The sequence below is a fragment of the Dendropsophus ebraccatus genome, chromosome 1, assembly GCF_027789765.1.
Source record: "Dendropsophus ebraccatus isolate aDenEbr1 chromosome 1, aDenEbr1.pat, whole genome shotgun sequence".
Taxonomy (NCBI): Eukaryota; Metazoa; Chordata; class Amphibia; order Anura; family Hylidae; genus Dendropsophus; species Dendropsophus ebraccatus.
In genome coordinates, this window is record NC_091454.1 from 58,654,068 (window position 1) to 58,767,548 (window position 113,481).

A 113,481-nucleotide genomic window follows, 5' to 3' on the forward strand; every position below is an offset into this window, starting at 1 on the left:
AAAAGACAACCTGGACCGCAGAGAACAAGTGGTTACAGGGATCCTAGCCAAATACCTAAGTGAAGCTCAGCTGGAGGACTACAAACATTTTGTACGGCTGAAGACCTCATTCTTGATTGAGCAAAAAGACCTGGATGAGAAGATTAAATTTCACGAGGAACAGTTGGAAAGTCTTCAGAACAGCATTCCCCCTTAATTAGCCCGCGGAAGCCAAAGCCACATTCTTGCTGGCATTCCATGTCATGACGGCAGAGTCCTTTGGGCTTTGAGATATTAAAGTATATTTGTGTTGATTAAGCTGCTACTAAGACATAACAGAATTAATTCTCATAACCCTGTCTGTAGGAGGGACTTGCTGAAAGCGTTTATTCTGTCAGTGTTAATCAGGCAAGAGAATGAAGACCTTGGAACGGTTGACAGAGAAGGTTGAAATTTGCATTAATACAACTGTGTGCCTTTTTGCATAAGTTATCAATGTTTTGTCTTTTCCCATGTTGTTATAACTATTAGTGTCCATGTTATGTGGTTTCTTGATTGACTCAGTCATTTCAATAAAATATATATATTCCTGAATGGATCGTCCTGGTTAACGTTTGTGGGGCCAGATCAAGATGCTTAAATTGAGTCTGTCAGTTTACAATGAGTAAAGAAGGCCATAAACCTTCAATAACTGACGGACAAACAATTATTTGATTTTTTTTATTCTGAATAACATGAAGAACAGATGAAACAAACAATGAGTAACAGCTCATTTTCATAGTCATATTCTAAGTTACTGTAGAGTATAGCAATCAGCATGCAGTGTATAATGTATAGTAAGTGCATAAACACAGCAGCAGTTTTAGATACAGGATGGAACTGCAGATCCCCATAATGCAGGAGCACAGTACAACAGGCTAGAATAGAGAAGCAGGGCCACTGTCAGAGGTCTGTGTGGTCACATGACAGCAATGGGGAAAGGGTGTGTGTTCAGCATGGACCAATCAGGAAGTGAGAATCACAGAGCTGTGCAGGAGGACAGTGACATAAACTTCTGTATTATAGCAGTGTAAATGGCTGAGTGCGAGTGCAGGCACATTATAGCAGTGGGTATAGCTGTGTGTAAGTGCAGGCACATTATAGTAGGAATGGAAAGGATGGGAGCATGAGGGAATGAGCAGGACATGTGTGGGCACATAAATGCACTCTCTGTCCGGGGAGAGAGCGGTTACAGCTATGAAGAGATTACCTCCACAGTCGTGTCCCCTGATGCAAGCCCCAGCCTGAAGTGCATCTGCTATGAGGTGAGGGAGACTTTCTGGGTCAGAGTACAGTGCTGTAGACCCCGCTGTTCAGACCCCGCTGTCCCAACTCCCCGTTTTACCCAGTACAGGGAGCTCTTAAACCAAAGCAATGCTCTCAGTCCAAGTTACAATTTTGAAAAACCGTAAGCTCTTCCTGCAAAACGCTCTTAATCCAAGTTACTCTTAAACCAAGGTACCGCTGTGTATGTGTGTTTGTATATAAATATATATATATATATATATATAAAATATATTACAATTACATCAGACAGAAGAGGGGTTACTTTCACAAGGGAGAATGGGTTTAGGGTTCTGAAGGGTTTTTTGTATACCTATTATTGCATTGCAGAGGATTCAGGAATATCTAGTGTACAACCACTTGAGACAGCGGGGAGTGGGGGTTGTATAATTGAGTGTATATATAACATAACTGTTGTAACATTCACAGACAGTATCGTCATTTACACCAGACTGTGCACTGACCTAGGGTTTATAGGACTTCAGTTACACCACTGCTTCTTATCTATGAAAAAGTAGGCTAATTGTTTGCCTTGTACTGTTACAATCAATTAGCATTTCTTTTCATAGATAAGAAAAAAAGGAAAGCATCCTGTTGTGGTCCGAATTTAAGCTGTTTCTTTGTTGCAACCACTAAAAGTGCAACATTTTGGCAGCAGTGCCTTTCTCAAGAATAATGGAGACCTCACTACATAGAGGGGACACAGTGTGCAGGTGTGGGGGCGGTGGCAGGTGTGCTAAGTATTTTTGTTTTCGGATCGGATTTGTTGTTTTTAAGAAATTCCTGTTTAAAGACTCTTAATTTCCTATAGGAAATAATGGCTACACAGTAAAGCATTAACAGCCAATCATAGCACATATGCAAATAGCTGAATTATAGCAGCCAATGAAAATTCTAAGGTTTTGTCAGTCAATGTCTGACAACATCCAAGCAGTCACGTGTCCAGTATTGGCCAACAGAAGATGTTAAAGATGGAAGGTCCTTAAAAATTGTCTCACTGACATGAGTGAGATTGTCATGGTAACAGAGCAATGTTCTTTACCATTGTAAGGCTGTGAGTCAGTGATGTAGCAGAGCTGAATCATTGATGTAGCAGACCTGATACTCGCATGATACAGCAGAGCTGTCAGTGAAGTAGCAAAGATAAGTCAAATTCGCTCTTAAAGTGATGGTACCAAAGTCGCTTTTAAAGGGGCGATACCAAAGTCGCTCTTATAGTGCCGGAATCAAACTCGCTCTTTAAGGGCTGGGGCCACATTCGCTTATAAATGGACGGTACTTAAGTTGCTTTTAAAGGGAAGGTACCAAAGTCGCTCTTAAAGGGACAATACATAAGTCTCTCTTAAAGGGACATTAAATAAGTTGCTCTTAAGAGAGTGGTACCAAAGTAGCTCTTAAAGAGACAGTACATAAGTCACTCTTAAAGGGACAGTACTAAAGTCACTTTAAAAGGAACAGTATTAAAGTTGTTCTTAAAGGGACAGCACTTAAGTTGCTCTTCAAAGGGGGGTACCTAAGTTGCTTTTAAAGGGACAGTACATAAGCTTGTCTTAAAGGGACAGTATATAGGTCACTATTAAAGGGTTGGCACCAAAGTCGCTCCTTAAGGGACTGTACCAAAATCGCTGTTAAAAGGACAGTACCAAAGTCGCTCTTAAAGGGAGGGTTTCAAGGGTTAAAGTTTCTCTTAAAGGGAGGTCACTATTAAAGGGGCACTCTTTTCAAGCATTATGTATTTCCCTGGAAATGCCAATCTAATTATATTTGTTCCTTGTGTCATGTGTCTGAGTGTTGATCATTCTATGGCACCCTTGTTCCCAGCATGGTGATGTACACAGGTTGCAGTTATCTAAATACTACACGGACAGGCATTTACCTGAATGGCCACCATGTAACACTACACTTGTAATACTACACTTTTCCTTCGGTAGTAATGAAAATGTCTGGTTAACTATGGCTTCTCCTGACAAATCAGATGTTTTCTAGGGAAGTCAAAATCTGGACTCTCAACAACCCCTTTACAAGATTTTCCAGACATATAATAATTGTGGCAACACACGGTCACTAATTAAGACATCTATGCGGGATTAGGGAAATCTTCAATACATGAAGAGTCTTAAAGTGTGTTATTGAGAAAATGTATATATCATATACTAAATTTATATTCAATGCTTTCATGACAAAGACAAAAGGAGTTTTCTTTTTTACAGTTTACATAACTCCCACTAATCTTAAGGGTGCCTTCACACCCCCCTGATCCGCAGCAGATTTGATGGTGCAGATTTGATACTGTGTTCAGTTATTTAGATCAAATCTGCTGCGGATCTGCAGCAGAAAATCCGCTGTGATACGGTGTGTGTGAAGCTACCCTTAAGAAGAACTATCAGCAGGTTAGACGAATCTAACCTGCTGATTGCCCCTTATAGAGGTATGCCTCCTAAAGCAACTCTGTACCCACAATCTGACCCCCCCCCAAAACCACTTATACCTTCAGATAGCTGCTTGTAATCCAAGATCTGTCCTGGGGTCCATTCTGCAGGTGATGCAGTTATTGTCCTAAAAAACAACTTTTAAACTTTCAGCCCCGTGCCCAATGGGTGTGGCCTAGAGTCCAATCACATGAATAGGTTCCATCCACGGCTTGGTTAAAACGTAGAAAATTTATTTGAACATCACAAAAAACAAAACAAATAAATAAATAAAAAACGCACCGACGCGTTGCTGGGTCAAAACCCCTTAATCATAGCTAGTGTATCACAGTAGTTTACATGCTTATATACCTGTAGGATGTGATGTCCTGCTCTAGACAGTGCACACCCCTTGGAGGGTGGGGAACACCTCACCTGAGAAGAGGTCACATGACTACTCACAAACTTACTCACTTTCAGGTTTTTCGAAACACTATGTAGAAAACCATGGGGGAGATTTAAAAGGCCTGCAGATCTCAGCCATAAAAAGAGTTAACAAACCCGGTGGGGGGGGGGGGGCATTGGACTCATTTGCTACGAAAAAGGGAGGCTCTGTGGTTTTTAAACCTGAGTACAAGATATCCGAAAGGGTTAAATTACAAATCAGATCTATATTCTATTTATTGAAACAAATTTATGTTATTCATGTGATGTCTATCATTAGAAGTAACTAAGTTTTTTCATTGTGATACTATGTTTGTAACAAACTCATTTGTGAGTAGTCATGTGACCTCTACTCAGGTGAGGTGTTCCCCACCCTCCAAGGGGCGTGCACTGTCTAGAGCAGGACATCACATCCTACAGGTATATAAGCATGTAAACTACTGTGATACACTAGCCATGATTAAGAGGTTTTGACCCAGCAACGCGTCGGTGTGTTTTTTATTTATTTGTTTTGTTTTGTTTTTTGTGATGTTCAAATAAATTTTCTCCGTTTTAACCAAGCCGTGGATGGAACCTATTCATGTGATTGGAATCTTCGATCACAGAGGACAGAGAGGTTGTGCCAACATAATGCATACGCAATCTAGGCCACTCCCATAGGGCACGGGGCTACAATTTTAAAAGTTGTTTTTTAGAACAATAACTGCATCTCCTGCCAAACGGACCCCAGGACAGGTCTTGGATTAAAAGCAGCTATCCAAAGGTACAAGTGGTTAGGGGGGGTCAGATTGTGGGTACAGAGTCACTTTAACTTCCTTGTCGACACCGGTCCCGTGCTGTTAGTCGGGATAAACTCTGCTCCAGAGCACTGTTAGGATTACTTCCGCGTCATCCCGCCCATTCCATTGATCATCATTAGAAGGAGTGGGCCATATGATGCGTAGTGCTCCTAACAGAGCGGGACCTGTGCCAAGGAGAAAGGTTGTTTCTGTAACTCTTAGTTATGGAAACAGAGTAGCTAACTATTTATGCAACTCCCATGTTGCCATTTGCTTCCTGGCCACCTCCAGTGTCACAAGCAGGCCAATGAGGGTTGGGCGTCCTAGATATTTAGATGGGACCGGATCTATCACATTTATGGTGTATTCTGTCGATATATGTGGATGTATGTCATAAATGTCTAAATGAAAATAATTTGACCTTTAAGTTAGAAGCACAGCTGACCATGAACTAATTGCTAAATCCCTCTATAGAACGCTACAAACCTTGTGGTGTTCACCAGCTGTAGTAGTTCATTTATAGATGAAAATTTTTATTGTTTAGAAATGTATTTAAATAATTGGATCTGGCAAGCAAATTGGCTTATATGGTATCAATCCATGCATTTTCCACAGGAATTATAGGACTGCGCCAACAACGGGCATCTCTCAGGGAATGCAACTGCACTTACTGTAACATTGTTCCCACGGCCTGCTTGTTTTACTCCAGTCCTTACCTCTTGGCTTCCTAAGACATATTCTGCTGAAAAATTACTCAGGCCTGGGTGAGCTATTTTGAGTTCTGTCTCTTTTCTTCTCACAGTGGTCCAATTAACCCCTTCAGCTTTAAATGAGGATTACATCATGGGAAAAATACTAAGCTACTAAGGCCACTATTATGAATCTGGAATGATGACCTATTTGGCTTGCTGAAGTATCTGTGAATCACAATCCGAGCTGTATACATTTAGTTTTATTACATGTCTGTGCTGAGAGTGGAACTTTGAGCCACATTTTTTTATCCAGACTCAACAAATAAACAGAAGCAGGGTAAAGTTTTTCATTGGAATGCTTTTATATGGCCTTTGGTATCCACTCAGTTAGTATGTACAAATGATCAGACTGTCCCTAATAACAGTGTTTTACAGTGAACAAAAACTAAATACATGCTAAATAATACCATACCAAATGCCATAAGGGCTCCAGATTTGCACCTAGCTCTGTGACCACTTTTTTTTACAGTTTTAACTACCGTGTGTCCCCGAAATATGACGTCCTCCTACAATTAGACACTAGTCTATTCACTAGCCCAAAGTAAGGCATATGCTTGTCCCGTGCCACTCACATCCCTCCCTGTGCCGCTCACCTCTCTCCCTCCCTCCTCAAACTGCTCACATCCCTCCCTGTGCCGTTTACCTCTCTCCCTCCTGGTGCCGCACACATCCTTTCCCACGCGACTCACCTTTCTCCCTCCCCGTGCCGCTCATATCCCTCCCCATGCGGCTCACCTCTCTCTCTCCACGTGCTGCTCACCTCTCTCCCTCCTTGTGCTGCTCACATCCCTCTCTGTGCCGCTCACCTCTCTTCCTCCTTCCCCGTGCTGCTCACATTTCTCCCCATGGTGTTTACCTCTCTCCCTCCCTCCTCCTGCTGCTCATATCCCTCCTAATATTGCTCACCTCTCTCCCTCCCTGTGCCGCTCACCTTTCTCCCTTCCTCCTCCTGCCGCTCACATCCCTCTCCATGTTGCTCACCTCTTTCCCTCCCTTCTCCTGCCGCTCACATCCTTCCCCATGTTGCTCAACTCTCTCCCTCCTCATGCCGCTCACCTCTCTCCCTCCCTCCTTGTGCCAAGCACATCCCTCCACATGCTGCTCACCTCACTCCCTCCCTCCTCGTGCAGCTCACTTCCCTCCCCTTGACGCTCACATTTCTCCCTCCCTCCCAGGGCCGTATTTACCACTAGGCACCCGTGGTCTGGTGCCTAGGGCAGCACCTTGCAGGGGGGCAGCACCAGGGAGCAGGAAACAACTTTTTTCTTGTTTTTATTTTTTTTAGTCTCCCACCTCCCATTCAGACTTGCCAGTAAATCTTGTGTCTTTCCAAGAGGGGGGGGTGTATGGTGGAATTGTTCAGGTCTCGAGCTATCACCTACCAATCTACCAGTCCTGTGGTGAGAATTCCTTCACACTAAATGTAGACGGCTCTAAGCATTGATTCAATTTATGTTTTAAGCAGTTAAAAAACAGGAAAAACGTGATTCAGACAATGTTTCTACATGTAGAGAAATGCATGTGGCCGAAACCACTGTCCTCCATGCAACCCAAGATGGGGCATCTTCAGGTTTAGTGCCTAGGGCAGCAGCAGCTGTTAATACGGCCCTGCTCCCTCCTCATACTGCTTAGATCTCTCCCTCCCTGTGCCGCTCTCATCTCTCCTCATGCGGCTCACCTCTATCCTTCCCTCTCCTTGCTTGTCCTGTGCCGCTCCCAAGAAATTAGACATCCCCCAAAAATAGCACATAGTGCCTTTTTGGGAACAAAAATTTATATAAGGCACTGTCTAATTTTTGGGGAAACATGGTATTACATCACTCAGGTTTAGCTTAGAAACAAGATCCAGTAAGCCTCCCTGAGACAGCAGATGATTATTACAAGGAGTAGGGGGGCTGCTGAGACAACATTAAAGGAGGATCCCAGGTGCATTGTTTACCCAGTATGTAGAAGTGACCTCAGAACAGCTCTGATAGGGCATATAACATAATATTACACCATATCGTCACATTATCACTGCCCAATACAGTAAACCAAGACCAATAATACCAGTATATCAGAAACAAATATTCCACCATTACCAACACATAGTGACTAATACCACTATACCATTACTAAAATCAAGGCTAATCATACCAGTGAAATTTAAATTTTAAAGGGCCAGAGTACCCCTTTAAAAAGTTATAGGGGGTCAGAAAATGAGAACTAAAATACTTTTTCTATCTTCTTAATAGTTTTTCATTATGTTTTTTGTTTTTTGTTTTTTAAGTAGAACATAATCAAAGCTGTACACGTTGGTATTCATTGTAATTGAAACAACCAGAGAAAAATAGTTAAATTTTATCGTACATGGCATAAAATGGCATAAAAACTAAACCCACCCAAATGTGTAAATTTCTAATGGATCTTAGAGGGCAAGGAGCAAAGAATAAAAAAAACTCAAAAAATTTACTTTCCCCATGTGTGCTCGATGTTTGCTCATCTCCATTTGTTACAAAATAATCCTGATATCTTACAGCTTTCATTCTCACCACTAGGTTGGAAACTAAGCTTCCTGGCTTGTCTGTGATGACAAGGAGGAGTATGTAGGATCTGTAGATGTCCATTTTGTCTATGTCAAGCTAACTGTAAAGCATATCCCTAAATGCTGTTAAAGCAGTTAAAATTAGCTGCTCCCATAGTACTGTTCTGTACTAAAATAGAAACAGATTAGAAAACAATAACATATTTCAGCCTATACCCCTAAAATAACCCCCCCCCCCCCCCCAAACACACACACACACGCTTTTTTCCTCCTTTGTCTTTCTCTTGCAGTTCTCTCTTGTTTGGTCCCTGACCTTGTAGTGTAATTGCAGATATTTATTCTTTTTTTTTTTTTTTTTTTTTTTTTATTTTGCCTTGACCTTTTTGTCTTTTGGATTTTTCATGTCTTACAAAATATGCTGTTTATAGACAAGATGTTTTGCGTTTTATGCCTGAACAACCTGTAAGCATGTGCCCTTTTTGTTCTTAACCCCTTAATGACCACTGATACATCTTTTTATGGTGCTCATTAAGAAGCTTTATTCTAGCCTGCCAACATTTTACAGCCTAGATAGAAAAAGGCAGTCCAGGTCTTCTATGCTGGGATCGTGGAAGCTTGGCTCAGCAAGACAGCCTGGCTCCCTTTTATTTACCAGAAACAGAGAAACCTCAGCTCCTAACATGCAATGGTCATATAAGGACATTGTGAGGCTTCCTCACCCCATTGGCTTCCAAATGTGGGGCACTGCAGTCAATAAGACTTTTATAATAAGATTAATTATATATGAATACAAATTTGGTGACTAAGTTTTTTTACTTGATTCCTACCCCTAAGTTTCTAAGCCTTTTTAAATTCTGAGCACTGCCTATGCAATGCTTAAATTATACTGCCGTAATGTGAGAAAATATGAGTGCCATGGAACAACTACTATTGTTTTTAATGCAAAAAGTGATCTCCACACCAGTATAGACAAAGCAAATTAAATATTAGTTTTGGCCCTTTTTTAAAATTTTTGCCTTGGGTCTTTACAAGTAGTAGTGCTGCACTACAATACAAATTAGAGACAAAGCAGCCCCAGCATGGAGATGTGACTTGATTTATGGCTCCTCATAAGATATGGAAAATGGTGCTAGCATTTGAAGAATATTTTAAAGTGTCACCGTTATTAGAATTTTCACAATCTAAGTCAACAGGGGATGTAAAATAAAGCATATTTGCTATATACATTAATTTTTTTTTTTTGTTTCATGCTTTGAAACGGCGGGGGAGCGAGTTGTCAGGTGAGTTGTGTGTTTGTTTGTTTTTGCACAGACTGGGGGCCATTATAAGGGGGATTACAATGGGAGCCATATATAAGGGGCATTATAAGGGGGGTTAAAATGGGGGCCATCTATAAAGGGGATTACAATGGGGGTCATAATAAGGGGGATACATAGGGCCACTTATATGGGGGCTATTATAAGGGGGATTACAATAGGGGCCATCTATAAGGGGCATTATAAGGGGGATTACAATGGGGGCCATGCACTAGGGCATGTACTATAGTGGACCACACAGAGGGGGGCATATACTATAAGGGGGTCACATAGAGTCAGCCTACCCACTAAATGAGGGTGTAAAGGGGCCAATACAGATTGTAGAGAGATGAGAATGGTGCCTGAGTGAGGAGCCTAATATGTTTGTCTGGCAGATTCTGTGGATTTGTGGCTCGGAGAAGTTCTCATAATGGTCCAGGGCAGATGGAGAAGATGAAAAGGGAAGAACTCCGATCAGAGAAGACATCCCCTGTGAGTCATCTGATGTAACTGCACTGTAATGTATATGGTGTATAGAGCCTGTGTAGAGCTGGGGCTACCTCTATATGACTGGATGAGGTGATAGTGATCTGTGTACAGTGGATTTTATTCAGCAGCTGCGGTGTTAGTCAGTTTGTGGTGGTGTTAGTCAGTAGCAGCGGTGTTGTTAGTCAGTATGTGGTGGTGTTAGTCAGTATGTGGTAGTATTAGTCAGTATGTGGTGATGTTAGTCTGTATGTGGCGGTGTTAGTCAGTATGTGGTGGTATTTTTTGTTACTTGTAATCTGGTACAGTGTTTTATTGGATTTAGTATACAGGATTTAGTCAGTAACAATATCGTGATGATGGTAGTGTTTGTGGTGTGGCTGTAATATTTCCTTCCTATATACTGGTATTATTGGTAATATTGGTCTCAGTATAAAGGATTTGGTTAGTAACAGTATGGCGGTAATATGTATGGTGATAATATTTCCTATACACTGTTATTATTGGTATATTATTAGTATCTTATTAATATTATTAGTATCTAATATTATAAGTATTAGTATTGGTATATTATTAGTATAAGTCTTGAGATTAATATATATATATATATATATATATATATATATATATATATATATATATGTATATATACACACACACCAACAGCATCGCTTCGTCGAGGAAGGGGGGGCCCAAGTTGATCTCTTGCACCAGGGCCCAAAAGACATTAGCTACGCCCCTGGTCATACAGCAAATTGTTATCATGTTCAGACTTTATTTCAGCAATTTCTATTGTAATGCTCTATATAATACACAATGTTTCATCGCTCTTTATAGGGTTCTGCTATACATGTGTGAAGGTCCACAAAAGGTAAGTGCTGCGGAAGGCCACGTTAGGGGCACGGTAAGGCATAGCTGCGCTAGGGTCCAGAGAATAATTGGGTCTGCCTCTTTGACACCATTCACAGCCCAAATTAAAGTTTTTTTTTATGAAAATAAGAACATGGGCTCAAACATGGCAACAAAGGTATGTTTTATTTATATCTATCCAACAGTGCCATCAGTGTGGATTGCATAGAGGGGCATAGAGTCTCCCAGGTTCAAACCTTTTCTCCTGGTTAGAAATGTATCGTTTAACCTCCTCTTCCCCAAAGAGTAGAGGCAAGTGAATTTGTTTGAACATTTGGTCAAAGTCTTTCACGCCAGACCATTTCTGAAGAAATGGTTTAGGCCTAGTTCAGCAGATTGCTTTCCAGGTAAGCCTGTTGCAACCAAGTAATTAAAGGGCTTATCTAGCGCTACAAAAACATGGCCACTTTCCCCCTACTGTTGTCTTCAGTTTGGGTGGGGTTTTGAAACTCAGTTCCATTGAAGTAAATGGAGCTTAATTGCAAACCGCACCTGAACTGGAGACAACAGTAGGGGGAAAAGTGGCCATGTTTTTGTAGCGCTGGATAACCCCTTTAAGCCCTAGCTCTACCAGCAAGACTGCATCTCGTTCCAGTTTCTAAAGGAGCTTGCTTGCTCCTCGTTCCCGCACTATTACATCGTAATATGGCCAAATTACATCAAATACGGCCGATAATCGCTTCGTGTAGTAGGACCAAGAGAAAGGAAACAGTTATATTTCATTTTTTGGATTATCTTTTGCACTAATTTCACCTGTTTTGTATTGCACTGAAGAAGTTTTGAAGTAAACGTTATTTTGTTTAGGAGCTGGACTGTGTGCTCATTACTCTGTTGCACCTGCACCCACACTTCTGCTAATCTTACAAAGCCCAGTGCCAGTGTGTCCGGGGGTAGATATCACTACTCCTGGCCACCATGACAAGTGCCCATCCAAAACATCACCTTGTCCACTGCTGTCGCCATCTAGTAACCCCGGGCCATGGCACACTCATACAAAGTGAACTGTAACCAGAACGTGCAACCCTGTGCGGTAAGGAAATACATTTATTGTCATGCAGAGTCGTGCAGGATGGCTTTGAGGAAACTTTAACCTTGTTTGCAATTGCACATACAACATCACAGGTACATCTCCAGACAACACACCTAAATGTTAAGGACTTCCTATATTGTGTAGATCGCCATTTACAAAAGATTGTGCCGATTTACAGGGTCAGCCAGCCTCAAAGTCAAATCAGTCCATGCATGATGGGAGTTGTAGTTTTGCAACAGCTGGAGAGCCAAGGTTCCCTCCCCCTGCAATAGACTTTACCTGAGGGAATAATACCCTTGACTGTCCTTGACTACTCCACCCACCTTCTTTATGGACACCAACCACTAAACTCCTCTAGACCACTGGCAGCAGAAGTACCGTCCTCATGAGAGACACATCTGGACTGCCCAACAGCCATCTCAGACATCTCAGGCAGTGAAGAAGTGAACTCCTAACCTGCTGTAGACAGTGGACTACTACAAGCCACACTATTTGTCCCAACAGCCATAGTCTCAAGTGGGTCACAGATAGCAGTATCAAGCTTTGTAAATATTTTAGATTGTGCCTCCCAATTTGGGAAGATCCAAGTAAACCTGTTTTCCTTGTTGTCGTTGTATTGACAGTAAACACAAGGGAAAAAAAACGCAGAATGGTGGACTGGTTGTGACCGGTAATCTGGAGGGGTTACCTACCTTTCAGGTTGAAGGATGAGTCTTGAGAATGATGTCTTCTGGTGGGCTCCAAGTTCAGAACTATGTCTAATAGTGCCTTTACACAGACAGATTTATGAAGCCAAAGCCAGGAATGGTAAGATGAAAAACTCAGTCTTTCCTTTATCACCTATTTATAGTCTGTTCCTGGCTTTGGCTTCGAAAATCTGTTAGATAAATCTCCCTGTGTAAAGGCACACTAAGGATATCATTATACAGCATGATGGTACTTGCATTCTTTGCAGGTATTTAAATGTCTTCGAATGTCGACATCACACTTTCATCTGTTTGCTTGTAGTGTTAGATTTAGAAAGAATATGAAATCCCCAATAAAGTTCTTTTTTGTTTCCTTTTCCTTTTGAGTACATGTACCATAGAATACAAATGGGAAGTAATAAATCTGAAACTTCCACCCACACTTAGATGAAAAGTGATCGATACATGTAATTTTCTGCTAATTCACACCCACACGATTGCTCTATAGCAGGTGGTATTTTGTCGGGTAAGAATGTGTGCAGTATCCAATATTTGGAACAAGGCAGTAAGACATATCCGCTGTTCTGATAGAGGCAAAGGCTTTCTTGTCTCCAATTACTTAATCACCAATTACTGAATAGTCGTGGCAGCTATTCCGTGTATAAACCATGTGAATCACAGACTGAGGACTTGCTTTCTCATGAAAATTTATTCTTCCTGCATAAATGACAGAAACTACAATTTAGCTGGTTATGGCAACTTTAATGCTTGGATTAAATTTAATTAAAATAGACATTTATAGTAATTTATATACTGTATGGTTTGTATAGTAAGATTTTAGTAAATTAAATCAACGTAAAAGACTCTTTATTAAGCAATTTAAGCAAAACAATGGTCAATTGTAGCGTCTGTACTGTCCTAGCATTTTTTCTATTATTTAACATATTGCGGAAACTGATATAATTCACACCTTGTCGGTAAAATAGAAACAAAGATGACTTCCGCCCCTTTCACATATCCATTCATTCTGTCCACAAGTGCAGACAGACTAAGGACTGTGGTCCCATAAACACAAACTGTAAGGGCCCTATTCCACCGGACGATTATCGTTCAGATTATCGTTAAATCGTTCGAATCTAAACGATAATCGTTTGGTTAAAATGCAGTTAACGATTAACAACCGAACGAGAAATCGTTGATCGCTTTATAAGACCTGGACCTATTTTTATCGTTGCTTGTTCGCGAAACGTTCACAAATCGTTCGCATTGAATAAGACATCGTTTGGTCGTTCGCAATAGATACGAACGCAATAGCGAATGAATAGCGAAGAAAAAACTATCACAATTACGATCATAAGTAACGATTATCGTTTCATGGAAATGAGTGAACGTTTTCAGGTCTTTCACAATAGCGGTCGTTTGAGATCGTTAATCATTAACGATTATGCAAACGATAATCATCCGGTGGAATAGGGCCCTAAGTGTTACAGGACCTATTAACCCCTTAGCGACCCATGACGTACCTGGTATGTCATGGTGCCGCGGGGGTGTTCAGAGCAATCTGCAGCCGGGCAGTGCCTCTATTAGCCGGCGCGGGTCTAGTTGCCGCGCCAGCTAATTAAGCACTTCAATGCAGCTGTCAAACCTGACAGCTGCATTGAAGTGCTTTGTATTGCACATCCCTGGTGTCTAGTGGGACGGATCTCCCCCCCGCGATGCGATCGCTAGGGGGAGATCTATTCTTCTGGCTAGCCCGGGCCTCAGTGTCGCAATGACACTGATCCCGGCTCGGCAATAGATTGCTATGGCCTGCAGCAGGCCATAGCAATCTATCACCGATATGATGTATCATTGTTGTGTATATACACAGCATTGATCTCTATAAGAGATCAGTGCTTTGTATATACAAGTTCCCCAGGGGGGCTTCTAGTTTATGTAAAAATAAAAGTAAAAAAGTGTTTTTATTAATAAAAAAATCCCCTCCCCTAATAAAAGTCCAAATCACCCCACTTTTCCCATTTTATAAATATAAATTATTAGATAAACAAATAAATAAACATATTTGGTATCGCTGCGCATGTAATCGCCCGAACTATTAATTAATCACATTCCTGATCTCGCACGGTAAACAGCGTCAGCGCAAAAAAATTCCAAAGTGCAAAATTGCGCATTTTTGGTCGCATCAAATCCAGAAAAAATGTAATAAAAAGTGATCAAAAAGTCGTATATGCGCAATCAAGGTACCGATAAAAAGTAAACATCATGGCGCAAAAAATGACACCTCACACAGCCCCATAGACCAAAGGATAAAAGCGCTATAAGCCTGGGAATGGAGCGATTTTAAGGAACATATATTTATATATATATAACAAGTCAGTTTTACCATAGGGCGAATGGCGTAAATGCAAAACTCCCCGAAATCAAAACAAATTTGTTTATTTTTTTCAATTTGACAGCGCCAATGATTTTTTTCCAGTTTCGCAGCATATGTTATGGAAAAATAAAGTTTGTCATTGCAAAGTACAATTGGTTTCGCAAAAAATAAGCGCTCAAATTAGTCTCTAGGTGAATAAATGCAAGCGCTATGGACTTTTAAACATAAAATGGAAAAAGCAAAAGCGCAAAAACGAAAATTGGCTTTGACCTTAAGGGGTTAAATAAATGGGTCAGTGCAAATGTGGACAGCTATAGATGCACAGCCATAGTCCTGTCCATAGTTGTTTCCTACAGGAAGTGGTGTGTTCTTTTCAGTCTTATGCTAAATTTACACGGAGCGATAATTGGCCTGATCGTCCGATTAACGATTTCGAAGTAACGATTTTTTTTTTTATAACGATTAGCGTTTAGATGGAACGATATATCGTACTGAAAATTCGTTTTCCGATCGCTTAAGCCTATCTCACACATAGGTAAAATCAGTGAACGATCGGCGAATTTTTTGCGAACGACGAATGACAATTTAAGAACATGTTAAAAGATCAAAATGAACAATTTATCGATCGTTCGCCGCGTTTACACGTACGATTATCGGTCGAATTCGATCGTTATCGCGAAAATTCGCCCGATAATCATTCCGTGTAAACGTAGCATTAGGGTCCATTTACACAGAAAGATTATCTGACAGATTATCTGCCAAAGATTTGAAGCCAAATCCAGGAATAGATGTAAAAAGAGGAGAAATCTCAGGCTTTTCTTTATGACCTAATCTCTGTTTATAGTCTGTTCCTGGCTTTGGCTTCAAATCTTTGGCAGATAATCTGTCAGATAATCTTTCTGTGTAAATGGACCCTGACATGGTGCGCTCTGCTCCCGCCTCTGTCTGTGACAGGAACTATCAAAGGCAGAAAAGTTTTGTTTTTTCTTTCTTTTTAAGGCTATGTTCACACTATGTTCACATGTATCAGACCGGCCATTTCGTGACCCCAGCTGGGTCACGGAATGGCCGGTCTGTGCCCAGATCATCGCGGCCGGTACTGAAGTACCGGACGGATGATCCGTCTGGCCGCAGAGCTCTGATGCGGGCGCATTAACTATCGCTCGCTTCACTGTGTGAACTGACAGGTCTTTCTGTGGCCGGAATTCACTGAATTCCGGCCGCAGAAAACTGACATGTCAGTTATTTGCGGCCCCGTATGGGAACCCGGCCGGAGCGTATACGACGTGTATACGCTCCGGCCGGGATCCCATACCAGATAAGGTTATGTTGCGCTCCGCAAAAAGTACGGCCATTGTTGCCGATGGCAACAACAGCCGTACTTTTACGTAGTGTGAACATAGCCTAAGGCTGGGTTCACACACAGTATATTTCAGGCAGTATTTGGTCCTCATGTCAGGTCCTCATGGCAACCAAAACCAGGAGTGGATTGAAAACACAGAAAGGCTCTGTTCACACAATGTTGAAATTGAGTGGATGGCCGCCATTTAATGGCCTAAGGCTATGTTTACACTACGTATGAGACCAGCCGTTCCGTGACCCCGGCCGGATGATCTTTCCAGCCGAAGAGCTCTGATGCGGGTGCATCCGCGTGCGCCCGCATCAGAGCTTACCATAGCACACAGTGAAGCGAGCGGCCAGAGCCGCTTGCTTCACTGTGTGAACTGACAGGTCTTTCTGCGGACGGAATTCACTGAATTGCGGCCGCAGAAAACTGACATGTCAGTTTTTTCCAGTGGCGTATGGGATCCCGGCAGGAGCGTATACGATGTGTGTACGCTCCGGCCGGGATCCCATCGCAAATAAGGCATTGTTCCACACCGCAGAACTACGGCCGTAGTTTTACGTTGTGTGAACATAGCCTAAAACTGTAATTTTTATTGAAATTTTTCATATAGACAATAAAAAACATGGACATTGACATTCGGAAATAGGAAATATCCGCTAACAATGAAATCGTGAACATACCTCAGAACTGTGGGTATAGGTAATTAAAAAAAACAATGAGACAGGGTGATAGGGAGATAAGGAAAAGAACAGACATATAAGACAAAACACCAAAGACATGGGTAGGGGAAAGAGAAGAGAGAGACCAGAGGGGTGGGGGGGAGAAAGGGAGGTGTCAGTCCCGAAGAAGGTCAGTCATATCCCTGTGCAGAAAGGTTTTCTATGGGGATTTGCTACTGCTCTGGACAGTTCCTGTCTCAGACAAAGGTGGCAGGAGAGAGATCTGTGACAGACTGAAAAGAATACACCACTTCCTGCAGTGCATACAGCAGTTGATAAGTACTGGAAGACATGAGTTTTTTTTTATAGAAGTTATTTACAAATCTGTATAACTTTCTGACACCAGTTGAATCAAAAACTAATTTTTTTTCTTCAGAGTACCCCTTTAACCCTTTCATGACCATGGGTCATTGATACCTCAATGCCCAGGTTGTTTTTGGACTTTAGCTTATGGGATCATAGGAGACACAGGAGAGGTCTGCCCCCTCTCCTCTGTCCCCTGTCACTGTTAGAAGCTTATAACAGCATCAAAGGAGAGAGGGGAGGGTTAACTGTCAGCTCCAGAACACAGCTCCAGTGCTGACACTTGTGGCGGGTCCCTAGCTATCACTGACAGCTGGGACCCGCTGCGGATGACACAGGCGCAGCTTCTGTGCCTGTGTCATCCTGCATCGTAAATTAACGTCGCTGCAGCTTCCGACATAGGCTGCAGCAATGTTAGTTTACAGAGCAGCGGTGCGAGGGGGTTAAGCAGGGAAAGGCATTTGCTTGTGTATGTCATCAGATATGTAAAACATTACTCATCGCAACTGGTTTCACTCTTTTTTTTTTTTTTTTTTTTTTTGTTTGTTTAAAGGAAGGCATTGCCGCAGCTTTGCCATAATGACCTGAATAATTTGGGCCCATTTTTACACTAGGAATGTTTTCAAACGGCAATGGATAGTTACTGTTAATACTGTGCAGTTATAATAATACTTACATTCCTTGATGTAAATTTCAAGCATACAAGATTGCTGATCCTGGCTGATGGCCAGGTGATAGCTTGCGGTATGCTAGGTAGATGACATAGAAGTATCTGATCCTTGACACACCTGTTTCTATATTAAGACTGCCTGAAGCGTATACTGTAGATCTGCGGTTAGCAATAAATAAGGAGTCAAGGAAATAACAAGGGCCAAATTCCAAGGTGATGGAAACTAGGGGCTTATTTTTAGCCAGCCACAAAGTCTAATTTTCTCTCACACCTAATACCAATGAATGCTTTCACTGATTTTAATCCAGACTGTTATTTTAAGCTTGGGATAAACATATCACTTACAGTAATTCATCTCTTTATTTTGACTTCACCTTAAAATGACCTTTCCATGATCATAGTAAAGTGAAGGTGCACTTCATTTACAACCAGCAAATCACTTTACCCAATCACGAACAATGCACATAGATTCTACAACTGTTCCCCAATGTGAAAGAGAAAGTGAATTTTGTGGTTTTGCAATAGATGTAACTTTATGATATGCTATTAATGTAAGATCATTGGTGTCGCCAGATCATTGGATATGCTGGGGCTTCAGCTAATTTGCTAGAATGAATCAGCAGTGCCTCTTTTTAAAGATACTATCCAGCAAAAATCTTTTGTTTTCAAACTAGTTTCAGAAAGTTTTATATAGATTTGTAATTTACTTCTAAAAATCTCAAGTCTTGTCATACTTATCAGCTGCTGTATGTCCTGCAGGAAATGTTTTCTTTTCAGTTTGGCACAGTGCTCTCTGCTGACATCTCTGTCCAAGACAGGAACTGTCCAGAGCAGTAGCAAATCTCCATAGAAAACTTCTCCTGCTCTGGGCATTTCCTGTCTCAGACAGAGATGTTAGTAGAGAGCACTGTGTCAGACTGAAAATTAAACATTTCCTGCAAAACACACAGCAGCTGATAAGTATGGGAAGACTTAAGATTTCTAAATAGAAGTAAATTACAAATCTATATAACTTTCTAAAACTAGTTGATTTGAAAGAAAAATATTTTCACTGGACAACCCCTTTAAGCCCACATAGGCAGACAATTATAATATGGCTTTATTCCAGTTGGCCAGTGAAATTCCCTTTACTGGAGCTACAGTACAAAAAGGGGCACAGCTCAGGAAATTTTGCACATAGCCTACAATGGCTTATTTATACCATGCAACAACATTCAGGGGCCTGATGTACCAGGTAATATAAGGTATTTCAGTGAAACTTGTTTTATTTTCTATTATTTCTTAATTCTATTTATGATTAGGCTGGGTTTACACTACGTTTTTGCAATCCGTTTTTTGCAAAAAAAAACTGATGTGCAACTGTGTGCATCCGTTTTGATCAATTTTTTCATTGACTTCCATTATAAAAAAAAATTTACTTAAACAGCTCCGGTTAAACGCGACTGACCTCATTTTTGTGTCCGTCAAAAAAAAAAAACTGATCCGTTTTGATCAGTTTTTTGTATAATGGAAGCCAATGGAAAAACGGATGCACACAGTTGCACAGGTCCTGTAAAGTCTCCACTATGAAGTAGGGATACTAAAGAGACAAGTATATGGAAAAGGGACAGGGAGGACAATCAGTCAACATTACAGTCACATGATAAGGTTCTTTAGTATGTTCGCTAATGTTACTGAATTGTACATTTTTGCCCTGATTTGTGCAAAATGATGGTAAAAAAGCAGTATTTTTTCTGGCAGATTCATGGCAGAATCATAGCCAGGATATAGTTTATAACTGAAATTATAAGTCTGTTTAGGTGGCCATGGGCCCTCCAGGAGCTCAGGGCCCTGGGCTACCGTCCAAAACTGAACTATTATAGATTGCTACTGGTTGCATACACAGAAAATGTGCAAATCTTTCCATAATAATCTTGCCCTGTCAGTTCCACTCCTCATTTTGGTTAAAAAAATACTGTCCAAAAGATTGACCGAAATACTATGTGTGAACATAGCCTACAAATATAAAAAAAATAAAAAATGTCACCAAAATCTAATCTAAATTAGCAGCTTAGAAAAGATGAAAATAGTATAAAAATATATAAATACAAGTAAAAGAGAAAAAAAAGTATTAACTAGTAAAACTAGTGCTGTTTGCATGCATGAATTGTAGGCCAGGATGTTAATTCATGTGCATTGTATGTACACAATGGAGACAGTAGGCTTTTGTTACTGCACAGTCCCGCACGTCCACAGCAATGCCTCCAGACTGTCATGTTCTATTAGAACCATGTGTCTTGGGTTAAACACTGAGGAATGTTTATTCAGCCATCATCTGAAGGTGGATCTATATCCCACTAATGAATCCATGTAAACAGAGTGGCTGGCTGACCTTAGGATACCCAGCTAGTTCATATTTTGCATTGAGAATGAGAAAGAGGTTTTTTTTTCTTTATTTAACTAAAGTCTTCATGTACAGTACTTTCATCTAATTTTATAGTAGAAATTTAGTAGAGATGAGCGAATTAACAGTATAAGTGAAGCTTGTCAGCAGGCTGACTTTGAACTCCACTCCGCTCCGTGTGCCTCAAAAAGCTGGGTGCAGTCCAGGGAGGGTGCCTGGAAAAGCTGGATGTGTGGTACTCGACCGGTGAAGTGCTAAGATGTTATTGGTGATGCCAATTCTGTAGTGGTTGGTTTTGTTGTACAGCTCAGCCATAGATGGTATTGTTGTGACGCCAGTGCTAGTCCAGCACACAGGTGTGATGTTGTTACCTGCTTTGTGTTATACTCCCCAGAAATGGTCGGTGACGTTCCGGGTTGTCATGGGTCCCTTGGGCTCATGTCACAGTATTCCCAATGGCAATTTACCCACTCGGACTATCGGTACCACCACCTACAGAAAGGGGAAAAATAACCCAAGGTGAGCGTTTAGTGTGTATGGGTGCTGGTGTGTAGGAAAAGATAATGGAGTCCCAGTGACATAAAAATAGAACAGCTTTACTGTGCGGTCTCTTAGTAGTACAATATACTTTGGTAAAATAGATAGATCTTTACACAAACTTCATTGCTTCACTTGGTTGTGCTTGAGTAGGTGCTTGAAAAAGTAGAGTAGAGTATAGAGAGGTAGTTGTAGCTGTGCTTAAAGAGTTGAAAGTAGCGTAGAAGAGAAAAGTTTGTTGAGGGAGTCCTAACCTAATGTAGCACTGTACTCTACCGGAACTTTAGAGAAATACTTGTAGAGTGAGAAGTTACTTGTACCCATGTATAGACTTTGGTCTGACCACCTTGTGCCCTACAGTGTCGAGTGTCCAATCCTACTAGGGTGATAAAAGCCCCAGTTGTGGTTATCTGGGTGAAGTTAAGTTTCCAGGGGTGTCCTAGTTACCTGCACTGCGAGATAGGATACATAGACCTTCCTTGGTAGCTTTGTCCTAACCAGGCTAGTTCCTCTTATGTCTCAGGAAACTTCCCTGCACTTTTTTGACTGGTTCACGATGTGGGCTAGGATGTTTACAGACTCCCTTTGTAGTGTTTAGTACTGCATAGTAGTAAAGTATAAGTAGCAGAAGAACTGGGTGTCTCAAATTCCATCTGTACACACTCGTATCTAGACTAGACTGCACTTTTGTCTCGTACAATGGTCCTGGCCTAAGCCAGGCCCTAGCTTGGCTACAGCAGGGACGTTTGCTCTGTGTGTCCTTCTCCCATGAGAATCTAGATGCTGCACCTGTAACTACTTCCTACAGGGGCTAAGTAATCTACCCTGTTAGTGGTGGAAAGGAGTGTGTGCAAAAGAAAGAAGAAAGATAATAGGCTGAGAGTAGAGAGCACCTCATATAGGTCAATAAGAACATATGGTAGACAATAAAACATTAACCTATGAAAACCGTCAGTTGTGCTTGCATATAAATACACAAAACTGACATCTAGTGGTGAAACCCCAGAAATACCTATCACCACTTAACCTGGAGTTAGAAGCTTTTTGAGGGGTGCAAAGGAGAGGCAAAGAACACTCGTGGTGGGACACCACAGATGCACTCCTGGGAAACTTTTCCCAGAACTGCATCCAGCTTTCCAGGCACCTGTAGCAGAGCCAAGTTCTAAGGCAGTTGGCTGATAAGCTGACGGCTGAGCACAGAACACACACCCTGCCCCCCCCAACTTGACAGGTATGACTTAAGGCAGGTAGTTCCCCCCTTTGCACCAGAATAAAAAAAATGGTAAGGCATGACGTGAAGCTAGATATGAGTTTGTTAAAACAGTAAAAACTCTTTGAAGGCAAATATTACCATATGGTATCCTAACCCTGGCGTGAGCAAGACTTAAGTCCATCAAGACTGTAGTTTAGCTCTTTGATCAGAAAACATCAAAGCAGGGAGAAGCATTATCCAGTGTAACATTTATTGTAAGCCAGCAACTCACATAGAGATGATAACATATGACATCATTTACAACCATCTCAGTTATTACACATCACTATATACAAGGTACATATAGAACATCCTGTCCCACAAATAATTACAGTAAACTAGCACCTATACGCTCACTAATACACAGGTAAGAATCATCTGGGTCTTATTCAGCCATTGCAATAGGTACAAACATTGTTTAAAATATGTATTCCATATCAAAACTATAAAATAAAACAAAGAGATGAATCTTCTGCATTGGAAGAAGAGGAGATGTGAGGAGTAAGTAATGATCACATCCTGGTTCACTATTCTTATAGTCAGTAATATATTGGCAAAGAGTGCTTGTGCATATTAGGATGTGGACAAAATTGTGCACTCATAAAACAAAATGTGTGAAGATGTCAAGTATCACTTCCCTGCACGTCCCTGAATTGTGTTTGCACATATCATTAGCAGAAGAACAATGATGTTCAAATGTGGCAAGCAAGGTGTTAAACACAAACTTAAAGATGGTTGTCCGGTCTTTTCAAATATATATGTTTGTGTATGTACACAGCTATCATATAGGCTAGTATTTGAAACCTGTTGAAACCCATTAGTATACAGTGACAATATCCCTCTATATATTGACCATATATTGCAGACCATACAAATAATGACAGTGACTTAGATCCAGTGACTTTGAGGTGACATACACTCTGATTGGAGTTGCTCACTTTTCCATCCTGCCCCAGCCTTGACTCTTTTCTGCAGAATCTGCCAGAGAAACATTTTATGTTCCTTTCTCCAGCATATATAGCATATATGTCCTCTCTGTGCCCCAAATAGTATTTAGGGACCTCTACGCAGCCCCCATATGGTAGTTAGGCTTCTCTGTGCAGGTGTGCCCCATAGTAGGTAGTATGCCCTGTGTAGGCATCCTACTATAGGTAATGGTCCTCATGCCAGGTAATTGTATCCACCAGTGGGTAGTATCCCCATGTGCGCAGTCACCCCCAGTAGGTAGATTCCTTTATGTAGACATCCCGTCCGGTCGTTAGCCCCCCAGTATATAGTATACCCCATGTAGGCACTGATTCTCGCCTGGCTCCAGCATAGTCCCCTGGCACAAGCGCTGCATTTAGCTGTAAGCGCTCATTAGGAGCACTTACAGTTATCGGGCTAGTTGGGTACTGAAGCCAACTCTCTTGTGCCGCCCCACTTGTGACAGCAGGTGCCACCACATGAGGTAGCCACTGCAACTAGTCTCATGGCAGAAGTGCCCCTGGCTGTGGCTAAAGGGAACATATGTTTTCTAGTACTCCCTACAGCTGCATCGATCTTTATCATACACCAGTATTCAAATGCTGAACGATCTGGCTCGAGTCATGCTAATCTCTAATACTTACCAATACTGCTTCCCCACCGTTGACAGTTACCGGGCCGCCATGGTGTCTGTCACTGTCCACTTCCTCAAAACTTCAGTGCTGAAAAAAATTGCCATACTGGGCCACTCAGCCTAGACAGCATAAAGTGATAATGGTTTTTGGTGGAATTCTAAATTGAACCTGATGGATCTAACCTGCTGATGGAGTCTAATAGGGCAGGGAGTGCAACCTACCTTTATTTAGAAATTCTATTTTTAGTAATATATAAATGAGGTGGTTTAGCACACTGGATGCAGTCCTATAACCCTCAGTATACCAATCCAGAAGCTCCTGCAGCATGCCTCCTTCTGAAAATTCATAACAGTGTTCTGTAAAAGCGGTGGCAGACAGGCCATAGACCGGTGGTCTGCACCCAGTGCACTGAACCACCTCATTTTCTTATGGAGACAAAGTAACATTTTGATTAATGGGGCAGCAGATCTCTCATATAAAGATATGTCCGCATTTTCTGTCCCCTGCCCTATTAGAATCTAGCAGCTAAATTAATTTTTATTGTGCATTTTCCAGAGTTTTTAGCTTCTATGTAGTGGATTTTAAATTTCACTAATGTATTTCAGCAAATGTCTGCCCACACTATTCTTTTCTCTTTTGGAAGGAAAAAAAGGGGATTTCCGGAGAGCAGGAATGGTCCTACCTAAGGATGGTCCGAACCTGCCGAGGTTCGGGTTCGTATGAACCCGAACGCTTGACATCAGATTCCCGCTGTCTTCCCACTCCGTGCAGCGGGTGGATACAGCGGGAGGACCGCCTGGAAAACTGGGATACAGCCTATGGCTATGGCTGTATCCCAGTTTTCCAGGCGGTCCTCCCGCTGTATCCACCCTCTCCATGCAGCAGGAATCATTGCCTAGAGTTCGGTTTCGTACGAACCCAAACCTCGGCAGGTTCGGACCATCCCTAGTCCTACCTTTTCTGCTCTCTGGTGATCCACTTCCTCAATCTGCCCGTCCATGCTGATACTTCTGCAGGTGAGAGAAGGGCATATAGCAGGCATTAAGTGTGAACAAAACCCACACCTAAACACAGTGTCCAATAGCTTACTAATGTGGCCGCAACATCGGTAACATTGGGCAGCTATTGATAACTGCCGATAACATGCTCCCTCCCCCATCTCATCTGCAGAAGTATCAGCACTGACAACCAGAGTAAAGACATGGGACACTGGAGAGCAGAAAATGAAGGACCTTTCCTGCTCTCCGGATATCCACTTAAGATTACTTGGGCTAATGAAAGTGGTCTTAGGTGCAAGTGGGATAAAAATGCAAACTCAATGGCATAAAACCACAATAAAACTGTAATGCGCAGCAGGCACTAAATACTAAGCAGTTTTCAACAAGAGTTTGTCAACAGTATTTGTTTTAAAGGGAGATACAGGAAAAACAAGCAGATTGGAGGAGGTAGGATTGGAGCCACCAATCCCAAGAATAAAGGAAAACTGGCTCCCAAATAAATGGAGTACAGTACATGTGTAGCCAGTGCTCCATTCATTCTTTATAGAACTCCAGAATTAGCAATCAATTTGTTATCTCTTATATCCCCAGAATTTAGATTTTCAATTGTGAATACTTCTTAAAAACCCTATTCAAACCAAAGGTGAATATGATGGCAAGTTTCTAAATGAATGAACTATCATTGTGAAGTTTAGGCTTAGTGAAAACCTTTGTAGGAGCTGTAATATTGCCATACTGCCTGTGATCTACGTGTTTATTTTTTGGCTCACAGAGCTCATGATGCTTCTTTGATGTTAAAATGTGCTTTTCATTATTACTTAATAACACTTTATGTGATCCTCATTTAAGAAGAAGAAAGCCTCACACTCCTATGTTTACTAGCATCAGTGCAAGTAGGATTTACAAAAACATATGGACTTATTCAAATGCACATACTGTATATTTGGCATAGGCAGGAATATTGCAACATGAACACCGCCATGTTTACTTGTTCTGTAGGAGTATGACTGAAGAAGCTGTGGACATATTTGTCTGCTGCCCCTTTTAAACAGGGGTACCTAGGAGACCTATTCACATAAAAGTGTAAGTGTCATTCAAATTGCAGAAATCAACAGTACAAGCGATTTTAGCAAACTCTGCAATAGGTTTTATTAGGCAAAAAGCCTCTTTCTGTAGCCAAAAAGCTGTTTCCCAGCCCCCCCCCTTCCTCACTTCTTATCTGCTCATTATCAGGCAAAGCTGTCTTCATCGCAGAAAAGCAAAGTGAAGACTGGTTTACTGAGTCCATTATAACCTATGGAGGGGGGCTGAGGGGAATGAATGAGCAGCTCATGCTGCTTGCAGACTGTCTATGCACATAAAACGCTGGATTGCAGGGTGTAGTGTTTTGCAGGGCTGTTTTTTCTCCTCTCCATGTTCACTCATCCCCCTCAGCCCCATCCCTCTCCATAGAGCATAATCAACACAGAAATCCTGCTACTTCTGAAGGGAGAGGGTAGTTAGGAAAACCTCTTTTAGAGTACAGAAGGAAACTTTTGCCCAATAAAACCTTTTACAGAGTTTCTTAAAATCGCTTGTATTATTGATATTTATTAATTTTTGAAAAATGACAGTTTCACTTTAAGGGTCTGTCCACACGTACGTATGTATGTAATTCTGCCGGCCCCTTAACCCCTTCGCTCCCGCTCGGCTGTGTCTGTATATACATTACCTGTCTCCTGTACGGGATCCCGGTGTCCTGCTCTCCCGCCCGGCCAATCAGTGTGTTGGCCAGCCGCAGGCACTGATTGGCTGGGCGGAAGAGCAGGACAGCGGGACCCCATGCAGCGAGGACAAGTAACGTATATATACAGACACAGCGGGGCGGGAGCCGAAGGGGTTAAGGGGCCGGCAGAATTAAATACACGCAGCGGTCGTTCAGACAGCTGCGAGTATGTAGTGACAGGGAACTGCCAGGACCTGACAGACTCGCAGCGAGATTTATGCTGCGAGTCTGTACTTGTGAACTGACCCTAAATCTCTGCTCATTCCAGGCTCAGCAGTCAAGTAGGTGGTTTAACTTATTAATTAAAGTGCTGCCAATCACACAGTAAGATCGCCCATAAGATTACAGATTGCAAATTGTTACTAGACTGCACACTGAAGTCAAAAGGGGTGTCCAGGAATACAAAAAATATATGTTAAAAATATGTAAAAAATGTTAAATTACAAAAACAATTCATCAAGAGTGTTGTAGCTGCAGCTGCAGGGGCTTAGGGTATGTGAGTATATATATTTTTTAATATTGTTCCATTAACTTCAATAGGGGAGTTGCAAAACCCCACCCAAACTGGAGACATGAGTGGTGCTGTCTCTTGAAGTAGGTAGCCATGTTTTTCTAACGCTGGATAATCCTTTAAAGCCTAAACCTAAATACCCTTTGAAAATACCCCAAAACACCAAGCAAACAAGACAGTAGCTGAAGAGAGGATGTAAGGTTCTGTCACTTAGATTTAGTATTAAAAATCTAATATTACTGAATTTATGGTTCAGCCTTTTTGTTAGTGCTTTAGGGGCTACTGTGGAAATACAGTGGTCAGAAAAGTCACCTGAAATGACACAAGAGTGTTTTTCATTTCTGGTGATTTTTCTGACCACTGTATTTCCACAGTAGCCCCCAAAGCACCAACATAAAGGACATTATACAGCAGTATTAAGCAGTGTCAAAGCTCATACACACTTCTGTATAATGCAGACCAAATATGGTATAACACACTACGTACTGTTTTGTTCCAGATACCATTTTTTCTTATAAGGCAACTCTTTTACATCCTTTTTTGTTTCATTTTCTGACAGTAGAACTGTCAGCAAGAAAACAGGTATAAATGGATACATGGGGCTTCTTATGAGTAGTCCAGGCTTGCCCTTATCCTCTCAATAGTCCTTTCCAGCAACGTGAAACAATGTTAGGCCATGTTCACACAACATAACTTTAGTATTAATCATTGCCATTGTTGATTTGCAACAACGGCAATGATTAATACTAAACTTACATTGTGCTGCAAGTAGAGGGAATCCTGGGAGGAGTATATACACATAGGGCGTTTTTTACACCGGGCTTACAAATTTCCCTGCAGATACGGAGCTCAGGGGAAATCCCGATCACACGAAGCCTGTCCGTGCAAAAATTTTTAAACCTACGCCAGTTCAGAGCTGGCATAGGTTTCAGTATCATTTTTCCACGGCAAAAATGATAAAAGCGGTGCACGCAGAGGCCGCGCCCCCTCTGCATGCTGCCGCACCCCCCCCCCCCCCGTAACGCCCCCTCTCCGCCCCACTGGCGAAGGTGGCGCAGATGGGGCAGATGCGAAAAAAATTTGCAAAAATACAGTTTGCGAATATTTTTACGCCTATTTATTTGCCCCATCTGCGGCTAAAAAAGGCATTTACACCTTTTCATACATGTCCCCCATAGTATATTCCATCCAGCCCCAAGAAAATTACATATTCATTGATTAGCGGCTGCAGAGAACCTGTCAGTTCACACAATGGAGCACGCGGCTCCGGCCAATGTATGCAGCGGTGAATTGGGATGTGGGCGCACACAGATACCCACACATACCCTAAGCTGGCGGCACCACTGCACAGATATCACAGTGAAAGCATTTAGAGCATACCTTTGTTGCCTGGTATTATTTTCTTTTTTTTTTTTAAAACACCTTTATTTGGGCTGTAAATAGCATCAACGAAGCAGAGGTAATTATTCACTGGGCCCTAGCACCGCTAAATTTACCGTGCTGTATGCTTGCATAATCAATGACAAACACAGAGCATATAAGACAGTGAAGCGTAGGTCCCAGGGAACAATAGGCTCTGCCTCTTTGAAATTATTCACTTAATTTTTTTTTTTTAACGGAAAAAAAAAAACCACACAGACACAGGCAAAATAGCGTAAATTCTAAAAGCTAAATATATGTAGTAACTGATTGCAATCCTATTAATGAAACTACACACTACAAGGGAGAGGTGCAACACAAATGACTTGTTGCGATGTCAGACACAAGTCCGGTGGACTGGGGAGGCCACACAGAACTTGAAAAATTCTCTTGAAAGTACGATAACGATGAGGGAAATAGCACCAATGGCCTGTGCATGCTCCTCGGGTAAATGGACTGACACGTTGGATCGTGGACTACTGCTTAAAAACAAGAATGTGCATGAACCCAGCCTGCCAAGGCTACATGACGTTGTGAAGGACAGAAGATCTACACGGGTAAACCAGCTGGTGATTAACGTTCATTCACTTGTTGCATAGTATCGGCACTTAGTAGAGCAAAATATTAAGTTGTAGTCTGTTGTTTCATTGATAGGAACACGATCAGTTACTACATATATTCAGTTTGATAAGGCTGGGTTTACACTGCATTTTTGCAATCCGTTTAAAAAAAAATAAAAAATAAAAAATGGAAGAATTTGTGTGCATCCATTTTGAACCATTTGTCCATTGACTTCAATTATAAAAAAAAGGATCAAAACAGATTTTTTTTTCATGGACACAAAAATAACGTTTTTGTGTCCGTTAAAAAAACAGATCCATTTTGATCCTTCTTTTTTATAATGGAAAAAATGGATTGCAAAAATGCAGTGTGAACCCAGCCTAACCTAGGTGGATTACAGATACCCTGCCAATGTGACACGCAGCTCCAGCACTCCTGTGACATCAGTCACTAAAGTGTATTCTTAGGGTAGTGCTTATTGGTGTACACTTAACTGCTTTTTCTAAAGTTCTAAATGCTTTCACTGATATCTTTTCAGCAGTGACACAAGCTTGGTAAGCGGTCGGAGGGAGAGGTGGAGGTGTCACAGAATCACTTTTGCCTTTTTTGTTAATGTTGGAGAAATGTAAATGGGGGGGAAAAAGGAAAAGAAATGCACATGTCAACTACAGAAAAATTGAACACACTACTCAGGTAAAAAAAAATAAAACTTCTGCAGAAGCAAATAGCATTACTTACCAGTTTTGAAACTACCAAAAATCCATTTGCTTTGGGGGGTTTTGTTCTGTATTGTGAAGCTGTACTTACTGGTTTATCAATTGTACTCAGTACTACAGGTTCCAGAATGCAATGCTTTCCCTCAGCTGTTCATCACAGTCATCCACCCTGACTATTTCCCACCCAAACTGTTGCAGAACATCTAGGCTGTGTTCACACATTGCAGTTTCATTGTGTTACTGAATTATTTGCAGTAATTTATGATTTCATTGTGGTCCCACCCACACAGCGCACAGTTACTACCTGTAACACCACAAAGCACACTGTATTCTCTACCTGTAACACCACACAGCACACTGTATTCTCTACCTGTAACACCACACAGCACGCTGTATTCTCTACCTGTAACACCACACAGCACACTGTATTCTCTACCTGTAACACCACACAGCACGCTGTATTCTCTGCCTGTAACACCACACAGCACACTGTATTCTCTACCTGTAACACCACACAGCCTGCTGTATTCTCTACCTGTAACACCACACAGCACGCTGTATTCTCTACCTGTAACACCACACAGCACGCTGTATTCTCTACCTGTAATTCCGTCAGCTGTCCGCCCGCACATCTGGGCGCCTTTCCGCCAGCCCCATAGACACCATTCTATGGGCCGGCGTATTCCGCTATACGCTGAAAGAAGTGTCATGTCACTTCTTTTAGCGGATCGCGGAATACGCCGGCCCATAGAATGGTGTCTATGGAGCCGGCAGAAAAGCGCGTGCCCGTGCGGGCGGACAGCTGATGGAATTCCGCGGACATTGTCTGCGAGAATTCCGTAGTGTGAACCCGCCCTAACACTACCCAGCACACTGTATTCTCTACCTGTAACACCACACAGCACGCTGTATTCTCTACCTGTAACATCACACAGCACGCTGTATTCTCTACCTGTAACACCACACAGCACGCTGTATTCTCTACCTGTAACACCACACAGCACGCTGTATTCTCTACCTGTAACACCACACAGCACACTGTATTCTCTACCTGTAACACCACACAGCACACTGTATTCTCTACCTGTAACACCACACAGCACACTGTACTGTCTACCTGTAACACCACACAGCACACTGTACTGTCTACCTGTAACACCACACAGCACACTGTACTCTCTACCTGTAACACCACACAGCACACTGTACTCTCTACCTGTAACACCACACGGCACACTGTACTCTCTACCTGTAACACCACACGGCACGCTGTATTCTCTACCTGTAACACCACACGGCACGCTGTATTCTCTACCTGTAACACCACACAGCACTCTGTATTCTCTACCTGTAACACCACACAGCACACTGTATTCTCTACCTGTAACACCACACAGCACACTGTATTCTCTACCTGTAACACCACACAGCACGCTGTATTCTCTACCTGTAACACCACACAGCACGCTGTATTCTCTACCTGTAACACCACACAGCACGCTGTATTCTCTACCTGTAACACCACACAGCACGCTGTATTCTCTACCTGTAACACCACACAGCACGCTGTATTCTCTACCTGTAACACCACACAGCACGCTGTATTCTCTACCTGTAACACCACACAGCCTGCTGTATTCTCTACCTGTAACACCACACAGCACGCTGTATTCTCTACCGGTAACACCACACAGCACTCTGTATTCTCTACCTGTAACACCACACAGCACACTGTATTCTCTACCTGTAACGCCGATATTGGAATAAAGTAGAGAACTTTTTAAATTTAATTTTTTTTTCTTTTCAACTCCACACACATATTATGATCAAGCATCTTTTATCTTTAAAGTCGAGCCTCACAATAAGGAGTTTATCCAATACTATCTTACATAAGATATACTGTTTATGCCTGTTTTTTGTCCTGTGGGATTGGCAGTGTCGGCTCTGATCCTCTGTGACGTTTAGCATCATTTACTTGTGTTACTGTATCATGTTTGTTAATACGCTGCAGTGCTGCAATGACACTCCAACATGTGTGAACAAAGCTCTAATTTCACTGCAGAGTTTTGCACAATCATTGAAGTGGAAGCAGCTGCTTCTGGCCGGTCAGAGATGGTAAATTACTCAGGGGATTGGGGGATCCAGCCAAGCCTCCTGTGACATCACGCCCTTCCCCCTGTCTGCATCATCAGCCTGTGTCTAGCAAACACACACAATGTGAGACAGAGGCATGGAATATTTGTCTCCTAAGGTGGGAGAGCAGTGAGAGCAGGAGACAATGTGGATTGGCACAGAGGCCATTTTTCTACAGATACGGTAATACTTTGTATAGACACATCTATATAACTTTTAATGTACTTTTAATAGAAAACAAGTTTTCCTTATCTGGAGTTCCCCTTTAATGAAATACACAGAAGGCCAAAGGCCAATCAGCAAGAGTGTAAAAGGACCCTAACACGGTTGAGATAGAGCACTAGAAGAAGCAGTGTTTCTCAATCCTCCTCTCACTCTATGTGAAGCTGAAAAGCTATGTCTTCTCTTCTTCCTCTATATGGATTTTATCAGTAAACTAAGAGGGGGTGATAAATACAGTAAGTGCAGAAGAAGGCAGTCTGATAAGTGAAGAAAGAAGCACTTTTCAGTAACAGTATATAGTACAGTGATGCTTCTTATCACTGCTTTGTATTATAATCAGTTCCAGAAGTAACATAGGGCTTCGGAATACATATCACGTTATGTTTATTAGACACGTGACACAAACCTTTACTTCCAATTACACAAGAATAATGATACGCTTCCACAAGTAATGAGCCGTTCTATCACATTACGAGGGTTAATTATCAAATGACTGCTCTGACTCTCAGTGAAAGGCAGCACCCTCAGCAGGAGACTATAGAATAAAAAACAGAAGGACCCAAGCACACTTCAAGAAAACCTATCTGGATTTCTTATCAGGGTGTCCGAGCCAGAAAATAGGCCTAGAAATTATAGGACATGTCCTATACTTATGGGGGCATCCAGAATTCCGAACAGCTTTGGATGCACATCTGTCTGGAATTCCAGATGCCCTGCAAGCCAGCCCATGCTGGCGTCACCACCAAGGCAAGTGCCTCTGGGTGCTGACGCTGGCCTTTTAATTGTACACGATCCTAATCAGTATCAGTATTTCCTGACTGTAAAAATGGCCACAAAAGTGTGCAGGAGACCTAACTCTAAAGCCATTTTGAGCTGCCACATTTCATCCATACTTTGCAGGCCGTAACACAGAGCCAATGTTAATCTTCAGAACTATTTAGATGGGCATATAATATTTGCTGATTTTTTTTAAACACATGCGTTATTTTTTGTTTTTTCTTAAAGTGACTGTACCACCAGGCCCAGGCAGAAGCACTGGAGGCGGGCCGACCCACCCTTAGTGGGAAGAAACCCCAGCCCCTCCATGACAGGGTTCCATTAGAATCAATGGAACCCTATCATTGAGGGGCTAGGGTTTCCTCCCACTAAGGGTGGGTCGGCCCGCCTTCAGTGCTTCAGCCTGGTGGTACAGTCACTTTAAAAGACACCAATTAAAGGGGTTATCTAGGATCAGAAAAATTGCAGCTACTTTCTTGCAAAAACAGCACCACACCTGTCCTCAGGTTGTGACCGGTATTACTATTAAGCTCCTTTCACCTGTATAGAAAAGAGCTGAAAAACCACACCCACACTGAAGACAGGAAGGGTGCTGTTTATAGAAGAAAGTGGACATGTTTTTGTAAGCCTGGACAATCTTTTTAAAGTCTTTGAAGAGGGATTAAAAAAACAGACCAATTTATATTTGATCCATACAGATGTATCCAACAATACATCTGTATTTGATCTTTTATGTATCCATTTTTCAAAGCCTAGGTCAGTTTCCTGTCTAGAACACAATCCATCAGTATATACTGTATAGAAATTCAGATGCAATAGTGAGGACATACTTCCTTATTCAGACCCAGATGTGAAACACGCATAAAGGGAAACAATCAGCACAAATGTGCTGATATGGTTCCCTGCTGCACAACATAGATTTGCTGTGCAACTCCCTGAAGCAACCAGCATGAGCCGAGCTATGCTGTGGAACCATGGGGGAGATTTATCAAACATGGTGTAAAGTGAAACTGGCTCAGTTGCCCCTAGAAACCAATTAGATTCCACCTTTCATTTAAAAAAAAAAAAGAAACGTGGAATCTGATTGGTTGCTAGGGGTAACTGAGCCAGTTTCACTTTACACCATGTTTGATATTCCCCCCCCCCCCCACACACACACACACACACACACACACCATATCCGCACAATTTTGCTCATATTGTCCCTTTAAGTGTATAATAAACAGATTATCTAACAGATTATTGAAGCCAAAGCCAGGAACAGATTTGAAAAGGAGGAATCTCACTCTTTCCTTTATGGCCTGTTCTCTGTTTATAGTCTGTTCCTGGCTTTGGCTTCAATAATCTGTCTGATAAATCTCTGTGTAAACCCACCATTACACACAGCAGATTTGATGCAGAACTTTCTGCAACTGAAAATACATTTAACCAGTTTCAAGCACATGAACTTCTACACACCACCTCAATGAATGGGGAAAGTCACAGAAATCTCTGCAATGTATCACTACCCTTATGCTTCAACTAGGAATACTACCTGTTGGAACAGGCAACCACCTGACTTAGCAATGAACATAGGGTTTACTTGTCCTAGGGCAAAACAACATACATGCCTGGATAATGTTAATGTTCCTATACGACAGATAAAAAAAAGGAGATTGAGAAGTGAAAAACAAACTATATTTAGAGTTCCAGAAATTCAGTTTGTGGAGGTATAGCAGCAATGGCAGACATACATGATCATGTACAATCTAATAATCATGATAATCTACAGCAGATCACACACACAGAAGATATAAGGAAGTGAGCAGGAACTAAAGGTGACATGGTGACAACAAATCTTCCTACTAAAATAAGTGCTTGTTGCTTCCTGAATTCACTGTAGGGGTAAACAAAATAACAGCAGCCATTAGTATTTTTCATAGTAAGCTGCCTATATTATCATAACATATAAAGAAGACACAATGCAAAAATACAGGCAACAGTACCATAGTTTAAGCCACACTGCTCATGTAGCTTCTGAATGAGCTACATGAGATGAGGAGTATAGGTGACGAGGAAGAATTCTCAGCTCTGCTAAGTTTTCATTTTTGATGTGAAGACATCATAGCAGTCATGATTCTTGTACCAAAAAAAGTGTCATTAACAAAACCCACATACTAATTATAGACAAACTCCCAAACACCCAAATCAGCAGAAGGAGCACATGCTGTTAATTCAGCATCAGTGCAAGATGGCGGCTACTGGCTTCAGTCAGCTAGTGGGTGAAAAACTCAGAAACAGGTCGGCGCTTTCCCACAATTTCCTCATGTTCCTCTGGTTCTTCACAAAGCGATGAGATGGAGGGGTAGCTATCCCTTGCCTTCATCTTTTTTCTCACCCCAGAGGGTGCAGTGAAGAACTTATTAAAAGATCCAGGCTTTTTGAGGCCTTTTGCCAAGTCATGAAAGGCAATGTCTTCAGAAAGTACACCAAGGAAGGCACTGGTGGTTCCCAGTATAGAAGAAGCAACCTTTGAGTTTCTTTTCATTGGGATTGCATGTTCTTGATTTAAAACAGTCGGATCCTTCAAGATAACCTTAAGTTGCACAGGGGCGCTTTTTCTTAAGTAATGGTACGGCTTTCTGCCACTGTTATCTCGGATGTGGACGTTTGCATTATAAATTGTAGCTAGCATAAGGATGACATCTTTACATTCATGTATAGCAGCTATATGTAGCGGTGTATAGCCACCAAAAGACCTTACGTTCACATTAAGGTTACTACCACTTCTATGACTCTGGTCAAATAATAATTTCACCATCTCTGAGTTGCCACTCTTGGCTGCCCAGTGCAATGCAGTATATCCAGATATAAAGTCTCGCTTACCAGCCAGGTCACTGTCAGTCATAATAAGACCAAGGAGTTTATGATTCCACCGGCCATTGGAGGAATGAACCAACCAGTCATGCTCGGATTGTTCCAGGGGCACCACCTCGGAATACTTGGTCTCCTCGCTTACTTTTATCATTTTGGATGACCTCTTGATGAGGGGAGACTTGGAGTCGGAGTCAGTAAGCTGCCTTCTGGACACCTTGGGAGACTTTGGTAAAGCAGTGCTGGAAGCTTCCTGAATAACTTTAGGTAGGGCAGATAGTTGCAGTGGAGGGTCTTGGCTCTCATGCTTTTCCTCCCAAGGGGCATAACGTAGGGGCAGCATGTGTGGCTTCTGCATCTGGTCTTTAGACTGGCCATCAGACCATGTTTTGGGAAAAGGGACAGGTCCAGCATTGTCCATTCTAGACACAATGTCAGACACAGACTCCCTTTTAGCTTCATCATGATCTTCTGTCTCCTCCTCAGGTAAGGTGCTTACTTCAGATACAATAGTCTCAGGAATGGTTCTAGCAGACTCTGTATCTTGTAACTCCTCTGGTCTGGACTCCTGCTGGAAGGTCTCCTCTGTCTCCTGACACATGGCAGCTCCCTCCTCAGGGTTGTTACTCACAGGTTCAGCTTGTGTTTGTTCTTCTTTGCTGTAGCTGGCAATCTCCTCTTGTTCCTCCACCACTGGTGTCACCTTCTCTGCCAGTAAATAGGTATACTTCTTCTTCAGCACCACCATCTTGGTGCCCTCTTCATCTTTCACCACTGCTATGTTATTAACAAACTTCTTAAAAAGTTCCCTGTTGTTTGCCTTGTCTTGAGGATCAGAAGACTCCACCACAGGCTTAAACCTCCTGAGCAGATCAGAGTTCTTCACCTTTCCTCCCTGTTCCAGCAGAAAGTTCAGCACCACTTCTTGGGTTACAGCCATTCTCCTCTTTCACACTCAGGGGGATCTTATGTGCTGAGAAGCCCAGCTCTTCCCTGTCACATCTCGTCTGCTTGGGTCTTTACCTGTTGCTTCCGGGGTGAAACTTTGTGATCAGCTCTGCTACGCCCAGCCCTGACTGATCAGTCAATAAAGGGGGAGGGGGAGGGGAGGCTCCAGCCCTGAGCTGCTGCTGCTGCTGCTGTCACTCTCACCTGGACAGCTGACAGGTGGGATGGCGGCTCCTCAGCTCACAGTGTGATCTCCTATAGACAAGCAGCAGGAGAGGTAGATCACATCACTCGTATTACACTAATCCTGCTCAGCCATGTATTGTAGTAGTCACCTACATTGTATCTCCAGGTGGGGAAAGCTTGTATTTCACCCTATATCCTGATAAGGCTGCTGCACATAGGCAAATGGCAGCATGAGCTTAAAGGCTTTTACTCCTATTGTTCTCTATATAGAGTAAATATTTGGGTGTTCAGTTACAGATAAGTGACCATTTAAAGGGCATTTCCTGCTGAATGGATAAACCTCCAGGTCCCTAGTTGCAGTGACAGATCTCATAGGGTTTCTCACCCAGCTTTCCCAGACTTCTGGGAGTTAAGTTTCTTCCTCCTTCACACATTGCATTGGGATCTCTCATGTCACAGAGTATTGTCAAACACTTGGATCAATGAAAGTTAGTGTGTTACCAGAAAATGACTTGTTTAAAGGGGTTGTCCAGTGAAAATCTTTTTTTTTTTTTTTTTTTTTTTTTTTCAAATTAACTGTTGTAAGAAAGTTATATAGATTAGTAATTTACTTCCATTTAAAAATCTCGTCTTCCCATACTTTTCAGCTGCTGTATGTCCTGCTGGTGTTTTCTTTTCAGTCTGACACAGTGCTCTCTGCTGACTGTCCAGAGCAGCAGCAAATCTCCATAGAAAACCTTTCCTACTCTTGACAGTTCCTGTTTCTGACAGAGGTGGCAGCAGAGAGCACTGTGTCAGAATTAAAAGAAAACATTTCCTCCAGGACATACAGCAGCTGATAAGTATGGGAAGACTTGAGTTTTTTAAATAGAAGTAAATTACAAATCTAGATAACTTTCTGAAACCAGTTGATTGGAAAGAAAAAGATTTTCACTGGATAACCCCTTAAAAGCCAGTTTCACACATACAGGATCTGCAGCAAATTTCATGCTGCGACTTCCACAGCAAAATCTACTGTGATACTGTGTCCTGTCATTTTCTATGGGTTTACATATGTGAGCATTCCATTGCAAGTATGTAAAGCCCCTTTCCACTTAACCCACCGATAATACGTTACCTGTCCGCACTCCAGCTTGCATCTCTGGCTCCCAATATATTTGCCCACATTTACCACATGCTTCAAAATTGAGGTGTATCCAACACATTTATTAGGCTGCATTCACACGTTCCGTGTTCCTCACGGAACACGGACGTGGGAGCGTGGAAACTGTACAGATATGCGCCACTCTGTAATGAATCAGCCACACTGCGCTGTCATTGCAGCATGGTGCATATCTGTACAGTTCCCCAGCTCCCAGCATCTAATTACAGATGCTGCTTGGGCGGGGGAGACTCCATTAACCCTTTAAGGACATGGCCCATTTTCGTTTTTACGTTTTCGGTTTTTCCTCCTTGTGTTTAAAAGGTCATAGCACTTGCATTTTTCCACCTAGAAACCCACATGACCCCTTATTTTTTGCGTCACTAATTGTACTTTGCAATTACAGGCTGAATTTTTGCATAAAGTACACTGCGAAACCAGAAAAAAATTCAAAGTGTGGTGAAATTGAAAAAAAAAACGCATTTCTTTTATTTGGGGGAAATGTGTTTTTACGCCATTCGCCCTGGGGTAAAACTGACTTGTTATGCATGTTCCTCAAGTTGTTACGATTAAAACGATATATAACATGTATAACTTATATTGTATCTGATGGCCTGTAAAAAATTCAAACCGTTGTTAACCAATATACGTTCCTTAAAATCGCTCCATTCCCAGGCTTATAGCGCTTTTATCCTTTGGTCTATGGGGCTGTGCGAGGTGTCATTTTTTGTGCCATGATGTGATCTTTCTATCGGTACCTTGATTGCCCATATACGTCTTTTTGATCGCTTTTTATTACATTTTTTCTGGATTTGATGCGACCAAAAATGCGCAATTTTGCACTTTGGGATTTTTTTGCGCTGACGCCGTTTACCGAACGAGATCAGAAATGTGATTAATTAATAGTTCGGGCGATTACGCACGCGGCGATACCAAACATGTTTATTTATTTATTTGTTTACTTTTATTTAAAACCTGGAAAAGGGGGGTGATTCAGACTTTTATTGGGGGAGGGGGCTTTTTACTATAAACAACACTTTATTTATTTTTTTTACACATATACTAGAAGCCCCCCTGGGGGACTTCTAGTATATACACTTGGATCTCTCATTGAGATCTCTGCAGCATAGATATGCTGCAGAGATCCATGAGATCGGCACTCGTTTGCTTTCGGCTGCTGCAGCCGAAAACGAACGAGTGCCGAGCCGAGGACGGCGCCATCTTGGACGCGTCCCCGGCCGGCATCAGTAACGGAGATCGCTCCTCCGGGACAAGGTCCCGGAGGAGCGATCTCCCCCACTAGACACCAGGGAAACGTTGCCTCCGATTAGCTAATTAGCGGGCACGGCGATCAGACCGTGCCCGCTAATAGCAGCGGTCCCGGGCTACTCGCGGCACCCGGGATCGCGGCACTTCAAAGCGGGGCCGCCGCGCGGCCCCGTTTTGAAGTGCAAGTGCGGACATATGACGTACCGGTACGTCATATGTCCTTAAGAGGTTAAAGGTATTTCACATCCGTGTTCCGTGAGGAACATGGAACGTGTGAATGCAACCTTATTGTTAAAATTTGCTTAGGATTGTTTGTTTATTTGTTTACATTGATTTTATAATTAGACACTTTTTGGTGCATAAAAGTGATACATGCTAAGACAGGATAGAATTGTTGTAAAAACTATCGCACTATAAGACTGTTGCACTTTTTTTTTTTTCTTTGCAATTTTTTATTTTTTTTGCACCAATTAGGATTAATTAGCCGCAAATAGTTTCCCAGCAATATGCTACAGCATTGCCAGTTGTAAAAAAATAAAATAAACCACACCAGGGAGCCTGCTTGTGGACCTGTAGATGGTATTCAGTGCACAAAATCCTAGCCTTAGTAAATGTAGGCTTAGGAGACATTTTCTGCACATGAAAAAGCCCCAAAACACAGGTGTAAAAAGAGCCAAGTGCATAAATGGACATACACGAGAATAATAAATCCACGGGCAAATGAAGACAGTTTCAGTAAATTCCCCCAATGTTTCTGTACATTTGCTCCTTGATTGCATTTTTGCCATTACCAAGTCATGTAATTCTTTTTTCTAATTTTTTTGACTTTTGTCTTAATAAAGGGGGGGGGGGGGCGGGACTCAAAAAGAGCAACACGAGTGCAAGTAAAATGAAAAAAAAAAAAACCTCTGGGGATATTTGGGAGAAAAATGCCATAGCTACAGTATGCTGCTTTTTTTTTTTTTTTTAGAAATGCCACCATTAACCCAAAAAACATACTTCAAGTGAGGAAAAATGACACAAAGAAGAAAGTATTGTAATGATGACATTTCATCTTTTCATATTAACTTCTAGATAACAACAGGTTGGCTTCACATTGCCTTAAAATCTAGGAAAAACGCCAATAAAAACACCTTGGTGTTCTTTTTTTTGTAAAAACGCCAGAGGCCAGATATTAGCTGGAAGTCAATGGAAATTTATGATATGCTTTACGCACGTGGCATTTTTTTGGGGTGGCGTTTTTCTATCCTTTCTGGCGTTTTTGAGGCTCCGTGGCAGTTTTTCCAGAACGCAGCATGCTGAGGGTGTGGCCTTTTTTTTTTTTTTGCCAAACTCTGACTTTTTTTCTCCCATAGACTTCAATGGGATTGTTCAGGTTGTCTCAAAAACACCACTGCTGTGTGTATGGCGTTTTTTGTTCTGGCATTTTTGTCACCTTTTGTGGTCCAGCAGCTAGATCATGTGATGTCAGAGGGAAAAAAAGGTTTGGCCTAAATCACAAAAAAATCATTCTCATATAAAGTAAAAAATGCTAGAATAATAGCAGAAAAAACGCCATGTACCGCACTGGCATTTTTGTGGCCTGAAAATTGGCAGACAAAAAGTGTGTATGAGGTTACCCTCATAGTAGCACAATGCAGCTGTAATACAGATGTAAAGTTGCATCTGTAATATACTAGTGTAAAACTTCTCTGATACATATTTCTCAAATGGCTCTCAGCTAACATCTGGCCGCAGCATTTTTAAGACAAATAAAAGAAAAAAACAATGCAACAATTTTGGTGTTTTTATTGGCTCTTTTTTTTTGGGGGGGGGGGGGCTTCCTGATGGCACCCTAAAGGTTTCCCCCACAGGGTTTTTTTCTTTTCCAAAGTGCTGGAGTATGATTTTTTGTGGGTCAAAGAATTACCATGTTGGCAATGCCAGAGCCATAGTGCCAGAACTATAGCAGAGGAGGAGTGTTCCAGTCCAGAGGAGCAAGCTAGGCCTTATGGAACCATCAATGCCTGTGAAACGTTGGTTGGCCAGTAGGAACACATGTCCTCTTAGAAGTTATACGTTTTTATTCATTGAACGAATGAGTCTTTAAAAAAATGTACAGTGTATTATGGTTAAGTTTTGAATTCTGTTTATATGTGCATAGCATATTGTGCATGTACATAATAAGGTTATATTGAGTAGATTGCCACTTATTCAGAAAAAAAGAGAAATGTAAAAATAGCCCAGTTCACACTTTGGGTGATTCTTTACAGTAATAATAATAATGGTATCAAAAGCTGCTGCGAAAAATCTATTTGGTGACAAATAATAATGTTTTTCTAGCATGGCGTATTGTTGCACATTTACCTACTTCACCAGCAGAGAGATGCTTGCCAGCATCAGATTATAATGATGTTGGTTGTAGTGAGCTGTATTCCTTTATATTGGTAGCCATTGAGTGAATGATGAGTAACATTTGAATTGGTGCAACTATGGTGGCAGAGCCATCCCAACCAATAGAAACATATACAATCACTACTAACAACTACTACTACGCACCACAAAATAGCTGTCTCACCCGCACAGCACGTCACTCACTCCCTTCTACCGGTGCACCGTCCTTTTTTTTTTTTTTTGAATAAAGAGTATTTAAAAGTATTTAAACTTCAAAACCCTCGGTAATGATTCCCGCTGTCTGCCGCTCCGTGGAGCAGGTGGATCCAGCGGGAGGACCGCCTGGAAAACTGGGATACAGCCACAGCCATAGGCTGTATCCCAGTTTTCCAGGCGTTACTCCCGCTGTATCCGCCCGCTCCACGGAGCGGGCAGACAGCGGGAATCTGATGCCGAGCGTTCGGGTTCATACGAACCCGAACCTCAGCAGGTTCAGACCATCCCTAGTAAAAATACAGCTGTATTTTTATGATTCATATTAACATGGTCCCTAGTACTGAAACTTACACGCACACACAAAAACCTGGGATGCTATTTAGTACACTGTTATAACAATGCTTTACCTTTCACAAGGGCAGAATGGGTGGTATTGGGTAGATTAACCTGCACAAGTGGTAATCAGAACTTACACACTTGCCACACTTCCTAAAACCTTACAATAATAGTGTTTTGGGTTTTTTAGTTAATCCTAAACTGCACTAAACACAACACTTTTTTGCATATACTGTTAACTACTGGGTATACATTTTTTTAGGATCTAATATTGCATCTACCCATCTACATCATAGATGACTATAAAAAAAATAAAGCTTTGTGACAATATCCAGACTTGATACCTTTGACCCCAAGAGAAAATAAGACTTTGGAAAATGGTCTTTTCTACAGTAGGCCATGTTCACATACAGCAAGAACAGCGGCCGTTGTGTACTAATACTGCAGTATTAGCCGTATGAACATGACTTTATTTTAATTGGAATGCAGGCACATTTGGGTGTGCCCGCGCTCTAATTTGTAATAGAGAACAATGTAAAGTGCGGCTGGAAGCTGCACTTTACACTGTGAGTACAGGCTATCTTGTATGTCCGCTATTCACTAAAAAGTGGCTGAACAAAACAGACCTGTCAGACTTTTTTGTGTGGCTTGAGAGAACCATGTGGTTCTATACACACTAATGCGATTCCATGCTGTCAGTACACACTGGCCATTGTTGCAGAAATCTATAACTTGCAGAAGCAAACCCATTCAGATTTATTAAATGGATTTTCAACCATTTTTTTCCGTATGCTAAAAAAAAGCAGCTTTTTTTTAACTGGAAGTCAATGGAAAAACGGATTGCACACAATTGCATCCATTTTGGTTCTTTTTTTTTTTTACTGCAAAAACGCAGTGTGATCCCAGCCTAAGACTCACTTTGTTAAATATTTGCACTAATTTCACACAAAAGTGAACTCAATGTGACTAAAACTATGGCAAAGGGGAACTGTGTCACCTACAAAATTAGTTGTGTTTTTCATAACTAGTAATTCTCGTTTGCCTTGGTTTGCAGGAATGTTGCTGTTTCTATGCTTGACTTCTTGTGATGTGGCATTACGACACTTAGAATAAGTCGCCTTGGTATTAGAAAACCCAGATTTACTCAGTTACTAATGTTGCAGATTATTTTGCAGATAATGTTGCAGATTATTTTGAGTATAAAGTGCTTTATGGATATGAGAAACTTAAAGGTGTTAGAAAAAACTCAAGGACGCAGATGTAAATAAGCCCATAGCTAAATAGGGCCTCTTATCAGTATTCTGGACATATCTTTACTTTTTATTATTTTTATTTGTAGTCCCCTCCATTGGCAAGCATTTTTGTGAATATATGTAAATGAAGTTCAAAAGCCGCAGGATGATAAAAGCCTAGGTAAATTTATCCAGGTACTCATTAGTGCCTGTCAGTCAAATGGATTGGACAGAAGCAAACTTGTACAGAGAAGGTGATAAAGAGGACAGGGGTTGGACTTACTTGGGCTCTTGCCAAGCTGGGGAATACACTCTGGACTCTTAAGCCTCTTTTACATTTCAACAATCGGGCTTCTCAACGCTGGAAAGGACTCTAGGCCCTATTACATGGGCCGATGGTGAGAAGCAAGTGATCACCGACCTGTCAGATCAGCGCTTGCTTGCTCCTAGTTCCGCGCTCGCTGCCAGCACTATTACATGTGTCTACAGTGAGCAAGAAAGAGCGGGGTGGCTGCGAGGAGCTGCAGGAGGAGATAGCGACATGTTAAAAGACAAGGATCAGCCAACATCGTGCATGTCGGCTTATCATTGCCTTTTAACAGGAGTTATTAACGGAACAGACGATAATCGACCTTGCTTGGTGTAATATGGCCTTAAGGGGATACAAAAAAGAAAATGTATGCCCACAACTGACAACGGAAGTTTAATGACATTTGTGCCACATTGGTTCAGATTGGATCCCTATGATGAGATAGGAGGGAGCAAATCCATTATCTGTTCAGCACAAGGCAACTGCTAGGCCTCCCGTGACTGCCTGACTCACCCCCCTTTTTCCCGTTTTCAAATTTAAAAAATGTAAATAAATTATTTTATTTTATTTTTTTCAGTTTTTGTGTTTAACCCCTTCAGGACCAGGCTAACTTTCGTTTTTGCATTTTCTTTTTTTCCTCCTTGTGCTTAAAAGGCCATAGCAGTTGCATTTTTACACCTACAGACCCACATGAGCCCTTATTTTTTGCGTCACTAATTGTACTTTGCAATGACAGCTGCAGCCGGAAAAAGCCGAATGCCGAGCCGGGATCAGCGCCATTACGGCGCAGACCCCGGCCAGCACCAGCCACGGAGATCGCTCCTTTGTGACAACGTCACGGGGGAGTGATCTCCCCACTAGACACCAGGGAAGAGCTGCTCTGAAGTCTTCAGATGCAGCTGTCAACTTTGACAGCAGCATCTGAAGACTTAATTAGCAGGTCCGGCGATCAGACCGTGCCCGCTAATAACCGCGGCCCTGGGCTACATGCAGCACCCGGGACCGTGGCGGTTCAGAGCGGGGTCGCCGCGCGGGGACGTACAGTTACGTCCTCGTGCGGGAAGGGGTTAAACATTTCTAGGAGTTATTCGTGATGTGTTTTTTTTTTTCGTCATTTTACTATCTATATTGCAAAATAATCCTGAAATCTTTTTATTGTGCCCACTATACTTAAAGCGTAACTGTCTTTTTTTTTTTTTTCCAGAAATCAGTAGTATAAGCAATTTTAAAAAACTCTATAATAGGTTTTATTACGCAAAAAAGCCTCTTTCTGTACTCAAAAAGCAATCTCCCAGCCTCCCCCCTCACTTCTTATCTGTGCATTATCAGGCAAACACGTCTTTATTACAGAGAAGCCAGTGAAGACCGGTTCTGCTGTGTCCATTATATCCCTATGGAGGGGGGAGGGGCCGAAGGAGATGAGGGAGCAGAAAGAGGAGACATGAAGGTCAGCTGTTTGTAGATTGTCTAGGCACCTAAAACGCTGGATTCAGAAGTCAGAAAGGTCAGTGGTTATCTAGGAACTTGCCAAGAGAGGTTTGCAGGGTGCTGTGCTGTGCAGGACTGCTCTGTGCTTACTCACTCCTCTCAGCCCCTCCCCTCTCCATAGCCACATAATGGAAACAGAGATCCTGCTTCTTCTGAACTCCTTAAGTACAGAAGGAAACCCTTTTGGTAAATAAAACCTATTACAGAGTTTTTTAAAATTGCTTGTACTATAGATATTTATTGTTTTCAGAAAAATGACCCTGAATTGACAGTTACGCTTTAAAATTAAACTGAGACTTTCTGTAGAGATAATTTCCCAGAAGTTTACTTTTCAACAGAGGAGAACAGTGAGAGGTGATACCAGTATATACCCTATTTTCCCAAAAATAAGACAGTGTCTTATATTATTTTTTGCTCCCAAAGATGTGCTAGTTTTTTTTTTCAGGTGATGTCTTATTTTTCCATGAAGAAGAATTGATATGTCACATGCACAGCAGGGAAAGAAGGTTTCTGGCCACCAGGGGGAGCTCATTACAGCACACTTGTATAGCACAGCAGGGACAGTGTACGGTATGGCGGCAGGTGACGGAATAACAGTAGACTGTGTGCAGCTCTACATCTGGCGGTAAGGGACAACGCGGATGACGATTGGCCTCTTGATGCCTTGTTTGCACATTTATAAGTGACAGCCACGGAAGGAAACATTGGGGTTTGCGGCTGGTGACTGTCTTCATGTCCTGCATGGAGCTGCTCTGCAACGGACGGTAAAGGTAGGGGACAACGGTGGTGGGCTAAGAAGAATCACAGCTAAATGCCCTGGTTTTCTGTTCGGCAGGCTTATGTTCAGGGGGGGCCTAATATTTAGCCATTCAGCCAAACCTCTAATAGGTCTTATTTTTAGGTGAAACTGTGTAGATCGCAGAGGTGCACACAATACCTGCTCACAACTCCGTCCCCTCTTCGCCCAACATAGCATGCTCACATACAGGGGCAGATTAACTTTACCATAGGCCCCAGGCTGTTCACCAAGCCTGGACCCCCAACCCTACTGTAACTATGGCAGCAGAAGCGTGGTGTTCATACTAAAGGATAAATTATGTCAATAATCGCAGTAAAAAAGCTGCAATTGTTTTTGCAAATCATGGCAGAATTGTAGCCAGGAGACAATACACCCCTAAAGTACAAGTCTGTTTGGGTGGCCATGGGCCTGGGCTACCGCCCGAAACAGACCTACTATAATCCGCTACTGCTAACATACTGTATGTGTTCAATACAAAGAATAGGGTTTGGAGATGTTCACTGTGTCTGTCTTTGGGGCTTGCCATAAAGCATGTAAGTAAGCTCTGTTAAAAACAGCTTGGCCAAGAAGGAAGGTCAAATAATAATGTACTGTACCACAAGTTAAACTAAAAAAAATTATAACCAAAAAGATTAGTAAATAAGAACATGTTCCAGTATCTGGCTGAATAATTAATAACATCTGGGAGATATAGTCATTCCATTTACCCATATTATATATACTCTTGATCATGTTATGCAGCTAAAGCAGCAGTGGATCCACTGACTAGATGAGACACAAGGTCTAAATCCAAACATCAATAATTTGCAGTTTGCAATTGCGGACCCACCAGTGTGGACTGTATCTATGCACACTACTGTGAATGCCATGGTCTGTGCATTTCTTCAGAGCCTGGACTGCAAAAAAAAATAAAAAAATTATATATATATTTATAGTACTTGCACTTATATGGTCTATTTTGTGGTCCAGGCTTAATAGATTTTGTCCCCTTCACAAGTGCATAGTCCGTGATTGCAGGCGGCACATTTATTGCACACCTGCAATTGGGGACCCTGCATTGTGGATTTGCACACAGATGTGTGGCGAGGCCTAAGGGATTATAAAGGCTTCACCTTTGAACTCCCTCTCTGAGGTGTGGGCTCAAGCACAGGGGATCACCAGGCTTATGAAATCCTGGATAGACTGAATTAGTAAAAATAAGAGTGGAGAAAAAAGCTGGTGTTGACAATGTGAATTCATAAAGAGTTATCAGTGTATTGAGTGATCCCCTCAAATCCAGTCTGCTACAAATTCTGAAGGCTGGAGGGTGTCTTGGCTCCCCCTGCCTGTTTCAGTGTGATTGACACTGCTGAGGGTAAATGTGGTAAAATCTTATACATCTTATATAATAGCTATAGATAGTGACACTTCCCAGTTTATCATGAAAATGGTACTTACAAAAACACATACTTTTTTTTTAATAATAATTCAGCAAACCAGATAAAATTATCAGTAATGGGTATAGCTCAGTCCAACTTGTGCCAATCCTCAGGGTACAGATGGTCTTATTCAAGGCCCTAACACTTATGCAAATTACAGTGTCAGAATTAGAAGAATCCTGGCACCTTCCAGGACTAAATATCCTTGTTTATATATATATATGATATTAGTCCTTATCCCCTGTTTTTGTAGTGAGTATAACATCCCTTTCAAGTCATTCTTCATGTAATTACCCAGACGGCACGCCTCCTCTTCCTCACTTCACTCAAAACATGTCCTGTTGTTGGTAATGACAGGGCTTATATTATATACTGCCACCCATAGATGTAAGCGTTTTCTGCTTCTCTCTGTCTCCTACTATCCGCTGAATCACGCATCAACTGTCACATTGTTAAAAGCTGCTGTCAGGCGCAGTGTAAACAATGGCGTTTTTCTGTATCTATTGAGCCAAGTGAATTCTTGGGAAGAAAAAAAATAATAATGATTCGGTATAATGAATGGACTTTTGAATTTTGTATTAATTGGATTCACATATTTTACCGTCCTATGCTTTGTCTGCTGGCATGTTTAAATGACTTACTGGTATATCAGAGCAATAGACATGCCAATACAAGTATTTATAAACAGTGGTACTTTGAATTAAGATCATAATTTATTCTGGGAACATGCTTGTAATCCAAATCACTGAAATAGTATAGCATCCTCCTCTTCTGTGTGCTGTACCAGTTTTCTCTCAGGTAACAAAGTGGGAGTAGTAGTACCTTGTTTTCCCCACTAGGTGTCGTGTTTCTATGCTGACCAGTCACAGGTGCTCTTTCTTCCTATCCTATCCTTCTCTCTCACCCACACTTGGCCCCACCACCCACAGGAGGGTTTAGAGTTAGCCCCTGTAGGAGGAGTTACCTAGTGGAGGAAGGGAGTTAGTCTTAAACAAGTTTTCAGAGTAAGAGGACACACAGAGACCTAGTTCCTGCAAAAGATAAGCCAGGGCCTGGCTTTGGCTAGGCCCCTGACAGGGATCAGAGACAGTAACAGCGTTTCCTTATGCAAGCAACTACCACAGTTATGTAGTGCTAAAGAAGAGAAGCCACCTAGGATAAACCTAGCCCACGCCAGCAACCTTTCTAAAATGTGCAGGGCAGTCTTCTTATACAAGAGGAACTGACACCAGTAGGACACAGCTACCAAGAATAGGTCTACATATACTACTGCACAGTGCAGGACGACTGGGTAGACTCGGAAGTCTGCCACACCCAGATAACCGATGACTGGGGCTTGTGCTACCCACCTACGATAGGTTCTGCACAACTAGGGGGCAGAAGGCGGTAAGAATATGGCCTATACATGAGTACGAGTATTACTTATCACTTCTCTACACTCCTGTTCCAGCAGAGCACATATTCTACATGGGGCAGGGCTCCTCTGGCAACTCCTCTCCTCTTTCTTCTTTTCACAAGCACCTACTTCTACAGAGCACTGGTTTTACTCTGCTGTCAGCAACTACATTTCCCAGTATCAAGATTTTCACTACCTGTATTAAGTGTACTGTTCACCTGCAATGTTATTAAGTAAAGTGTTCTATTTTTATACTAAAAGCACAGGACTCTCTGCACCCACATGCTCCACTATTTACCTTTGGTTATTTTTCCCCTCTCTGTGGGTGGCGGGACCGACATCCTGGGTGGGTCTACTACCACTCCAGGTTGCCATGACAAGTGCTCAAGGGACCTACAACACTTCCGGCCAACACAGATATTAACATCACACCTGTGTACTTCTACAGTACTGGCGTCACGTATAACAACACAACCAGTACCACATGTGCAGATATCTATGAAAGATACCAGCGGCCACTACTCCCACATCATCTCAGGTCAGTAAAGGGAGAAGACCCTGCGCTTTTTCCCTATGACACCTGCCACTATGACACCTCTGACACAGTGAGCGCCCCAAACCTGCTCTGAGAGTGCCCCCTCATAGTGGATCTGCAGTGGAAGGTGAGGAGACTTGTTATATAGAGGTGGACTGTTCCTGCCAAGCCCCCTCACCCAGTATAGTACCTGCAGTATCCTGATGCAGGCACAATTTTTTAATACTGTGAGCTTGATTTGAACTAAAAAGATTTCGCCGGAGTACCCCTTTAAGTAGAAGTGATTTGCATATCTGTATAACTTTCTGACACCACTCGATTTAAAACCTTTTTTTCCAGAGTACCGCTTTAAGCTTATTTGAAGTAGAGAAGAATATTTTGTTGTCCATGGAATCTAAAGAGAAGAATATTTTGTTGTCCATGGAATCTTTTCCCCCTGCATGTCTTTCCTATACTAATGTACAGTAGAAGAGGTAAAAATGTTGTGAAAGTTGCATTTACACTAGAATATGGAAGAATGTATTCTTGCAGATTTGGATGGCAGTGTGCCACATGCTATTACTACTGTGAAGTTTAACAAACTCTGTATGTAGCTGTTCTAACTTATTTGATTGAGGGGGAAGACTTGAAATCCTACAACTGTAAGGTGAATTTCCTTTTTAAAACTTTTAGAATTAAAAAGATAATTTCTGATAATGAGACTGCATTAGTGAGTATTTGATAAACAAATCAATGTAAAATTGTTATTAAATGGAGCAGAGCAGCAATCACCCTCCAGGGATTTTCACTGGCAATAAACAGGATTTGTTTCTATAATGGCACAATGCAAATTTTACTGCAGTTTTTTTTAACCTATAGAAGGAGTGTATGAATAAAACATGTTCTTTTGTGCGGTAAGTGGCTGTATTACAAAATAGTGTTGCACAAATCTGTAATATGGTTTCCATAGCCTGTCGTAGCCACCTACTGTGCTGTATGTGTGCCTCTAATGTTATATATAAAAAGGTCCAATACAGTAGATTTGTGAGAAGCTGAGTGTTACAGCTTAAATAAAGAGACTAAAGTCTGACAGACCTCATTAAGGTCAGTGGGATTTTTCAGGTTCCATGGGTGTCCATTGTGCAGCAGAACAGCTGCAATGAAAATATTTAAATATTCACTATAAATGTTTAAAAAAATTAATATATTTAGGTGCAGAGTAAAGTACCTGTATTTTTATTAAAGATGCATGTTGTACACTACAGGTCTATTCTTTAAACAGAAAGAAGTAAAATATGTTTAATAGAATAAGCCGCAGCCGAGCTGGTCTCCATCTTAAGAGTTTAAAAAGAACACTAGTGGAAACGATTTCATACTGTACATAACTTGTCTGTATTGTCCCACTCGTTCTTAGTATGTGTACATTTTACTGTAAACTAGTTACTTTTCACTGCACCAATTCAAAGATTGTTATGATTAGAAATCATGTGACAACGGCAGTGTTCTCAGCACTCAAAAACTGCTGCCATAACAGTGGATCAGAGTCAGCACAGCCTCATAAACATAATACAGTGGTGCCTTGGATTACGAGCATAATTCGTTCCGGGACCGTGCTTGTAATCCAAATCCACTATTAAACCAAAGCAAATTTTCCTATAAAAAAAATTATAGAAGTGCAGACAATTGGTTCCACACCCCCAAAAGTAATTCTGAATAACATGTAAAACAAATGTAACAAACATTTAGAAACAGCAGACTGTGATATTATAAGTTACTGTACAGTAATGGAGAGGATGGGAAACAGAAGGGCTGATAGAGACTGCAGGGAGCAGGAAGGAATGAGCAGGACATATGTGGGCACATACATGCAGCACTCTCTGTCTGGGGAGAGAGGGATTACAGCTATGGAGAGATTACCCCCACAGTCCTGTCCCCTGATGCAAGCCACAGCCTGAATTGGATCTGCTATGATTTGGAAGGTGGGGGAGACTTCCTGGGTTAGAGTACAGTGCTGTAGACCATACTATGCAGTCCATGCCCCTCCTCCACTCGCTGTCCCACCCTGTACAGGGAGCTCTTACACCAAAGCAATGCTCTTAAACCAAGTCACAATTTTGAAAAACTGTGAGCTCTTAAACCAAGGTACCACTGTATACTGATTTTGCCAAAACCAGTGTGGGACAAATTTGCTCTTCTCACATCAGTGGCATGTGGTGTTTGTAGTTTCCACATAGCTTTTTCACAATAGTCCCATTAGTCCACTCATGATCCACGTTCACCAGTACCGAACTTTTCACAATGTGCAGTTTCAGAAATACTGACACCCTTGGTGCAAAGCCAATAATCCTCCTTTTTTGCAACTCTGATAAAGTGTCCCTTTTACTAATGGCAACAATGAGGTATGTGTACAGATGTTATGTAGTGTTCCAGTACGGGTAGTTCACAAAGTTATTTACCACCTAGGAGAAAGTACCCCTGTCAGGTGTCGCACCGAGGGCTAGGAGCTGTGATTTCCACTCCAGTCACTAGGTGTCTCACTTTCCCCCTGTGCAAAGTTGCAGTAAAGGTTTGGCTATTTGCTATGTACTGACCAATCACAGGTGCAGACCCTCTACCCTAACACACTCTTTATATCTTCCTTCCTGTGATACAGACCTATATAGGATAGGGGTTTCCTTTTCAGTTAGTTTTGATCCAGTTAGGATAGTGAGAGGAGTCCTAGTTTACAAGAGAGACTTGGACTACAGCTATGCAGTGCTAAGCTCTAGAAGTGGGGTAAACCTAAATTGGGTACACCCTTGTCTATGCCTGGGATCCTTTTTAATGTCAGGACAGTCACCTCCTAAAGGAAAGGAAGTGGAGCTGATTCCCAGTAGCACAAAGTTGCTGAGACCCGAAGTATCCTACTGAAAACGTTCAACTACCTTGGGGAATATCTTGAGGAGTTAACTACGCCCAGAAATAGAGACCTGGTACTCGTGCTGCCTAACCTGGCAGTCTCCTGTGGTATCCCACCACTGGTGTTTCTTTCTCTTCTATGCACCTGTCAAAAGTTCTCACTTTAAGGTTAAAGAGTCACTGTCGTATTTTTTTTTTTTGCAGAAATCAATAGTCCAGGCGATTTTAAGAAACTTTGTAATTGGGTTTATTAGCCAAATCTGCCATTATCTGCATGTAAAAAGCCTTTTCCCAGGTCCCCCCTCCTTCCTCTTTTTCATCCACTCTGAAAAATCTGAAAATTGTGACTTGTTGCAGGAGACGTCCCCTGTCTCTTCTAGGGAGAGGGGAGGGGGGAGGAGGAAGGAGGGAGTTAGCCGGCAGCAGAAAGCAGATAACAGAGGATTACAGGCACGGAGCTGGGTGACAGCTGTAATCCGAGCTCAGACAGGTCACTGGTGATGGTCAGAACAGATAACGGGTGAGGGATTTGTAGATTAACTCTTTGTTGTCCTGTTTTGGTCTTTTCTTTAGCTCTCTCCATAGGAGAACAATGAAGACAGGGGGGAGAGCTTCAAACTGCTTTTTCATGATAAAAATGCATTTTTCGGATAATAAACCCAATTACAAAGTTTCTTAAAATCGCCTGGACTATTGATTTCTGCAAAAAAAAAATTCACGACAGTGACACTTTAAGTATTGGATGAGGTATTTTCAGTTTCCCCACTAGGTGTGTTTATTATAGGTGCATGTCCTTATGTGTAGCTGAAGGAAGTTATGGTTTAATGTTGTTGTATACCATGAGTTATATGCTGAACACTAGGAAGTGCTCCCTCTTTCTCTGCCTATCCTTGCTCTCTTACACTCACCCCCTGTAGGAGGAGTTTGCTCCATGTGAGAGGAAGCGACACAGTTAGTTGACTCTTGCCACCAAAGTGAGGAGATGCAGCAAGAGACTAACTGTTCTTTAACAGCAACTACTATCTTTACTATGCAGTGCTAAGCAGACACCAGAGGGAGTAGTCACCAAAGAACACCCTGACCTATGCCAGGAGCATGTCTTAAAAGTGCAGGGCAGTATCCTGAACAAGCTAGGAACTAGCCTCAGTAGGACAAAGCAACCAGTATTCAAGGTCTACATATCCTACTGCGCAGTGCAGGTAACTAGGAAGACACAGACACCTAGCTACACCCAGATAACCAGGGCTGGGGCTCCTACTACCCTACAGGCTCCTCTGGCAAACTCTTCTGGAGAATTTCCGCCGGCTCCATAGAAACTATTCTATGGGCGGCCCTATTGCACTATCCGCCGAAAGAATTGACACGTCAATTCTTTCGTCGGAATGCGGAATCCGTCCGTGCATAAAATGGTGTCTATGGCACGGGCGCAGAGGCGCGCAGCCGTGAACGGGAACGAGTTACAGAATCTGAAAATTCTCCGCTCAGGTTCCGTAGTGTGAACCCAGCTTTGGGTGGATAACCCATTTAAAGGAGCAGCACCAATCTCGGTAGCACAATGTCTTCCTCTGACTGCAATGGCCAGCAAGTTGCTGGCGCTTCACCACCCCCAGCATGCTTAGTCCAGCCACCACCTCTGCAGCTGCTGGAATAAATATCTGCCCTGATGGCTAATTAGAGGACATTTGCCTAAGGCATGGGAAAAAATAAAAGTAGCTTTTAGCCCCATAGCTGGCCCAGTCAAACTGAGAAAATATGTTAGAAGAGAGTGGATGGAAGTTTATTAGGAAGGAATTTTAGCTTTATAGGCAAAAATATGGTCATTGGTTCCCTTTTAATTCAGTAAGGCTTCACAACAACATAAAGTTCATAAAACTTATTTAGAGAGTCAGTACAATTGCTTACAAAGGTACTCCCTAGGGAACTGTCACCTATTTCCATTCATCTATCCTAAAGGGTATAACTTTGTAGCCCCATCCACCTTGTGGGCACCACATGTATGTGATTTTTTTGTTTGCGCATATATATACAATAAATTGACTGTATGGATATGTTGAATGTTGGATTTGCGGCCCTTTGTTTATTTACAATTGCTGTTCTAATAAATTGATCTGCTCTATAGCCAGCATAAAGGGGTATTTCAGTTTTAATTTAGATATACTTGTTTTCTGCTACATTAATAATGCATAATACTTTCAAATGAACAGTCATTGACAAAAGACATTACAATCCCTCTTCTATAAGCCATTTCAATAGAACCATTGTAAGTGAGATTTGTAAATCATTTGCATAGGTTTTTACTGAAGGGCATTATAAGCAAAATAGTATGACAAGCAATTTCTGTTTAGAGAAAGTCTTTACAATCTCATAACATATCTGTATAGTTGATGTATCTCATAAGAGGGAAACAGAGGAGCCCTTCGATATTGTCAAAACAAAGAATAATAAGACTGCTATATAAAATATAGATAGTTACTGCCGCAGAACTGTGAGCACAAGGCTATTAACTTATATATATAGCACCAACCCATATATAATAGCAAACATTTACGGAGCTTTTAAAGTTATTTAAAGATTTAATATTATGTTTTTTGTTTTTTTGTTTTTAATTAGAAACCACAAATAGAGAAACTACATTTGTGGTGTAGATGTTTCTTCAAACAAGCTAAATATACTGCAATTTCAGTAGTTTTAATGTAAAAAAGACATTTTTGGAGAAATAAAATTAGTTTAAAATGGTGTATGAACATGGTCTAAAGCTAGGGTGAATACAGTACATGGGTGTCTTTTCAATCCATATGGGAGACAATGTACGTGAGCAGCCCTATAGGGATACTATATTTGGGAGTTAATTTTGCTATCACTGTATAAGTATCTATGGTTGTCACTGCGCTTTAAGGGTACGTTTACACGTACCGGATCCGCAGCGAGACCCGCTGCGGATCCCTGCCCAGTAAACTCTATGGGCAGAAAAACTCGCAGCAGGATGCACATCCCGCTGCGAGTTTGTCCGCAGACCGCTCCGTTAACCCCCAGGCCACCAGAGCCTATACATCACCTGGTCCCCGCTCCGGCTTGCCTCGGAGGTTCTCAGCACGTCCTGCTCGGCCAATCAGTGCGCTGCAGGATGTGAAGACACCGGGAGCCAAGAAGCAAGCCGGAGCGGGGACCAGGTGATGTGTAGGCTTCGGCAGCCAGGGGGTTAATGGGGCGGGCTGCGGACAAATTCGCAGCGGGATGTGCATCCTGCTGCAAGTTTGTCTGTCCATAGAGTTTACTGGTAAGGGATCCGCATTGGGTCTCGCAGCGGATCCGGTACGGGTGAACGTACCCTTAAACTTATAATGTGCAAAGTTATCATTTACATTTTGCCCCTAAAGCTTCTTGCTTTTACTTTAAACCTCAGGAATGCCGTTTTTCTATGTCTTTATTTTCCATATTGCTTTGGAACAGGGAAAACAGCAGTTTTGAGAAGAATCAGAAAATGCACTCATTTTCTGCAGTTTGTGGTCATGGTGGAGCTGGGCTGTATTCCAAGTAATGATAAGGAGCTCTACTTTAAATTAAAAGGGTTAGAAAAACATAGCTGCTTACTTCTAAAAACATTACCAGCTCTTGTACTTAGTTTGTGTGTTTATATTGACATCCAGGCACCCAGGAAAGCAAGGTTAAACTTTCTGTAGGCCTGCAATGGATGTCAATAAGTGTAAAGTAAAAGTTGCACTGGTACTACATAACATACATACATACACATATAGGTGTGATGTGTCCTAAAAAGTTGAGGCACTGGAATAGAAGTAAATGTGCTCTATTCCCCCATCCTTTCCCTGAATTTTCAGTTTTGATGGTGAACTCATAGAGAAATTTCAGACAGTTGCCTGACAAAGAAGACATGAAGGCAATATTTCTTTGTTGGGCAGATGGTCAACTTTATGACTCTGTAATATGTAATGGACCCCCAACTCCCAAACAAAATTAATTCAATCTAAGAACACAAAATAAAAACACATGTTGTAATCAGGTGTTAAATAGTCAAGCGTTTTATTTAAAATCACTCTTGAAGAGTCACCCTTCAGAACTAAGAAAAAAACCCTGTGGAGGAAACCACAAGGGATCCATGGCTGGACAGTTGGAAAATTAGGTAGTCAAGCTTAAGGTCCTCTGGCGCATCCAAGATGGCACTGATCCAGACAGGGTGCCTTTCTTTTATGGAACCTTTTTAATGACATAAGCAATTGCTCTCACAGGTAGTGGTTGCCATGGTGACTACAGATGCCCACAGTGAGCTGACATATTAACTTCTTAATGAATGGTGATGCATTTTACTTTAGAGGTCAACACACCTGTTACTAAGCAAGCAGCTTATGATTAGGGAACACTAAATAAAAGCTTAGAGATTACACAGTTATCTGTAGATGTAGGTGAGACTGGCCCTTTAACCAGCACAGACCATCCCACACTTATCAAACGTCATTGAAATTAGATGGGCGCCATAAAGATAAGACCTTGAAACTAGTCCTACAACATGACAACAAAAATACAGCAAACCATTGTTACAAAAAGAAAGGGGTTCTATAAGGTATAATCCTTGCTTTAAATTTTGGAATTCACTTGGTGTTAAAGGGGTATTCCAGCAAAAATATTTTTCTTTTAAATCAGCTGGTTTCAGAAAATTTTATAGATTTGTAATTTACTTCCATTAAAAACTCAAGTCTTCCCATATTTATCAGTTGCTGTATGTCCTGCAGGGAATTATATTTTCTTTCCAGGCTGACACAGTGCTCTTTTCTGTCACCTCTGTCCATGAAAGGAACTGTCCAGAGCAGTAGCAAATCCCCATAGAAAACCTCTCTGCTCTATCTTCCTTCTTCTCCTCCCCTGCTTTATAAGGCTAAGTCACAACAACAGCCGTATTTCATAACAACCATTGTTGTGCAAACAACGGACGTTTTTTAAAAATAACAGCTGGTATGAAATAAGGCTGTTGTGTTTACATAGTGTGAACTTAGCCTCAAACTCAACATGAACAAAACAAAACTAGTCATCTCGTCCCACCCCTCCATCTAATCTCTCAATCACAGTCAATGGTTGCACTCTGTCACCTGTCCTCTAAGTCCGCTGCCTTGGGGGTCACCTTTGATTCTACCATTTCTTTTTAACTGTACATTCAGACCCTGACCACCTCCTGCCACCTTCACTTCTAACATTTCCCAAATCTGCTCTTTTCTCAACCCTGACTCAACAAAACTGCTGGTACATGCTCTCATTTACTCCAACTTGAACTACTGCAACATCCTCCTCTCTGGCTTTCCATCTAACTCCCCTGCTCCCCTCTATCCTTAAAGGAGAAGTCCAGTGAAAATTTTTATTAAAGTATTGTACTGCCCTCCAAAAGTTATACAAATCCCCAATATACACTTTTTACAGGAAATGCTTATAAAGTGCTTTTTTCCCTGCACTTACTACTGCATCAAGGCTTCACTTCCTGGATAACATGGTGATGTCACGACCCGACTCCCAGAGCTGTGCGGGCTGTGGCTGCTGGAGAGGATGATGGCAGAGGAACACTGAGCATCCCCCTGCCATCATCCTCTCCAGCAGCCACAGCCCGCACAGCTCTGGGAGTCGGGTCGTGACATCACCATTTCATCCAGGAAGTGAAACCTTGATGCAGTAGTAAATGCAGGGAAAAAAGCACTTTATGTGCATGTCCCATAATAAGTGTATAGTGGTGATTTGTAACTTTTGGGGGGCAATACAATACTTTAATAGAAATTTTCGCAAAACTTCTCATTTAACTTTGCTGCCTGACTAATCCACCTTTCCCTTCACTCTCCCCTCTGCCAATCCCCATTGCCCAGCGCATTCATTTTAAAGGGGAACTCCGAATAAGAAGAACTTTTTTTCTATTAAAAGTACATTAAAAGTTATATAGATGTGTCTAAACAATGTATTACTGTATCTGTGTGGTTATGCCACACTGGTAGCTGATAGAAATCCAGGAAGTGAAAAAAAATGGCCTCTGTGCCAATTCACACTGTCTCCTGCTCCTGCTGCTATCATCCACCATCAAGAACTTCAAAAGTAACCTGAAAACCCATCTCTTCAAACCAGACTACAACCTATAATAATTCTGCTCCACACTTTGACTGGCTGCACTTTACCTTCTGTCTCTCTCCTATTACCTTGTACTGTAGATCGTAAGCCCTTGCGGGCAGGGTCCTCTGTACCCATGTACCAGTCTGCCATTTACCTTACTCGTGTAATGTGGTTTTGATCTTGTAATGTTCCTGTTTTTCACCCCCTATCGCTTGTATAGCGCTCCAGAAAAAAAGGCACTTTATAAATAGATAATAATAATAATAATTGGTCAAAGTTCAGACCCCTGGGAACTCTTAGTTGTCCCTTATCCTGTGTATATCCTGCAATACAGCTTTAGGCGATGTTCACACATTGTATGAACATCGGCCTTTGTTTGATCTGGCCCGGTCTGAGATGTTCACCCGGTGGGCACTTGGGCGGATGAACATAATTTTTGAATTTGAATTGAAATGCGGGCACGTTGGGTTATGTCTGCGTTCCAATTTGGCATAGCCCAGAATGTAAAGTACGGCTGGGAGCTGTACTTTACACTGTGAATACAGACTATCTTGTATGGCTGCTGTTCACTGAATAGCGGCCGCACAAAATAGACATTACGGTTATTTTCTGTGGCCGCAGAGAAAACAGAGTGTATATTACTACGGCAGTGATTCCATACGTTGTAATGTAATAATTCACGTCCAGAGCTGCCTTCATGTGTTCAGAGCGGGGCCGCGCTCTGAACCGCCACGGTCCCGGGTGCCGCTCGTAGCCCTGGGCAACAGCTATTAGCGGGCACGGTACGATCGTTGTGCCTGCTAATTAAGTTATCGGATGCAGCTGTCAAAGTTGACAGCTGCATCCGATTACTTGATGCAGGCGATCCCTTGTGTCTAGTGGGGTGGATCGCTCCTCCGGGACAACGTCCACACATCTTACCCTGTCCGATCCCGGCTCGGCACTCGATTGCTTCCGGCTGCAGCAGCTGGAAGCAATCAATGTGCCTATCTGATCGCTCTATGCTGCATATCTATACAGCATAGATCTTAATGAGAGATCAGTGTACTTATACTAGACGCCCCCCTGGGGGACTACTAGTATAAGTGTAAAAGAAAAAATAATTGTTATTATCATCCCCCCTTTTCCCATGTTATAAATAAATAAACAAATAATCGCCCATACTATTAATTAATCACATTCCTGATCTCGCACGGTAAACTGCGTAAGCACAAAAAAATCCCAAATTGCAAAATTGCGCATTTTTGGTCGCATCAAATCCAGAAACATTGTAATAAAAAGCTATCAAAAAGTCGCATATGCGCAATCAAGGTACCGATAGAACACATCATGGTGCAAAAAATGACACCTGACACAGCCCCATAGACCAAAGGATAAAAGCGCTATAAGCCTGGGAATGGAGTGGTTTTAAGGAACATATATTTGTTAACAATGGTTTGAATTTTTTACAGGCCATCAGATAATATAAAAGTTATACATGTTACATAGCGTTGTAATCGTAACGACTTGAGGAACATGCATAACAAGTCAGTTTTACCCCAGGGCGAATGGTGTAAAAATGAACCCCCCAAATAAAACAAATGCATGTTTTTTTTCAATTTCACCAAACACTGAATTTTTTTCTGGTTTCGCAGTGCACTTTATGCAAAAATTCAGCCTGTCATTGCAAAGTATAGTGACGCAAAAAATAAAGGCTCATGTGGGGCTGTAGGTGTAAAAATGCAAGTGCTATGGCCTTTTAAGCACAAGGAGGGAAAAACGAAAACGCAAAAAGTAGAAATTGGCCCGGTTCTCTAAGCGTTAAACAACGGCCGTTTTTAATGCCAAAATACAGTGTGTGAACATGGACCTCCTCCAATATCTGACCCTGCTCGGGTCTCAGCTTCCAGGTGTCAGTCAAGAGGCATTCCAGCTTACAGCTATTCAGAAGCTTGGCAAAAGCCTCTTTGACTCCTTGCACCAGAGAAAAGGATTTTCTATATCCTGGAAGCACAGCTGGATATGTGGAATTAAGGGCACTTTATAAATAAACAATAAGACGAAGAAAGGTACTTTGTTTCCCCTTCACCTAACAGCTATCTAACCGTGTCAGCAGTTTGTAAAGTGTATGGCAACTGATAGATTCCCTTTAAACACCCTGTGAACCTTACGTGCTCTTCAGGGAATGCAATGGGGTTTTATTCATTTCTAGCTGTCATCTCATCAACACTCCGATAGAGGGCGCCAAAGCAGCTTTTTATTTGAACATCTCGCCTTTAGCTGTCAATCTATGCACCCTGTCCCCACAGCCCACTATAGAGCTATACGTGTGTGTTTATATATAATCCATAGGGCTTTGCCGAGCAGAACCCGTGCTGTGCATCACACGACCCCCGTACTCCCCCCGCTTTCTCTCAGCAGGATGACAGCATCAGCTTTCTGGCGAGGACTACAGCTCCCAGCATGCTTTGCGGCCTGAGGGAGGCGCCGGGCCCTGTCAGGGTAGTGTGCGCGCCGGTGTGAGCGGGGCGTCCCTATTCCCCGTGCTGCATACAGGCGGCCCGGCCGTTGCTGCGCCCTCTACAGCCCCGTGGGAGGTGACAGCGGCTCTGTAATGCAGAGGGGAGTTTCCAGGAAGTACAGTGGCCATATTGGATCCCATTGAGAGCTAGGAGCTGCGATTGCATCAATTCAGACGACAGAAGCCCTGGAGACGGCCGGCAGGAGCAGGGAGCACGCCAGCATGGCCGCCACTGATGTAGAGCGGGCAAATGTGAGTACGGGGGCCCGGGCAGCGCTCACCCGGCTGGGACACGCCGCCCACCGGCAACGGGAAACTTTCCATCACCGGGGCAAGTTGTGCTGCAGCTGGGGACTGTGCCGGGCACCGGGCGATCACCGGCACATGGCAGCAGCGGCCACACCGGGTGATCACATGGCAGCAGCGGGCACACCGGGTGATCACATGGCAGCAGCGGGCACACCGGGTGATCACATGGCAGCAGGGGGCATCTAGTGCCAACATCCTCACTGCTATATATAGTTATTTGATGTATAATAATATGTCTTATATATGTAAAGGGAAAGGGCTAATAGACCCCCACTATATGCTGCCCCTACTACATACTGACCCCCACTGTATGCTGCCCCTACTACATACTGACCCCCACTGTATGCTGCCCCTACTACATACTCACCCCCACTATATGCTGCCCCTACTACATACTGACCCCCACTGTATGCTGCCCCTACTACATACTGACCCCCACTGTATGCTGCCCCTACTACATACTGACCCCCACTGTATGCTGCCCCTACTACATACTGACCCCCACTGTATGCTGCCCCTACTACATACTGACCCCCACTGTATGCTGCCCCTACTACATACTGACCCCCACTGTATGCTGCCCCTACTACATACTGACCCCCACTGTATGCTGCCCCTACTACATACTGACCCCCACTGTATGCTGCCCCTACTACATAATGACCCCCACTGTATGCTGCCCCTACTACATACTGACCCCCACTGTATGCTGCCCCTACTACATAATGACCCCCACTGTATGCTGCCCCTACTACATAATGACCCCCACTGTATGCTGCCCCTACTACATACTGACCCCCACTGTATGCTGCCCCTACTACATACTGACCCCCACTGTATGCTGCCCCTACTACATACTGACCCCCACTGTATGCTGCCCCTACTACATACTGACCCCCACTGTATGCTGCCCCTACTACATACTGACCCCCACTGTATGCTGCCCCCACTACATACTGACCCCCACTGTATGCTGCCCCCACTACATACTGACCCCCACTGTATGCTGCCCCCACTACATACTGACCCCCACTGTATGCTTCCCCCATGGCTAGGGCAATTTCTGGGCACATGATGTGGCAGGTGGGCAGTGTGAGGGGCAGCTCTCTCTCTCCTGCCCTTAGTTTGGCACTGACACTGTTAGTATCCATTGACTTCTATGGCATGTTTTGGCAGCTTGTCTCTTGCTCCACTATTGTGTTTGGTATGTAACTTGGTATAGTTATTATAGTTATCCTGTGTTCAGGCAAATACTGAGCCTTGTTTAATACAAATATATACCTGCAGCACCTGCAACAGACCGACAATCCATTGATTTGAATGGGGTTTGTGCAATGCTTCCTTTCCCTCCTGGGGGCGCTGCAGGAAAACTGAACACAGGAGAGTGGGAAGGTGGAAACTCTGATATCTACTTACAGACAAGAGACCCTTCTAACAAGTAGTTATTATCATGTGAAGAATCCCTCTAAAGTGTTCCGTGCAATTCACATTCCAGTCCTCTGGCACTGTTATTATATACCTGGTGGCACGTGTCCCCTGGACCTTACTTCTATCACTTTCTGCTTTCTTAGGGTGCGTTCACACCTACAGGATCTGCAGCAGATTTGATGCTGTGTTCAGTTATTTAAATGAAATCTGCTGCAGAAAATCAGCTGCAGATCCTGTAGGTGTGAACGCACCATTAAAGTGTAAAATACTTTTATTCTCCTGTACAAAGTGTCAAAAAGACTTTCCCAAGCCCCTGAATTGCTGGAATGCCTCCTCACTCCTCCTCCCATCCCTATCTGTGCTTAGAGATTGTCTTCCAGCTGTCTGTCAGGGTCCCAGATGGGGGGGGGGGGGAGGAGATGTTCCAGCTGTCTGTCAGGGTCCCAGATGGGGGGGGAGACGTTTCAGCTGTCTGTCAGGGTCCCAGATGGGGGGGGGGGGAGGAGATGTTCCAGCTGTCTGTCAGGGTCCCAGATGGGGGGGGAGACGTTTCAGCTGTCTGTCAGGGTCCCAGATGGGAGGGGGGGGGGGGGGGTGAGGAGACATTCCAGCTGTCTGTCAGGGTCCCAGATGGGAGGGGGGGAGGAGACATTCTAGCTGTCTGTCAGGGTCCCAGATGGGAGGGGGGGAGGAGACATTCTAGCTGTCTGTCAGGGTCCCAGATAGGAGGGGGGGGGGGGGGGTGAGGAGACATTCCAGCTGTCTGTCAGGGTCCCAGATGGGGGGGGGGGGGGCTGAGGAGACATTCCAGCTGTCTGTCAGGGTCCCAGATGGGAGGGGGAGGGGGTTGAGGAGACATTCCAGCTGTCTGTCAGGGTCCCAGATGGGAGGGGGAGGGGGTTGAGGAGACATTCCAGCTGTCTGTCAGGGTCCCAGATGGGAGGGGGGGGGAGGAGACATTCCAGCTGTCTGTCAGGGTCCCAGATGGGAGGGGGAGGGGGTTGAGGAGACATTCCAGCTGTCTGTCAGGGTCCCAGATGGGAGGGGGGGGGGTGAGGAGACATTCCAGCTGTCTGTCAGGGTCCCAGATGGGAGGGGGGGGGGTGAGGAGACATTCCAGCTGTCTGTCAGGGTCCCAGATGGAAGGGGGGGAGGAGACATTCTAGCTGTCTGTCAGGGTCCCAGATGGGGGGGGGCGGAAACATTCTAGCTTGCAGCAGTCCGGGAACTCGGGAAAGCCTTAGAGAATAGAAGCATTTGTCTGCATTATAAAAGCACAGACGGATCCACTTTAAGGATCTTTACCTCCAGCAGGATTGATATGTCATAGTCACGTGTCTGCTGGTGTATAGACCAGCGACTGCTAATGGATTACACCCACCCCATAGAGTGCCAAGTAGATGAAGAACATAGATTTCTTATACAGGATGCCTTAAAGGGGTTCTCCGCTTTCAACAATATCTTCCTGATAAGTTTATCACACAGTTTCCCATAATGGGGCTTCCCATTGGTCAGCTGTAATCAGTGTATTACAGAACTGGTCCTCCAGAGAGGGAGAGACACTCTTTATAATCAATCTCGACTCTAGGCAGAAGCTGAGCCCCCCCCCTCCCCCTCTATTAACACAAAGTGTTCTTATAGGGTGTCTGCAAATGCAGATTGTAACCTGGTCATACTAGAACTATCAGCCATGTTGCCTAAATAGTGAGAGGTGGTCCTAGGCCCAGTGTTGTTAAAGCTGTCGCCGTTCCGCAGTTGTAAGACCCCCATCATACCGAGGGCGGTCATGGCATGATGGGAGTTGTAGTTGTATAACAGCTGTAAAATGCAGGTAGCTGATGCACCATGTCATGTTTTTGGTTGTAGTTCAGTTCTTGTTGTCTAACCCTTAGAGAGTGTGAGGGTACTTTGCATTGTGCACTAAATTAGAGAGAGATTCTACAGAAGTGGTGACTACGAAGGGTTAATAGAGCCAGGGATTGATCTGGATGAGATCTCAGTGGGTGTCTCTGCTCATGTGACATTGACCTTCCCCCTTCATGTGCCTGCCAGCTGTTTGACAGTGACTCTGAACTCTGCCGCCTTTTGTCTCCGTGCCCGGGTAATCTTCACCCTGCTTTGCTCAGCACTCCCGGGTTTTGCACAGTGGATGCGTTGCCTGCCGCACAGAAGTCACAGAGTAGAAGATGTTACAGGGAAATGTGTCTGTACCACCTACTTGTATGGGATCAGTGCTGAGTCCTCGTAGAGAGTGTCTGTGCATGGTGGTCGTGTGCACTGACACAGTACAATCCTAGATGCATGAGGTGCATGGATTTAGCACTTGGTTAGGCTGCAGTGTTGGCAGACGCTTCTTCATGTATCAACATGGCTTCTTGCGGCTGAGTGAAGCATATATGCCTGGGGCCATTGGGCTAGTGAGTTTGGTCGCTGCAAGTGGCAGAGACCGACCATTTTGGGCAGATCAGAGTTCAGACAGATCAGTTGTCCATTTAGTCGGAATTCACAGCTGATTTTTCCCAGAAATTTCTGCAATGTATCTGCTACATATGTCTTCATCCCAGGGCTATATTCACACTGTCTACTTGTAGATGTATTCAGTATACCCCGCTTTTTTTATGCCTGTAGCACATTTAAATGCTGCTTTGGTCACGTCTTATAGGTCTGCGCTGGAGGCTCCGTTATGGGCCGCCATTGCAGACTCCTTCTAAAACACCAGAAAATGCTAATAAATTAAAAAAAAAAAAAAACCTTGCAAAATGCCTCTAAAACACATGTAGAGTTTGTGCCTTAAAATACATGTATGTTTGAGGTTCTATTTTACACCGTGTGAGCATAGCCTGAGGGCATGTTCACATGATCAGAATACAGATGCAACTACTACAGGTTTAGCTATCCCAAACTGAAAGTGTCCTGGTGTGTCTGTCCTGCTCTCGGACCCCGTACATGTGTTCATATTATACTTGTACATATATAAGCAGCGTTCCATATAAAGGATAGCCCGGTGTCCTAGCCTTATGCATAAGGGACGTATAATAATGTCACACGACTAAGAGATGCTCCACGGGAGCCATAACCTGCACGGAGTGTGACTGCTGCTCTGGGCATGTGCCACTGGGCATGTGCCTGCATTACACTTGGTTTGCCCTCTAGATACAACCTGTGTAGTGAGTTCTTTGTATATCTGCAGTGGCCATAGCGTTCACCAGTCATATAAAGTTCACGTTCTAGTAGTCTTGTATGTGCTGGCAGTGAGCGGGAGCTGGCGCTCTCTCTGCTGTGTGCCCCCGCCAGTTGTTCTTGTTCTTCAGTGTGCTTTATTTTATAGTCTTCCTTTACCAACAATGACTTCTCTGTCACCAAGTGGTTCTGTAGTCTGTACAAGGAACTGATTGAAGTGATTAAGCAACCGATCTAACATAATAACGTGTGGTGGCGGAGGGACAAGAATCACTTCTATCACGATTTGTCCATTGTAATCTCTTTATACTGTGTACACTGTTCAGCAGGCTATGCCAGGGACCCTATAACCTGTTGTCACATGGGTGAATGTTGAGACAGATCTGAGTAATATTGAAGTGCTCCTAGTGACTGCTTAGGTGGACTGTGACTTGTTCATTCCTGATATTTGCTAGCACTGAGCAAACTCCAGGATCCAGGGACTATATTATTGAGAGTTGACTGGCCATACTATTTTTTTTTGTTGTTGTCTAATATATCTAACATATGGCCAGATTAAAGTGAATGTACCATCAGTATGTACACTTTTAAGTTTTGCACATGGATACAACAGTGCTGGCGCGGGAAAGCCGGTGTGCTGGCCTTTTATTGAACCGCGTCCCTGTTCCCACGTACGGCGCCGATCTATTCCCGGGCATTGGCAGGAGGTGAAGCACTGCACCTTGCTCCTCTATGATGCGGCTCCATGGATTCTAATAGGAATAAAACAGCACCGTACGCGGGAACCTGGCCACGGTTCAAAAAAAGGACAGTGGCACTGGCTTCCCACGCCGGCGCCGTTCTATCCATGTGCAAAACTTAAAGCGAATGTACTGATGGTACATTTGCGTTAAAAATCTATTCCAAAGGATTGCTTTAACATTTTAAAGTACCCAGGGTGTCATTCTAACATAAAACCCTTTACTCACCTGCCACTGATTCCTTGCTGCTGCTGATCCAACTGTGCCAGTCCCCACACTCAGTGCTTCCTCTACTTGGCATGCAGGAAATGCCCACACAGCGATCAGTGACTGTAGATAGTCACCACTATGGTCAGTAATTAGGTAAGATGGCATTATCTGCCAGAAGAGGAAGCATTGGCAGCTGAGAACAGCATCAGTGGTTGGTGAGCAGGTGGTTTTTATATAAGGGTGGGGTGACTATACACAATGGATAAAAGTAGGTTGATGGTTGAAGCATTGTTTAACAGGTCACCATCTGAATGATCAGTGTATGGCAAGGCTATCACAGAAAAGGCAAACTTATAGTGTGTTTACACAGAGAGATTATCTGACAGATCTTTGAAGCCAAAGCCAGGACCAGACTATAAACAGAGAACAGGTCATAAAGGAAAGACTGAGATGTCTCCTCTTCTCACATCCATTCCTGGCTTTGGCTTCAAAAATCTGTCTGTGTAAGGGTCCTATTCCACGGCGATAACTGATCGTCTACAGAACTTAATTTCTGCCTTCCCTCCCATCATACCCAGCATGCTTAGAGGCTGGTCTCCACTCTGAGAACCACCTGATGCCCGTCCTGCCCCTGCCCTAGACTCCTTCCAGTACATCCCCCATCATCTGCTAGATCACCGCTCGTTTACTGGGCCTATTCTACGGCCCGATGATCGTTGAGCGAGGGCTGCAGGGACATGGTTACCGATGTCCTTGCAGCATCATACATTACCTGTTCAGGCTTCTTCTCTGCGCTTTCTTCATCCCCGGGTCCCGCGCTCTCTATCTGCAGACTGGCCGGTCAGCTGACAGGCCACACACCGCTATTCAACCGTAGCAATGCGCGGTGGGGGAACAATGATTTTAGGTCTGGCCCTAAATGAACGATCAGCCGATGACACGATCATCGGCTGATCGTTCTCTCTATTTCACCGAACGATAATCGGCCTAATCGGGCCAAATGGGGCCGATCCGGCCGATTGTTACTGTGGAATAGGGCCCTAAGTTTACCATAAAACATAACCTGCCTGCATGCATATGGTTCTCTGACTTTACACATTAACCACTGAACCTGGAGGAGGAGGGTGTGTGGGAGTAGCCAGACAGAGGTCAGTGTGTAGCGATGATGGGGGATGTACTGGAAGGAGTCTAGGGCAGGGGCAGGACGGGCATCAGGTGGTTCTCAGAGTGGAGACCAGCCTCTAAGCATGCTGGGTATGATGGGAGGGAAGGCAGAAATTAAGTTCTGTAGACGATCAGTTATCGCCATGGGTGTTGCGCTGAACTCGCTTGTCTTGGTAAACGGCATTCATGTGATCTTGGCGTATTTGTGTCACTTCAGCCGCATGCTTAAACGTTAAATTGAATTTCTCCTTCTCAGCACGCCTTGCCTAGAGCCGTGACTTTATATGCCATGCATCATGGTAAAGATGAGTTTAAACAGTGGAAATTTAGAGTAAGCTCCCCCCCCCCTTTTTTGCACACGCACATTCCTGTGAGCGTTGTGGAAATGTGTACATTCCATAGCGGCAGACTCTATTCCAGAATAAATATTACTTACCACAGAGCCAAACAGATCCTGGGAGCCACTTGCTGCTGCTAGCTGACTCCTTGGGTTGTTTTCTGTTGTCTACGTAGGGTCTTCTTTCACGGCTCCCATCTGGATCTTACTGACTGTACCCCTGCTTATGCTGAGTATATGTTCTTCATATAGTATTACAATGCTTATAGTCTGCTTCAGCTACCAGCATTTCGTTCTTTGCCTCCATAACTATGTCCCTTATCTAATTGTTGGTGACTGACGTGTTTAGATTCCTAGATGTCTTTCATCTCGGTCTAAAGCAATGAAGAATATGCTGAAAATGTGCAGGATTTTTTCTGTGTAACCTGGATGAACAGATGTGTTTTTTGTTTTTTTTTGGGTGGTGTACTATAAAACCGTACTAAATACTAAATAGGCTTCCAGTGCACTGGTCAAGTGTGGTGCGTTCTAAAGGAGAACAGAGATGGTCGCAACAACTTTTCTATGTGCAAGCAAGTGCAGAGTTTATACTGCAATTTTCTTAATATTTTTTTTTTTTTTGCTTGCTAAGTGTCATAAGCCAACCTGACCTCCTATATGTCCCTATATACATGTTATGTATAGACGTTTGAATGCAGTTCTGCCATGGTGCTGTAATAGTGCAGCTCTCTGCTGTACCATTATGACTTCATGTCATTGTATCCCGAAAATGTACCCTTTCCCATCCACTTGGCTAGTTTTGAGAGCAGGCCCTACTACTTGGTCTATAGGCAGAACAGTCCCACATACTTCCCAGGTAGTTATAGCAGGTCCTACCTTATTAGACCATGTAAGGTACCAACCCCCATGTAGTCTCAGCAAGACCAACACCCAGCTGCTCCTCCTTCTAGTTGTAGCACAAGTACACCCTCCCCCCGGACTGACCCCTATAGGCTTGTGCTTTCAATGGTCATCAGATCTCCCCAGTCCTACTTGCCATGTAGTCCCCTCCTAGATTTGTGCAATGTACCCCCTAGCCTGATGAAGTAGTAGCACACAGTCCTCACAAGGGGGTTCATGTATCCAGCCACAAAATGCAGGCAGCATAGCTGTGTACACATCACTCGAGGTGGCCTTGCATGGTGGTCTTGTGTCCATGGCTTGAATGTGACCAGGAGCAATATCTGCATGGAGTCACGCTTTTTTGGTCTGCACTCTGCAGTCATCCTTGCATTCTGCTTTGCTGCTTGAGCAGAACTGAAATGATCGTTTGAACAGAGCTTTAGGCTCTTTTTACACCATGTTTGCTGTATGCGTCTTAAAGTTACCTGACACATACAGCCAACTTATTCCTAGGTGTCTGTCGCCTGACTGTGACCAAAAAATTGTCCTTTTCACCCTTATTTTGCCATTACACCACTGTGCAAAAAAATATAATCTTAAAGTGGTGATTGATGTTCTGTTGAGATTACATATACTGTAGACTGTTTTTTTATTTGCTATCTCCCCTCCATTCTCTGTACGGTATTTTCACCTGTATGACATGTTGTGATTACATATAGAGCCATGACTCTGCTGCTCTCTGACAATTTGACAGCTTTATCCTGTGCGTCTATATCTTATCCTAAAAAGCACATTGCAGTCAGTTCCTGGATCGAGATCAAAGAGACTGGGCAGCCACACTCCTTGGCACTGGATTCATCCCTTACATATCTGTTTTTTGTATAATCTTGATATATCCTGTGTCCACCCTCATTCATTTTGCAATTGCTGTACTGCAAAGTCTAGGTAGGTAATTGCACCTGAATACTTTGGGCATTATATAGGTAGCAGCATGTCTGTATTCACTTAAATAAATAAAAAATAAATTAAGAAATAAATCCTGCTTCTTCATAGAAATTGTTAACAAGCTACTTGTCATTAATGTTACTGGATGAAGAACCATAATGGTGTCCTGATAATGCTACCTTTTCCAGTCAGATTTGTTGCTGCAACAAAACAGTGGGACAGGTGCGGAAAAAGTGCTGCAAAAAAGGCAATTGTGAATTTATAGCACATTGAAAGCTGCTTTTCTGCTCCTATATAATCTAAGTAGATGTGGTGAATCAGATAGCTCACCAGTTGTTGGTTATTTTTGAGTGTACAGTGTTGTTCTGCTTTACTTCCTGGAAAAGGGCCCATCTATTCTAGGGATACAATGAAAACTACTTATTTTTGGTTGTTTCAGTAGCCCATTAGAGAATTAACAGAATGCAGGCCATCAATGCTCCATCTATTTGGGGGAATTTTTCCTCTCCAATCCCCCCACTGACCAGCGTGGTGTTCTCTATCTTGTATTTAAAGGTTAACTTTGATAACTGGGAATATCCCTTTAAGAAATTCGGAGGAGCCCACCTCAACAAATTTATTGTAAAATGTGCTTTCTGTAACCTTTTGCTAAAAGTGTTTCAGGCCTTGTTTGGGACCAATGGCTGCAGCTAGTGGATGACATATGACATAGAGTCCCCACATTTGCAGAAGGATCCCCTAAGGTGGGGTTTACATTCACCTCTGCGATCCGGCGGTATTTCCCTCTGGCGCAGGAGAAATACACCAGAGGGAAACTGCTCTTTGAACTGATCCCATTCATTTCAAGCATCGAGGCATGTTAATAGTGCCGCCGGACTTGCCGTACGTTCTTGATGCTTAGTGTAAAAAAAAAAAAGATAGGACAACTGAAGCATTTCTGCCATCAGGTGTGGATTCAGTTGTCACAAAAGGAGGGCGCCAGGCAGCCGGATAGATGTATACCCAGCCTAACATAGCATACACTGTACCAAGGACCAATACATTTCAATGGCCCTGTTCACACATCCGTAGGTGTGTACAGTGTCCTATTGCGGACCTGCAATTGCGCCACGGGTCTAATATGCTAGGTTCCATCCATCCTTCACATAATCATGGCCCCTCTGTGCGTGATGTCCACTGACTTCTTCCCTTTAGCCCTCCCACAGCCTTTACACTGGTCTGCAGCCTCATTCATCCAGGTTTCCCTACCCATAGGTCTCTTGTCTCAGTGCTTGCTCAGTTACGAAACACACTACCTGAGCTGCGCTTGTGCTGCACTGGTTATCTGGTAACAATCCACTAATGGTGCATACTGTTGCAGCACTTGTTGTGGTGGCTTTTTACAATAAAAAAAGTCCCTATTTTAGCAAAATTACAGTAAAAACGTGACCTACTATAATCATATGTGCTGTTATGCAGCAGGTATTCAGAGCGGTACATACCCAACTCGTGTAGACCGCGGAGCTAAGTTGCGATCATCGCATGCGGACAATAGCTATATCAGAGATCCTGTGCAGATATTTCACATCACATGCAGGCGATGTTTTGCCTGCATGCGATGACCATAACTTAGCCCTACCCCCATGACTCAGAAGGCTTACCTCGAAGACGTGTGTCAGGGAGAAGAAAGCTTCATCCGCCTTCTGCTCATCGGACAACCCCTTTAATGGCGTACTACCATGCCGGATTTTCCCACTGATATACCCATGGAAACAATCTAAATTCCCCTGCATTCCATGTCCAATTGTTATTAAAGAAATCTGTGTTATAGTTCAGGGGATAGTGATAAATTAAAATCTGTACTGCAGTAAAAAAAAAAAACCATAAAAAAACAAGGGGTAACAAGGACGTCGAATAACCCCATTAAATAGGGCTAAATTTGCAATTGAAACTTTGACAAAATCTATAGCAAACAAAGTAAAAATCCATTGTGTAAGCGTGCGCTAACCTCTCAGTAATACAGTTAATTACACAATGCATAATGGATGTCTGTGCTCGCAAGGCGCTAATAGTAGGTGTCCCCACACTGCTACAGTATTCCTATTCTAAGCTTTTTCAGATACATACATATTTTTAATGTAAGGTATGTTGTTACGCGTCTGTCATCTCTAGGCTCGAGCTCTTGTGGTCTACCTGCATTTGCTGATGTGTAACCAGAATGACTGCATTTTGCAAGAAACTTGCTCATCCTGCAAAGTCACCTTTATGTTTTAGTGTCAAGGGTGGAGTGATACCAGGAAGCCCAGTCCTCCCTCGTGTGTACACATGTATGTAGTTCTCTATAAAAGCCTGGGATGGTGTTGACATAAGGAATAATTGCGTGGTGACAGCCACCCAGCACCCAAGTTATTGAAATCATTCATGGGATGTTTGCCAAGAAGTTACAGACATAAACAAGATATATTCTGTTGGGTTTATTAGTCTATTGTCTGTGTAGACACTGGGGAGGGGATGTCTACAGTGTATATGGGGTTCTAGACGTCGGAGGGGCATCATAGCATCTGAGGCCATTTATGAAGCCCAGCTGTAGCTCTGATAGCTTGGTACAACACTGTTGCCAGCAATCTCTCGGCCAGACTGATTAATGGGCTTACAGTGAACCAGAAAGGTTTCTTATCGGAGAGCAGACATCTGTTGCTGGCTGGGTAAGCACGCCAGAACACTTCACATTTCCTGGAGACTACCTGCTCATTTCTCATGTCAGGCTTTACCTCCTACCACTGGGGGATATGACACAAGAACACATGTAATAATTTGGGGGAGATTGGACCGTCAGTATTGTAAGTTTCGTTTGTTTGTTTTTTATTATAGGTTTAAGTTTGGGACAGATTTTTAGATGTCTTTTAGTGTCTACAGTTCTGTATGGTATAACTAGATTTATGAAGGTAATATAGAGAGGTCGTCAGGCTAGAAATCTCGTTCCTCCAAGGCGATACTCTTGTGCTAGTGGACCAGTCATGTCTGCACTGAGCACACATGCCTATAGATTTCACTGGGAGCTGTGGAGTAATTTATTTTGCTGCATGGAAAATACCCAGTGTCATGTACACAACTTCACAGCACATGATGTGGGTGCAACTGGAGGGGTCAGATTATTTGCGTTCACTCAGTCTTGTCTTATCCTTTCCTTTCACTCAACTTGAGCGTACGTCACACACCCCAGTTCCACAACTCTCTGGCACCACCTACTGAGTTGTCCGCCAAAAGGTACTCAGCCCATACACACGGTTTTTCCAGCGCATATGTTACTCTACAGCAGTCAGAGGGTTTTAATTTGGCTTAATAAGCCAATCAATGGCTACGACAGGACAGCGCACTGACTGTGAGTGAGTCGGGACCCAAAAGAAGCAGATAAGAGCACACCAGAGGAACGGGACCTAATAAGCATGGTGTCTTTATTATTTTTACTGGCCCGGCATAGAAGTAGTTAAGGAAAGCTGCCACTACATTCTCACAGCGAAATTCAAATCTGCAGTGCTAAAGACTCTAACTGTAACAAATATTGCAGTGGATTTGCTGCAATATTCGCAGCATGAAATGTTCTGTGGACTTGATACATGTGAACACACACTAAGGCTATGTTCACACACAGTATAACAACGGTTATTGCTAAGCACCACCATACTGGGCGAACACTGATCGGTGTTGGGTATGTTTCTGCGGCCGTCAGAGCTCTGACAGCAATATCATTGATTTCAATGCAATGCCACCTAGGTTAAAAAGAACGGCACTTTTCATTGAAAACATCGCCCATACTTTTATGGAAAAAAAAAGTACATAGTGTGACCATAGTCTAAAAGTGAAAATGCACAACATGCCGCAAATTAGCGTAGGTCAAGATTTGTAAAATCTCATCCACATGCCTTGTAGTATAATTTTCCTTTTTTTTTTTTTTTTTTTTTTCCCTGTGCAAATCTGCAGCTGAAATCATATTAGACATTCACAGTTAAAACTGATTTCCAATAGACTGCCCTGCAAAACTGCAAGTAAATTAAGCCTACTGTAACAGAATGAAAGGAAAATCTGTCTGTTGCCCATTTTCCAGACATACCCTGCACAGTCATTGGTTTCTGTCGGCAAACTTTTTTTTTTTTTTTTTGGCGTTTTGGCAGCCTGATACCTCTCCTCCGTCCACGTTCTATAAAAGATAGGTTTGAAGCTCAACAAAAACAAAGCATTGTGTACATACTTAACTCAAACCCCACTTTGTATGCACAGACATTCAATTGTTTCTGCCATATAGTAACACATCGAAGCAGACACCAATATTTTGAAATGTACTATGGGACTAAAAAGGGAAAGAAACCTGGTGCAGGCCCCAATAGGAATATACATCCAGAATGCACATACTGTATATTATAAAATACAGCCGTGATAAACATGGAGAAAAGAGACTGAAGTGAAAGGGGAATACTGTAGGAATTGGTGGTGGTCACCAGTAACACTATGGGGGTGATTTATCAAACATGGTGTAAAGTGAAACTGGCTCAGTTGCCCCTAGCAACCAACCAGATTCCACCTTTCATTTTCCATAGAGTCTGTGAGGAATGAAAGGTGGAATCTGATTGGTTGCTAGGGGCAACTGAGCCAGTTTCACTTTACAGCATGTTTGGTAAATCTCCCCCTGTGTGTATCACCCTAATTATGACTTCTGACCACTACAAAACTTGCTGCTGAGACATCTTTGCCACTTTGTGTTGTAATAGAGGCCCGAGGATGGGCTGAAGAGATTATATATATATATATAATATATATATATATATATATATATATATATATATATATATATATAGTCAAACATCTGAATAAAATTGGCTCATATCAGACCCCTAAATAAAATCAGATCCCCTCCCTGTAGGTAAGCAGTTAGCAGACTCTTTGCATAAGATAGTTGACTAGTCCTGCCAGTATCTGTTGGCCTGTATTAAACATCCATTAAGTAGTTGCGTGTTCTATAACCACGTCCAGCCTAGCAGGGTGAGGGCACCTATCATCGTCCCTCCGTTTCCACATTGATGAGACCACCATCTTTCTTCTGTGTTCCTTTACATGGTAATAGCTACTTGTGGTTATTAAAACAATTCCTTAGTGTAGCATTACATAATAACCCTCCTCTTGTCCAGTGGGATATTGAGTAGGATCTAGGGCAGGGGTCTCAAACTCGCGGCCCGCGGGCCAACTGTGGCCCTCGGGACACTAGTTTGCGGCCCCCAACTCACCCAGTGTCCAGCATTATATGTGGCCCGACCCAGTGATGTCGCTAGGCAATAAGATTCGGGGCCAGTGCCCCAGACAGGAAAGTCACTGCCCCGAATCTTTTGCCTATGACGTCAAACTACAGGAGGCAGTGCTGGCACCCGACAACGATCACCCCCAGAACATCCCCCCCGCCCCGGCACTCACTGCGTCAGCACTGCCCTCTCACCCCTGAGGCCAGATCCCACGGACATACAGCACACCGGGGACGCGCTGCTCAGTGACGTCATCCGGCCCCTCATTCATTGGATGGACGGCTGTGGCGGCTCCACGCTCCTGCGGCGCCTCTCTCCTGCCTCTAGTCTACACGGGCTGGAATGACGTCACCCCGCAGTTGTGCCCCACGACCGGCGATAGCGGATCCAAGCTGGTGAGTATTCTATTGTAACCCAGGGGATGGCGGCTGGGGGATGGGAAGGCTGGGGGGTTGGCAGTGTGTGTGTGGGGATCGTGGCCAGGTGGGGTAGTGTGTGTAGGGGGGGAGTAAGGTGAGATAGTGTCTAGGGGGTCACGTGGGGTAGTGTGTGGGGGGGTCAGGTGGGATAGTGTGGGCACTATATGAGGGCATTGGCTACTATGTGGGCACTATATGGGGGCATTGGATACTATGTGGGCACTATATGGGGGCATTGGATACTATGTGGGCACTATATGGGGAAATTGGATACTATGTGGGCACTATATGGGGGCATTGGATACTATGTGGGCACTATATGGGGCATTGGATACTATGTGGGGCATATATGGGCGCATTGGCTACTATGTGGGCACTATATGGGGCATTGGATATTATGTGGGCACTATATGAGGGCATTGGATACTATGTGGGCACTATATGGGGGCATTGGATACTATGTGGGCACTATATGGGGGCATTGGATACTATGTGGGCACTATATGGGGGCATTGGATACTATGTGGGCACTATATGGGGGCATTGGATACTATGTGGGCACTATATGGGGGCATTGGATACTATGTGGGCACTATATGGGTGCATTGGATACTATATAGTGCACTGTATGGGGGATTGGCTACTATGTGGGGCACTATATGGGGGCATTGGCTACTATGTGGGGCACTATATGGGGCATTGGCTACTATGTGGGGCACTATATAAGGGGATTGGCTACTATGTGCGGCACTATATGGGGGAATTGGCTACTATGTGGGGCACTATATGGGGGGATTGGATACTATGTGGGGCACTATATGGGGGGATTGGATACTATGTGGGGCACTATATGGGGGATTGGATACTATATAGGGCACTATAATTGGGATTGGATACTATATGGGGTACTATTCAGTCAGCAGCATGTGGTGACTGTAGGGGAGTGGCTATGGAGGGTTGCTATCTTGTTTTTCTTGTGGAAACCCTGATGCGGCCCAGCCTCATCCAGACTCAGGGCCGTTTCTAGCACCGTGCAGGCCGGGCCACTGCACGGGGCGCTGACAGCAAGGGGGCGCCCTCCCCCTCCTCACTCAGCAGCAGTTACATTGTGCACAGGGAAGCAGGCCCGGACTTCAGAGCGCCCCCACACACAGTACCTGGCTCCTGGGGGCTCCTTTGTGGCCTGTGACTAAAGGGAAGAGGATAGAGGAGGCAGCAGGGACTCCTCCACATTCCCCCCTGCGGCTCTACAGAGCATCCTGCACAGGCAGCAGCTCCTGTGTGACGGCGTCTCCTCCCCCGACCCGGCCTGGACACAGATGAAGAGAAGCTTCCTGTAAGTGCTGCTGCTATCTGGAAGGAAGGAGGGGGGGGGGGTCACTGTGGGGGATCAGCAGTACAGTCTTGGGGTTGTATGTGATTGTGGGGGAGCAGGGTGATGGGCAGCTTCATACCCCACAGTCTGTACTTTATCTATCTTCCTTCTAACTTTCTTTCCCCTTAGCTGACAAGACTCTGCAGCCTCAATCAGGAGGAGGGGGGAGGGTTATTAGCATAGGACCTCTGCCTGGTGATGTAACCCTTCCTAGACTGCACCCTGCTACAAAAAGTTACTCCACTATATTTGTGTGTAAAGAGTCCACTGTGCAAAGGTATGTGTGATGATCTATGGTATGTATAGTGTGCTGTGTATGTGTGATGAGCTATGGTATGTATAGTGTGCTGTGTATGTGTGATGAGCTATGGTATGTATAGTGTGCTGTGTATGTGTGATATCCTATGTTATGTATAGTGTGCTGTGTATGTGTGATATCCTATGTTATTTATAGTATGCTGTGTATGCTGTATGTATGTGTGATATCCTATGTTATGTATAGTGTGCTGTGTATGTGTGATGAGCTATGGTATGTATAGTGTGCTGTGTATGCTGTATGTATGTGTGATATCCTATGTTATGTATAGTGTGCTGTGTATGTTCTATGTATGTGTGATATCCTATGGTATGTATAGTGTGCTGTGTATGCTGTATGTATGTGTGATATCCTATGTTATGTATAGTGTGCTGTGTATGTTCTATGTATGTGTGATATCCTATGGTATGTATAGTGTGCTGTGTATGCTGTATGTATGTGTGATATCCTATGTTATGTATAGTGTGCTGTGTATGTGTGATATCCTATGTTATGTATAGTGTGCTGCTATGCTCTATATACTGCCTTCCAGAGGGTCACACAATAATATATACCGCCTCCCAGAGGGTCACACAATAATATATACTGCCTCACAGAGGGTCACACAGTAATATATACCACCTCCCAGAGGGTCACACAGTAATATATACCGCCTCCCAGAGGGTCACACAGTAATATATACCACCTCCCAGAGGGTCACACAGTAATATATACCGCCTCACAGAGGGTCACACAATAATATATACCGCCTCACAGAGGGTCACACAGTAATATATACCGCCTCCCAGAGGGTCATACAGTAATACACAAGATATACCGCCTCACAGAGAGTCACACAATAGTATATACCGCCTCACAGAGGGTCACACAACAGTATATACAGCCTCACAGAGGGTCACACAGTAATATATACCGCCTCCCAGAGGGTCACACAGTAATATATACCGCCTCCCAGAGAGTCACACAGTAATATATACCGCCTCACAGAGGGTCACACAGTAATATATACCACCTCACAGAGGGTCACACAGTAATACACAAGATATACCGCCTCACAGAGAGTCACACAATAGTATATACCGCCTCACAGAGGGTCACACAACAGTATATACAGCCTCACAGAGGGTCACACAACAGTATATACAGCCTCACAGAGGGTCACACAATAATATACAAGATATACCCGGGGGGGGGGGGGGGGGGGCGCTATATTTCAGAGTCGCCCTGTTGCCAAAATGGCCTAGAAACTGCCCTGCCCAGACTCTACCTCCAGTGGCCCCTGGGTAAATTGAGTTTGAGACCCCTGATCTAGGGGGAGATGTCTGCTTGGATTTGCTTGTTCTTTCTCCGAGGCCTGTGACTCTCATTGCACGTCCTTTTGACTGACATTTCGATTATTTCTTTAATTTAGTAACATTTTAAACATGGCTGAGGGAGCTTGTAGCTGGGGATGGGCGGGCGACGGAATAACAAAGCTTCATTTCCTCAGAAAATTCCTCAGTTTATGAAATGGCACATATTTGGTCTCCCTTCCTCAGATACTTTGATCTTCTAAGCATGTAGTACAGTCTGACATCTTGTTTGTAAGTCTGTGCGCTCCGTTGTCTGCCTAGATATTTTGTAGCGTTAGAATCCTATAATGGCATTCACTAAATTGTATGTGGATGCAAAGCATCGGTGTTTTCTTTGAGCTGAGCTGGATAGCATGGGTTAATAGATGAATACATGATGCACACCACCCTCCTGGCAGCGTTGAATAAACACTTTAATTTCCAGCTCTTTTTCCATGTAGACGAACCAGTACCACCCTGTACATTGACATGAGAGGCACGTACCCGGTCTTCGGATGAGTTTCTGGGAGATTTTCTCTTGAATACCAACTCCCAAGATCACTGTACAATGGTCACTGCTGCCCAGATGCCCCCCTAACTGCACATTAGCTATGGTACTTGGCTAGTTACAAAGGACCAAATCAAAGCTGGGTGCCCAGTCGTGTTGGTTTTGCATTGTCTTCTATAGTTGGAGGAATCTTTTTTTCCCTATGGTACTCAGGGAGGGTAGGTCTAGAGGGAAAATTTTTGTTTGCTTTTTTTATTATTATAATAAATAAATAACCGGTTTAGTACAAAAAGAAATTCTCTTCAGTTTGTTGACTGCAGTTAGCATCTACAGAAACAAATCTTTTCTAGTTTGAGTTTTGTCATGGGATGGGCATCCAGCTGATCGGCTTGTTATAGGACACAGTTCTAATACCTATACTGTAACCATAATCAGTCCTGCCCCTGCCCTCACCATATTCAGGGTATGGGGCTCCTGCTAACCCACAAAGCTCTCAGTACCCAAAGCTTCAAAAATACCCTCAAAATTCAGCTTTTCAAGCAGACTTATAAGGTTCTTTAATTCCCCCCTGGGCCCTCGCTTATCTGGTGTATTGGTCAACTAATACAGTTCCTAGGCAAGGGTCTACATTAAAAAAAGATTGTACCCACCATTTCTAGATCTGTACGGTTTTGAACCTATGGATGTAAACTATTATTTTCTCATTCTCTGAAAGAAACCGCATGTCTTGAAGTTGGTAAGGAATTTGGGTCACTTTGGCAGTAGAGAAACAAGATTTCCTTGAGATACATTGTATGCGGTATAAATGTCAATGACTGTACTCTTTTCTATTCTATTAGGGCGACCAGTCTTGTCCTAAATCTTGGGCTTCTCCAAGGTGCCTAGAATTTTACATTACAGTTGACATCATTTCATGAAGTTTGTATATTAGCTGTGTTAGGAGCTTTGCCGCATTCCATCAGGGACAAGACGTCTTGTTACTAATCATTGTGACAGCCTGTCGCCTTTTTATAAGCGTTCAGTGAACATTAATGCATTTGGTTGGGGCATGGAGGCTGCTACAGACAAATGGATTGTGATGGCAATACACTGCATTAACATGGGATTGAATGGTTATGGGTTTAATACTACAAGACTGCAGTTTAATGGGACATTTTGTGTATTGTAAATGGCTGAGATTTTAGATGAACGTTGCTTGTTGTCTAATGGGCTGATCAATGTATCATTGCAAGGACAAAGAGGTTATTTCACATGGATTTTACCCTCTGCCTTCTGATCCTATTAATTTTAACTCTAAACCCCAGCATGGATTTTCTCATTGAGTCTTGGCTGCCTTCTCGGCATCCCAGTAGTGACCTAGGTCAGTAAAAGAAACTTCCCAGCTGGGATAACAGCATTATCATTCCTGCCATTGATTCCCATAACCTTCTGTCTTTCTGCGGTCTTTGACTGTGCACTTCATTCAGCCGAGAGGAGAAGTTTTCTCGGTTAGAGTAAGTTTTCCTATTTTCTGTGCTTTAAAGAGATGAAATCAAATATGTGAAACTAGAAGGGTGTGGTACTGCAATAAAACAATCTGTACATCATAAACAAGGAATTCATGCCTAGCATGTGTGGCATTTAGGTGAGATGCCACCCTGCTAGTACGGGCTGGGTGCTGACTCTTGGCAGGGTTTCCATAGAGTTTGTCGAAGTTTCTTATATCCCAGAAACCTTTAATGGCTGATTAACTTCACATAAAACGTACCAGAGAGTGTCCTGTTGCTTCAGCTAGAGAAGTGTGGCCTCCGAGAATAAAGAATGGCGATGGCTGACTAAATGTTTGTGCCATTTGGCTTGTAGAGCTTATACAGAAGCTTCATAGTCATCAGTCCACTGTACTTGTGAGTAGAGTTGATCGAACAGCGCTAATTTTCAGGTCCGATTGAACTCGAACCATCGGCTTTTGACTCCTGCCGCCTTCCCGTTCCGTGAGAAAGGTGGAGACGGCCTGAGTACCGCTTGGAAAACAGGCATACAGCCTAGGTAATAGAGGGGTCTTTCCACCTCTTCCTTCCTCTTCCTCTCACTAGTGACCATTGACTACCGAGCATGAATGAAGTCAATGATGATAGACTGCCGGATGCACTTAAGCGACCATGCCAAGATTTATAAATCCTCAGACTCTGTCAAATGTGTGTGTGTGTATATATATTTATTTATAAATTTTATTGTGTGTGTGTGCATGCGTTAAACCTCACGCCTTCACAGTTTAGCACACTGTCATACGAGTGCTAAAGTGCTGAGGAATCTGTTGGCGCCATATAAATAAAAATTATTCATATTACAAGCCATTGGCAGCTTCTAAGCTGATAGCTCAGATGGGTATTGGGAAGCTTGCGGATTTGCTAGGATTTGTGTATTTTCACATATTTTTGCACGTTCTGGAATTTGTGGAAAGTCTGAAATCTGATATTCACTATGCTATATATAAACATTGGGCTATGATACGTACTACTTCCTCATAGCTTTCTTCATACTTTTTTTTATAATTTTTTTTTTTTTTTTTTTTTTGCAGAAGAACATTCATCAGAGTAATTCTCTTTAGACATCTGTAACTATTATGGTGTTATGGAGATGGCTATAAACTCTCGTTCCCATTGGAAGGAAGCTGTCCTGGATTTGAGTTCTGGGAATAGAATATGTCTCCTTAACATTCTGTGGTGGGATGGAGGTGCTGTTCATGCTCAATGGAGCTAAGAAAATGCTTGTACAGATATATACAATCCATTATATACATTTTACTGTATAGTATACCATTTACCAGAAGAACGCGAATAAATTGCTGTGTGTGTATACATGAGGAGTATTGCTATTTCTGGCTAGGAACAAGAACTGTGTATATACTAGACATCCGTGTTTGCGTCTCTATAACAATATTTGCTGGCCTGTGCCCTGCAGCTCAGTGTTGATACAGGGCGGATATCCTCCCAAGTAACCAATCGTATTCAGTGTTCAAGTAGGAAAATGACAGAGGATATCTCTGTTTTATATGGTACATAGTGGCCCTATATTATCATGAAGCTACCTAAGCCCAGGGACAGGCAGTGATATCATGTAACATGGATTTAAAGTTCTTCTCTTTTTTTTTTTTCCTCAGTAAAGGAGGTGGAATCTAATTGGACGCTGTGCATAGCTGCCACTTTCCTGAGTAGAGGATTAGTGAACCCTCCATTTCATTGTCTTAGGGCCCTATTTCACCGGACGATTATCGTTCGCATAATCGTTAACAATTAACGACCTCAAACGACCGCTTTTGCGAAAGACCTGAAAACGTTCACTCCTTTCCATGGAACGATAATCATTACTTATGATCGTAATTGCGATCATTTTTCTTCGCTATTTCTTCGCTATTGCATTCGTATCTACTGCGAACGACCGAACGACGTCTTATTCAATGTGAACGATTTGTGAACGTTTTGCGAACGAGCAACGATAAAAATAGGTCCAGGTCTTATAAAGCGATCAACGATTTCTCTTTCGGTCGTTAATCGTTAACTGCATTTCAACCGAACGATTATCGTTTAGATTCGAACGATTTAACGATAATTTGAACGATTATCGTTCGATGGAATAGGGCCCTTACTGTATATACCTATAGTTTTAGTTGCCGAAACAAAGCTACACCCATTTCTGAGCCATTGAAGCGAGGGAACAGTTAGAATATGGCAGATGACCATAAAGAGTCTACATGTACTTGATCAAGACAAAGTTCCTTAGGAGTTCTTTTGAGCTGAATCAATAGGGCAATTGAAGGAGGTTTTCTTTTATGGAAAGGGGTAGCATATAACTAAGATATTTTGATTGGTTAGGGTCCAGTTACTGATGCATACACTACAGGGCTCTGCAACTTAGAGTGAACTGTAGGAGAGCATTAATATGGTATTTCCATTATGAAGAATAGTGGGGATCCTGCTTGAGAATGCCCACCACTTGGTTATGTAATCCTGAAGATGCTGCTGATGGTTTCCTGAATCTTAAAACAGGAAATCCTGATGATTTTCTGAAGGCTTCCTGATCAGGCTTTCCTGACAGTAAAAACTGACATGGATGTGTGAAGGGCTCCGTGTAATAGTTTCATTGGCTGATCGTTCTGTCTATCATCGGCTGATCATTTCTTTAGACCTAAAATTATTATTTTTGTAAGCCTAAACCAGTAATGGATTTGAAAAGAGGAGAAATCTGTCTTTCCTTTATTACCTGTTCCCTGTTTATAGTCCATTCCTGGCTTTTGCTAAAAAAAAAAAACTGACAGTCTGTTGGTGTAATAGGGCTTGAAGTTTCCTCCATTGATCCTAAATCTGAGTGATAGGAGTCGTACAACTGGACGAATATTTTCTGGAATTGGATAAATGTAGACACACATATATACATGTGTGTGCTGTGCTTAGAGGCGTCTCAGCATGTCCCAGTATAGTCTTTATTCACATACATCCTGTGCCTGCTGTGTGTGACTCTAAGTGTGAGCACATTTTCTGGTCAAACCGTGATGTACTGAGCTATTTTGAGATGAAAAGCTTAACCATATAAAACAGCGGTTTCCTTCTCTCTTCACCTACATCTTGTTTTGTGTTTATTCCGGGAGCCATTTATTCCGGGAGCCAAGATTCATGGAGATTATTTCTTAGAAAATAAAGTTCCTTACAAACAATTTGTACTCCATCTCTCTATAATCTTAAGCACTCGTAATAATTAAACCCATAGGTCTTGGCATAGTGTCTTTTTTTGCTTTTATTTTATATAATAAAAGTAGTTTGTAGTTTTTCTGCCTTTTCTGCTGTTATTTTGGACAGGAAATTTGAGTAATACCAACTGTGACAACCATTGGCAAAATCCTATACTCTGATCTGCCTTAAAGGTGTGTTCCAGGTAAAACATACTGAGGAGCTATCCACAGAATAGCTAGTCACTCATCAAAGGGGGTGGCAACACCTGGCACCCCCACTGATCAGCTGTTCTGTGCCTGCACTACACAGTGAACGGGGTAATGAATGGTGTGCACTGCGCATGCCTGGCAACTGCTCAGTTCTTTCTTTATGGGGCAGCTGAACTCAGAAGCTCCATAGAGAATGAATGGAGTGCTGGCCGCACTCAATTTATCCAGGGAAACGTTTGATTTAGTTTCTATAGATCAGTGAGTGTCTTAGCAGTCAGACCCCCACCTATCATGTGGATGATGGGAGTACAGCCATAAGTTTAATGTCGAGGGTATAGGTTCTAGATTCTGGACAGGGGGTTGTTGTTCTAAGTCTTTTTTTTTTTTTTTTTTTTTTTTTTTTTTTTTTTCAGTCTTACAAACTGTGTTACAAAATGTAAATACAGTGGTACCTCGGTTCTCGATCTTAATTGGTTCCGGAAGGCAATTTGAGAATCGAACAGTGTTTTCTTATAGGAAATAATGTAAATGTGTTTAATTTATTCCAGCACCCACCAATAATTACCTGAAAAGTGCCTGTTTTAATGTTTACAGTACGGGAAAGAACATCACTATACTAAACAGGACATTATATACAAGAAACATTCAACAAAATCTGCAATTATAGTACAGCAGTCACTAGCTCCTCACTTATCCTTTACTGTATAGTTCCCCCACCCATCACACCACTGTAAAGTATGGAGGATGGTGGTGCACTGACTGTACTACTACTGTACTGTATATACACTCCTGTACTGTATATACACTCCAGCAATCTTATAGAGTACTGTACTGTATGAGAAGCCTCACCAGTGCTATACTCACCAGGTACAGTCCACCAACCACCCTCGCAAAAACATTGAGATACCGAGTACTTCAAGACTGGGTGCCCGATAAGTGTTTGAGAACCAAAGCAAACTTTCCTTGAAAATACAGTTTGAGTTCCAAGCAGTTTGAAAACAGAGTACCGCTGTATTTATTTGCTTTTTATTTAACCCTTTCAGTTGATGCAATATCGGACCCCAGATGAGTTCTTACAATGGCTCCCTATGTGCTCTGTTACTTCTGGACAGATATTAGGCTAGATCAGATTATTCTGTTCCCTGAGTATTAGTATGTCTAGATGCACATACAGGATGGACGAACTATTGTCTTTTTGATCCCGGTAACTGATTTCTGCATTGACTCCTGTCCGTTAACTCTTCTCTACCTTTTGACAGAATGAAGACAAACGCAGCCTCTCGCTGAGCGGCCATGTGGGTTTTGACAGCCTTCCAGATCAGCTTGTTAGTAAATCGGTTACCCAAGGTTTCTGCTTCAACATTCTATGTGTAGGTAAGTCACACGGTTATGCCATGTATTTTCTTTTGTGTTTCCATGTCTGCTTTATTGTTCGCTGGTATATGATCTGGGTAGGCTGTTATATGGGTGTTACACTTTTTTTTTTTTTTTTTACTTTTAACATTCAGTTTTCATCCAAAAGGATTGAGTCCCTTCCTAGCAGCAATAAAAAGCCTTCTAAACAGAATCTAGCACAATGATCAGCTGATCATCACAGATCCAGTTTCTCTGAATGTGATGACCTTGTAATTCACAGATCCCCTTCCCCCGAACATCTCTATATAGTCAAATTTTACAGCCAGATACGCTTCCTTCTATACTCTACTGTGCTTCTAACCAACTAACAATTAAAGGGCTGGGGATGACTATGCTCCTCAAATAAATGGAATATTGGTTAAAAAGAATTGGACCTGGATAATCCCATATGAAAGTTTTTTTGTTTTTTTTTAAATCTATATTTTCAAGAAAATATCCCAAAAAACACAATATCCATACAGAATAAGTGGGGAGAGGAATGCACTGCACGTCCTCTCCTCGCTCTTTGTTAGGGTATAGGGTATGTTCACACTGAGTAAATTAGACAGAATTCCGCGGCGGAGTTACATGTCTCTTCTTTGAGCGGAGAGCAGCAGCGGAGAAGCATGTGCGCGGTCTCCCATAAACGGGCAATGACACACTGAGACAGACAGGATTCCACGGTGGAAAGTTCCACCGCAGGATTCCGCCTAGTTTACTCAGTGTGAACATACCCTTAGAAAAAAGAGTCGTGCTCCATAGACCTCCATTATAAGTCTGACGCTTTTTTTCGAAATCAGAGCGGAGAGTGGACTGTGCTGCAGCGCGTCTTCTCCCTGCTCATTCTCCTGATCAGTACGAGTCTGAACAGTAAAACCCAGACGACAGGTACACTTTAATGCCCGTAGACAGAAAAGAGAGAGAAGGAAAGATTCTTTTATTTTTCATTTTAGATGCATTGTAATAAATGGTTGTAAAGTTGATCATGGGCTTTAAATATATAATAGTCAGTAAATAGATAATAAAATGTTGCTTGTCTGACCTAGTTTTCCGCAGATTTTTGATGGGAGTTCATGGTCAAGAATGTTGGGTATGCAGAGTTCCAGACTGAGTTTCCTGAAATCTTCAGAACTGGTCAACACTGTTGACTTTTATCTATTTTGTTTCTATAAGCATCTGGCATTCATGAAGCACTGTGTTAGCTGGGTTTTACCCCGATCAGATCCTAAAAGGTGGAGTTTTTCTTATTTACATAAGATCTGTGTAGAGGTGGAATGCAGATTAGCAGATCCAACCTGTATATTTGGCTCATTGACAGAGATGGGAATCTCCTCGTCAGCAGAACAGCGGCATTTCCTGAGATATGTCAGACGTGTTGGTAAATGCCTGATTGCTATGTAGACGTCGGGTCATTAGGGTAACTTGCATTTAGAATTACTGTACGTGTCATTTCTGCTTTAAGATTTATGACTGTTTGACGTGTGTTGAATGTTTCTTATTTAAAACGTAGAACAACTTGCCTAACTCAAATATCATAAAGCCTAAAAAATTCCCTGGGAGCTATTCTCCCTTTTAGATGTGATATGTTGTTTTAAACATGATTCTATTTCTACACTTGAAAAGTGGGCGGCGTGTGTGTTTTCAGGTTTTGTTTGTTTTTTTGTTTGTTTTGTACATAAAATATGTCACTAAAGTCTCACAAAGCGGTGCCAATTGTATAGTGTTGCTATAATGTAGGGCAAATTGTGCAGCCACAATAACACCTCAGCAATACCTGTATGATTGTGCCAGCTAGAGTGCCTCCTTTATCTGTTTAGCTATAGTATTTAAAGGGAAACTATCAGCAGGTTAGAAGGATCTATCCTGCAGATACCTCCCTATTGTTCATGGGGCGCTGAGGATAAACTTTAGCCATCAACCATTTAGTGACTGTAGCGGTGTCCCACCTCTGCCGCTAATTGGCTGAGCCAGCCTGCCATGCCACATCTCAAGGCTAGAAATGCAGACAGCATTGGTAATGGATGTTATTATTTTCATCCACCCCCTCCCCAGGCATTGACGAAAAATGGGTCCTGGCCAGACAGCCCCTTTTAAATGGGCACTGTCGTTAGCAATAAATGTTAAACTAGCAGGGTAGGTACTACATCTTTCCAATTTGCTTCATTTTGCTTTTTTTCTATATGAAATACAATGCTATACAATCGGCCACTATGCATCTCACTTACTGGAAAACTGCAGCAGAGGCTTTTAAACTAAGGCCATTTGGTCTTTAGACACAACAAAAAAGAGAGACCAAAGGCAGGAAGTGATGTCAGTTGCCCCAGTGAAGATGAAGGCTGATTGGCCAGCTGCAGCTGAGTAAACTAACTGATAAAAAAAGGCTACACCCACCGGCTCAGAGTGAAATGCAGAAGCTTGAGCTGCACAGTGTGGCACTAAATAGACTGCTGGAACTAAAAAAAATAGAAGTGGACAGTATACATAAGGCAAGCCTTAACTATATATTTATGTCATGACAGGAACACTTTAAAGAAAAAAAGACCAAAATATTAAAAGCTTGTTACCCAGTACTAGATTGACATCTCAGCTTTCCAACCCGACTTCTATGCAAAATACATATCAGTATTCTTCTATCACTGCCTAAGTAAACCTGTCTGTTCTCCTGACATGCCTATTATAGTACCTGCTGGCACTCCCCTTGAAATAACCTTTCTGGAGCATTTTCTTTTCTCTTGCAACTGTATTGTATCGTTCCTGTGTGTGTGTGTGTGTGTGTATATATGTATATATATGTGTGTGTGTGTATATATGTATATATATATATGTGTGTGTGTGTGTATATGTATATATGTGTGTGTGTATATGTATGTATGTGTGTATGTGTGTGTGTATATATATATATATATATATATATATATATATATATATATATATATATATAAATAAATTATATTTGTGTGTGTGTAAAATAAAGGAGAAATAATATTTAATTGGATATGTCAGAAGAACAGGTCATCTTTGATCATAAATGTACATTACATGCATCTGCTGCCCCAACCACCATTACATGAGATATGAGCGCCACCCATATTCATTCTTTCTAGTGAGGTGTTCCAGAGCAAGTACTTTCAAGGGCATCTGTACATAGAATCTGCTGTACATATTTTAAGACTGATACTAATAGCCATGGTTTCTTTTATCTTCTGTACTTCCAGTTAGTTGTAATCATATACAGTGTGCTTGCCCTAGGGTTTCCTACAGTAATTCATATAAACTTGTATGTACTGTATTCTGGGTGTATTTTAGAGATTTGTGGTGGTGGTTTTGTGTAATGAGTCGGTATGTTTATTGTCTAGGTGAAACTGGTATTGGGAAATCTACGTTAATGAACACTCTTTTTAACACAACCTTTGAAACGGAAGAGGCCAGCCATTATGAGAATGGAGTGCGACTAAGACCAAGAACCTATGAACTTCAGGAGAGCAACGTGCACCTCAAATTGACAATTGTGGACACTGTGGGGTTTGGTGACCAGATCAACAAAGATGACAGGCAAGCATTATCACCTGCTATTGTGTCTTTAATTTTGTTTAGTGTCTCCTCCTAAACTTATTATTCATGTGGCAATGAGATATCAGTGAAATTGGTCTTCCTAGGTTGTACATTCATGGCATATGCAAAAGGTATATTATAAATGTAAATGATATATATAATGTTTTTATACTTCTGTCACCCCCAAGGTTCCATCCTCATGTTCAGAATTCTGTGAATTATACAGTTACAGAGCATCACCACTAGCTTAAGTCAGTCAGACCCTCCAGCACTTTCAGTAACCCACATCTGTAACATGGCTCAATTTGCTGATCTGTAGCAGCCCTGTGTCATAGAAAAGCCCACTCTGGTTTACAATAGAAGTCCCACATCAAACATTAATTTGCATGATGACAGATAGTGTCATCCCGGTCTGTCCATGGTTACAATTATGGAACATTATGTTTGTCTAAAGCTTCAGCACCTGCTGTACTGATAGAATCTCTGGAACATGCACAATAGACCTATAGATAACCATGCAGCAACTCAGATGATCACCGGCACTGGCATCTGGGCCCCAGAGGGCTAATGTTACAAGTCACTTATATTGAGACTAGCTGAATGTCTATAGATACTCAGTAATATCAGATGATAGACTTAAGGCCCTATTACATGGGGTGATTATGTGCCCAGTCAGGCTGATTCAGGCAGATATCACCCTGTTTGTTCGCCAACTTTGCGCATCGCTCCGTGTGATAGGAGGTGTGCAATCGTCGGTAGTTGAAAGTATATAGTAAATAATTATCTCATATATACTTATCTGCCTATGATCCTGTTGAGCCTGTTCTCAGCTGACCAGAGCCGGTGTTGAAGCTTCTACATCTGTCTCTGAAATGACATGTCATTCAGCCAATCCTTGGCCCCAGCGATGTCCTGTCTCTATAGTGATTGGCTAAGCTGCCTATCACTACAGAGATGGGTGTAGAAGAGGCAAGAGGACACTGGGGAGTGTGGGCATGTAAGTATATATGCTTATGAGTTACTATATAAAGCAAGGGCAGCACAGACATTAACGATGTCCATGCAGCCCTTGCTGCACAATAGTCGAGCCATGTAAATAGGCTCTGTAAACAAGCACCAATCTAGCGGATTGGCACTCCCTTGTTCGTCACATCAGTCTGTCTAATGCGATGGGTACTGGCTGGCAGAGATGCTATTAACATGGCCTTCAGGGGGCATTGTTATATATATTCTGTTGCCAGATAAATTTGCCATTCTGGAGTCTAGGAAAGCCTGTATGTTAGCATGCATGTAATAGTGGATGGCTATGCAGTCAGACAGATTTAAAAGAACCTTATACCAGCAAGCCAGCACTAAGTAGTATTTGTATTACCGAGTGGCAACATCTGAAAACCTTACATTTACTTAGTCTTTCAGTGTTGGGATCAAATGCTCTCGATCCTAATCTTGCTTTAGCTCAGGCTTGTCATTAACTTAAACCTCTATATCATTTCTTCAGACAAAGTGGTGTGATATACCTGGTAATGATAGGCTGCCTACATGTCTGAAGTCTGTTGTAAAGGATAATGGTGAGCTGAAAGCATCGTTCATTTGCTGTACTTTAAGGCCTTGTTCACATGTTGAGGATTTAGAGGCACATGGTGGCCTGGTGGTCTGACTATTCACTGTTATGGCACAACAAAAAAGTATTTCCAATGTCTAAGAATATCTTTGCATTATGAAACACATCTGGACATTATAAATTTAAAGGGATCATCCAGGAAAATGTTTTTTTTTGGCTGGGTGTACAACCCGCCTCCCCCAGTCCACTGCAGCTTCTGCCCCAACACTCTTGGTTCCTCTGACTTGCTGACCCAACAAGAGTTGCCCCCCCTCATCCATTCACTGATTAAGGTGGGACACAACTGTGGCCTCTGATTGGCTGAGCAGGGCACGTCCTGAGGGACTGGCACATCACTAAGAAAAAGCGGCAAGCAGAGGACTTGAGCATTGGCACAGCAGCTGTGGGGGTTAGGGTTATGTATAGGTTGTTTGTTTTAATTCTCTCCATGGATGGATGTGGTTTTTATCCAGACAACCCCTTTGAATCCCACTTTCCTCATCCTTGGGCAAAATATGGAAGACCCTTCAAAATAACATCTGATATGCAGAGACTTTTTGTTGCTTTTTGTAGCCTGATATACACGCGATAATGTGTCTAGTAAACCAGGTGACCCTTTCATCCACCAGGTATTTTATGTTACAGGGTAGCCTATAATTAAAGTAATGGAGGAGCACACTCTTAGCTGCACTACACAGAGACTCTTCAGAAACATTTGATCAGTCCCACAAATCAAGGAGTCTGTGTGTATCACACACTTTCCGGTAACTCTTGGCACTAGTATTAAGTCTGTGGTTTTTCCTTTTAATAATCTGAAGTTTACACATACATATAATTCTGCTGTCAAGCTGACAAGACAGCGCCAGGAGGCATAGGGTAGACAATGTGGTGAAATCAGCACTTACTGTAAACTAGACCATCAATTGTTAAAGCACGTCCCCTGCCCCCACTATGTAGGCTCAGTTTTAGTAGTTTGATTACTTTGAGGAGAACTTCCTAATAGAATCTATGGAAGGTGCTTCTTTCTCAAGATACTGTCCCAAAACCTGCAGTATCTGATGACACCCACAGAATCCCTGTTCTTACAGTGAAATTAAAAGAAAGCTGGATGGAAGTCTTATCATCCGATCATAATGGCACAATAGTGTTCACTAAAGGACCTTTCTATAATGCTTTCAAGAGTTAAGGTTCTTTACACGGCGCAAAAAATCGGATGGCAAGGCTGCAAGAACGATCTTTGTATTGTTCGTGCAGCCCTGGAAACTGAAAGCACAAAAGTTGTTGGTCACTATTTGGCAGTTTGTTTCTGAGCTGGAAGAGTCCATAGTGTGGGGGGAGATCTGTGCTGTTCTCTTCCTGGATGCTGGATGACTGTATATGAGCAGCAGTGTAATATGACGATATCCTGTGTAATATGGAGGAGGAGGAGAAGACATAAGTAGTGCAGCAGTAACTTCTGTCCTTAGTGTGGTGTGTTCTCTCTGGGAGAAGATTGTGCGTTTTTCTTCAGTGTTCTATGGCTGCAGCTATATGTGTGTGTGTGTGTGTGCGCGCGCGCTATGGCTCCAGCTGCGTGTATGCTATGGCTGCAGCAGGCTGTGTGTATGAGTGTTTGTATGTGTGTGCGCTATGGCTGCAGCAGGCTGTGTGTGTGTGTGTGCGCGCGCTATTGTGTGCCCTCACAGTGACCCTCAACATCACTATGTGTGACCCCTCTATCACTATGGCTGACCCCTCTGTATCATAGGTATCTGGCATTGTTAGCAGTGTTTCTTTGTGTATGGTGAATATTTAGTTAGAAACATAGTAGACTGTCAGCAGGAAAAGACCTGCTGCTCCATCTAGTCTAGTTCTGAGTTGTTCAGGACATGGAGGCTGAAGACTGGCTGCATCCCCTGCACATACAGGAGAATCTGCTTTATATACAGTATTCCTTTATTCACTCAGTTGCACCAGGATCATGTAGGACATTAGGGAGAAGCTGCTGAGCCAGTGTGATAAATAACTCCCCTGGTATCTGACCGGCCATTTATGAAGGAGCGGCTTACCGACTCCACAGCCCTGTGCCCCCATCCTGATACTGTACTGGGTAGAAAGCCTCTCATTTAAACCCACTGCTACCTGATCAACTCTGCCCGTGATAGGACGCCTTCCGGCTCTTCTCCGGTGCCCATCCGCATCACTGTTGCTTCTCTCTTACCTCTGTATTAACCCCTTCACCGATAGCTGTTCAGGCAGCTGGCACTAATACCAGCAAGTACCAGCCCCAGCAGGTTTGCAGCCGCTTGGGCAGTTGTGTGTAGAGGGAAAGTAAACTTATTAACCCCTTACTCATACAGTGTTATTATTGATACAACTTAACTACCTTATTTTTGGGTTTTGGAACAAATTCTGCTTTTCGTTTACTTTTTATCAGAAAACTTGATTTGAAATAGGAGTTTTTTGAATTACAATTGAATTAAGCTCGTAATTCATGGTTTTACTGTATGCCTCTGCTCAGTTTCCAGATTACAAGCAGCAGTGTATACTTACCACCTGCGCTACTTGTGATTCCAGTCTTCCGTCCGCCGACTGTTTCTTCAGGCCCCCTCTCCTCCCTCTGTCAATCATTCTGGAGGAGGCGGGACCTAAAGATACAGCACTGCCCAGAGGACTGGAGACACTGATACCAGACCAAAAGCAGCACGGATGGTTAGTATAGACTGCTCCTTCTGATATGGAAACTGACTGCACAAATGCACACATCTGAGCTGTCAGTTTCCTTTTATTGTTATCAGCCGCACATACCCCTGTTTACACAGGAAGATGTGTGGCCAGCAATGATAAATCTTAAAGGCACTGCTGTGTGATCCAGCATCTTCACATTCTTTATTCCAGACTGGCAGTGTCACCGAGGTGGGTCTGTGCCACTGTCTGCTCCCTCCCTGCTCTCTGGCCACTGATGTGTCTTTGGGCCGCTGTCCCGACACCTTCTGAATGATTGACAGCTGGAAGAGGCAGAAGTGGCCTAAAGGTGCTGAAGTAGCTGGCAGAGCAGGAGGGGCACAGATAGTCTCACAGACAAGCCTCTGTCAGCCAGGAGTAAAGAAGGTTTTACTGAAGATGCCGGATCCCACAGCATCGCTGAAGGTATGTATGCATCTGAAAACTGGCAGCACGGATATGTGTGTTCTTGCTTTCAGTTTCCCTTTATAACTGACAACCCCTTTCGTTCCAAGAAGAGCTATCTGCTTCCTGTGGGCTGTGCTCTATTTACCTTAATGGAACTGAGCTGCAAAACCAGAGTTGTAATACCACAAACAAGCTGAGGATAGGTCAACCCTTTTAAAGTCCTATTATTCTAAAACCCTTAAAGCTATATTTAGTTGCTATCTTAAGCAGGGTACTCAACTGAGAGCGCTAAACCATACCCTATGCAACAAGGCAACAGTTTTATCTTAGTTGCATCTTCTGCCACTTCTGTCACTTTTACATTTCCTGTGGTAGATAATCTGCCCTTATAACTGGTGGTTTGCTTTAAAGGGGTTGTCCCATGAAGCAAAACTGGCAAAATCACATATGTACCACATACATACTGGGCAAAGACAAAGGGGACATGAAGGAAAAAAGGAATAGGATATGCATCTTAGACCTAGTTTTCTTAATGGTACAACTCCTTTAAACAATATAAATTTTTATATATTTTTAAAATGAGTACATTGATGATTTGGGTTTGTACTAGCCCCCTTTTAACATGAAATTGAAACCAAATAAACACACATTGTCTATGCGGTGTCTTGTGAAAACATCATGTTCCAACACCACTATCATCTTCTAAAGCTAAAACTTGGCTGAACTCGGCCACGCGTGTGTCCCGCTCTTATTCTTGCTCCTCTTTGGTGCTTTGATTAGAACACAGACATGGCTTTGTCGAGCGTTGGAGAACAATCTGGCCCACACCACCTCTTGGGATTTGTGGCTATTTTAACAATTGTTGTGCCAAATAACAGTTCATCTTTGTTTTTCATCCTCAGTCAGTTTTTGTATTGTTAGAGTAACCCCCATTTACATGGTATTTTTGTGCAGTTACAGGTCAGTCGTTGACTACATTGATACTCAGTTTGAGAATTATCTACAAGAAGAACTGAAAATTCGACGTTCCCTCTTCAACTTCCATGACTCCAGGATACATGTCTGCCTATATTTCATCACCCCGACAGGACACTCTCTAAAATCTTTGGATCTGGTGACAATGAAGAAGCTGGACAGTAAGGTATTAGCACAAACCCTGCTTATACACATTCAAGTTTTTAAAGGGATGTTTTTTGGTTTGTTCCTTAGCAACACAAAGATGGTGTTTGATAAACAGGAAGCTTTCCCATATGCTGTGGTGGCTTCATCATATAGACGTGACTGGTGAGCACATAGAGTATTTTCAGAAGTGTGAACAAAAACTTTTTATACAGTTATGTTCCAGGGAATTGCGTTGCTTTTCTACCATTCAATTTCTTTATTTACAAAAACTTTTCATTAGGTAAAATTTGGGGCATAATTTTGACACACTTGTCCGGGAAAAATTAATTCTTGGCCAGGCTGCCTAGACTGCGGGAGACATGTCTGTAATGTATGCTTACCTGTCCCTTTCCCGCCACTGTCTGATCCCTGGCCATCCGCTCTGCACCACTTCCTGTGTTTTTAGAATATCCAATGACGTTGTGCTCCCATAGGTTACAGTAAGTAAGTATAGAGTCTATGCTGAGCGGACATTTTTGGTGGGAGCACAACTTCATTGTATGTTATAAAAACACAGAAAGTGGTGCTGAGCAGGTGACCCGGGAGCAGCGGGGTAACAGGACAGGTAAGTATACATTACAGATATGTCCCCCGGCAGCCTGGCCAAGTATTCCTTTTTCTGGACAACTCCTTCAAGCCTAATCTACTCATATATTTTACCAGACATTTCCCCTTTAATATTCACCACCTGCCATATTTGAAAATGGGCGGTGACCTGTGGAACAATTTAGGTGTAGATTCATTGAAGCAGATCTGTGCACGATCTGGGCAGCAAAAGACATCCATAGACTGTGCGAACACTCTGGATGATTTATAACCCAGTGCTTTGGAAAGTAATATGCTACTACCTGTTCCAGAAATTGCTTCTAAAAGTAAAATAACATGAAGTTACTGTGCTTAGGGATGCAGAAGCAGTTGCCCAGACATTCGGTTTAATAATTTTCTTTATGTAGAGCCAAAATTTGCCACAACAGAAAGATTGTCATACTTCACAACTGCTAAATAGTTGGCTGGTTCTGGAGTGTGGATCAAAGCCCCCTCGGAAATGGGGAGAACATGTAAATTCTGTGCAGATATTACCACTGTGCTGCACTTAACTACTTTACATATATCAAGAAATGACAAAAGGGGCTATCCGGGTTTAGGAAAACATGGCTCTTTTCTTCCAGACACAGCGCCACTATTGTCCTCAGTTTGTGTGTGGTATTGCAGCACGAATATGTATTTTTTTGGCCATTGCATCAGGCATATTGCTGATAGGAAAACGTGAAACAATCGTAGCCTTGTTTGTATCCTCAACCATGTGATGGAATAAAACACCGATTTGCAGTTATTACGTGAGTGCCGCAACATTCTTTCCCTACACCACCTATCGCTGATAGGAGCTGCTTTGTCACTGCTTTGTCACCGGAAAGAAAGCAGTGATATGTACTACTTACACTCTCAACATTACCTAGTCCAGCAAATATGTCAAGCTTATACGGCCCATGTCAAAAAACACGCTAGAAATGTTCATTTTCTTTACACATATTCCTTAACAAAGCCACCTTTTTAGCTAATTCCTCTTTTGTTCATGTGACCCATGTTGAGATTTGGGAACAATTCACATTCAGAGGCACAACATGTCGGGGTGAGGAGGTGGTCAGTGGAAGCATGCATAAGATAAACAGTATAACAGTAAGCTTTTATTTTCCAGGAAGAGAATGAAACACTGTACCATTTATAGAACAGCTGGGCATGGGGTGTTTTCTTACTTGTCTTGTTCTTGGAAACCATCCTTTATTACACATGAATGCACCCTCCTACCCTGTGTTTCAGCTGATGGGGCTGTGCACTCCATATACTAGGGAGACACATTAACACTTGCAGTGACCAGCTGTGTTACATGTTATAGTACATGAGTATTCATCAGTGATCAATTAACCCCAGATTACCATGGTTTAACAACAAAAGCCTGGGTGAAAAGTCTTACTTGTAGAAGTAGGTTCCAGTACCCAAGTAAATATTAACTAAGCATGGGTGACCGACATTGTGGGAAATCATTTATATAAGATTATTCAATTCTCAACAAGTATCCTATAGCTTATGCAGCTTAATAACGTATTGTAATCTAGGGAATCATTGATGTATGCCAGTTTCATCACTTCATAGGGATATGATAATGGCTGGTGTCATGTCCCTGTGAGTGTTTCCTGCACTCCAAGAGGGGACTGAGTTTTGTAGACTCCCGGGGCACCCTATATTATATCTCTGGATTGTTTGTGTGACCCTTTAATTTCATCATTGTCGGACACACATTACCCATTTACACAGGGCAATCTGCAGTTTCATGAAGTTCTTTTTACATTGCATGATTGGCGTTATTTTTAGGAGTGTACTCTACAAATACATTAAATGTATACCTTTAACATATAGTACGTGATGGTATTTGGTATACAAATGAAATGTCATTTTGGCCTCTGCATGAGTGGTTTAGTCAGGATTTGCTGTATGAAATACAGTAAAGATTATATACCACTATAATTTTATTGTGCCTATGTATAACAAGGCATAATAAAAGTATAGTGGTATAGGATCTAATCCTGACTATACCACTCATGCAGAGGCCAAAATGACATTTCATGGGGTAATGCGTGTCTATGAATTCACCACATATGCTGGAAGCTTTCCCGGCACGTATAGTAAACTGCTGCTATAAATGTGTGTGAAGAGCCGTACATATGTCATACATTTCCCTTCTGAAACTCTTTTCTAATCATCCTGCATTCTTGTTGAACTCTTGTGGCTTTTGTTATAGTGTTAAAAGATATTGCTTGACCACATGTTGAATCACAATCACATTTTCTTCACATGACTAAGAACCATCTATTTGGCTAGAAGCTGATATTTAGCCCTGTTTCTCTCGCATGCATAGCAAAAACTGAGAAGGGATTGTTTGGTAGGGGAAACTGAGAATGTGCCCAGCGATACCTGAAACAAATCATTCTGCACAGAAACAAACTGTTAGGTTGGGATGCCTTTGTACAACAGCAAAAAAATGTCTCGCCTGGTCTGCTCCCCAATGCTTCACTCCTGCCCTTGGCACATCTTGGAAGTATGCAAGAGGGGCGGATACAAAATTGTGTTCACCGCCTGCAGGTAAAACCACGCACACGTGTGATGTCCAATAGCTGCTGATGATTCGGCTGTTGGACATTGCTTGTGCACGTAGTTTTACCCGTAAGCGATGATTGCACCTTGCTACCTGCCTCTCTTGTCTAGGTAAGAAGACTGCCAGGATGTGCCAAGGGTGAAAGTGAAAAGCTTGGGAGCACCTATTCTTCTCAACCATTACCCCAATAAAGGATTGCTGTCATTTAAAAAAAAAAAAAGAAAAATCTCTATGTATAGTCATAAGAACGGGCAGCTGTGCATTTTACTCCCTGGCTCACTGCTTAAAGCCCAAATCCTGTGAATCCAATGAAATTGAGCACTGAGCCGAAGCCTCTTCGTCTGGCTATGCCTTAGCACTGAAAACCCTGGCAAAACTTTTTGCAGTAATCCTTTAAGCATCAGTAGGTGCCTCTAAAAACATGGCGTGTTTTGATCTGTCTTCCACACTCTCAGCAGACCCATCATTGGACAGCTGTCCCTTTCAAGTTTAGGCTAGTGATGGACCTAAAGGAAGACACTCCTTGCTGATTGGATCTTCTGCTCCCTTTTGGCAGGCAGCAACCTGAAAAATCTTGCTGCTATTTGCAAATTCTTGGTGGCATTGGCAACTATTTTGGTCATCATCTGGAGTCCTGTAAATGTTTACTATGGAGGGAAACTTAGTGACACTCTCACCCCCTATTTGCATTTTGACTGCTCTGCACAGGTGTAAAAGGGTAAATGTTACAACTTTCATTACTTATTTTATATCACACCTGATGGTGCTTGTTCTGGTAAAAAGTTGTTTTTATCACCTGTGGATTGGTATATGTGGGCGGGGCCTCACAGCCTTTGTGCCACATCCTCCGCCCCTAGCATCACTTAGCCCCGCCCCATCAGTGACGTAATTGCCACATTGGCCCCACCCCCTCAGCAGCCATTGGAAGGGCCAGCCTAAAGCTCTAGGCCCCACCCCCCCTAGATTGTCCCGCACCAATGGCCGTTGAGGGCGTGGGGCCTATGCGGCGATGGCGGCACAGATGGGGGTGGGGTTAAGTGGCGCTAGGGGCGGAGTGATGTGGCACAAAGGCCGCGAGGTGATAAAAACTACTTTTTACCAGAACAAGCACCATGAGGTGTGATATAAGTAATGAAAGCTGTAACATTTACCCTTTACACCTGTGGAGAGCAGTCAAAATGCAAAAAGGGGGTGACAGTGTCACTTTAAGTACTGTAAAAAAAAAAAAATTTAAGTATTGTATTGTCCCCCAAAAGTTATACAGATAACCAATTATACATTTATTACGGGAAGTGCACATAAAGTGCTTTTTTTCCTGCACTTACTACTGCATCAAGGCTTCACTTCCTGGATAAAATGGTGATGTCACGACCAGACTCCCAGAGCTGTGCGGGCTGTGGCTGCTGGAGAGGATGATGGCAGAGGGATGCTTAGTGTCTCTACAGTGCCCTGCGTCCCTCAGTGTCCTCCTGCCATCATCCTCTCCAGCAGCCACCGCACAGCTCTGGTAGTCGGGTCGTGACATCACCATTTTATCCAGGAAGTGAAGCCTTGATGCAGTAGTAAGTGCAGGAAAAAAAGCACTTTATGTGCATTTCCCGTAATGTATAATTGGTTATCTGTATAACTTTTAGGGGACAATACAATACTTAATTTTTTTTTTTTTACAGTACTTAAAGTATTGTATTGTCCCCCAAAAGTTTATACAGATAACCAATTATACATTTATTACGGGAAATGCACATGAAGTGCTTTTTTTCCTGCACTTACTACTGCATCAAGGCTTCACTTCCTGGATAAAATGGTGATGTCACGACCCGACTACCAGAGCTGTGCGGTGGCTGCTGGAGAGGATGATGGCAGGAGGACACTGAGGGACGCAGGGCACTGTAGAGACACTAAGCATCCCTCTGCCATCATCCTCTCCAGCAGCCACAGCCCGCACAGCTCTGGGAGTCTGGTCGTGACATCGCCATTTTATCCAGGAAGTGAAGCCTTGATGCAGTAGTAAGTGCAGGGAAATAAGCCCTCCCGTAATAAGTGTATATTGGTAATTTGTATAACTTTTTGGGGGCAATACAATACTGTAATGAAAATTTTCACCGGACTTCTCCTTTAAAATGTCAACAGTAAAAATCCTAAAATGGTCACATGTCCCTAATTGTCTTCTATAACCTTTAACGTAAAGATCAGATACTATTCATGGTGACAAGTAAGCAATAAAAGAAGTGAACCTGTTAGCATGGCCATTTCCGAATCAGTGGCTAATTCCTCTCTTCACCCGGAAATACAGCTATCCATGGCTACAAACCACTCCATGACTGAAATATGCCTCCATTCTGATCCAGTGGAGGTTTTGTACATTTCCGTCACAGTGTGGTTCATAGCCATGGATACCCGAACCCCCGGATGAAGAGAGGAATCCACCGCTGATTCAGCAGCGGCTGTACTAACAGGTTCACTTTAAACTTTGTGAGGATACTTCTTACAACCTGCTTACTCTCCCCACTCATCTGTCTCTTCTCCAGGTTAATATCATTCCAATAATTGCTAAAGCTGACACAATTTCCAAGAGTGAGCTCCACAAGTTCAAGATCAAGATCATGAGCGAGCTGGTCAGCAATGGTGTCCAGATCTACCAGTTCCCAACTGATGATGATGCTGTGGCAGAGATCAACTCTGTGATGAATGTAAGTAACTAATAGGTAATACAGTGTGCCGCTTCATACATTGTAATGCTGGGAAATGCAAATAAGGATAGGGAATAACTAAGATTTTTGGGTCCAACCTCTAAGGTCCCCCACATTATATTCAGACTTCAGAATCCAAGCAGTGGAGCCATTAATAGTAGCTGAAACTGCATTTGTCTATCTCTGGTTGTTCCATAAGGAATGAATGTTGTGCATGCATGGCAGCAGCTCCTTTCAGTAGAGATTTTAGGGTCTCTGTAGACCATGGGGGTGCCCCAGTGGTTGCACCAACCCCCGCAATCTCCTATAGTGCCATTTCACAGAGAGATTATCTGCCAAATCAGGGAGATATGTCCTTGTGTCATAGAGCCAGCGATTGCTCTTTTTATTGGCCAAACATATCTATGTGCATATGGGCAGCTAATGGCTGATTAAAGTAAAGTCCGTGCAATTACTGAGCTGTGCAGTAGGCTTTGTAAGGGAGCACCGATTTAGCAGATAGTCTTATACGGCCTTTAGTTATGCCCTATACGGTGGAGAGGGCATACATTTGTTGGGCTCTATTCAAACATGACCTTTTTATATATATAATCCAGATGCCAAATCCTGCTTCCTTACATATCCTGCTAGTATTTTTAGCCTTTCCTAAATGTTCTGTTCTTCCTCCTTGTAAGCCTCCTGCTGACTGATCTATCTTCAGTGTCCCCACTACATTACTCCTGCAGCTCTCTAGTGCCCTCTAGTGTTAATTTCAGTGAATGTGTTTCTTCAAGAGAAAAGGAAACTACCAAAGAAATACCATTTGTGGTGTGTTTGCTTATTGCAAAGGCTGTCATGTGGTGATTACTTGGTTTCCGGTGGCCTGTAACTCCTGATCTAGACCTAAATACTCAGTAATAATCTGTATGTAGCAGAATCACATGATATAGGATGTTGCTTTATTATTGTGGTGAAGATGCTTCATTTTTAGACTTGACACTAATCGCTTTGTCACTGTCCAGTTGTCATGTTCTGGAAGTCTGATAGCTACCACTTAGCACTTGGTGGAAGGTTTCTGTGCAGTTGCATAAGGAGTTGACTATATGTTTTTCTGTTTCTACACCTTTTTTCTTCAGAATTTAGTTGTCCCGAATGCATCTCTGTAGAGGAAATTGCTCTCTGCTTGTGCTAGTGGTTTATTACGGGCTTATTTTGCTTTCTGTTCTTAGGCCCATCTTCCGTTTGCAGTGGTGGGGAGCACAGAGGAGGTGAAAGTTGGGAATAAGCTTGTGAGGGCTAGACAATACCCATGGGGAGTTGTACAAGGTATGTAACCAGTCTGTCTTCTTTAACCTATAAAGACATAGGGAAACATTTATTAAGCCTGGCATTTTTGGCGCCATCTGCGTGTGCTCACACCCCCTCCCCTACCCCTCTGGCATGAGGAGCGTTAATGGCAATGCAAATAATGTATTCACAAAACAGGCATTTGTAAATAAATTTTTCGCATCATGGCCATTTACGCCCAAATATTTGCTTAGCGACACTTAATAAATGTCCCCCATATTATCCCTATATAGTTGAGCTTTTCAGTAATTTATAGAAAAGCAGATGTGTAATATGCATAATCTAGCATCTTTTTTTTTCTTTTTTTTTTTGCAAGAAAAAAAAAAAGTAATTCCTTTAGAATCTCCTGAAATTCTTTATTAATTATCAGTAAAATGTAGTCTTAACTGGAGTAAAGCCCTGCTCAGCCAATCAGAGTAAGGAGGGACTCCACTGCACTCATTGATTGGCTGAGTTGAGCGTCACTGCAGTGAATAGCTTGTCTTGGAAGTAGGTGTTGCTGTTGGGGGGGGGGGCTGAATAGTGTCACAACAGGAGCCTAGGGCAGCCTGAGTTAGGCAAACATGTGTTTTTTTGTATTTAAATGTTGCCCTAAATAGTATATACTTTTTTTCCTCTTCTACCTTTTGGCCCCCGTTCACAATGAGCAAGAACGTTGGAATTCCACGGTGGATCTGCAGCTGCCGCTCTCCGCTCAAAGAAGTGATATGTCATTTCTTTGAGCGGATAGCGTCAGCTGCGGAGGAACGCACACCCTCTCATTCACTCACTGTTAGACACGGAGTAAGATGGAATTCCGCAGCGGAGCGATCCGCTTCTTGCTCAGTGTGAACGGCGCCTTTTGAGTATCCAGAAAACCGCTTTTAATGTTATGGTTCCACAATGGTATATAATTACCTGTATTCTGTAGGTATACTTGTAATCTAAACATATAATAAAATTAGACCATCTTCTACCATAATACAACCTTGAATGTTTCAAGTTACATTTCACAGCGTCTTTACTTTTTGTGAAGTTTAATGTTAGAATATCAAATGGCGATTATATTCTATTTCTCCCCGTCATTATCTAGTTGAAAATGAGAGCCACTGTGACTTTGTAAAACTGAGAGAAATGCTGATCCGAGTCAACATGGAGGACCTTAGAGAGCAGACGCACACTCGCCACTATGAGCTGTACAGGCGCTGCAAGCTAGAAGAGATGGGATTTAAAGACACAGACCCTGACAGCCAGCCATTCAGGTCAGTATGGGGCAAGTTGTTCATCTGCCAACATGTAATTTTCATAGTCTATTTAAAACATTACTGTTGATTTAAAAAAAAACATTTGTTATGTCAAACCATTTTGATCCTATGGTTTGCAGAGACCCCCACCGATTGCTAGACATAGCCCAGCTTGTTTCAGAAGACTGGTTTCATAGTTCATGGAGTCAGTCTCCTGCAACAAGTCAGTTTCAGTGCCAAGCTGGGGATTGAAGTGCACCTAGCTTCTCTATTCATTCTCCATGGAGATAGCCGATTCTGTACATGCTATCTCTGACAGCTTTATGGAGAATGAAGCAAGTGGTAGGTTAATCTACAATAACTAAGGTTAAACATGCCTGGGATAAAAAAAAAAAAAAATATCTATACTGATAACACTGGTCAATGGCCAAAAAGGTTCCGTCATGAAAACAGTTGATCTTAACTAACTTTGGGATGCTGAAATCGAAAATGATGTTAAAATTTTGAAATTGGCTCTAATTTTCAAGATATAGACATACTTTCTATATTTCTCACAGCCTGTGATACAATACTGGGAAAAGTTTGCATCAGCAGTATTGCATCATCTTAGAATGACCAATATGGAAAAAAGGTATCAGGGTAAGGCTAGGTTCACACTGCGTTTTTGAAATCCGTTTTTTTGCAAAAAACAGATGAAAAAAGTATGCATTTGTGTGCATCCGTTCTTCCATTGACTTCCATTATAAAAAAAAAAAAACTGATCAAAACGGATTTTTGACGGACACAAAAGTAGTGTCCGATATGCCTGTAAATTGTAGTTGATTTCAGATAGAACTAAGTTTCCTATGAATATATTTCAAAAGTTTATGAACAGTAAACTTGCTTCCTTATGATTGCAGAAGTAATAAATCTGTAGGCTATTATACTGTATTCTATACAATTCACAAAACAGTAAAATGAGAACTCTTCGATATCATAGAAACTAGAGCCAATTCACATTTTTCCTTGTGATATTTGAATTCAGCACATAAAAATCATTAAGAAATGGCTAATTTTATTTCGGAACCAAACAACTTTTGAAAATTTGTTGGCCAGTGTAATATTCTTATCAGGAAATACTGAAAGGGCAGACTAGATGGACCAAGTGGTCTTTTTCTCTCGACCATCTTCTATGTTTCTATCTTCCCCTGGATAACAAGGAAATCCTGGCGGTGGTCACTACCATGTAAATTATCAGAGAACCGCCTCAAGCACAGAGCAGCATTTCTGATGGCAATGAAGCTTTACAAACCACTGTCACATGAAATATTGTTCTGTCTGCTGTGTTTAGTCTTCAGGAGACTTATGAAGCCAAAAGAAAAGAATTTCTGGAGGATCTGCATCGGAAAGAGGAAGAAATGCGACAGATGTTTGTGAACAGAGTCAAGGAGACAGAGTCTGAATTAAAGGAGAAGGAACGTGAGGTTGGTGATTTTCTTACTATTTATGTCCCTGCAGTTCTATTTTGTATGTGTGTAGTCAGTCAAGACCCTGATGTAGAGGTTATTGGACAGGTTATGTTGGTGCTGTATAAGCAACTAATGCAGATGCAAGTTTTATGTTGCTTTCAGTCTGGTTTTTGGAGACCGATGGACGGGTCAGGAGTTGCATCACTAATATGGTGCACACATTACGCCTGTATTACGCACATGTCTAAGTGGCCTTGCAGTTTGCATTAGGTCTTATGATGGTGAATAAAAACTTTGTGTGATCTAATTGAAATGAATGAAACTGTTACAGCTTCAAGAGAAGTTTGCACATCTAAAGAAGATTCACTATGATGAGAACAAAAAGCTGGAAGATAAGAGGAAGGAGTTAGAAGAAGAGATGAATGCATTCAACAGGAGGAAAATGGCGGTGGAGTCCTTGCAATCGCAGTCATTCCAAGCAACTTCTCAACAGCCTTTAAAGAAGGACAAGGACAGGAAAAAGTAAGTGCTTGTAATCCTCCTATCTCTTCCCTTATCAGCTGCTTCTACTTCAGTCTGTTCTGTATCCTGTTACTTCCACTGGCTGTCAGTTGTCTATTTAACTCCATGCGACATATCCAGAAGTACTGAATGTAAGCAGCCGTAATAGAGCTGCCATAGAAGTGTGTGTAGCTATATCTTGCCTTTTATATGTGTTTGATTTCTGATGGAGGCTTTGAATGAGCAGTACAGAAAGAGTGCGGAGTGTCAACACTTTGCCTCTGAAAACCAAGCTAGATATGCTGTGCAATCCATGACAGTCAGGGACAAAACTACTTTGGTCTAGGCATTGGTGGGTTCAGATCGGCTCTGTCCCCAAAATGTGTGTTGTTAGACACACACTCCCCTTGCTGAATGTAGAGGGACAGCAAGGGATCTTGTACCCAGTTTAGGCAGCAGTGTTGTGATCTATATAGAATCCTAAGAATGAATAGCGTTTTAGATGTAAAAGGTAGAATAGTTTGTTACTCAGGCTTTGTGACTTCCTGCAAGCATGATTATGTTGGATTATATGGACAATCTGCGCAGACAGATTAGACAGATTATACCATTTATATTGATGCTATTTTACATCTGTGAAATGAAGATTTGTGTTATAGAATTGATGTGAAAAGAAGTAGATTGCATAGTACTAATGGATGTTGCTTATTGTTATAAGTCTTTTTCCCCATTTTCCTTTCTTGCCATGATCTGATGGCAGTTCATAATCCAAGTATATATTTTATATCTAGTTATCATTGGTCCCTGGAGCCAAGCATTTTGGCATGGGATTTGTATTATGGATTTATGAAGCGGACATCCGTACTACTGTATTCGTTGTCTGTATGCACTGTATAATAAGGAATCTTGCAGCTTTCTTTTTACATAGAAATAAGTTCTTACTTTTTTTTTTTTTTTTTTAATTTTCTCTCATTTTTCAATGTTCTATTCCTGTCAGAGAATAGAACATTTTCATTTATATTCCGTTGCTAAAAATCTGCCCCAATAGTTTCCATGAAGCACTGAATAGACTGGCATTGTGCTGCGGGAAGATTTACACAGTACAGTACTATTGGTGGTGTGGAGAAGGGGTTACTCTTGCACTGGCCTTGCAAGGTGCTGTATAAGTAGAAATAAAAAAAAGCAGCAGCAGCAATGCAAGGAAGGGATTACTATAAGCAGTTGAACTGCTGCCGAGAAGCTATAGGGAGGGGGATATTACACTGCAGCACTGTGGGCATATAACATTAGTACACTGGTATTTAAACAAGAGTAGTGAGAGATGAGATTTACCTTTTCAGGAGCAGTGTGGATCACCTTGAGCTGGCTGAGTTTGCAAGGTCATGCTCCCCCTTTTCTACACACAGCACATACTCAGCCCTGTCCCCACTTTCTTTTTTTTCTTTATTTAGAAATCCACAAAAGAGTGGGCAACAATGCCTCCCCTCCCACTTCCAAGCTCAATACATGGTCTAAGAAGGAAAGGCAAACCACTGAACAGACTGTCCCCACTTCCTGTATTCATGGTCGGCTCCAGGGAGCAGAAGGCTTTAGCAGGCTTCTGCTACCCAGACAACCCCTTTAAGTGGTTGAGAGTTCTGCACTGTAACAGGCACAAAGCTGGCTAATGTTTAATTATGTAGAAATTTACAACTTACAACAACTGAAAAATCCTTTCTGAAGGTGGTATACCTATGGATATAAAGACACCTGGCCTTGGTGTCTTATGGTATCAGCAGATTTCTGCGAGTTGTCCATTTCCTTTTACTTGGTTTGTTTTATGTTGTTTTTACATTAATCGTTATTTTATTAAGTATTCTTAGTTTATTTTGCTTTTATGTTCTTTTTTTTCAGTTAAGATGCACAGACTTACATGTCAAGATTGGACTTACAGGTTCATGTCATTACATTACATGAATTCTCACCATCCATCCTAACATTGTATGTGTGGACCAAAGCATACAGAGATCCTGGATACTGCAGAGTTTACAACGTACCCTGTTATTTTATTATGTGCAGGAATAATGTGAGTCCTATTCATTCTAGAAGCTTGAAGCTTTTTAATGCAACACCGAATGTCTATTTAAAACTCTTACCAATACATTTAACATGTGCATAATATGACACACCCGAGACATCCATGATATATAATTGTGCTAATTATTGACTGGTAGATAGAAGATTCACTGTGGGTAGAGATTTGCTATTCCCAAAATGCCTGAGGAAGGAACGTTTGAGTATAAATAAGAAATTCTGATACTATAGTTCACCTGATATGTAATGTGCTATAGAAAGAGATTTGCTCTAATCTATCTTAATAATGGGTTGACATTAAGCACAAGGCAACATTTATAGGCTGTGGAGTCCATAGCTGACCATTGTAGACCATTAACTGTGAAATGGATGACTGTTTTGTTACATGCAAAAAATATTTGAAAGGTAACATCTCTGCGAACAGTTTGTAGGGTTTAACATGGTGTAAAGGTTTGCTGCAAGGTGACATGAACCCTACCATTGGCATCTTTTGATGTTTTGAAAGGTGTCAAGCTGTATTACTCCTTTATGCTTATTTCACTTTTTACACTTTCTTAAAATTACTTAAAGGGAACCTGTTACAATGAAGATGCAGTCCAGTCTGCAACAGCATGTTATGGCTGAGCAGATTAATATACGGTATAGTATAATTTACTCATGTAAATATCTACATAGTCAGGACTAAGTAATCATATGGGCGGTCCTTCTTGGTGATCTCTGTATAAATGTGCATATAGAGCACTGCCAATCACTGAGTAGGACCGCCCATATGACTATTTAGTCCAGAATGAGCCAAGGTTTCCATTAATAAATGACAAGTTATCTCCTATACCATGCTGCCTGCAGATTGGACTGCATTTTTAATGTGACAGGTTCTCTTTAAAAGACTGATCCTTTTATTGGATTGTCAATATTGATAAGAGGGATAATTTAGCTGTTATGACCAAAAACCTTCATTTTCTTCCAATGTCTTTTTGTTTTGTTTTCAAATATAGTAAAGGGGTTTTCTGGGGGGAAACGTTGGCGTATTTTTAAGGAAAGGACATTGGTATGTTATCGTTGGAGGCATAGCCCCCCCTTCCTTAGTGACTAGTGATACAAAAGGGAATGTCATAACCCCCACATTGTTTAATCTGGCATCAGCTCATCCTTACTAGCAGCTGTATGGATGGTACCTCAGCCCCATCAAGTGATTCTGGTGATCAGTGGGGATCCCAGGGCTCAGAGCTCCAATGAACACACATTAATGGCCTGTGAACCCCCTCATTGCCCAAAAACCTTTTTAAATGAAGTAGACGGGACAATCTGAATAATACGTTAGGTTCAGTTTTAGTTACTTTAAAATGTACAGAACTGTCAAGATATTTTCTATGTAATGCTTCTATACATCAATTGTATAAAATATTTAAGCTCTTACTGAATAAAATAATCCTGTATAACTTTAGATTTATATATTTTGGCTGACATATAGTAGTTTATAATATACGTGTTTCCACAGAGCAAGTTGCTAAACAGTACTCGCAGTGCTTAGTCATGTGACATTTGCTATAATTGACATTTTTTTTTTAAGCAGAGAAATGTTTTAATACTTTTTGCACCCAGAGGACACTCCAGAGTTGGGGTAAATTATGGTTTTGTAAAGCTTATCATTCCTCTACATGACAAAGTTCTTTTTTACTGCTATTATTTTATGCTATGTTACTGTTTGTAAATATATACAAAATAGGTGGCTGCATTGTTCTTCTTAGTTACCCTACAATATGGGCATTTAAAGGGCAATGTTACCAGGTACAAAATGTAGGGTAAAGCTGCGTATAGACTTTTACTGGCAGCTAAAATTGAGCCTAGTTCCCCAAGCACCTTTTATTCCAGAAGACAAAAAAAAGATCATCAGGACCTCAAGTAAAAAAAAAAATAACGGCAACTGTAGTGTTCTAATGCTAATACACATTAGCCGGCAGAGCCCACTGAGATCTGCACGCAACAAAAGAAATTAGCAGATTTTTTGTTTTTTAATTATTTGCTAAATGCTAAATTAAACAACTTTCTAAGTAGTCTACATTTACAATTTCCTACCATTTTTGTGATTTTGAGATTTTTTTTTAATTCCTTCACGTAGCTGGCTGTCCTGCTTGTGTCATAATTCTAACAGCAGGTTGTTCCTGTCTGTGTTGATCTGTCTGTGGTCTACCCTTTCCTTCTCTGTTACCAGCATGAAGCAGGAGATTGTAAACTGCAAAAAAACAGTTTTAAGGGGGTCTATGATGTAAATTCCTGCTAGAGGGCTAAAATAATAAAATCTAACTTTCATTGCTGAGTCCAACATTACCACCTCTGTCTGTGTCCTCTGATGTGGACTGGGACAGAGGTGTGACTAGTCCCAGGTGGCTCCCTGCTCAGATGACTAGTTGCCGCCGCTCTCCCCGCCTCGCACAGCTTGATTGAACGTCTTTTTCTCTTCAGCAAAGCTGAACATGCCACGAGCTGCACAGTAGCTGTATACAGTGCTGCAGGGAACCATATCAGCATAAAGTGTTCAGGGAGGGCAGATCAAACAGAATATACAGTAAGGATCCTATCATATGGCCCAATTATAAACTGTAAATATGCGCCAATCTGCTAGATCTAGAGCAGCCCTTGCCTCACAACTTACCTTGCCACATTCCCTGGTGTCCTCAGGCCTTCACTGGTCTCTGCAGCTCTGCCTTCTCTGCACAGGCCGCTGGCCACTCAGCCGGTCCCAGGCCACTGTCCGCAAGCCACTTAGCCAGTCTCTGGCCTAGACCGCCCCGGCCTGTGTTTGGCTGAGAGGCTGTCGGTCCTGTCAGTGCAGAGAAGGCAGAGCTGCAGAGACCAGGAAAGGCCCGAGGACACCAGAGAACATGGTAAGGTGGATTAATACTTTATACTACAATCAACCATCGTCCGTGAATCGATATTACACGTAGCGATGCGCGCCTGATTCTAGGTCTGGACCTAAAGAAACGATCAGCCGATCGTTCTTTCTATTAAACTGAGTGATAGTCGTCCGTATTGTCCTGATTCGGCCTGGCTCCATGTAATAGGGCCCGAAGTCCCACTTTACACTTCAGAAACCCAGATAGATATCCTAACCCATAGGGTTCTATAGGGCACTGAAACCCCTCAGGGGGCCTCGTAGAGCATCAGGTTTACTACTTAAGTGGAGAAATAGAATTTTAAGTATTAAATTTATTTGGAGTATCTTGTTCTGTGGGTGCATGTCATTATACTGGTAATAAAGTACATCTGGCTTCCCTCTTTGAATTTTACATTTGAATCCTAACAGACCACCAGCTTGGGAAACGGAACTATAAATCTGAAGTTGCAAAGGATTTGCAACACTGGTGACTTGGGTTCAAATCTGGCCAAAGATAACATTTCTTAGCCCTGTGTTTTTGTTAGTTTCCTCCAGGTACTCAAATACACACTAGGGTCAATTTGTGAGCATACAAAGAGGAAATAAGAAATAATAAGCCTTGTTGGACAGGGCCTGATGCGACCTATGACAATCTTTGCCCTTGGCTAATGGAGGCTTTTCCCAGACATTTGCCAGTAGGCCATAGTATAAAGCTGTGATATCTGGAGGGCCACCAATCCCAAAAGCAAACTGATACCTGACAAGCAAATGATTGCAATAGCCAGTAACCACCGCAATAAGCAGAAAGCACAGCTTACAAATAAATCTAGTAAAGCGCAGTTCTTGGATGCAATGTGTAGTTTTATTGCAGGGACCTTGTGATACTTCAGCTGTTCAGCGCATGGTTTGACAGGTTTCCACTTTTGTAGATCTAAGTGGTTGAAATTTAGTTGGTACTGCCTGTTTCTTAGTCTTCTAATTTAATATTTATCATTCACATATATAATGTGTCTTTTAAGGGCTTATAAATTTTGACAGACTAGACTGTTGACTGCAGTGACATTTTATCGGCATAACTAACTGGGATTAATGATCTGATAATGGAGAGCACGAAAACAGTGGTAAAGTCAAGTTCTTAGTGTGGTCATACATATCCCCAATCCCATGTACAGAACAGCCAGTGCCTGCTTATGGCTGTACTGTCCTTGCTCTGCCTATCTGATTGTTCTCTTGTGTAACAGTGGCCATACACCTTTTAATGCTGTTTGTTTGGCAGAAAGTATTCGCTACCAATCCCTAATGTGTTCTCAGTGGGGAGAGGAGGGGTAAGCCTCTGGTGGCTTATCGCACTGAGAACAATAGTGTCTAGCAGTTGAAATCCGACATGCCTGACACTTCTCTTAGGAGAGAGCCAGGAGGTCACCCTAAAAATGACAACAATTTATTGACTTTAAAATATAACTTTTTAATATGTTTAAATTCACCCAATCAAAAATAGGAAAACATGGAAGATATGGCATATGGCACTAGAACTATGTTATTAAATTGCAACCTGATGACACCGTTATGGGACGTCATTGAGGATCTATATTCACCAGTACATCCCACCTGTACCTGTAGTCACCTGATCTAGGAGAAGCTCAGATGAACTACACACCCTGGGAGTCTGCTTTCCTACATATTATCCATGTTTCACCCTTTTTGATAAACATTAGACATTTTATATTAAACTATATGTTTTAAGGTCACTTTCTATTGTTAGTGCAAGAATAAGTGTCTACATGTATTGTACCTATATTTTAATTGCAGTTGTTTTGAGGTCCCCCTACACATTAGTCAGTCTGTCCGATGAACAAGCCAGCCAAACCCGCTGACTGCCGTAGGACAATGTATATGGGCACCTAAACACCTCATTCAGAGAGACACATTGTTGGGGTATAATGCCTGGACTCCCCACAGTTGTGCAAAATCAAACTTAAAGGGAATCTGTCAGCACCTGGGCTGGTGCCGAGGTGCTGACAGTGCAGTGAAGTTGCATGTCCGTTAATGTATGCGGTACCTTTCTTTTAGTAATCCGTGCAGTAATTTATTTTTTATTCTTGCCTGTAACTTGTAGTGGTGAGGAGTTTGTGCCGCACTTAGGCACGCCTCACCACCGCTTCCTCCTCCCTCCTGCTGCCCGGCCTGACCTCCTGCTTCCTGATGACATTGCTGGCAAGGGCTGCGTGCCGACTTGGCAGTATGCCCACAGTTGCACCGCTCATCTACGCTACGGCGCATGCGCGATTCGGGACGCAGGGTCCAGGGGCGCATACTGGCAAGTCTGCATGTGGCCCTTGGCAGTAACGTTGTCAGGAAGCGGGAGGCAGAGCCGGGCAGCAAAGAGGGAGGAGGAAGCGGTGGTGAGGCGTGCTTAAGTGCGGCACGAACTCCTCACCACTACAAGTTACAAGCAAAAATAAAAAATAAAAAAAACGACTGCACGGATTACTAATAGAAGGGTACCACATACATTAACAGACATGCACCTTCACTACACTGTCAGCACCTCGGGATTAGCCCAGGTGCTGACGGATTCCCTTTAAGGCCCAATAGATGGGTCTAGGGTTCCACACCTGGAATACAGACAAGTAAAGAAACAATACACCTGTCTGAGGGCTTAATTCTGATAAGTCTTTTGCATATTTAATTCCTAAAGTGCAAAAAAATCTCATACATACAGATATTATTTCTCAATAAGCTTCCTTTTATGGGGTCAGTGTGTTTTCCTGCATATTGTTTCTGTAACATAAGGTACTACTTCCCATCCAGTTTGTATAACTTGCCATTCACAGATTTTATGGTGCTGGATACATTGACTGCTTTACTCCTAACTTGTGTGTTCATTGAGTTGTATATTGTAATATGACATTTTATTACTCACTTTACAGTGGCCAAACAACATCACTTGTTAGAATACATAAAGGATTGTTTTTTGTTCCGCCATTGTGACTTTGTATTTTATTTTTGGAGATCCACCTGTTTACTTTGTATGTTTTTTTTTGTTTCTTTTTATTAAATTTCACTTTTATTTTGCATTGTGTTTGTGTTTTATTTGTTACAATTCATGCCTAGTTTTTTTTTTTTTCCTCTAGCTGCAGGCGTTCACCCTGGATCTGATTTAAGC

The 113,481-nt window shown here is 42.5% G+C and overlaps 3 protein-coding genes across 5 annotated transcripts in view; 2 read left to right on the forward strand and 1 right to left on the reverse strand.

Annotated features, from left to right (window-relative positions):
• LOC138793167 (protein Shroom1-like) overlaps positions 1–573 on the forward strand; it is a 68,023-nt gene extending 67,450 nt beyond the window's left edge. Inside the window, exon 8 of the mRNA XM_069971533.1 lies at positions 1–573. This exon is cut by the window's left edge and continues 59 nt beyond it. Within this exon, the coding sequence (XP_069827634.1) occupies positions 1–196 (196 nt within the window). The 3' untranslated portion in view covers positions 197–573.
• A 33,991-nt stretch (positions 574–34,564) lies between these two features.
• Positions 34,565–36,809, reverse strand: SOWAHA (sosondowah ankyrin repeat domain family member A). The gene has a single exon (XM_069954690.1). It carries the CDS (start codon positions 36,695–36,697, stop codon positions 35,159–35,161), a length of 1,539 nt encoding a protein of 512 aa, XP_069810791.1. The 5' UTR covers positions 36,698–36,809; the 3' UTR covers positions 34,565–35,158.
• Positions 36,810–60,786: 23,977 nt separating this feature from the next.
• On the forward strand, positions 60,787–112,689 carry SEPTIN8 (septin 8). 3 transcript variants are annotated; one of them, XM_069971557.1, is made up of 10 exons: positions 60,787–61,129; positions 85,466–85,580; positions 88,958–89,153; positions 94,825–95,005; positions 100,705–100,866; positions 102,075–102,171; positions 103,265–103,433; positions 104,746–104,878; positions 105,195–105,385; positions 107,258–112,689. In XM_069971557.1, the coding sequence occupies exons 1-10, from the start codon at positions 61,100–61,102 to the stop codon at positions 107,259–107,261; spliced, it is 1,278 nt and encodes a 425-aa protein (XP_069827658.1). In that variant the 5' UTR covers positions 60,787–61,099; the 3' UTR covers positions 107,262–112,689. The 3 variants fall into 3 exon arrangements, with proteins under 3 accessions (XP_069827658.1, XP_069827648.1, XP_069827666.1); XM_069971547.1 differs by having other exon boundaries at positions 60,788–61,129; positions 94,819–95,005; XM_069971565.1 differs by lacking the exon at positions 60,787–61,129 and having other exon boundaries at positions 85,494–85,576; positions 94,819–95,005.
• Positions 112,690–113,481: the final 792 nt, after the last annotated feature.

Bases quoted from the DNA above. Each gene is read 5' to 3' on its own strand.
- SOWAHA (XM_069954690.1), bottom strand. From the start codon at position 36,697: ATGGCTGTAACCCAAGAAGTGGTGCTGAACTTTCTGCTGGAACAGGGA.
- SEPTIN8 (XM_069971547.1), top strand. From the start codon at position 61,100: ATGGCCGCCACTGATGTAGAGCGGGCAAAT. The intron at 61,130-85,465 runs GTGAGTACGGGG...ACCTTTTGACAG, and splicing joins CTGATGTAGAGCGGGCAAAT to AATGAAGACAAACGCAGCCT. The intron at 104,879-105,194 runs GTTGGTGATTTT...AAACTGTTACAG, and splicing joins TAAAGGAGAAGGAACGTGAG to CTTCAAGAGAAGTTTGCACA.